At 43.4% G+C, this 144,179-nt stretch overlaps 1 protein-coding gene across 3 annotated transcripts; it reads right to left on the reverse strand.

Annotated features, from left to right (window-relative positions):
* Positions 1–27,339: 27,339 nt before the first annotated feature.
* LOC134336476 (serine/threonine-protein kinase SBK1-like) lies at positions 27,340–109,514 on the reverse strand. 3 transcript variants are annotated; one of them, XM_063030737.1, is made up of 4 exons: positions 109,249–109,514; positions 51,754–51,984; positions 33,053–33,255; positions 27,340–31,128 (listed from the first exon to the last, which is right to left on the reverse strand). In XM_063030737.1, the coding sequence occupies exons 2-4, from the start codon at positions 51,920–51,922 to the stop codon at positions 30,343–30,345; spliced, it is 1,158 nt and encodes a 385-aa protein (XP_062886807.1). In that variant the 5' UTR covers positions 51,923–51,984; positions 109,249–109,514; the 3' UTR covers positions 27,340–30,342. The 3 variants fall into 3 exon arrangements, with proteins under 3 accessions (XP_062886807.1, XP_062886805.1, XP_062886806.1); XM_063030735.1 differs by lacking the exon at positions 109,249–109,514 and adding an exon at positions 59,331–59,569; XM_063030736.1 differs by lacking the exon at positions 109,249–109,514 and adding an exon at positions 59,244–59,264.
* Between the last annotated feature and the right edge of the window lie 34,665 nt (positions 109,515–144,179).

Below are 144,179 nucleotides of genomic sequence, written 5' to 3' on the forward strand. Positions count from 1 at the left end.
GATGTGGGTTGAATAGCAACTAGGATTAATATAGGATTAGTGGAAAGGGGTGGTTGATGGTCAGTATGCATTCAGTTACCTGAAGGGTTTGCTTCATTGATAAATCTCTCTGTGGCTCTATTGGAAAACTATGTTCATCAATGTAGGTTCAGCAACAAAAGAGCAGATAGCACATAGTTGCAGTCTCAAGGTAGGCACACCAGTGTCTTTGCTTTCTCAGGAAAGTTAAGGAAGTTTAGCTTGTCACTGAACACTAACAAATTGCTCTAGGTGTAATGTAGGAAGTCACCTGACTTGTTGCATCATGGCCTGGTACAGTAATTTGAATTCACAGGAATGTAGGAAGCTGCAGAGAGCAGTAGATTCAACCCAATACATAACAGGCACATCCCTCCCTACCTTTGATAGTATCTGTAGCAGACATGAGAAGGATGGAAAAAATTAACATTGAACTTTGACTTGGGAGATAGATTGGGGTGGGGCGATAGAGTGAGGTAATGAAATAGAGTGGTGTGGTGAGAAAGATCGGGGTGGTGCTGGCAATGGGGAGGCTGTTGTATACCCTTTTATTGTCTTCCACCATCCAGGCCATGCTCTTTTCAATGTAACAATCTTCAGATAAGTGGATCCAGGCACAGAATAAACTCTGGACTCTATAGTAGAAATTAACAAAGATTTATACAGGGAATAATCAAACTAAGAGCTCACTTATTTGGACTGAGCACACAGAACATAGTTCACACAGAATTCAAATCCAGCACTCAGCAATAAGCGCAGGTCCAGAAAATCCTTAAACAGAACATAAAACACAGGAAATACATCAGGGTCGAAATCAGAAACTAGGGTTCATGACACTTTCTGCTGCCATTGGGAAAGAGGTACAAGAGCCTTAGATCCCACACCACCAGATTCAGGATCAGCTATTACCCTTCAACCATCAGGCTCCTCAACCAGCATGGATAACTTCACTTACCTCAACATTGATCAAATTCCACAACCTATGTACCCACTTCCAAGGACTTTTCCCACTCATGTTCACAGTATTAATGAACTTATTAATTAATTGTTATTTGTCTTCTTTTGCACATTTGTTGCTTATCAGTCTTTGTGTGTGGTTTTTCATTAATTCTGTTGCATTTCTTGACTCTACTATGAATGCTTACAAGAAAATGAATCTCGGGGTGGTTTATGGTGACATACTGTTTGATGTACTTTGATAGTAAATTGACTTTGAACTTTCACATATCCTGGGTTAAGGAAGTATCTCTAGGCAACAGTGAGGGAAAAGAAAGGGAAGCCATTACAATTGACCACTCTCTGATGGGCAGCAACTCCATTTTATCAGATCACTCTTCTAGCATCAAGCAAATAGAGCTTGGTTTCCTTGCTGTGAAGACAGCCCTTCTGCTTTTATTTCTTTTATATAAAGCTATGCACAAAATGTGGGTTTCCTTGTCAATGCCAGAATCTGTTACCTATCCCAACCTGGTCTTGAAATTGTTGTGACAGTGAAAGTTAACCACTTAACTAACAGTCTCCAGTTTCAGCAGTGCCAGCCTGGATATGGACAGTGGTCTCCTTCCCTGAAGGATGTTAGTGGGCCAGCTGCTCCCAGACACTCTCTCAGATGACACAGTGAATGGATGAGTTTTAAGGAGTGCTGTTGAACAGACACACTTAGCTGTGTGTGCACTTAAGTTCCTGAAAGTGGCAACACCGGCGGACAGGGTGGTGACAAAGACATATGGTATGTTTGCCTTCACTGGCTGTGCTGTTAAGTACAAAAGATAGAACATAGAACATAGAGCATAGAACATAAAACAGTACAGCGCAGGAACATGCTATTCGGTCCACAATGTTACGCCAAATCAAAGGCACCCAAGCACTAGTCCCTTCTATCTACACAATGCCCATATGCTTCCATCCTCCATGTGCTTATTCAAGCATTTCTTAAAAGTCTCCAATGTATTTGCCTCTACCACTACACCAGGCAGTGCACTCCAGGCATCTACCACTCTCTGAGTAAAAAAACTTACCTCTCAGAACCCCCTTTAACCTATTCCTTCTCACCCCCTGGTATTAGAAATTTCAACCCCAGGAAACAAATACTCTTAGTCCACTCTATCTATGCTTTAATAATCTTGTAAAACTCTGTCACATCTGCAGAGAAAACAACCCAAATTTGTCCAGCCTCTCATGAGAGCACATGCCATCTAAACCAGGCAGAATCCTGGTAAAGCTCTTCTGCACCCTCTCCAAAAGCCTCAACATGCCTCCTGTAGTAAGGAGACCAGAACTGCATGCAGTACTCCAGATGTGGCCTAACCAGAGTTCTATAAAGTTGCAACGTAACCTCCTGACTTTTGAACTCAATGCCTCAATGTTGGGAAGTGATGTTACAGGTACACAAAATGTTGGTATTTGTTGTATTAGACTATAAGATATAGGAGCAAAAGTAGGCCATTTGGCCCATCAAGTCTGCACTACCATTCAACCATGGGCTGACGCGATTCTTCCAGTCATCCCTACTCCCCTGCTTTCTCCCCATACCCTTTGATGTCCTGGCTAATCAAGAACCTATCTATCTCTACCTTAAATGCACGCAATAACTTGGCCTCCACAGCTGCTCATGGCAACAAATTCCACAGATTTACCACCATCTGACTAAAGTAATTTCTTCACATCTCTGTTCTAAATGGACATCCTTTAATCTTGAAGTCGTGCCTAGACTCCTCTACCATGGGAAATAACTTTGCCGTATCTAATCTGTTCAGGTGGTTTAACATTCTGAATGTTTCTATGAGATCCCCCGTCATTAAAACCATAGAACATTACAGCACAGAAACAGGCTTTTAGGCCCTTCTTGGCTGTGCCAAACCATTTTTCTACCTAGTCCCACTGACCTGCACCTGGACCATATCCTTCCATACACCTCTCATCCATGTACCTGTCCAAGTTTTTCTTAAATGTTAAAGGTGAGCCTGCATTTACCACTTAATTTGGCAGCTCATTCCACATTTCCACCACTCTTTGTGTGAAGAAGCGGCCCCCCCCCAATGTTCCCTTTAAACTTTTCCCCCTTCACCCTTAACCCATGTCCTCTGGTTTTTTCTCCCCTAGCCTCAGTGGAAAAAGCCTGCTTGCATTCACTCTATCTATACCCATCATAATTTTATATACCTCTATCAAATCTCCCCTCATTCTTCTACGCTCCAGGGAGTATTCAACCTTTCTCTGTAACTCACTTTCTCAAGTCCTGGCAACATCCTTGTAAACCTTCTCTGCACTCTTTCAACCTTATTAATATCCTTCCTGTAATTTGGTGACCAAAACTGCACACTCATTCTCCTGAACTCCAGGGAACATAGCTCAAGAGCTGCCAGACATTCCTCATACTGTGACCCTTTCATTCCTGAAATCATTTTTGAGAATCTTCTCTGAACCCTCTCCAATGTCAATATATCCTTTCTAAAATAAGACAATAGACAATAGGTGCAGAAGTAGACCATTCGGTCCTTCGAGCCTGCACCGCCATTCTGAGATCATGGCTGATCATCTACTATCAATACCCAGTTCCTGCCTTGTCCCCATAACCCTTGATTCCCCTATCCATAAGATACCTATCTAGCTCCTTCTTGAAAGCATCCAGAGAATTGGCCTCCACTGCCTTCTGAGGCAGTGCGTTCCACACCTCCACAACTCTCTGGGAGAAGAAGGAGCCCAAAACTGCACAATATACGAGTGCCTTATGGAGTCTCAACATCACATCCCTGCTCTTATATTCTAAAGCTTTAGAAATGAATGCCAACATTGCATTTGCCTTCTTCACCACCAACTCAACCTGGAGGTTAAGCTTTAGGGAATCCTGCACAAGGGCTCCAAGTCTCTTTGCATCTCTGCGTTTTGAATTATCTCCCCATCTAAATAATAGTCTACCCATTTATTTCTTCCACCGAAGTGCATGAGCGTACACTTTCTGACATTGTATTTCATTTGCTATTTCTTTGCCCATTCCCCTAAACTATCTAAATCTCTCTGCAGGCTTTCTGTTTCCTCAACACTACCCACTCCTCCATTTATCTTTGTATCATTGGTAAATTTAGCCACAAATCTATTAATCCCATAATCCAAATCGTTGACGTACATCGTAAAAAGCAACGGTCCTAACAACAAACTCTGTGGAACTCCACTGGTAATCGGCAGCCAGCCAGAATAGGATCTCTTTATTCCCACTCTGTTTTCTACTGATCAACCAATGCTCCACCCATGCTAGTAACTTCCCTGTAATCCTATGGGTTCTTATCTTGCTAAGCAACCTCACATGCAGCACTTTGTTAAAGGCCTTCTGAAAATCCATGTACACAACATCCACTGCATCTCCTTTGTCTACCCTGCTTGTAATTTCCTCAAAAAATTGCAGTAGGTTAGTCAGGCAGGATTTTCCTTTCAGGAAACCCTGCCGGCTTTGGCCTATCTTGACATGTGCCTCCAGGTACTCCGTAATCTCATCCCTAACAATCGATTCCAACAACTTCCCGACCACTGATGTCAGGCTAACAGGTCTACAGTTTCCATTCTGCTGCCTCCCACCTTTCTTAAAAAGCAGAATAACATTTGCAATTTTCCAGTTGCCCAGTACAATGCCAAGCTCTATCGATTCTTGAAAGTTCATCGTTAATCCCTCCGCAATCTCTCCAGCTACTTCCTTCAGAACCCAAGGGTGCATTCCATCAGATCCTGGAGATTTATCCACCCTCAGACCATTAAGCTTCCTGGGCACTTTCTCAGTAGTAATTTTCACTGCAGCTACTTCACTTCCCTAATACTCTTGAATGTCTGGTATACTGCAGATGTCTTTCACAGTGAACACTGTACAAAATACACATTCAGTTCCTCTGCCATCTCTGCGTCTCTCATTACAATATCTCCAGCATCATTTTCTATTGGTCCTATATCTACCCTCAACTCTCTTTTACCCTTTATATACGTAAAAAAGCTTTCAGTGTCTTCTTTGATATTAGTTCCCATCTTCCTTTCATAATTCATTTCTTTCTTCCTAATCACCTTCTTAGTTTCTTTCTGCAAGTTTTTAAAAGCTTCTTAATCCTCTATCTTCCCACTAACTTTAGCTTCCTTGTATTCCCTCTCCTTTGCTTTTACTATGGCTCTGACTTCACTTCTCAGCCACAGTAGTGTCCTTCTTCCATTCAAGAATTTCTTCTTAATTGGAATATATCTGTCTTGCACTTCCCTCATTTTTTCGCAGAAACTCCAGCCATTGCTGCTCTGCTAGTGTCCCTTTGGAATTAGGTTGTCTTTCTCAAATTTTAAAGTGAACTCAATCATATTGTGATCACTGTTCCCTAAGGCTTCCTTAACCTTAAGCTCTCTTATAACCTCTGGCCCAGTCCAGCACAACTGATCTCCTAGTGGGTTCAACAACAAGCTGTTCTAAAAAGCCATCCCTTAGACATTCTACAAAGTCTCTCTCGAGGATCAGTCCTGGCCTGGTTTTCCCAATCCACTTTCATATTAAAATTCCCAATGGTTATCATGACATTGCCCTTCTGACATGCCTTTTCTATTGCCTGCTGTATTTTGTAATCCACATTCCGGCTGCTGTTTGGAGGCCTGTATACAATTGCCTTACCATTTCTTAACTCAACCCATAGAGACTCTACACCTTCCGATCTTATGTCATCCCTTTCTAATGATTTAATATTATTTATTATACACAAGGCCACACCAGCCCCAGTGCCTACTAACCTATCTTTCTGATGCATTGTATATCCTTGGACGTTCAGATCCCAAAGGCAGCCATCCTTTAGCCAAGTTTCAGAGATGGTCTCAACGTCATACTTGCCAATCTGTAGCAGAATTTCAAGATCGTCCATTTTATTTCTTATGTTATATGCATTCAAGTATAACACTTTCAGTCCAGTATTTGTTGCTTTCTGTTGTAAATTATCCCACTGGCTGTGATTATCCCTCATCTCCTGCCAGTCCTTCCTATCATCTCTGTTGCACGCTATCTTTGATTTATTTCCATTTTTATTTCAGCCCTATCACTCTGGTTCCCATCCCCCTGCCAAATTAGTTTAAACCTTCCCTAACAGCTTCCATTAAACCTGCCAGCTAGGATATTGAACCCCTTTGGGTTCAGGTGTAATTCATCCTTTTTGTACAGGTATACCTCCCCCAGAAGACACCCCAATGATCCAGGAACCCAAAACCCTGCCCCCTACAACAGTCCCTCAGCCATACATTAATATGCCTGATCATGCTATTCTTGCGCTTGTTAGCATGTGGCACAGGGCAACAATCCTGAGATTACTACCCTAGAGGTCCTGCTTTTAAGCTTCCTATCTAACTATCCTGAATTTTCTCTTCAGAATCTCCTCCCCTTTTCTACCTATGTCATTGGTACCAACATGTACCAAAACTTCTGGCTGTTCACTCTCTCCTTTCAGAATACTCTGCACCCAATCTGAGACATCCTGTACCCTGGTACCTGGGAGGCAACACACCATCTCTATCAGGCTGACAGAATCTCCTATCTGTTCCCCTCACTATGGAATCCCCTATGATTACTGCATTCCTCCTCACCTTCTCTCCCTTCTGCACCACAGAACTAGGCTCAGTGCCAGAGAACCGATCACCATGGTCGTCCTCTGTCAGGACACCCCCCCCCCTTCAAAAGCATCCAAAAAGAGATAACGATTACTGAGGGGGATGGCCACAGGGGTGCTCTTTACTATCTGAGCTCCTCTCTTCCCTTCCCTGACAGTCACCCACTTGTGTAACTTCTGCAGTCTCGGGGTGACTAACTCCCTGTAGCTCCCATCTATCTCCAGCTCACTTTCCCTAATAAGCTGTAGGTCATCAAGCCGCAGCTCCAGATCCCTAACACGGTCTCTCAGGAGCTGCATCTTGGTGCACCTGACACAGATGTGGCCGCCTGGGAGATTCCCAGGATTCCCACATCTGATACCCAGAGCAATTGTGTGCAGTTCTAATCTCCACACTACAGGAAGGATGTCATTAAGCTAAAGAGCATGCAAGTGCATTAATGGGATATTTGACATTCTGAGTTGAGATCCTTCTCCTGGAAGCAATGTCCACTGTCAATTACTCCCTATAGGTGCTACCTGACTTACTAAGTTTATCCAGCGTTTGGTGTGTAGGCGAAGATAGATGTTATGGGGGAAGGAGACAAAAAGTTTGAACAGGACACAATGGACATGACTGTTCCCTTGCTGTGAGACCTTGGTGATCATTATGGTTCTGTAACAGCTCCTGAAATAACTTGCCCACAGTTATTTCTTGTCAGGATTGATAATTAGCATGAGTTGGTAAAATCAATGATAATCAACATATTAAAAAATTGACTGCGCTGAACCTGAACTGGTCTGAATTGTCCGCCGGACCCACATGCGCTCTGCAAAGTATTTCATTCAGAACTATGCAGGCATATTGCTCATAACAGATAATACCTGTCATAGAACATGGAGAAAACAGAACTCCTTACAATTGCTGAAGAATACATTCTGCATACAATCCAAATACCTTCAGAACGTGAAGACATTATCCTGAGGGATCATCCCTGACTCCAGTGATTTATTTGCAAACAACAGGAATTCTGCAGATGCTGGAAATTCAAGCAACATACATCAAAGTTGCTGGTGAACGCAGCAGGCTAAGCAGCATCTATAGGAAGAAGCGCAGTCGACGTTTCAGGCCGAGACCCTTCGTCAGGACTAACTGAAGGAAGAGTGAGTAAGGGATTTGAAAGCTGGAGGGGGAGGGGGAGATGCAAAATGATAGGAGAAGACAGGAGGGGGAGGGATGGAGCCGAGAGCTGGACAGGTGATAGGCAGAAGGGGATACGAGAGGATCATGGGACAGGAGGTCCGGGAAGAAAGACGGGGGGGGGGGGTGACCCAGAGGATGGGCAAGAGGTATATTCAGAGGGACAGAAGGAGAAAAAGGAGAGTGAGAGAAAGAATGTGTGCATTAAAAAGAGTAACAGATGGGGTACGAGGGGGAGGTGGGGCCTAGCGGAAGTTAGAGAAGTCAATGTTCATGCCATCAGGTTGGAGGCTACCCAGACGGAATATAAGGTGTTGTTCCTCCAACCTGAGTGTGGCTTCATCTTTACAGTAGAGGAGGCCGTGGATAGACATGTCAGAATGGGAATGGGATGTGGAATTAAAATGTGTGGCCACTGGGAGATCCTGCTTTCTCTGGCGGACAGAGCGTAGATGTTCAGCAAAGCGGTCTCCCAGTCTGCGTCGGGTCTCACCAATATATAAAAGGCCACATCGGGAGCACCGGACGCAGTATATCACCCCAGTCGACTCACAGGTGAAGTGATGCCTCACCTGGAAGGACTGTTTGGGGCCCTGAATGGTGGTAAGGGAGGAAGTGTAAGGGCATGTGTAGCACTTGTTCCGCTTACACGGATAAGTGCCAGGAGGGAGATCAGTGGGGAGGGATGGGGGGGACGAATGGACAAGGGAGTTGTGTAGGGAGCGATCCCTGCGGAATGCAGAGAGAGGGGGGGAGGGAAAGATATGCTTAGTGGACACTAAGACACTCCCCCCCCTCTCTCTGCATTCCGCAGGGATCGCTCCCTACACAACTCCCTTGTCCATTCGTCCCCCCCATCCCTCCCCACTGATCTCCCTCCTGGCACTTATCCGTGTAAGCGGAACAAGTGCTACACATGCCCTTACACTTCCTCCCTTACCACCATTCAGGGCCCCAAACAGTCCTTCCAGGTGAGGCATCACTTCACCTGTGAGTCGACTGGGGTGATATACTGCGTCCGGTGCTCCCGATGTGGCCTTTTATATATTGGTGAGACCCGACGCAGACTGGGAGACCGCTTTGCTGAACATCTACGCTCTGTCCGCCAGAGAAAGCAGGATCTCCCAGTGGCCACACATTTTAATTCCACATCCCATTCCCATTCTGACATGTCTATCCACGGCCTCCTCTACTGTAAAGATGAAGCCACACTCAGGTTGGAGGAACAACACCTTATATTCCGTCTGGGTAGCCTCCAACCTGATGGCATGAACATTGACTTCTCTAACTTCCGCTAGGCCCCACCTCCCCCTCGTACCCCATCTGTTACTCTTTTTAATGCACACATTCTTTCTCTCACTCTCCTTTTTCTCCTTCTGTCCCTCTGAATATACCTCTTGCCCATCCTCTGGGTCACCCCCCCCCCCCGTCTTTCTTCCCGGACCTCCTGTCCCATGATCCTCTCGTATCCCCTTCTGCCTATCACCTGTCCAGCTCTCGGCTCCATCCCTCCCCCTCCTGTCTTCTCCTATCATTTTGCATCTCCCCCTCCCCCTCCAGCTTTCAAATCCCTTACTCACTCTTCCTTCAGTTAGTCCTGACGAAGGGTCTCGGCCTGAAACGTCGACTGCGCTTCTTCCTATAGATGCTGCTTAGCCTGCTGCGTTCACCAGCAACTTTGATGTATGTTCCAGTGATTTATTTGGTCTCTTTTAGAATAAAAGTGAAGTATAAATCATACTGAGTCTTAATTTCATTTGATTAATAGCCATTAAAATTGGCTTTGAACACCTCTCACTGAGCTGTCATAGCCCTGCTGTCTGTGTCCTGAAGATTAACCCTCACGCCCATTCACATTGCTCCGAGACAGATGTTAGAATGAGCTGGTAACCTCACATCTGGGCTCAGCGGCAGGGTGGGAAGACAATAGAGCAGGGGGTGGAGATAATTGAAGCAGGGAGCCCAGAAGAGGGGATGGGAGGTGGTGGGGTGAAGCTAGGGAGGGGGAAATGAGGTTCTGAGGGAATGAATGGGGGAGGAGAGGGTTTGGTACTGACAGGGGAGGAGTTGGGGTGAACATGGGGAGGGGGAGGGGTTGGAAGTGTTTGGGGAAGTTGGAAGAGATGGAGGAGGTGGGTTTTGTGGTGACGAGGGCAGAGGCTGGAAATGATGGGGGGTATATTGGAGGTGATGGGGGTGAAGTGGCAAGGAGAGGAGAAGAGTACAGGTGACAGAGGAGGGGTTGGAGGTGGCTGAGTGAGGGGAATGGAGGAGATGGGGGTTTGTAGTTGGGGATGTTGGTGGTGACTGTGGGTGAGGAAGGGGTGGAGGATGTTGGCAGTGACTAAGGGAGGGGAAGGGATGTCATTGGTGAGGGGTGGGATAGTGGATGGGGTGTGTGAGTGGTGATTGAGAATGGGGAAGGGTGTAGTGGCAGTGTCTTGAGGAGAGGGAAGGGTGAAGATATCCACGGTGGCTGGGGAAGGAGGAGGAATGTTAGTGATGAGGGGAGTGGGAGGGGGTGGAAGGTGACTGGGGGAGGAGGCGGAGGAGGAGGGGTGGGTGGTGACTGGGCTCAAGGTGTTGTGGTGGCAGTGGGATTGGTGATGATCGACACAGACTGTACCCCTCACTCTGAGTAGTGGGTCTGATGATGTCAGGGTGTGATGGAGATGGGAACTGTTGCTCTACCATGGTCAGAGCTAGCAGCAGTGAAAGAGTGGACTGTGGTGTGCAAGGCATAACAGGGGGCCACCTCACCGGAAGGGTCCTGCCACTCCGAGCACTCCACTTCATCAGTATGTGTGGGGGCCCTGCAGGTCCAACTCAGAGGGAAGTGACAGTCAGGAGTTGGAGGACATCTCCAACCCCACCCTATCCCCTCCCTCCATTCACGGGAGCTGTTGTATGGTGAGAATCATCCCACCTTGCCTCCGAATGTACAGAATCCCTTCTTGGATTCTTTGACCATGGGGACATTGAAGAAGGAATGATATTCCCTGTGGTAGATGATAAGGAGACCCCATTCATAGCTACTATGGTTAGACATCTCTTTTGGTAAGAGCAGACCTCTCCTGGGAGCTGTTGCATGGTGGGAATCATCCCACTATTTCTCAGAATGAACAGAATCCCCAAAATTCCTGGGTGTTAACCTGTGAGATGACCTATCCTGGATCCAGCACATGGACGCAATATAAATGAGGTTTTCCAGGAGTGGGACTTCAGGTTTCTGTCCCTCCAGCTTGATGGTTACAGGAAGAAACTGCATAGCCCAATTGGTGGGGGTCATTGATGATAGATGTTACTTTCCTGATGCAGCACCTCCCGTAGGTACTGCCAATTGGGGGAGAGATGTGCCCATTATGTACCGGGCTGAGTCCCATACTCTCCTTAGCTTCTTACGTTTGTGCACATCTGTATTGCCGTACAAACCTTAATGGAACCAGCCAGGATACTTTTAACAGTCCATTTGTAGACTTTATTAGAGTATTTAGAAACATAGAAACATAGAAAATAGGTGCAGGAGTAGGCCATTCGGCCCTTCGAGCCTGCACCGCCATTTATTATGATCATGGCTGATCATCCAACTCAGAACCCAGCCTTCCCTCCATACCCCGTGACCCCTGTAGCCACAAGGGCCATATCTAACTTCCTTTTAAACATAGCTAATGAACTGGCCTCAACAGTTTGCTGTGGCAGAGAATTCCACAGATTCACCACTCTCTGTGTGAAGAAGTTTTTCCTAATCTCGGTCCTAAAAGGCTTCCCCTCTATCCTCAAACTGTGACCCCTCGTTCTAGACCTCCCCAACATCGGGAACAATCTTCCCGCATCTAGCCTGTCCAATCCCTTTAGGATCTTATACGTTTCAATCAGATCCCCCCTCAATCTTCTAAATTCCAACGAGTACAAGCCCAGTTCATCCAGTCTTTCTTCATATGAAAGACCTGCCATCCCAGGAATCAATCTGGTGAACCTTCTTTGTACTCCCTCTATGGCAAGGATGTCTTTCCTCAGATTAGGGGACCAAAACTGCACACAATACTCCAGGTGTGGTCTCACCAAGGCCTTGTACAACTGCAGTAGTACCTCCCTGCTCCTGTACTCGAATCCTCTCGCTATAAATGCCAGCATACCGTTCGCCTTTTTCACCGCCTGCTGTACCTGCATGCCCACTTTCAATGACTGGTGTATAATGACACCCAGGTCTCGTTGCACCTCCCCTTTTCCTAATCGGCCACCATTCAGATAATAATTTGGTGCTGAGCTGAACCTCCTTAACCTTCTATAGAAGTAAAAATGCTGGAAAGTCTCCCTGTGATTGTATCTATGTGCTGGGCCCAGGACAGGTCATCCAATATGCTGATGCTCTGGAATTTAAAGCTGCTGACCCTCTCCATCACCATTCCCCAATTTAGACCGGCACATACTTGTACTCCTTCCCCTTCCTGAAGTTAACAATCGGGTCTTTAGCTTTGCTGTCGTTGAGCAAGAGATTATTGTTGCAGCAACACTCTACGCTTCAATAAGGTGAATCATCAATAACCGTGACTTGTGAATCATGAATTTGTACATACAATGAAGCTGTGATTAGCCACATGTGCGTGTAGAGAGTAGAGCATGCAGCTTTGAGGTGCTCCTGTATTGATAGTCAGCGAGGAGATGTTTCTCAAATTCTAACTGATTGAGGATTGGTAACGATATCCTGTGTTGGACTGCTCTATATTCTAAATCACATGTTCTCTGTTCTATGTTCTGTATCTTCTCAGCGTTTCGGCAAACATATTTTTAAATGCCCATTGTAGAAGTTTGTTTGAAACTGTTGAATCTGCAGAAGTGACCCATTCTGAAGGCTTTAGCCCACTGCAACATGCAAGACAGGGCGTTTGGTAACTAGGGACTAGGTATAAACTGTAAACCCCTGACGTTGAAGGTATTTGTATCTCTGTCGGTGTTGGCATTCAGGCTTCTCTTTGACCTACACACAAAATGCTGAAGGAACTCAGCAGTTCCTGCTCAAGTTTGCCTGCATCTGCAGAACTTCTTGTGTTTTCTTTGACCTGTTAGCTCCTATGCTTTTGTATTCTCTCAGCCCTGACTACAAGAAACCTATGCATTGCTGACAAGTTGATAAATTACTGCTTGGACAGACAGCCACCCCACAATCAGATGTTGCCATAGCAACAGTACCAAGTGACATCAGTTTTGATGTGCTGCCTAAATTTAATGGCCAGAGGAAAATAAGGTGAGGCACTTGTTTATTTTTAGGGACGTGCTCTTTGGGATTATATCAGAGAGGAAATTCAAACCTTGGTAAAGGTGTCCTCATGGGTAAATTGATTGAAATTGAATTTTGCCCACAGCTTGCTTGACACTCTTGTACAAATTCATCAACTGTCACAGCTCAGAAGCAGTCTATTCTATGCCATACCCTCATTCTTGCTCCCAGCCTACAAATCTTTCTCCCTTGTTGGTGATATGCTTGGTACAGCAAGGGGACAGCACTGATCCTGTGGTCAATCTTAACTGGAGACTGGTAGAGTGGGGTCTCAGATAACTTATGGAGAACTCACAGCTGTGAAGGGAAGAGGAGGTGTCCGATCCAACAAAAAGGTGTCAAGGATTGGCTTGGAAATTCTTATTATGATTACAAGTCTCTGTTGGACATCGGTAATGTTGAATACTGTCAGTCTGATTCACTGGTTTACTAGTGAGACCAAAGATTGCCTGTTGTGGCTGCTGAGGAAGGAAACATCAGAGCTGGTTGTGTGCTGCTAGATTCCGTACTGGGTTGGAGGCTGGCCCTTTCCATTTGTGCTGCCCTCCAGTGTTCGCTCAGTGGAAGATAAGCTGGATAGCGTTCACCTGTGAGTGCACCTGCATGAGATGAGGAACTGCTGTGGGCTTGTACCTGGAGAAACATGGCACCAGTATAATATCTATGCACCATCAATCTACATGCCAGGACACTTGAGGACTTGTGCTATATCATTCATTTTATATATTTATTGTGACTGTATGTTTTTCTACTATTGTGATTATTTGTGCTACTGTATATGTGCTGTGTGTTGTGTGTGCCTGTTAGTTCTGTGTTTTGCACCTTGGCCCCAGAGGAATGGTGTTTTGTTTGGCTGTATTCATATGCATGGATGAATGACAATCAAACTTGAACTTGACTAAGCCAACTCACAAACACCACTGCTTGAACTTCAGCACCTGTTCATTCAGCCTCATCCAACTTCAAGGAAGCTCGCCTCTCCTGGATTGTGTCAGTTATCTCTCTAATCCCATTCAATTACTTCAATGGCTCATGACAACATTTTTGCATTTCCCAATATACAGCACCTTCCTTAAACAATTTAGACACACCTTCTTATCAGGATCTCTGCTCTGCAATGTCAACAGCAGAATACCTTACCCTGATATATCTCTTGAGGATGAGAAATCTCCTTACACATGATTCCACAGTGTGGAGGTTGTCAGCAAGCCACATATAGCCAGAATCATCTGATGATGAACGTGACACATAGGGCCTTCTTCCTGTCATGTTTTTCATTGGCCTGTAATTGAGTAAATATGGGAACAGTTCCCACTTCATGTAGCTTGTATCTCCTCTGTGGTAGATGCTGCTTATCTACCCTTAGAAGTGTATCAGTTTAGATGTTTCTTCATAAGGAAGAGTATTTTACTTTGTTCATTGTCATTCCAATAATGGGCGTTTAGTATCTCGGCACCACTTCTTTCTCCCTTGAGCCTGTCCAGCTTGTGGAATAATATTGCATAAGGCCTTCACAAATGTTCTCTGCCACTGTAACTGCGTAGAGTTTATTGCAGTATTCTTTCTGTACTCAGTTGCAATCCCTTAGAAAATCTGAACTACAATGGATCCCTCTTCATTTTTGGTAGGCCATTAATGCAGCTAAAGCCACCCTGAGGTACTTCAGAAGAGAATTGTTACGCAGCAATGGGATTGCATCAGTATCTGGTATGTTGAAAGATTTTAGTATTGAGCATAACAACACATCACTCAAAAAAATCTTCAAAATTGGCCAAAATCCAGTGAGAAAGAGTGTTGGGGGTGGATATACCCAGGAACGTGGTAAACTGGAGCATACACTCAGTGGCTACTTTATTAGGTACACCTGTACACCTGCTTATTAATACAAATATCTAATCAAACAATCGTGGCAGAAACTCAATGCATAAATACATGCAGACATTTTCAGACATGAGTTGTTGAGAATAAACATTAAGTTGCAGAAGAAAGGTGATCTAAGTGACTTCAATAGTAGAATGATTGTTGGTGCCAGATCTTTGAATATCTCAGAAACTGCTGATTTCATGGGATTTCTACATAGAACAGTCTCTAGAGCTTACAGAGATTGATTCAAAGAACAAAAAAAAATCCTTTGAGCGGCACTTCTGTGGCCAAGAAAGCCTTGTTAATGAGAGAGGTCAGAGGGGAATGGCCAGACAGGTTCAAATTAACAGGACAGTGACAGTAATTGAAATAACAATGTGCTACGGCAGTGGCGTGCATAGAAACATAGAAACATAGAAAACTTATAGCACGATACAGGCCCTTCGGCCCACAAAGTTGTGCCGAACATGTCCCTACCTTAGAAATTACTAGGCTTACCTTTTGCCCTCCATTTTTCTAAGCTCCATGTACCTACCCAAAAGTCTCTTGAAAGACCCTATCGTATCCGCCTCCACCACCGTTGCCGGCAACCCATTCCATGCACTCACCACTCCCTGAGTAATAAACTTACCCTGACATCTCCCCTGTACATACTCCCCGGCACCTTAAACCTGTGTCCTCTTGTGGTAACCATTTCAGCCCTGGGAAAAAGCCTCTGACTATCTACACGATCAACGCCTGTCATCATCTTATACAACTCTATCAGTTTACCTCTTATCCTCCATCACTCCAAGGAAAAAAGGTCGAGTTCACTCAACCTGTTCTCATAAGGCATGCTCCCCAATCCAGGCAATATCCCTGTAAATCTCCTCTGCGCCCTTTCTATGGCTTCCACATCCTTCCTGTAGTGAGGCGACCAGAACAGAGCACAGTACTCCAAATGGGGTCTGACCAGGATCCTCTATAGCTGCTCTCGGCTCCTAAATTCAATTCCGTGATTGATGAAGGCCAATACACCACACGCCTTCTTAACCACAGAGTCAACCTGCTCAGCTGCTTTGAGCATCCTTTGGACTCGGACCATTAAGATCCCTCTGATCCTCCAAACTGCCAAGAGTCTTACCATTAATACTATATTCTGCCATCATATTTGATCTACCAAAATGAACCACTTCACACTTATCTGGGTTGAACTCCATCTGCCACTTGTCAGCCCAGTTTTGCACCCAATCAGTGTCCCGCTGTAACCTCTGACAGTCCTCCACACTATCAACAACACCTCCAACCTTTGTGTCATCAGCAAACTTACAAACCCATCCCTCCACTTCCTCATCCAGTTCATTTATAAAAATAACAAAGAGTAAGGGTCCCAGAACAGATCCCTGAAGCACACCACTGGTGACCAACCTCCATGCAGAATATGACCCGTCTACAACCACTGTGGACAAGCCAGTTCTGGATCCACAAAGCAATGTCCCCTTGGATCCCATGCCTCCTAACTTTCTCAATAAGCCTTGCATGGGGTACCTAATCAAATGCCTTGCTGAAATCCATATACACTACATCTACTGCTCTTCCTTCATCAACATATTTAGTCACATCCTCAAAAAATTCAATCAGGCTCGTAAGGCACAACCTGCCCTTGATAAAGCCATGCTGATTATTCCTAATCATAATATACCTCTCCAAATGTTCATAAATCCTGCCTCTCAGCATCTTCTCCATCAACTTACCAACCACTGAAGTAAGACTCACTGGTGTATAATTTCCTGGGCTATCTCTACTCCCTTTCTTGAATAGGGGAACAACATCCACAACCCTCCAATCATCCGGAACCTCTCCTGTTAGACTTCATTCTGCATTCCCTTATTGTTTTACCTTGTGCTACTTTAATGAATTATGGAATGAATTTACTTGAATGAATTCGGTCAGGTCACAGATCTCTCAACGGGTGAGCATCTGGGGGACAGTGACCACCACTCCCTGGCCTTCAGCATTATCATGGAAAAGGATAGAATCAGAGAGGACAGGAAAACTTTTAATTGGCGAAGGGCAAATTTTGAGGCTATAAGGCTAGAAATTGTGGGTGTGAATTGGGATGATGTTTTTGCAGGGATATTTACTATGGACATGTGGTCAATGTTTAGGGATCTCTTGAAGGATGTTAGGGATAAATTTGTCCCAGTGAGGAAGATAAAGAATGGTAGGGTGAAGGAACCATGGGTGACAAGTGAAGGTGGAAAATCTAATCAGGTGGAAGAAGGCAGCATACATGAGGTTTAGGAAGCAAGGATCAGATGGGTCTATTGAGGAATATAGGGTAGCAAGAAAGGAGCTTAAGAAGGGGCTGAGAAGAGCAAGAAGGGGGCATCAGAAGGCCTTGGCAAGTAGGGTAAAGGAAAACCCCAAGGCATTCTTCAATTACGTGAAGAACAAAAGGATGACAGGAGTGAAGGTAGGACCGATTAGAGATAAAGGTGGGAAGATGTGCCTGGAGGCCATGGAAGTGAGCGAGGACCTCAATGAATATTCACCAATGAGAGGGAACTTGATGTTGGTGAGGACAATATGAGTGAGATTGATGTTCTGGAGCATGTTGATATTAAGGAAGAGGAGGTATTGGAGTTATTAAAATAAATTAGGACGGATAAGTCCCCGGGGCCTGACGGAATATTCCCCAGGCTGCTCCACGAGATGAAGGAAGAGATTGCTGAGCCTCTGGCTAGAATCTTTATGTCCTCGTTGTCTACGGGAATGGTACCAGAGGATTGGAGGGAAGCAAATGTTGTCCCCTTGTGCAAAAAAGGTAGTAGGGATAGTCCAGGTAACTATAGACCAGTGAGCCTTACATCTGTGGTGGGAAAGCTGTTGGAAAAGAATTTTAGAGATAGGATCGATGGGCATTTAGAGAATCATGGTCTGATCAGGGACAGTCAGCATGGCTTTGTGAAGGGCAGATCGTGCCTAACAAGCCTGATAGGGTTCTTTGAGAAGGTGACCAGGCATATAGATGAGGATAGTGTAGTGGATGTGATCTATATGGATTTTAGTAAGGCATTTGGCAAGGTTCCACATGGTAGGTTTATTCAGAAAGTCAAAAGGCATGGGATCCAGGGAAGTTTGGCCAGGTGGATTCAGAATTGGCTTGCCTGCAGAAGGCAGAGGGTCATGGTGGAGAGAGTACATTTGGATTGGAGGGTTGTGACTAGTGGTGTCCTGCAAGGATCATATCTGGGACCTCTACTTTTCATGATTTTTATTAATGACCTGGATGTGGGGGTAGAAGGGTGGGTTGGCAAGTTTGCAGATGACACAAAGGTTGGTAGTGTTGTAAATAGTGTAGAGGATTGTTGAAAATTGCAGAGAGACATTGATAGGTTGCAGAAGTGGGCTGAGAAGTGGCAGATGGAGTTCAACCCGGAGAAGTTTGAGGTGGTACACTTTGGAAGGACAAACTCCAAGGCAGAGTACAAAGTAAATGGCAGGATACTTGGTAGTGTGGAGGAGCAGAGGGATCTGGGGGTACATGTCCACAGACCCCTGAAAGTTGCCTCACAGGTAGATAGGGTAGTTAAGAAAGCTCATGGGGTGTTAGTTTTCATAAGTCAAGGAATAGAGTTTGAGTCGCGAGGTAATGATGCAGCTTTATAAAACTCTGGTTTGGCCACACTTGGAGTACTGTGTCCAGTTCTGGTCACCTCTATAGGAAGGATGTGGAAGCATTGGATAGGGTAAAGAAGAGATTTACCAGGATGCTGCCTGGTTTAGAGAGTATGGATTATGATCAGATATTAAGGGAGTTTGGGCTTTACTCTTTGGAGAGAAGGAGGATGAGAGGAGACATGATAGAGGTATACAAGATACTAAGAGGAAATAGATAGAGTGGATAGCCAGCACCTCTTCCCCAGGGCACCACTGCTCAATACAAGGGGACATGGCTTTAAGGTAAGGGGTGGGAAGTTCAAGGGGGACATTAGAGGAAGGTTTTTTACTCAGAGAGTGGTTGGTGCATGGAATACACTGCCTGAGTCAGTGGGGGAGGCAGATACACTAGTGAAATTTAAGAGACTACTAGACAAGTATATAGAGGAATTTAAGGTGGGGGGTTATGTGGGAGGCAGGGTTTGAGGGTTGGCACAACAATGTGGGCTGAAGGGCCTGTACTGTGCTGTACTATTCTATGTTCTATAACAGTATGTAAAAAAAGTTTTTTACTGTACATGTGCCTGTAATTCCAAATCTAGCTGCGTGTCCAGGTTTATGACTGGTGCAGTCTCACTGGGAAATGAACACTCAATCATCTACTCGTAATTCAATCAAATTTGCTGCAATTAAATTATTAGAAAATTTATTGCACATTTACATTTCTAGAATAAATGTTTAACATCTGACCAAAGATGACATATTAGGAGATGAAGGAAAAGTTTTAAGCAATTTTAAGGACAGAGGTGGTTTTCTGGAAGGGAATTCCAGAGCTTAGGGTGAAGACCACTGAGCATGGTAGCACAACATTTTACAGTCACAGCGATACGGGTTCATTTCTCGTCACTGCCTGTGAGTAGTTCATACGTTCTCCCCAGGTGCTCCAGTGTCTTCTCATGGTCTAAAGATGCACCAGTTGGTAGGTTAATTGATGAGTGTAAATTGTCCTGTGTTTAGGCTAGGATTAAATTGGGGGTTGGTTGGCAGCATGGCTTGAAAGGCCAGGAGGGCCTATTCCATGTTGTATCTCAATCAATCAATAAAACAGGGATGCATGAGATACTGGAATTGGGGTGAGGAAAGGTGACACAGGGAGCAGAAGGAATAAAGCCACAGAAGGATTTGACCTGGCTTATTGGCCCATTTACCATAGAAACATAGAAAACCTACAGAACGTGTCCCTACCTTAGAAACTACTAGGCTTACCTATAGCCCTCTATTTTTCTAAGCCTCATGTACCTATCCAAAAGTCTCTTAAAAAACCCTATCGTATCCACCTCTCCCACCATTGCCGGCAGCCCATTCCACACACTCACCACTCTCTGAGTAAAAATTTACCCCTGACATCTCCTCTGTACCAATTCCCCAGCACCTTAAACCGGTGTCCTCTTGTGGCAACCATTTCAGCTCTGGGAAAAAGCCTCTGACTATCCACACGATCAATGCCTGTCATCATCCTATACACCTCTATCAGGTCACCTCTCATCCTCTGCCACTCCACGGAGAAAAGGCCGAGTTCACTAGACCTATTCTCATAAGGCATGCTCCCCAATCCAGGCAACATCCTTGTAAGTCTCCTCTGCACCCTTTCTATGGCCTCCTCATCCTTCCTGTAGTGAGACGATCAGAACTGAGCACAGTACTCCAAGTGGGGTCTGACCAGGGTCCTATATAGCTGCAACATTACCTCTCAGCTCCTAAATTCAATTCCATGATTGATGAAGGCCAATACACCATATACCTTCTTAACCACAGTGTCAACCCCCACAGCTGCTTTGAGCGTCCTATGGACACGAACCCCAAGATCCCTCTGATCCTCCGCACTGCCAAGAATCTTACTATACTATATTCTGCCATCATATTTAACCTACCAAAATGAACCACTTCACACCTATCTGGGTTGAACTCCATCTGCCACTTCTCAGCCCAATTTTGCACCCTATCAATGTCCCGCTGTAACCTCTGACAGCCCTCCACACTATCCACAACACCTCCAACCTTTACTCCAAGCCTACTGACCTTCTGCCTCACCTGAACTACCTGCACAAAGACCATATCCAACCAAACCCTTCCTATTCATATACCTATCCAAAACTCTCTTAACGATTGAATACTTAATGCCGACGGGTGAATACTCTTCACCCGTCGGCATTAAGTACAGCACCAACTTGGAAGAAGTTCTGCACCATTCAGGACAAAGCACCTGATTGATCAGCATGCCTCCCACCACCTATACACCACCTATTCGTTTCCTTCACCATTGGTGTGTGTTGTCTGTGGTATGTATCATCTGTAAAATGCACTGCAGTCATGCAGGATACTCTGACAGTATCTTCACCTTTGTTGCGAAGAAGATCGATGATAAGATTTTTATACTGAACTTTATAAATCTCAATGTCCAGTAGATTCTTCTGAAATGAATGCTTTCTTACGAAAGATTGCTTTTCCTAAAATTTCTGTTGAGGATCAAAAAACCCTTGATGCCCAAATTATTGAAGCCAAAATTCATAAAGCTGTTTTTTCCAATGCAATCTGGACTTAATGGCTATCCTGTAGAATTTTATAAAAAATTTTGAAAATTGCTTTCTCTGTATATGTTGAAAATGTTTAAGGATTCTTTTGTGAAAGGTGATTTACCCTCTACTTTCTATGAGGCTTCTATTTCTTTAATTCTTAAAAAGGATAAAGATCCTACTGACTGTGCCTCATATAGACCTATTTCATTATTGAATGTCAATGCTAAGAATCTGTCAAAGATAATGGCCAATTGGTTGGAGAATATATTGGGTAAAATTATTTTTAAAGATCAAACAGGCTTTATAAAGGGTCGATATTCTTTTTCAAATGTTCGGAGACTATTTAACATTATATATTTGTCCTCTTTTAAAACTCCACAATGCATTGTCTCTTTGGATGCTGAAAAAGCGTTCGATCGAGTCGAATGGAAATATTTATTTAATGTTTTAGAGAAATTTGGCTTTGGTGTTAATTTTAATAATTGGATTAGAATGATATATAAAGCTTCTATTGCTACTGTTGTCAGTAACAACTGCAGGTCTCCTTCTTTTCGGCTTTCACGGGGGACAAGACAAGGTTGTCCTTTGTTATTTAATTTAATATTAGAACCCCTTGCTATTGCTCTTCGTAAAGCTAAACATATTCATGGGATTTTTGTGAATGAGACCATTCATAAGGTTTCTCTTTACACTGACGATTTATTGGTTTATATATCTAATCCCGAGGAATCTATTCCGGCCTTGCTAAAATTATTTAATGAATTTTGAGATTTTTCAAGATATAAAATAATTTTAGTAAAAATGAATTTTTTCCTTTAAATGAATCTGTCTTTATATATGATAATACTCCTTTCAAAGTCACAGATTCTTTTAGATGTTTAGGTGTTATAATCACTAAAAAAATATAAGGATCTTTATAAGCAACACACATAAAAGTTGCTGGTGAACGCAGCAGGCAAGGCAGCATCTCTAGGAAGAGGTACAGTCGACGTTTCAGGCCGAGATCCTTTGTCAGGACTAACTGAAAGAAGAGCTAGTAAGAGATTTGAAAGTGGGAAGGGCAGGGGGAGATCCGAAATGATAGGAGAAGATAGGAAAAGACAGGAAGGGAAGGGATGGAGCTAAGAGCTGGACAGTTGATTGGCAAAAGGAATATGAGAGGATCATGGGAGAGGAGGCCTAGGGAGAAAGAAAAGGGGGAGGGGGGAAGCCCAGAGGATGGGCAAGGGGTATAGTGAGAGGGACAGAGAGAGAAAAATAAAGTGTGTATATAAATAAATAACGGATGGGGTACAAGGGGATGGTGGGGCATTAGCGGAAGTTTGAGAAGTCACTGTTCATGCCATCAGGTTGGAGGCTACCAGACGGAATATAAGGTGTTGTTCCTCCAACCTGAGTGTGGCTTCATCTTTACAGTAGAGGAGGTCTGGGCCTCCTGTCCCATGATCCTCTCATATCCCTTTGCCAATCAACTGTCCAGTTCTTGCTTCCATCCCTCCCCCTCCTGTCTTCTCCTATCATTTTGGATCTTCCCCCGCCTCACTTTCAAATCTCTTACTATCTCATCTTTCAGTTAATCCTGACGAAGGGTCTTGGCCCGAAACATCGACTGTACCTCTTCCTAGAGATGCTGCCTGGCCTGCTGCGTTCACCAGCAACTTTTACGTGTGTTGCTTGAAATTTCAGCATCTGCAGATTTCCTCGTGTTTGTGTAGGATCTTTATAAAGCCAATTTCGTTCCCTTGGTAGACTCTATGAAGTATTTATTTCGTAGATGGAATCCACTTACATTTTCACTTGTCGGTCGTATGCATATAGTCAAAATGATGATTTTACCAAAATTTTTATATTTATTTCAGAATATCCGTTTTTTTGACTATGAAGATTTTTGATCAGATTAATTCTATATTTTATCTTTTATTTGGAATAATAAAAGACCAAGAACTAGTAAATGTCACTTACAAAAGTTGAAGAAGAATGGAGGTCTCGCTTTGCCTAATTTAAGAATGTATTACCAGGCTGTTAATGTGCGATACATGTCCTTTTGGTTATATTGGGTTGATAAGAACGATCGGCCAATTTGGGTAGACCTGGAATTGAAAGCTGTGAAACAGTTTTTTTTAACCTCATTATTGGGAGCTGCTTTACCTACACAATTGGCTAAAGTTGCTAATTTAAACCTATACCCTGTGATTAAGCATTCTTTACAAATTTGGCTCCAGTTCTGCAATTTTTTTAATCTTAAAAAAATTTAACTTTGTAGTTTAATTTATTGAAATTACTTTTTTAAGCCTTCTTTGAGTGATCCAATTTTTTGCTTTAGAAAAATAAAGGTATTAATTCTTTTTGGGATTTATTTAAAGAAGATAGATCGATGTCTTTTGAACAATTAATTGATAAATATTCTTTCATGCTCACACTTCTTACAATACCTTCAAGTTAGACATTTTTTACAAAAATATTTAAGTAATGTTCCTTACTTATTGGATGCTGACCTATTAGATACTATTATGAGTATGAACCCTTCGATGAAGGGTTCTATTGGAAGAATTTATAATTTATTATTGCAATGGAATAAGCATCCTTTATTTAAGATTAAACAAGAACTCAATTTGACTTTTATGACGGAGGATTGGATGCGGATTCTGAAGCTGGTTAACTCTTCTTCGATCTGTGCTAGTCATTCATTGATTCAATTTAAAATTGTACATCGTTAGCATTTGACGAAGGCGAGACTGTCTAAAATATTTCCTACTGTTGATAGTTATTGTGATACATGTAACACTGAGACAGCTACACTGACACATATGTTTTGGTCTTGTTCTATATTGGAACAGCTCTGGAAGTCAGTTTTTTTGACAATTTCTAAAGCACTTAAAATTAATTTACAACCTAACAAATTCACTGTGCTTTTTGGAATAATTCCTCAAAATATCCGTGGTATCTCTGTGTCTGACCACCATGTTATTGCATTTGTTACATTGATAGTTAGGAGGGCCATTTTGTTGAAGTGGAAGGATACATCAGCTCCCACTTTGTCACAATGGTTCTCTCAAGTGATGCTATGTCTTAGTTTGGAGAAAATTAGAAGTCGAACCTTTGAACCTATGTTTGATTTTGAGAAAAAGAGTTCATTTGCTCGTTATTATCATTTGAGTTAATTGATAGATTTCCTCCATGATCTAATTGTAAATTTTTGGTATTTTTTTTGCTGGCGGTTTGATGTTTACCTTTAGAAGCTTTTTGTATGACGCATGGTTCCAGGGTTGAACACCTAATGGTTTTCTTTTCCCACTTTCTCACTTAGTAGGGGTTTTTTTTAATCACAAAAATTTTTCAATCTTTAAAATAATGTTCTTTTTCTTGAGACATTGTAAGTGTTGCTTACTTCGATGTACTCCTGTTAATTTTGGATGATAATAATAAAGATTTGAAAAGAAAGAAGATCGATGATAACAGACAGATGGGAACACCACCCTCAGATTTTCACAACATTACCAGAATGTCACAGAGGAACCATTACGCTCAAGGAAAGTGATTGTCCATCCTTATCTGCTCTGCCACTGTAGTGATTGTAGAATTATAGCAGTCTGGTAGTTCTTGTCTTCTGAAATTTAGCAAGTCATTATCATCAACCTCACATGGAGAGGAAGATCCTTCACTAAGAGCTCTCCTCCAACTTCAAATGAGAAATTAGGGAGGTGTAATAATTCAGCCAATGAATGGAAGGGAAAGTAAGGAGAAGGGCCTCACAATGCAATAGCTGGGTTGAGAGAGATGAACAGATAGATGGAAAGAGAGAGGTGGTGGTTTTTGATGAAGTTTTTATGAGGAATGCCCTCATGCTGGAAGGCTAGAGATAAAAAGCTTGGAATTTGAAGATAGAAAGATGAAATCATAAGGGAGATCTTTTTCCCAGGTGGACATTGAATGATGTGGGCTTGCAGAGGGAAAGTGGCAGAGAGTTGACAATGGTTGGATGCCAAGTAGGGAAGTGATCCAAGATGTCCCTTTTATTATCCCAAATGGAAGCACTGAGGCCACATGCCTGGAAAGTGAAGTTGTTTTTGTTTGCTTCATCCGTTGATATCTGGGAAATGCTTTGAATATTTTTTTCAGAGCTATCTGCTCACTGACCAGAATGATGTTGAATTTTAGGCAGCTGAAATATAAGCACTGTTATAAGAATCTTGAAAGAGATTGAAAGGTGAACCAATAAATGTAAAAAAAAAGTAGAAAGACATAACTATTTTCTCCATTATGACAATCAAGAACGAGGGAATGTCAAATTAGACAAAAGCTATTCAGAAGCCTAAGAGCAGTTTTTCCTACAAATGGAGGTAGTAATCGACAATCAATTTCAGGAATCAACTAGTAGGCAGATTATCTTCAGATACGGGTACTAAGGAATATGCAGAATATTGTCCATGACCAAACTGAATAGCAGAGCAGGTGAGATGGTCTGAATCACCTTTTTCTCATAACATTCTGAAATTCCTTCTCAACATCAAGCCCCCTAACATTCAACTTCTTTTTCAAGATTAATCTTTGTGGAAAATCAGACCCCTCCTTTCAAAGGCATATGCATTGTTTTGTGATGTGCAATAGTACATCCCAAATAGAGTTGCTTATCGTAACTTCCACACAACTTTATTTTGGACTGGACGTATGAATTGATATGAAAGGAATAATTCTCCCTCTGCATGATACCTCAACCAGAGATGAATTCTCATTCTTTCAGTGTGTCCCATCAATCAATAGCTTTCTGACTTCAAACAGCTGTCAATGCTGTTAATTCTGTATATGTCTCTGATGTACTGTGCACACTCTCCTGTAATGCAATGTGCTAATTTCTGCTGACATTAAACCCGCTTTATAAGCTATTGACATTGTAGACGATTTGTATTTCTGTCACATATTGTAATATCTTCCTATCACTATTGTAGAGCTGTGTAATATACTTTGCTTCCTTTATTCCATCAGGGTCTTCACAATGGAAGTCTGTCACCCATATCTGATCTGGCCTAACGTGACTCCAGACCTGCCAGTGCAGGGGTCATTAGGGAAGACCTGTAAATGATGTTATTTCCCATATTGTCCATAACCCATGAATGGATGATAAAAAGCAAAACTCGTCCCATCAAAACTCTGATCCATGGTTCTTGTGCACTGAGCATACCAAGTAAAAGCCCATCCTTAGTTTAGAAAATTTCATTCTGCCTGAACTTTGAATTAAATACAACTGCTCTAATACTGCACCATCAGTGAATGTTTCCTCTTTTCTGTAAATGCATCATTTTTTGTACTCTCTGTACTCTGCCCTGCAGTGTACAACCTTCACATTCTCTCAGTTGTTGCAACCTCTTCACCTTCTTTCATATGCTGTGCACTCTTTGGCCTTTTGTTGCATCAAAGGGACGTGATGAGACAGTTGTTTTTAGGTCGTTTTAATCAAATTATAAAGTAAGTCTTACAGGAAGACAAATTGCATTGCAACCATTGAATCGATCGTATGGCTCTGAGAAGAGCTCAGGAAACATTTTAGCTAAGAGCTAAAACTGTGGATACTAAAAGAATGCATTGCTGTCACAAACTACAGACAGTTAAACGACACACCATTCACTGAGGAACGAAACTGAAGAATTTTGAATAGAAACATACCCATTGCACTAAAATTCAAACACAAGGTTTGGCAGCTCAGTAGCCCACACTACATCTTGGAGACCAGGTGTATGGGGGAGGTCCTTTATACTATATATGGAGTGTTGCACTGTCTACAAGAAGCAATTGAGTGCGTTTCTAAAGTGGAGTGATGAACATTGACAATCTAGGTTGATTTGCACTTCTGCCAGTCATTAGAAGAAAGCAGGGCATCAGCTGACTAAGATTCCCAGTTCAAATATAACCTTTGCAAAGAGGTCCTCATTGATTTTGCTGTCTTGCTTTCACAGGAAGTTTTCTTTCAAAAATTATTCCTTTAAAGTTTGTCACTAAATATTGTGATGCATTCATTGATCCTTGTTCCAAACAAGGCATTGCCCTTTCAACAATGGCTGGGCTCACTTGGGTGATGACAATAATGAAGGAGAGAAGAGTGGATTGCAGTCCTGCCACACCGCTCCACCTCTCCAACACTTCCCTCCCTTCCCCCCCCAGGTCACATACACGAAACTGAGCTGGGCTGCTCCCATCTCCAGCTCCTTCCTGCAGAGTTCCAGCCAAGTAACACTCTTGAATCTTTGCAGAATGAATACAGGTACAGTATACATCACAAAGTTTTCTCTATGATGCCATTTTCATAGCCCTATGTTTTCGGTTTTCAAATTGATAAAAAAAAATCTATGACAATTCATTGTAAAACTTTGTTAAATAAGTGATAGTATATAGAGCGTATTGCCCATACATTAACATTAGAAACATTTGTTTTGTAAGCACAGTGAAGATACACAAGGATTGTAATCTGTTAAGATGCCTTATCCTAAATTTCCTGTTATTTTTTGCATGTCTTGATGTTTAAAGAATGAGGAGTGCCGGTTGGGAAGAATGTCGAGAGGCAATCTGAAGTAAAAAGTGTAGCCAGAGCCTTATAAGAGTAAACACATACATCCTCCTAAAAATGTTCACCAGCCAGTTAACCAATTGTGCCCTCAAACGGTTGCCACAGATAACATCTTTTCTGCCTGGTAACTTTACACACCTGAACTCTGATAGACTAAAGGACTTTCTCATCTTTTAAAAAGTGTTTTAAAACTAGATTCCTTGGCAACAATTTGATTTCCAGTAATCCAATTGGTTGTGTGGCTTTTGTTACATTTAGTGGGTCAAAGGACACAGTACCACTGCTTAGCTTCATGGATGGACCTTATGACTGGAAGATGATAAATACCAACTAGTGTCAGGTGCTTTACCAGCTGCCTGCAGATGGGAATTCGAGCTTCATCACAAGAACAGGACTGCAAGATCACAGTAATACTACAGAGATGAGGTCTGGATAAGCAATAAATTAGGTCAGTCTTCCACTGGATATTCCTACTTTCATTTACTTTGCTGTCTCTATATACCACTTAGCGAGTTGAGTTAAAATTACCTTCAGTCATTAGCCTTGTTGAGAGTTACCATAAGCCTGACTTCTTCATCAGATGCATAACCCAACCCCTCTGCCACAAGAACATTACCCAGACAACTGGCTGCTAGGCATGCCTCACTTTTGAAGTCATACTGTACCTTCAAAACCTTCAGCAAAAAGTCAAGAGAGAATTTCCCTGCTGTGGGTGCCATGGTTGAGACCACAGTAGTCTGAGGTCAGTGCCTCTCTTGCACTTTCCATGTGCCCAGTGCTACTGAGGATCCGATAGGGAAGTCTCACACTCTACACTGTATCTGGAGTTGGTTGAACTACGTTGTAGTCTACATATTGATTGTAATTTGCACAATTCACTGAACTGATGTTTCCTTTTTCTCTATATACAAGGAAGATGTGGAAAGGAAGGGAATCAGCTGCGTGTTGACAACAGGATCTTTGACAAAGGATCGATAAACACAGCAGGAGCCTAACAACTATAAAAATAATTGGCCCACCTAGACCACACTGACCATCAAATACCCATTTACTGCAATCCTACATCAATCTCAGTTATTTGGCCCACATTCCCATCAACACCCCCCTGCCCCCTCCCCCCAGATTCTATCACTCACCTGCACACTCACGTTTTTAAGTGGCATTAACCTACCAACCTGTACTGGAAACCAAATCTCTTGGAGGAAATCCACAAGCTTATTGGGATAGAACCACACAGATGGCACTGGAAGTCAGGGCAGAACCCAGGACATTGGTGTCTTGAGGCAGTGCACCTATCGGCTGAACAGCTGTGGTGTTTTAAAGGTTGTAATCTCTAAAACAGTTCAACCCCTCAAGCAGTTGCTACAGACTACTTCTCTGGGAAACATTGAGAACTAATCGGAATTGGATTGCAAACTGGCCTCCTTTAACACCTCTCCCCCCAACTTCTCCTTAGGCAAGCTCCCAGCAATGCTCCGGAGAAGCTGGCACAGGCTCTGAACTCACACCCAATGTCACCACTACCTAAATTTACCACCTGAGTTCTGCTGATACCAGTGTTAGTTCCATTCAGACCTCACTGTAACAGGCACAGTATGACACAGGAGTGAAACAGACAACAAAATCCACCCCCTTGAGCACACACTGATTCAAGGGATAGACACAGAACATATAACACATCAGAGCAACAGGCTGCATGGTCCAGCTGGTCCATGCCAGGATGAAAAGGGTTAAGAGGTCAGAATGAAAAGTATTTGAGAAGTGATGTTGGTGCCCTCGCTCTTGATCATCAGGGTTTATTCCTTTGCACTGAAACTACCTCATCACTTAACTTACCTAATTCTAGCAATGATCTAAATGTTACCTATTTTTGTTCGATGAAATATTAACTTCATTAGTGTTGTAAGATCAGCTTACTACTGGTTATTAAGTATGATGTTTAGACAGTTATCAGCTCACATGCTACCAGTGCCTGGGAAAGAGAGAGGACAAAAGCTGCTAGGCGCAAAATAAGGTTAACTTTAACTTTTAAAAATCTGAACCAATAAATTAGTGTTTGGAAATGGGAAGTCACAGTCACATTAGTGAAAGGTGATTGTTGGTAAAGATGACTTGTGCAGAGTGTTCACTCCTTTCAGTGAACACTACCAAGCCCTTAGGAAGAAAAGCCATTTGAACAGAAGCAACTGCCACAATCTTGTCACTGAACAGTGCCCTTGACATTTGCTCGCAATATATAATTGAAAAAGTGGATCGTTCTGCAGAAATCGATCTTAATCGGTTGAGATCTTTGCAAAAGTCGTGCCTCGTTTCTTTGGATCCATGAGCCATTTCATCTCCTGATGTTAGTCACTGTGTCTCATGTATCATCTTCCCTGACCCAAAGACACAAAGCAACTTAGTCACAAATGGTGAGAATCAGCTTAAGGTGAAGGCTTTGAAGATCAATAGTTCAGAGCGAGCCCCATTGGAGTTTGAGCCCCAGCTGACAGCTCACGATGACTCCCAAAGCAACAAACACTTGTTTCCTTCAGTAAGAATAAGTTCGTTACTCTGTAAGACATGTTGTTTGTCACACTTAAAAGGCAACCACGACTCGGACATTTCAATGTCAGCTAGACACAGATCTCAATAGGTGTGGTGACCAGAATCCTGGTGTTGTTGCTCTCCCTTGATGCCCTCTCATAGCTGCTGTTAGATGAGAGGGAGCTGGACGTTGTCACAGACGTGAAACGCGAGGATGGAGTTTCCATGGAGATGCCATTCTTTGCAATGCTGCACACGGGAGACAGACTCTGTTGCTTCATCCTGGCCACCAGGTCTTCCTCCGAGGAAGAGCTCCCATCAGCAATGCTGTTACTGCAATCTGTGTCTAGCATCCACCGATAACTCAGGTACCTGAATATCTCCTTGACTGAGCACCTTCGCTCCGGTTCGATAGGCAGAAGTTTCCGGAACATGCGGAGAGCATCATCGGTGAACCTCCTCCACTGTGATGGCACATTGGACCCTCTGCGTTTTTGCCATCTCACAAATTCATCGTAGAATGAGTCTGAGAGGAGGGCTTTCTCCCAGGGGAAGTTCCCCGTGAGCATGCAGAAGAGTAGCACCCCGAAAGCCCAGATGTCAATGCTGTACTCCACGGAGAAGCCCTCATGCTTGGAGGCATCGCAGAGCTCCGGAGCAGTGTAAGGGATGGTACCACTCACCCGCTTGACAGGAGTACCAGCCCGACGGGTCATTCCAAAATCTGACAGTTTGACCTTGCGGCACTCCTTGTCAAAGATGAGGATGTTCTCGGGCTTGATGTCACGGTGTACCAGCTTCCTACTGTGCAGATAGTCCAGAGCTAAAGCAACTTGGTGCACACAGCGTTTGGCAATTTGTTCAGGGAGACCAACCTTTGAGAGAATAATGAACACATGTTGAAACCAGGCTTTATGTCGTGAAGTAACTTTTGACACAAGAACATTGGTTTGCCAGAACACAACATTAGGACTGAGGTGCTTAGAGGGGGACCAGTATGGTGCAGAAGCAGGGCCTTCAGCCCACTGAGTCTAGACTACTGAACACTCATTCACACTAATCCAAATTACTCCCAGTATTTATCTCCCACATTCTCAACATCTTCCACTTCTAAACCCACCCCATTCCCCCCACCCCCATAATTCTACACTCAAATTCCAGTGGCCAATTACTGCACAGCTTTGGAATGTCGGCAGAGGCAAACTGGAATACCCAGAGGAAACCCATGCATTCACAGAAAGTGCATACAAACCCCACACGGACAACACCCGAGCTCAAGAATGAACATGGGTCTCTGCTTCTGTGAGCTGGCAACTCATCGAGCTTCACCACTCTACCTCCCAAGAAACAAAAGTAACAGATACATCGCTAAGTTAGGGGATCATGGAGAATCCCTTAAGGGCTTGAAGGAGAATCATAAAGGGTGAAGGATTCTCATAACAGAGAAGGTGTCAATTGAAGGGGGAATATACTCAAGCAAGGACTTTCACTTGGATCAAAACGAAAATGTATTTAGTTAGAGGTCTTCAGACCCAGGGAGGATAAGAAATTGGGCTCTGGAAAGGGTCCAAAGGAGGTTCACAAGAATTGAAACCTCCCAGATACTGAAAGGCCTGAATAGTGCAGATGTGGAGAGGACGTTTCCATTAGTAGGAAAACCTAGGATCTGAGGGTACAGCCTCAGGATAAAATGACGTACCTTTAAAACTGAGATGAGGAGGAATTTTTTTTCTGCCAGAAGACGGTGAATGTGTGGAATTTATTGTCACAGAGAGCTGTAGCGGTTAAGTCATTGGGTGTATTTAAGGTAGATATTTATAGGTTATTGAATGGTTTAAGGGTTATGGGGAGAAGAAAGTAAAATGGGTTTAAAATAAAATCAGTCATCATTGAATGGTGGAGCAGACTTGATAGGTCAAATGGCCTAATTCTGTTTCTATATCTTATGGTCTGTGTTGGCACGTGGCCAAGTGGTTAAGGCATTCGTCTAGTGATTTGAAGGTTGCTAGTTCGAGCCTTGGCTGAGGCAGCGTGTGTGTCCTTGAGCAAGGCACTTAACCACACATTGCTCTGCGACGACACCGGTGCCAAGCTGTGTGGGTCCTAATGCCCTTCCCTTGGACAACATCAGTGGCGTTAGAGAGACTTGCAGCATGGGCAACTGCTTGTCTTCCATACAACCTTGCCCAGGCCTGTGCCCTAGAAACCTTCCAAGGTGCAAATCCATGGTCTCATGAGACTAATGGATACCTATAAAAAAAATCTTATGGTCTAAGTTTGAAATTAAGAAAGAGATGACTTTATAGCCAGGGAGATAGGACTGTTGATTTGACTGAAAGGAATTGGCAACAATTGAGCAAATTACAAAACTTTAAACATAACAAAAAAAAAACTTTGATATATATCCACTTCCTCTCAATTTAATGAGCATCAATTTTAATTTTAACTAATTTTTGGCCTTTGTTTCAAAGTAACTTTATTGAAGGTAATATCAAACACCTAAGTTTAAATTATCTTCTGCACTCTGGCCCCCATGTGCTAATCAATCACAGAAGTGCAGAGTTGCCTCGGCATGAAGTAAACCTTACAACAAAATAGCAATTAGGATAGATTAACCTCGACCTCCCACCCAATTCCCTCTACAAAAGTCTGCTGCCTGTACCTGTAACTGGCCAGGAGGAGGTTAGAAATTATTGTGTCTTATGCAAGGGAGGATAGTGGGATAGTAGCAAATCTCTCAAATAACTGAAGGACACTACAGATTAGAAGGTCAAACACAACACAAAATGGGTTGTGTACCTGAGGCGGAATGATGTCAAACAGATCTCCTGCTGTAGCATATTCCTGGGCAAATACATAATACTCATCGGTTTCAAAGGCGATGCCAAACATGTCAATGATGAAAGGTGAGGCTGACAGATAAAGGGAGATGCTGTACTCTCTGAGGAAACTCTTCAGTTTGGTTGTCTTCTTCCTCAGGAACTTCAAAGCCATTTTTGTACCTGGAGCAAGGAAAAAAAGTACTTTTATCCATCATTCACATAAGACCTGGGGTTCTCAGCCTAATTATAATTTTTTCTCAATACTTTTTAAGATTTTTATGCTCTATTGGTGATTGAGGGGGTTAAATATGGGTCCAACTGTGGAGTAACTAATGGTGTTATAGAAGTCTGTCACAGAAAAGTCAAAAAGACATTTGCAGCTTAGATCAGGTGAAGAGCAGGTTGTGGGCTATGTCAGCACTAAACAACCACCAGAAATCATCCTATCCTTAATGGACTGTCACATCTGAAGTACTGCTGCAAGATTTTCAATACAATAGGGGTATTTTGCACTGTGGTATACTGCAAACACAAAAGAATGCTAAAAGAGAGAAGAAAGAGCATTGATTTCCAGTAATTTCTGACTCCCCTTTCCTTCTCTCTTTTCCCATTCCTCATTACCCTCTCATCCCTCTTCTCCTTATCTGCCAATTACCTCCCTCTGGTTCCTTTCCTTTCTTCCATGGTCCACTATTAGGTTTCTCTGTCTTCAAACTATTTACCTCATCCACTTATCCCCTCTCAGCTTCTTACTTCATTCCCTTCCTCTTCACCTGGTCTGCCTGCTTGTACTCCTTCTCCTCCCCCCACCTTCTGCCCCTTTCCTTTCAGTTCCAACGAAGGGTTTGATGAATGCAGGTATATTGCATTAACCATATAACAATTACAGCATGGAAACAGGCCTTCTAGTCCGTATCGAACTCTTACTCTCACCTAGTCCCACCAACCTGCACTCAGCCCATAACCCTCCATTCCTTTCCTGTCCATATAGCTGTCCAATTTAACTTTAAACGCCAACATCGAACCTGCCTCAACCACTTCTGCTGGAAGCTTGTTCCACACAGCATTGTTCTAATACAACACCCAAATAGCTTCCAACCAATGGCTTTAAAGGAGGTGGTGCAGAAGTAGTGGACACATTGGTTGAAATTTTCAGAAATGACTAAATTCAATGGAGGCACTGAAAGATTGGATCTTCCTTGTTCAAAAAAGACACAAGGCAGAGAACTGTAAGCCAGTTAGTTTTAACACCTATTGAAGGCAAAATGCTAGAGCCAAATAATAAAAGGAAAAATGGCAATTTCAGAAGGCTGAAAGCAGGTTGAAACTCTCTGGTCCAATATTCTGTGGTCTAGCAACTCACATCCCCTGGCATGCGTTGAATATGTAGTACAGTTCAGTAACAACTAATTTTAACTGAGATCAAAATTTAATTAACATCTGTACAAATCAGTATCCAATGTATCTACCAGTGCAACTTTTGCAACTGACATGTATCAGAACTCTCCAGTTCTGATTTCCCACAGTGGTCCCATCATACTTACAAAGAAACATAGAAACATAGAAAATAGGTGCAGGAGTAGGCCATTCGGCCCTTCGAGCCTGCACCGCCATTCAGTGTGATCATGGCTGATCATCCAACTCAGAACCCTGTACCAGCCTTCCCTCCATACCCCCTGATCCCTTTAGCCACAAGGGCCATATCTAACTCCCTCTTAAATATAGCCAATGAACTGGCCTCAACTGTTTCCTGTGGCAGGGAATTCCACAGATTCACCACTCAGACAGATCTCCTGCTGAGGAAGGTGATTGGGGCTATTTCTGAGTTCCAGCACTGGTCAGGTCCCAAGGGTGCCAGACTACAGAGTTTCAACTTGTATAATCAAACCTGAGCAAGACTGTTTTGTGAAAGATTTGTCAGAGAGAGTTGATAAAGAGTAACCTGTAGATGTAGAGTATTTAGATTTCAAAAAGGAATTTGACAAAATGTCACACAGAAACTAAGAGCCTAGGATGTTAGACGATGTGTATTGACATACAAACATTGTAGATTGAAAACTAGCTGTCACATAGGAAACAGAGTTTGAATAAATAGGCCTTTTCAGGCTGGGGGATGAGTTAAGGATCCCAAGAAGTGATTCTTGGCTCTCAGTTGCTTACTGTTTACATTAATGACCTGGAAAAGGGAACAAGATGCAAGGCTTCCAAGTTTGCCAGTGATGTAATAGGTGAACCGACATATTGCAACTCTCCATATAGTGATTCTGCAATAACATATAGAGAGACTGAGTTAGAGTTTAACATGGGGAAGTGTGAAGTCATGCATTTTGACAAGTGGAATCAAAAGTCAGATTATTACCTAAATGGAAAGATGCTACAAATAATTACAGAGGGGTCCTGTGTCTAGTATATGTATCAGTAAAGTTAGCAGGCAAGTTTAACAAGTCATAAGGCAGCCAAATGGCATATTGGACTTCATTGTGAAGGTGCTAAAGTTTTAAAAATTGGGAGTAATAATTGGTGAGTGATACCAGAAATAAGGGAAGAATTTAGGCCCCCTTACCTACGAAAGAATATCGTGGTATCATGAAAGCCTAAAGGAGATTCAGCAGGTTAATGGGGTATCCTACTGGTAAACAAATTGGCCCAGTATTCCTTGGAGTTTGAAGAATGAGGGGTGACCTTAATCAAACTGATAAGATCCTAAGAAGCCTTGATAGAGGCAAATGTTGAAATGTTTCCACTTTAGTTATAGAGTAAAAGGCTTTTCAGTAAAAATGAGGCACATAGAAAATTCTTCTTTGGAATTAACTAGAGGAGAAATACCTGAGGTGATGACAGATAACTATTTGAAAGATTGAGGAATCGAGGGTTATGGGAAGCTGGGATAGAGGGAAGCTGAAGGCAGCATTGATCAGCCATGATCACATTGAATGGTAATACAAAAGGGGTAAATTGATTTGCCTCAATACAATTGATAAATTGTATTGGTCTAGTTAATAAAAATGAAAATATTTCTATGTTCTGACATAAAAGGCACTGCATACTTAGAACAGATGACATGCCCATTCCAACTGAATGATGTCTGCAGTGTTACACACAAAATCGAGTCAGGAACTTCTCTTAGAAGTTTCTCGTAATCCTGCAGTACTCTGAAGGCTTGAGAAATGTAGAGTGAAAACTTTGGCTGATCAGATGAGGGTTTTCCCAACATCCCCAGACTGCCTAATGTGTACAAAAATGAATAATGGTCTTGCACATCCCTCAGAAATGTCTCTGAGCCTTACACGTGATGAATTTGTTTGACATACAGCGACAGAGAGTTGTCACATGGTCTTGGCAGGATTTGATAATATATTGCCTCTCTGATTATTTAATGGGATTGGTGCAAATGATTCCAAAGATGTCTGCAATTCTGTGTATCCACTGCTTGCTGAAGCAGCTCCCTGGGTCACAGGTCTTCCACTCAAATCTACTTAAAATTTTGATCCTATCAACTGTGTCTTGCTGCAGAAGATCTCTGCTGGAAATAACTGAGGTTGTTAGTATTCAATTAAAATGTCAGTAATGTCCTAAATGCAAACATGGACTATTGCTTCTCTCCCTAGCTCAAATCCTCTATCTTAAGGTCTCTCTCAGAATCAATGGAGATTGATGGATCAGTTCCCTTCCACCACAAGTCTTCAGCCTTAACATTAACGTCCTTACAAACAACAACACATGTTTGTACAGAGCTTTTAATATGAGCAGATATTTCAATGTGCTTCAAATGAGTCAATTCAAACCAAAACTAGCATTGAGCAAAAGAAGGGGGCATTGGCATGGCTGACAAAAGAGCAGCTTTAAGGAAGAAGAGCAGCTGGAAGAAATTCCACAGTTCACTATCTACACAACTGGAAGCCTTGCCATTAATAGTGGAGCAATGGAAATGGGGTGTAGGAGAGGCCAAAGTCACAGGATCTGGGAAAGCTATTGAAGGATAAGGCAGACTGAGAATCTGGAGGGGGAAGTGGAGAGATGTGAACAACAGAACAAGAAGAATACCAAAAAAATAATGGAGCAGATCCAACACGGTCCCCAGAAAGAACAGCATCAAAACTGCATTCTGTGCTCTTCTTGGTGGTATGCATTTCAGTATTCAAAGGAAATACTGAGAACGGACTCTAGGGCAAGCAGAGATCTGAATGCTGCAGTACTGCTTCCTACCCTTTGAGGGAGCTCAGAGACTACATCATTCCTTAGGAGGAAACAAACCTCTGATGAACCCCGAGGTCAGCTTGTGGTATAGATGTGCTCCCACTCAGTGGGGGGAGGGGTAGGGCAGGAGTAAATAACAATGGAGTGGAAGCATGGTTTCAGGCTGCTTTTCAAATTAGGGTCACCACCCTGAATCTCCAGCAATCAAAAATTAACCCTTAGGACTTTCTAATAAATGTTCTCAGGAGTAACATCACAGTAAGTATCAAATTATTCTTCCTCATTCTTATTGATAATTAACAAAATTAAAGTTTCAAAATATTTCAGATGGAATGACAACCTCTTTAACTGGCTAGGCAGTTTGGAAATGGAAGGTTCCGGTCCAAAAACTCGGTCACACTCCCCAATCAGCAAATAGTCTACACCTTTATTCCTTCTACTAAAGTGCATGACCATAAACTTCCCTATAGTGCATTCCATCTGGTACTTCTTTACCCATTCTCGTAATGTATCTAAGCCGTTCTGCAGACTCCCTCTTTCTCAACACTATTTGCCCCCTTCAGATATCTTTGTATTGTCTGCAAACTTGGCCAAAAAGCCCTCAATTCTGTCATCCAAATCATTGACATACAATGTGAAAAGTAGCCATCACAAAGGCGTTTGCGGCATTGATTGTGTGGATAGTCAGGGGCTTTTTCCCAGAGCTGAAATGGCTAGCACGAAAGGGCAGAGTTTTTTAAATTAATTTATTTATGAGTTTCTACAATATAACAGGAGAAAACCCACCAGCAAAAAAGAGATGTATACAGTGCAAAACAAACATGACTAATATACAATTCATAATAATAAAGAAAAAGCACTCAAAATAAAATCATATAAAGTTAGTATCCTCTGAGAGGGCATAGTTTTAAGGTGCTTGAAAGTAGGTACAGAGGAGATGTCAGGGGTAAGTTTTTTTACGCAGAGTGTGGTGAGTGTGTGGAATGGGCTGCCGGCGGCGGTGGTGGAGGCGGAAACGATAGGGTCTTTTAAGAGACTCCTGGACAGGCATATGGAGCTTAGAAAAGTAGAGGGCTATGGGTAAGTCCAGGTAGTTCTAAGGTAAGGGCACGTTCTGCACAGTTTTGTGGGCTGAAAGGCATATATTGTGCTGTAGGTTTTCTATGTTTCTAATGCTGAGTATTCCCACTGTTCTGTGTTTTGTTTTCAGTACAATTCCTTATTGGGTTCCCATCACAGAAACCTTTTTTGGTTTTTATACTTCTGGCTGATCCCTACAATCCTCTGCTGCGCAACCTTACCACTTTGTGATATTGGTGTCACTCCCCACAAAGCCCAGGGCTCAAACTCTCCAATATTTTAACTCCCTTAACCTTCCAGACTACCAAGGACCACGTCATCAAGAAATCTTGGTGGTAGCAATGAGGGGCAGAAGACCAGTTCCTAAAGCAATGAAATGCAAGTGATGTCTTGGGTACATAACAGAGAATGAGAGTGGAGATGCTCAGAATGAGATCAAGAAGACAACAGCCCCATGAGAAGGAAAAGGACTCATACATTGTTGACAAATTCAAGATCAATTTGAAGTTATGGAGCCATATATTTATACAACATGTAAACAGGCCCTCTGGTCCAACAGTCCATGCCAACCAAGATGCCCATCCAAGCTATTTCCACTTGCCAGCACATGGCCCATAACCTTCTAAACTATGTTCAGGTCCAATATAGGGGTTTTGCTATTGCTTGCTTGGTGGGCGCGAGCATTAATGCTTCCTGCTGGAAAAGGCAGGAGGAGGGGGAGGATTGATGCTTTGCTGCTGCTTGTATGTGGGAAGGGCTTTAGGTTTTACCATTTTTTTCTATCATTTATTCTTTGGGGGCTTTCTTCTGTTTTGTGGATGCCTGCGAGGAGTAAGTATTTCAGGTTGTATACTGTATATATTCTCTGATATTAAATTGAACTATTAAAAGTTGATATTGTACCTTACAGGGGAGTTACAAAATTACTTCAACAGAGCGTCATCAGAGACTGGCAAGTTAGATGTATGTAACCAGGGCTCAGAAAAGAAGACTAGTGTCAGTATAATTACTCCAAAAAATATGTGGCGGCCTTGCAAATTAAACACAGACGACTTTCTGTGTCTAACGGATCAGTGGATTCAGTCCAGCTTAGTTAATGATTCAAGATTTGACATTTTGAACAATTAGGCAAGATTACCAAATTGAAGGAAATGGCCTCTTAAAAAATACAAAGGAATTTCCGCCAGTTCAGAAAGTTAATCTAAACTCTGAATACCAGCTGGCAGTGGGGGCTCCATTGTATAAGCAGGAGGGATGGGGAGGGTTGGTCTGTGTGTGAAGCCCTCTAACCATTGCAGTAAGAATCACAAGGATTTTGGCTCAAAGCAGCAAGGTGTGCCAGATGTAGAATGCAAGGGCACATGGGCAGAAGGCCCCTGGATATAGGGCTAACCTGTGCAGAACATGCAGTGGAGCTCTGTCTCAGTGGGAGAAAGGAACAACTGCAGTCATAGAGCAGTACCACACAGAAGCAGATCCCTCTTCTGTCTAGTCCCATCTACGTGTACTCTACCTGCACCCAGTACTCCATAGTTCTCCATACCCTTTTCATCCATGTATATATCAAAACTTCTTTTAAATGTTATAATGAACTTGCATCTACCACCTCTGCTGGCAGTTTGTTTCACATATTCATCACCCTCTGAAAGACAAGGTTCCTCCTCAACTTCCCTTTAAACATCATAAAAAATGTGGAAATAAGGTTTGTATAACATTGAAGAGGATGAGCAATATGAAGAGACTATTTTAAAGTGAGAAGAAGGAATAATAATTTAACTATCTATCAGAATGATCACACAGCCCCTGATTGCTTTACTATCAGGAGGATTATACATGACAAAGTTCAGGAAGATGCCATGAACAAGAAGCAGAGTGAAGTTAAGAAGGTATGTCACCCTTGTAAGCATTAGGCAAATAACAAGTGTGCCTTCTGATCAACAAAAGGCAAGACTCATCCATGATGGTGCTGGACTATGGCAACAGTTCAACAGGTCTAGAAAGCAAACTGTTTGAGAATATTGAAAGTGGATTGTAGAGTTGTACTCATCCTAAACACATCCTGTTAAAGCTCCTGCAATAACATAGAGATGTTGAGGGATACCTACACAAGCATCAAGCGCATAAAACTGAATGTGCCAGTCTAATCTGCTGTGTGCATAGCCCAGTACATGTTTCAACACTCAAGTAGAAGAATTAAGCATTGTGAGGGCCATGGGGCATCAGTGACAGTAATGGAGTTTCAAGGTAGTGGTAGATAAGACGGCTCAACTCTGCAGAAATTATAAAGTGACCCCTAACACAGTAGATGATCACATTGCCCACATTTCGAGCATAATATGCCCATGTTAGCAGTCTCTGCTAATGAAGGGTTTCAGCCCGAAACGCCGACTGTACTTCTTCCTATAGATGCTGCCTGGACTGCTGTGTTCCACCAGCATTTTGTGTGTGTTACGCCCACCTTAATGTCATTGAAGAGAATCAATGTTACTTGACAAGTGACACATATCAATGTCCCATTTGGGATGAAGGTATTGCAAAATGTTCTCAGTAACAAAGGATAAGTTGTTGCAAAGGGTCCAGTGTTGTTGAGAATAACATGAAGAAGAAAGTCTTCAAGAGCATGATGCCATCTTTTAAACACTCCCTTGCTATAATACCAAGCATTTGAAAAAATAATTTCTCATAAAAGAAACTAATTTCTTTTGGTTTGTGATCAGATGAGAGGCTCACTTTCGGGAACTCTATGGTTCATGTTCTGAGTAGTTTTTATTGGTTTACTTTTTTATTGTTTGCCCCAGTTGCTCTTTTATCACACATTGTATGTTTGTCAGTCTTTGCTGTGTGGGGTTTCTTGTGGATCATATTGAGTTTCTTTTTTTGTGGATGCCTGTAAGAAGCCTGTAAGGTGTATATGGTATACATATTTTAATAAAACATTTACTTTGAATTTTTGAACCTTGTGGAAGGTCAATAGAATATGTACTAGCTTACAACACTTTTGTGAAAACTACAGTACATGTGTAGAAACCAGGGACTCAGTTAAAAGAGGGAAGGTCATGTATTTTTCTGTTTAGCAATACAGTGTGGAGTAGGCCCTTCAAGATGTGCTGCCCCAGGAACCCCACAACCTCAATTAACCCAGGCACTACTAATCTGTGAATCAGAGTTGGCAACCCCACTCTGAGACAGTTGTATGGATGAGAAGTTCAATAAAGAGGAACAGGCAGCATTAGAAATTCTGATGTAAGGTTAATGAAATTAAACTGGATTTGCATTGGGTGAAATATTGGTTTTGACTTCTGCTTTCTTCATATTCTCTATAATGCAAACATCCCTTAACCCTACAAAAGCTAAATTAACTCTGATGTAATAGAAACATAGAAAATAGGTGCAGGAGTAGGCCATTCGGCCCTTCGAGCCTGCACCGCCATTTATTATGATCATGGCTGATCATCCAACTCAGAACCCCGCCCCAGCCTTCCCTCCATACCCCCTGACCCCCGTAGCCACAAGGGCCATATCTAACTTCCTCTTAAATATAGCCAATGAACTGGCCTCAACAGTTTCCTGTGGCAGAGAATTCCACAGATTCACCACTCTCTGTGTGAAGAAGTTTTTCCTAATCTCGGTCCTAAAAGGCTTCCCCTCGATCCTCAAACTGTGACCCCTCGTTCTGGACTTCCCCAACATCGGGAACAATCTTCCTGCATCTAGCCTGTCCAATCCCTTTAGGATCTTATACGTTTCAATCAGATCCCCCCTCAATCTTCTAAATTCCAATGAGTACAAGCCCAATTCATCCAGTCTTTCTTCATATGAAAGTCCCGCCATCCCAAGAATCAATCTGGTGAACCTTCTTTGTACTCCCTCTATGGCAAAGATGTCTTTCCTCAGATTAGGGGACCAAAACTGCACACAATACTCCAGGTGTGGTCTCACCAAGGCCTTATACAACTGCAGTAGTACCTCCCTGCTCCTGTACTCGAATCCTCTCGCTATAAATGCCAGCATACCGTTCGCCTTTTTCACCGCCTGCTGTACCTGCATGCCCACTTTCAATGACTGGTGAATAATGACACCCAGGTCTCGTTGCACCTCCCCTTTTCCTAATCGGCCACCATTCAGATAATAATCTGTTTTCCTATTTTTGCCACCAAAGTGGATAACTTCACATTTATCCACATTAAATTGCATCTGCCATGAATTTGCCCACTCACCCAACCTATCCAAGTCACCCTGCATCCTCTTAGCATCCTCCTCACAGCTAACACTGCCACCCAGCTTCGTGTCATCCGCAAACTTGGAGATGCTGCATTTAATTCTCTCATCCAAGTCATTAATATATATTGTAAACAACTGGGGTCCCAGCACTGAGCCTTGCGGTACCCCACTAGTCACCGCCTGCCATTCTGAAAATTGTTTGAGTAGAAGTTAAGGTCTAATTTCTCCATAGTGACTAAAGCTTTGCTCTATCAAAATGGAATCAATTTTTGTCCTTAAATTAAACCAGAAAACGCTGGACTTAAGTGCATTCAGCGTCTGTGTAAGAGGAAACAGAGTTAAGGTTTTAAGGTAAAGACCCTTCATTGGTGCTCAAAGCTGAAACATTAACATTTTTTGTTTTCACACATACTGACTGACTGGTTTGAGTATTTCCACTAACTGTTCTTTTTATTTCAGATTTCCAGTATCTTCAAGGTTTTTGATGGAAATTATTCCTTACGGAAATTTGGAATTTATTTCACCAACCTTCCAAGCAGTGCATTCCACATTCGTGCAACTTGCTGAATTGCTTTCAAATTATTTTCTTGTTTGTCTCCTGAATTCTATCTACTCAATATACCTTTGGGTGGCTCCCTCAGTTTTGGAAATCCTACCAATAGAAACTAAATATCCTGGGTGTGCCTGCCACTAGCTACTTCTCAGTTATAGAAACAGAACCTAATGCTGGCTGAGTCATTTGTTGGTGGCACAGGGCCAGATTGGTTAAGTGTAGCCTACACCCATTCCCCAAAGAATTTTAGGAAATCAATTGGTTTATTATATTAATATTACAGTTTCATAACAGCACACATATCTGAAATACCAGAGTTAAACTCACATTTTTGGATCAGTTTGGGTCTTGTAGGATGAACACAACTGATAGAGGTCAATTGGGTATCATCTGGCAGCAAGGGGTGGTCTCAGGGGCACCATATTTCAGGTGCCACCTCCTCACTTTCAATGTACCAACACAGCCTTCGTTGACAATTAAGGCCATAAACTTTCATGGTATCAGTGATTCCTGCCCTCTGATGTTTCTAACACTGACTAACTACAGGGAGCACCTTAATGCTCTGGATTGATATCTCTAGAGATTCCTCCAAATCTTTTAGCAAGAAAAGCAAACCAATATCACTCTCCTCCCTTCCAGGACCAACATGCCCTGGACTGAATCCCTAATTACACTCAGTCAGCTCTGCTGTTGAGTGTGGGGGATTGCTGGGGTCTCAAGAGCAGGTTGGAGGCGGAACTTTTGGGATGGAGCTGACAACCTCAAGTCAGTGAAACTCTCAAAGTCCAACATGAATGGCATAAGGAGTGGAGAACCTCTTGATCTACCACTGTCAGGTAGCTCCTGCCACACTGTTGGAGGACTGTGGCTCCCACCTTGGCCTCACTGGCAGATCTTGGAACTGAAAATAGAGAGTGCAAGTGACACAGCTCCAATCTCCAAGGATTAGTACAACTGGTTAGTAATAACCACAAACAAGAGAAAATCTGCAGATGCTGGAAATCCGAGCAACACACACAAAATGCTGAAGGAACTCTGCAGGTCAGGCAGCATCTATGGAAAAGAGTACAGTTGACTGTACTCTTTGGGCCAAAACATTGACTGTACTCTTTTCCGTAGATCTGTGTGTTGGTTAGAAATAATATTCACTGAAATGTCTCTGATCTTTAGTGTAGCTACACTAAACCACCAAATCCATATTATACACTACGTCTGTGCAGAGACTGCGGTCCTTTAGCACTGCCACTTTGGAGCAAAGGTTTTCTAGAATTAGGCAAATTGAATGGGGTGGTACAACAAGAGGGTGTCAGGATACTGGGACTGTTAGTTCTCTCTCCTCTGAACAATGTGTGGGCTCAAGAAATGAGCACAAAATCCATGCCACTGAGGGAGCATCAGAGGAGGTGTTCTAATAGTCTGTCATCTCAGGAGGAGGTAACCGATGGCCCAGTTCCTTCCCGCTCTGCTGGTTCACACCCACCTCTCAACTCATCAGCATTCATTCTCATTCTGTTTGAGAGAATGAATTTTGCTGCTGCATTTATTGATAAAACACTTCTTTAGTTGCACAGAGTTGCGAGGTTGTGCTGAGGTGCGAAAGTTATTTCCCATATCAGGCTGAAAAGCACTCCCTGTAGACATTCTACAGTGTTGAAACACAATGGACAGGCTGAGCCACAGAAACAAATGCTCACATCCAATCTCACAACACGCACACATACTCCTGTAGTCTGCTCCTCTGTATTAATAGTCCCATTGTCAAGCTCTGATGTAACTCTCAAATAAATTCCTAAGAAACGCTCAGGATTGAGGGACACATCTCCACCCAAGGTGTGGCCTCTCAACGGTTCTAAATCTGGAACACTTGGGCTGTGTCAAAACATGCCAGCAGCCGATCTTAAACAGGTCGGTGTTGTTACAGCAAGGGATGAAACTGGTGCTGTCTCACCCAGGACAAAGTCAATGCACAACCCTCAAAATAAAGGGGAATAGACAGAATGAGCAGAGCACTCCTGTGGCCATTCCCACCCAATAATAAGTACATCCTTTTGGATACGGTTGATGGGGACGACCTACCAGGAACAAGTTGCAGTGGTTGCATCTCTGGCACCGAGACTGGACCCTCAGCTCAGAAGGGAAGGAGGGAAAAGAGGAGAGCAGTAGTGATAGGGGATTCGATAGTTAGGGGGACAGATAGGAGGTTCTGTGGAAGAGATTGGGATTTCCGGATGGTCTGTTGCCTCCCTGGTGCCCAGGTCCGCGATATCTCGGATCGAATACTCAGTATTTACAAGAGGGAGGGTGAGCAGCCGGATGTCGTGGTCCATGTAGGGACCAATGACGTGGGTAGGAAGAGTGAGGAGGTCCTGAAAGGTGAATTTAGGGAGTTAGGTGCCAAGTTAAAGGACAGGATCTCCAGGATAGCAATCTCAGGATTGTTACCAGTGCCACGTGCAGGCAGGTTTAGAAATAGTAAGATAGTGCAGATCAACACGTGGCTGAAGACATGGTGCAGGAGGGAGGGTTTCAGATTTATAGATAATTGGACAGTTTTCCAGGGAAGGTAGGGCCTGTTCCGGCAGGACAGTCTACATCTGAACTGAAGGGGGACAAATATTCTTGCAGGTAGGTTTGCTAGAGCGGCTCGGGTGGATTTAAACTAGATACAAGCGGGGGAGGGGAACCAGAATGTAGGAACAGATGTAGGGAAGAAGGAAGAAAAAGAAAATAGTAAAGTTGTTTGCACCGTTAGAGATAAACAGAGAGAAAGAGGTGGAAAATTTCTTAAATGCATTTATTTTAATGCTAGGAGCATTATAAGAAAGATGGATGAGCTTAAAAGCATGGATTGATACCTGGAAGTATGATGTGGTAGCTATTAGTGAAACATGGTTACAGGAGGGGTGTGATTGGCAACTGAATATTCCTGGATTTAATTGCTTCAGGTGTGATAGAACTGGAGGGATAAGAGGGGAAGGTGTTGCATTGCTTGTCAGAGAAAATATTACAGCGTGCTCAGGCAGGATAGATTAGAGGGCTCATCTAGGGAGGCTATTTGGGTGGAATTGAGGAATGGGAAAGGGGTAGTAGCACTAATAAGGGTGTATTATAGACCACCAAATAGGGAGCAAGAATTGGAGGAGCAAATTTGTAAGGAGATAGCAGATATTTGTAGTAAGCACAAGGTTGTGATTGTGGGAGATTTTAATTTTCCACACATAGACTGGGAAGCCCATACTGTAAAATGGCTGGATGGTTTGGAGTTTGTAAAATGTGTGCAGGATAGTTTTTTGCAGCAATACATAGAGGTACCGACTAGAGAAGGGGCAGTGTTGGATCTCCTGTTAGGGAATGAGATAGGAATGAGGTATGTGTTGGGGAGCACTTCGGGTCCAGTGATCACAATGCCATTAGTTTCAATATAATTATGGAGAAGGATAGGTCTGGACCCAGGGTTGAGATTTTTAATTGGAGAAAGGCTAACTTTGAGGAGATGCGAAAGGATTTAGAAGGAGTGGATTGGGACAAATTGTTTTATGGGAAGAATGTAATACGGAAATGATGGTCATTTAAAGGTGAAATTTTGAGAGTACAGAATCTTTATGTTCCTCTTAGGTTGAAAGGAAAGGTTTAAAGTTTGAGAGAGCCATGGTTTTCAAGGGATATTGGAAACTTGGTTCAGAAAAAGAGAGATATCTACAATAAATATAGGCAGCATGGAGTAAGTGAGGTGCTCGAGGAATGTAAAGAGTGTAAAAAGAACCTTAAGAAAGAAATTAGAAAAGCTAAAAGAAGATACGAGGTTGCTTTGGCAAATTACGTGAAAATAAACCCCAAGGGTTTCTACCATTATACCAAAAGGAAAAGAATAGTGAGGGATAAAATTGGTCCCTTAGAGAATCAGAGTGGACAGCTATGTGTGGAGCCAAAAGAGATCGGGCAGATTCTGAATAATTTCTTTTCTTTGGTATTCACTAAGGAGAAGGATATTGAATTGTGTAGGATAAGGGAAACAGGTAGGGAAGTTATGGAAACTATGATGATTAAAGAAGAGGAAGTACTGGAGATTTTAAGGAATATAAAAGTGGACAAGTCTCCGGGTCCTGACAGGATATTCCCCAGGACCTTGAGGGAAGTTACTGTGGAAATAGCAGGGGCTCTGACAGAAATATTTCAAAAGTCATTAGAAACGGGGATGGTGCCGGAGGATTGGTGTATTGCTCATGTTGTTCCATTGTTTAAAAAGGATTCTAAGAGTAAACCAAGCAATTATCGACCTGTGAGTTTGATGTCAGTGGTGGGTAAATTGATGGAAAGTGTTCTTAGAGATGGTATATATAATTATCTGGATAGACAGGGTCTGATTAGGAACAGTCAACATGGATTTGTGCGTGGAAGGTCATGTTTGACAAATCTTACTGAATTTTTTGAAGAGGTTACTGGGAAAGTTGACGAGGGTAAAGCAGTGATGTTGTCAATATGGACTACAGTAAGGCCTTTGACAAGGTCCCACATGGAAGGTTGGTTAGGAAGGTTCAATCATTAGGTATTAATATTGAAGTAGTAAAATGGATTCAGCAATGGCTGGATGGGAGACGCCAGAGAGTGGTGGTGGATAAATGTTTGTCAGATTGGAGGCCAGTGACTAGTGGTGTGCCTCAGGGATCTGTACTGGGTCCAATGTTATCTGTCATATACATTAATGATCTGGATGATGGGGTGGTAAATTGGATTAGTAAGTATGCAGATGATACTAAGATAGGTGGAGTTGTGGATAATGAAGTAGGTTTTCAAAGCTTGCACAGCGATTTAGGCCCGTTAGAAGAGTGGGCTGAAAGATGGCAGATGAAGTTTAATGCTGATAAACGTGAGATGCTACATTTTGGTAGGACTAATCAAAATAGGACATACATGGTAAATGGTAGGGCATTGAAGAATGCTGTAGAACAGAGGGATCTAGGAATAATGGTGTATATGGATATCTCATGTGGATAGGGTGGTGAAGAAAGCTTTTGGTATGCTGACCTTTATAAATCAGAGCATTGAGTATAGGAGTTGAGATGTAATGTTGAAATTGTACAAGGCATTGGTGAGGCCAAATTTGGAGTATTGTGTACAGTTTTGGTTACCGAATTATAGGAAAGATGTCAACAAAATAGAGAGAGTACAGAGAAGATTTACGAGAATGTTACCTGGGTTTCATCACCTAAGTTACAGAGAAAGGTTGAACACGTTGGGTCTTTATTCTTTGGAACGTAGAAGGTTGAGGGGGTACTTGATAGAGGTGTTTAAAATTATGAGGGGGATAGACAGAGTTGACGTGGATAGGCTTTTTCCATTGAGAGTGGGGGAGATTCAAACAAGAGGACATGAGTTGAGAGTTAAAGGGCAAAAGTTTAGGGGTAACATGAGGGGGAACTTCTTTACTCAGAGAGTGGTAGCTGTGTGGAACGAGCAGAAGTGGTTGAGGCAGGTTTGATGTTGTCGTTTAAAGTTAATATGGACAGCTATATGGACAGGAAAGGAATGGAGGGTTATGGGCTGAGTACAGGTCAGTGGGACTAAGTGAGAGTAAGAGTTCGGCACGGACTAGAAGGGCCGAGATGGCCTGTTTCCCTGCTGTAATTGATATATGGTTATATGGTTATAAACAGCTCAACCACTAAAGGCAGAAGATGCTCAAAGATCACCAAAGGTTTCATCACCAAACTGGGATATGTTTTACCTTTGTATTAAGGACAGGGTGAAGGGCTTGCTTTTTATACACCAATGCAGCAAAAAATACAGTATCCCCAGTGGTTTACAGCTGATCACAAGTTTTTTAAAGCACCGTAATACTCGACTCAAGAATAGCTTCAGTCCCACAGTTATCAGACTATTGGACAGACACATCTGAAATGGTAAAAGATGAACTCTTGATTTCTCCAATCAACCTCATCATGTACCTTGCATCTTACTGTTTGTAAGTACTGCAGTTTCTCTGTAACTGTAACACTAGATTCTGCATTCTGTTTAGTTTTTCACTGCCTCAGTATACTAAGAGTGGCATGGTTTACTGTGTGTAGATAGTACATAAACAAACTTTTGACATAAACCAATAAGGTAATAATTTGTACACAGCAAGGTCCACAAAGTCTTCTAATAATCCATTTTCAGGGAGTATTTTTGAAGGATAAATATTGGTCCTATCAGTATAGTGATATGAAATATAGGTTTTCCCTGCTATCTGAAAGTACAGCGTTCCTATGTAACCTTTCGTCAGCCGAAATGGCGTATAGCAAAGAAGTAATTACCATTAATTCATATGGGAAAAATTTTTGAGCATTCCCAGACCCAAAAAATAACCTACCAAATCATACCAAATAACACATAAAACCTAAAATAACACTAACATATAGTAAAAGCAGAAATGATATGATAAATACACAACCTACATAAAGTAGAGATAATGTATGTATAGTGTAGTTTCACTTAACCAGAATTGGGAAGGCAGCGAGCACACTGGAAGGTTCACGCATTTTTCTATCGTACAGTTCTTTGTAAGCACTCAAATCATCCTGCAAACCTGCTCTAAACCTACATGCCCTTTCAAAATTAAAGTCATACTTCTCTGCAACCATTACAGCACTGTCAATCGTAGTGAAAATTTCACACAGTTCAAAGCTATGGTGGCCTGGGGCACGCTGCCTCTATAACGGCACACTGAACACTATTTTTGCTTTTCGCCACTCTCGCTGCTGGGGGTCACTCTCTTATGGCTTGCTGCAAAACGAACACTTTTTTCGTAAAAGCGAAAATCCTCTTCGGATTTCTTTTGGTTAGCGAAAACAGGTACTAATGTAGGTCTTTCATAAAAGCAAAGTGGCGTAAAGTGATCTTTCAAAAAGCAGGGGGTACCTGTAGATGTCTTCACATAAGAGGCTTTATTTAACACCTCACACAAAATTTGACAGCTCTGTTACCATGACATGCTCAGTATAGCATAGGTCTCTGTATTAGGGAACTTCAGTTGGGACCTGGCAAACTTTCAACAAACTTCCAGTCAAGATGGCGCCTGCATAAAATGCTCCTTTGGTCAACATCTGGATAGATCATAAAACTATATATTTCACTTCTTTTATGTCTTTTACATTTGTTTTTAATTTTGGATGTGATACTGGAACTTTTGGAGCCTGTGCTTAGCTGTTTGGAGATCATTTGGGTGTTCCAGTGCTCTGCAGTCTCCAAGAGGATTCCAGAAGACAGAGGCAGTATGTGTGAACCTCATGATGAACTGCAGGAAGGGGCATGAGCCGATGTTTGGCTCCGTTGCACCGGTTAAAGCTTCCATCGTGCACAAATTAAAGTGATGAGGGAGATTGAAACATTGAGGTGAATGTAGAAGGTGAGTGCTAGCTGCCTGCTTTTTGATCACTCTGGTACCAGAGAGCGGAGAGTCTGCCGCTTTGCCTGGAGAATGTTACCCAGGTTCTCTGCTTTTTGGATATGGACTTGAATTATAGACTTTTTTTCAGTCTTATAGTTTTTATATTCTGCGTTTTTCACGCAGTCTTTCTCATTTGTTTTCTGAGGGGGGGCGGATTTGGGAGTTGATGTACATGTTCCATTTTGTTTGTTTTTTTCGTATGGGAGGAGGGATGTGCCTGTGCCATTTTTGTTTGAGTTTTGTGTGGGGAGGGAAGATTTGAGGGTTGATGATCGTGCTTTCTTTTTTTTCTTGGTTTCATGGCTACCCAGAGAAGAAGAATTTCAGAGTTGTATACTTTGATAATAAATGAACCTTTGAACCTTTAATGACAAAGACCTTGAAGGCACTGAAATTTGTTCCTGACCTTGTAATGAGAGCCTGTGCCACAACAGGTTCACCTGAACCGTTACCAAACCTAACACTAGAGCTGGAATCAGGAGCAGGTGTCCCACCATCCAGTCAGAGAGGCTGTAGCTACACCTACACTTTATGTCCTGGGTTTGTTGTAATGCAGCACAGAAACAGGCCCTTCAGCTTAACTCGCCTGCACCGACACGGCTTTTCGTATGAAACGCATCTGACGGCTCTGCACCTGTATTCACTGGATTTCAGAAGAATGAGGGATGACATACTTGGAACCTATTGAATGATGAAAGGCCTTGATTGAGTGGAGGATGTATCCTATGGTGGGAGAATCTAAAACCAGAGGACACAGCCTCAGAATAGAAGGACATCATTTTAGAAGATGATGAAGAACTTTCTTAGCTAGAGAGTGATGATTCTGTGGAATTCATTGCCACAGGCAGCTGTGCAGGCCAAGTCTTTATGTATATTTAAGGCAGAGGTTGATAGATACGGGGAAAAGGCAGGAGACTGGGGCTGAGGGGGAAATGGATCAGCCATGATGAAATAGCAGTGCAACCTCGATGGGCCAATGGCCTAATTCTGCTCCTATATCTTACGGTGTCATAAATGAAGGCGAGCAGATTAAGGTTAGAGCATGGAGCATTCAAAATGATTGGTGGTTTGTGGAGAAGATACCAGAGATTTTGGAGGATTGTGATTCAGCTCTGATGCTAGAGCTTGGTGTATAGAAGTAGTTTCAGTATGAGTACAAGCTTCTGTTTACAGTGAAGAAGCAGCTACAATTATTACATACCTCTAACCTTATGGATGACCAGGTCCACCTTGCCATAGGTTCCTTTTCCCAGCTCTCTAATCACCTCGTAGTACTTATTCACCTCCAGCCGTTCCAGGTTCTGAGCTGTGAGCAACTGGAGCTCCTCCAGAACATCGCTCGTTCCTCGGGTCATCAGTGAAGAATTCATGGCCGCAGAAGGGCAAAAATTGTAACAAGATCAGCTCTGGCACTACCCTCAGATCCTTTGCCCTATAGGGAGATGAAACAGTAAGTTCTCATCATTATCTCAAGGTTAAATTCAGAAACTTCATTTAAGCCAGAACAGAAGATCTAATCAACAACCCAAGCAGTGCTGTTCTCACATCATGTTGCTTCTCCCACATCATACCTCTCAGAAGATGTGCTATCACTCATGCTTTATCATTATATTGTTCTGGTACATTTTATACAGAATTGAAATATGTTGGTAAAACACAGCAGCACACAAAGTGAATGCCAAGTAATGTTTGATCAGCCAATCATGGTGATATCTGCCTTCAATGTATGGTCCATCTCATAAAGTACTTCCATGGTCTGGTAGTCAAATAATCCCTGTCCCTTAGTCACATTGATACATGAACAAACAATTCTGGAAGAACCTAGACAGTCAAACAGCATCTGTTGGAAAAGAAACCACTTTGCATTTCAGGTCAGAAACCTGAATCAAAACGTTGACCAGTTTCTTTTGGCTGAGTGTTTTCAACGTTTTCTGTTTTGGTTGCAGATTCCAACATTTACCATTTTATTTGTTTTCCATCACAGCTTACATGTCAGGAATATCCGATCATTAACGACAGGCAAGTCTAATGGCATCTGCCCCATAGCACCCCGATAATCAATCACAGTAAAATCTGGCCAATATGTCAAAATATTGTCAAACACAATGGCATCTGTCCAGTGCATATGGCCCATCTGCCCTGAGTATTTGTTCCACTGATCCACAATTCTCTGCTAATCAAAGCTATAGTTTAAAAGAAGAAGCCTTCCACGACAGCTTAGGCAGGATTGAAATGCTATTGGCTCTTCAGTGTGCTTGAAGTAGTTTCTTGCAAATGAAGTGTTGTAATCAAGGCCACCCTGCCACAAACACACACAGCAAATTCTTACTAAGAGGGATGAGATACGAAACAGATAAGGTGTGTTAGTAATGTTGGCTGTAGGAGAAATAGGTTTAGAATACTTAGAAATAACTTTATAGCTCCTCTACAAGATAGGACTTGGGATTTTGTTTTACATTCACCTGACAGACATATATTTAAAATCATCAGAATCGGATTTATTATCACCGAAAATTTACATGGAATTTGTTTTTTGTGGCAGCAGTACAGTGCAAGACAGTAAAAATTACTAAGATACATTAAAAATAAAATACATAAGTTAAGGAATAGTGAGGTAGTCTTCATGGGTTCGTGGACCATTCAGAAAGTTGATGGCGGAGGAGAAGAAGCAATTCCTAAAATGTTGAGTGTGTGTTATCTGGCTCCTGTAACTTCTGATAGTATCAATAAGAAGACATGTCCTGGATTGTGAGGATATTTAATGATGGATGCTGCCTTCTTGAGGCTTTTGAAGACGTCCTCAATGGTGGTGAACATTGTGCTTAGATTGAAGCTGGCTGAGTCTACAACTTTCTGCAGCCACTTGTGATTTAATTCCAGACGGGCACGCAACCAGTCAGAATGCTTTCCATGGTACATCTGTACTAATTTGTAACTTACCAAAGACTCCACCAAATTTAAGACAGGGCCTTCCAAGTTTAGTGTTCTGTAAAAATGCATTGCAATGACATGCAAGGTTTTGGTGCTCAAGTCCATGGGAAGTGACATGAACCTGTAAACTTTCTAAATGGAGGAATGTTGAGAGTGCTACCAACTGTCGGACATGATCTTCATAATGTAACTGGACCATAAACGACGGAATTTTCATTTGTATAGTGCCTTATACCATCCAAGGGAAGCTCAAATTAGCTTATGGAGACTGAAGCCTAATGATATGTCATCTGTAAATTCCATTCATCACACACAGAGGCACAATGAATAGATAACACTATTTCTTTCAGGGAGCACATCATCATTGATAATTAGATAGACATATATGGACAGCATAGTCATCACTGCACATGACTTTACAAATCAGTTTACATATCAACACAGATCAAATTAATTGAAGCAAAAATTTTAAATGCTGAGCAGATCAGGCAGCATCTGTGGAGAGAGGTAATTAATATTCTGGGGCCACTTTGATCAAACTTCACCATTCAGTTATCACACAGAACAAAAGACAATATAGAATATGCCAAGCAGTAGAATGGTACAGCATCAATTCTATCATCTTCACACCTTTTAATTAGCCCAGAGATACATGGGTTTCAGAGGCAGGGTTTTACCTGCTTGATTTGTACTTCTAGGCACTGTACTTTACTGAGTAAAGCTCCATTTTACTTCATTCCCCCTTGTAACTGACCCAAATATCTCACTGAGTAACTGGATCTGATGTGAAAGGATGACTTTGCATTCAGCCCACCCATTTGAGTTCAAAAGAGTTTTGCCACTAATGAGCTACATTAAGAATGAATTTATGATGCTGTGTAGACAAATCAAGCAATTAACACAGCACACATTTCCTCAAATGGTCAATAAAGGTGTTTAATGATAACATTGGCCGTGAGAATGTTCTCAGCTCTTTAGTGGGATCAATTCATTGGTTTAACATTTCATTGAAATATTCCTACAGAGCAACCTCAGCACTACAATGGAGCCTGAGCCACGTGCTCATACTCCAGAGTAGTGGAATTATCACATGTACGAAGGTATAGTGAAAAACACGTCTTCCATACTGTTTATACAAATTAAATCATTACGCTCAGACAGTACAAGGTAAACAATAACAATGCAGAATAAAGCCACAGACACAGAGAAAATGCAATGCAGATAAACAAAAAAGTGAAAGACAATAATGAGGTAGCTTTTGAGATCAAGAGCCCATCTTATTGCAACAGGGAACCATTTAATAGTCTTCTAACAGCAAGGAAGAAGCTTTCCTTGAGCCCAATGGTATGTGCTTTCAGACTTCTGTATCTTCTGCCTGATGGGAGAAAGGAAAAAGAGAGAATGTCCTGGGTGGGTAGGGTATTTGGTTATGCTGGCTGCTTTACTGAAGCAGTGGGAAGTGTAGAGAGAGTCCATAAAGGGAAGGCTGGTTTCTGTAACGTGATGAACTGTGTCCACAATTCTCTGCAGTTTTTTGTGGTCACAGACAGAGCAGTTGCCATACCAAACTGTAATCATTCTAAGTTGGCAAGGGTTTACAAGTTCATGCCAAATTTCTTTAGCCTCCTGAAGGAGAGGAATTGATGACATTCTTGGCTATGGCATCAACATGCACCAACTGGAGCAGGTGGTGTTCACTCTTAGGAACTTGAAGCTCTCAACCTCAATAGACAGGAGCATGTGTACCACTCTTCTTCCTGAAATCAAGAACTATCTCTTTTATTTTGTTGATAGAGGGAAATGTTAAACCTAAGAAATTCTGAAGATGCTGGAAATACAAAGCAACCAACACAAAATACTGAAGGAATTCAGCAGGTCAGCCAGCATCTATGGAAATTAATAAATAGTTGATGTTTCTGGCTGAGACACTTCCCCAGGACTGGAAAAGAAGGAGGAAGTTTGGGGTGGGGGAAGGAGGATAGTTAGGTGATAGGTGAAGCCAGGTGGAAGGAAATGTAAAGGGCTGTAGAGGAAGAAAGCTGATAGGAGAGGAAAGTGGGCCATTGAAGAATAGGAAGGAAGAAGGGATCCTTTGTGGGAGGGGGGGAGGATGGGAGGATGGTAGGCAGGTGACAAGACTTAAGAGGCCGCAGTGGGGGATAGAAGAAGGGGGGAAGGAGGGAATTTCTTTACTGGAAGGAGAATTCAATACTAATGTCATCAGGTTGGAGGCTACCCAGACATAATATGAGGTGTTGCTCCTGCACTCTGAGGGTGGCCACATTGTGGCACAAATGGAGGCCATGGACCAACATGTCAGAACGGGAATGGGAATCAGAATTAAAGTGTTTGGCCACTGGGAAGTTCTGCTTCTGGTGTATGGAGTGGTGGTACTCGCCAAAGTGGTCCCCCAATTTATGATGGGTCTCACCACTGTAGAGGTGGCTGCATCGGACACAATAGACAACTCCAGCAGATTCATAGGGGAAAAAAGACAAGATAACCTGGTGTCATGACAAGGGAAATATTGTCATGACAACATGTTACTAAGCTCCCCATTTCCTTCCTGTACTCGCAGTATCAGTAATTGAGATATGCCTTCTATGGTGGTCAAACTTGTGGATGGAATTAGTGCAGAATGTGGCCATGCATTCATGTACAGGAAGTAGAATAACAGGCTGAGGATACAACTTTGTGATGCACCAGTGTTCAGAATAACCTTGGTGGAGGTGTTGCTGCCTACCCTTACTGGCTGTGGTCTGTCGGTCAGAAAGTCAAGGGCTCAGTTGCAAAGGCAGGCTCCCATGGTCCAGAGCTGGGCAATGAGTTTCTTTGGAATTATAGTATTGAAGACTGAGCTGTAGCCAATAGACAGGTAGTCTGATGTAGTTGTCTTTACTGTCCAGTGATGAGTGTAGGGCCAGGGAGACTGCAGTTAACACCTGCTCTGAACAGATTCTGGAAGCTATTAATGATAGTAGATGTCAGAGCTATTGGGCAGTTGTTGTTAAGGCAAGTTATCTTGGTTTTTCTTGGATACAATGATGGTCTTCTTAAAGTAGATGGGAACCATAGACTGAATCGGGGAGAGGTTAACAATGTCTGCAAATATCCCTGCAAGCTGATCTGCACAAGATCTAAGGACACTTAATGGCTTAAAACCATAACATTGAGTCCCAGTTCAACCCGGTGCTACAGAGAAGCAATATATTACCAAAAGGTTCCCCAAGTAGCTTGTTAGAAACTGGTCCACTCCTGTTCCATCAGCCAATGTACTAGGGACCCAGAGAGGTCAATGCAACATTGAAATTGAACTCTACATCTCGGAAAAGTCGAGACAGTAACGAGCTTGTTGCAGTTTCCTACCAGCTGTTGAGAGTGGCTGTCATGATGTCCTGGCTAATGTGTGCGCTGACTGCTCCCGTTCACTGAGGTGGTTTCAGGGAGCCCACGTTGCCCTTTCATCTGTTGGCGACACCTCCCTTGCCAGCTAACCCTCTCTCACTTAACTAGATGACGCTTCCATGCAAAGGCAGAGAGCACATTCCTCGGACAGTCTCCATCATGCTTGTTTACAAGCTCTGGTACTTGCAAGGATGAAGGTTCGTAGGCATTCTTACACCCCCTGGAGGTGAAACTCTCCTGTGCACACCTCTCCGCTCTCCACAAGCAAAATAAACGGCGGCAGGCTGGATTTCATTCAGGAAGGGACCTTGATTTGGCGCTGAGGGCATCAGGTGTATACTTGGATCATTTTAGTTTGAAGAGCTCACAATCGCTCAAACATGACGGAATGTAAAATGCGAGCCAGATTCGGCCCATCTACAAACGAGGGAAGGCTGGAATCATCGTCTCTGCTCCCTTCCCCAGCGTCTCGCTCCCTCCCCCCTTCGTTCCCTCACCTGCATCAATCCACATCCCTCTTATTTTGACTGCTTTCTTCTATCCCTTTCTCTTTCTTCCCGTTTTCCACTTTCGCTTCTCTCTTCACTCCTTGCTTTGAGCGAATCCTTTTCCCCCTATTCGGCTTTCTCTCCGTCTCCATTCATCGCCAATACTGCGTGATCAGCCTGCATGATGCGATTCACGTTGTAATATCATACAGAGTTTCTTTAACATCGCTTCTTGTAAATAAAGCGTCGCCCGACAGAGACACAGAATATTAATTCTATTGACTATCCTGACTCCGCAGTTCTTATGACAACGATTTCAATACACGGGTCATAAAGGATTTTGCTCTCCATGGGTCATTTAACCATGCACTAGGAAATTTTTAAATAGGGGTTGCTGACTTTGAAGGACAAAGCTACTTTGTAAACCGGTGCAATCTAAACTGCGTCATTTAATCAAAATATTATTTAAGCCAACGGTGAAACATTAAGGTGGATTTCCAGCATCTGCTGATTTTCTCTTGTTTATGTGTACAATACATTCGTTTTAAGACATTTTATTTCTGAAACGTGCTTCATATGCATAGGCGACACAACGACACAACAGGTTATTGCCTATACAAATTCGTAATAAAATTGCAAAAACATTTACCCCTTTACTTCTTTTGAAAGTTACTAAATCTTCTTCCGCAGTCTTTGTGGCGGTGCGTTTCGGATACAACAACTCTGCTTTAAGAAAATACATCTCCGCCAAATATTCCAACAAGAATTCTTCAAGATACAAGTATATCGGCGATTACTTATTAAAATGAAGGTTGGTCAATATTCACTAATCTGGCAATGAATATTTAAGCAGCAAAGAACTGCCTGGGACACAAACAATGACTGATCAACCAGGAAAATACAGCAATGGAGATGCTAGCCAAGGCTGGGCGCGGAGCGCGGTCACATAGATGATGGTATCAGGCAAGTGTAATAGAAGGGCGGTGGGGTTCAGTGCAACCAACATCGGAGACCTTTCCAGACAGATCAGGGCAACTGTTAGGGGCGCTTAGCTATTATTGCACTGTAGCTAAAGCACTGAAGGAGAGACTCCCGTATTTGTCAGCCGTAACCCTCGTTACCGAGTAAACACACACCAAGTGCACCATCTGTCTAAACAGCTCTGAGCAGCAGCCTTTTATCTAAAGCAAAACCCACCTCACATCCGATTCTGACAGATCTTTAATAAGGTAGATTTGTTTAAAGGTAGATTATTATTGTTGACAGCAAAATAAACCCCTTAAAATTCCAGCGAAAATGTGTCTTTCGAACCCATTGAGATCGCTTATTTCTCTTTATTTACGGAATAAACTCATCGCCACTCCCATCAAACGCTAAATAAAAATATTTTAACAAAAATCTCCATAAATATTTCTGTCGTTTATTCAAAGACTGCTTGAAGCAAGCTGTTTTCACGGCGCAGCAGACAAGGGATGTTATTTATCATCAGGATCCAGACACAACCTTCAGCTCGGATACAGTAAAAGAGCTTCGCTGCTGCAGATGTGCCAGCAGTTACCCTGCGTCCTTTCATTCCGCATTCCAGCCAATGCATTGACAGAGTTTACTGTCGACCGTGCATCCTGATCTTGCATATAGGAAAAGTAATATTTGGATGCGTGCGTGCGTGTATTCTTGCGATTATAATCATAAATAGCAACTCTTCACTGATGCTTAATGCAGTTAAATTTTACACATAGGAGGAACAAAACCTGTAATTAATATACAGTTTTACAGTTTAAAATCACGTACGTTTCCCATTGCAAGGTTAATCCTTGCATCGTTACTGTTATGGTTTGTAGCAAATTAGCTTAACAAATAAACACACTTTCTCGTGGCTGCCAGGGTCTTCTCCCGTTGGTTAATACTCTTACACGATTTAATTCTAAAACGGTGTAGTTGTGAAGCTCCTCACCTTCCTGCAGAGATCCCTGGTCACAGTGCAGCCCAGATGCAGGGCAAGGATGCAATAGGCTGCGCCTGCCACAGCCTCTGATGGTAGCATTGACTTTCTTCTTTGTTTGGGAGTGCCCTCTGTTTCCTGCCTTTGGCTGCCCTTTGTAATGGTGTAATTCTTTTCTTTATCTCTCTCTTGTCCTGATGCAATTGCTGATCATCTGAAATATTCAGGGTCCCATCCCTCCGCTTGTTATAACTCGCTACTCGCACTTGTGCTCTCCTGTGTACCAGCTGAAGGGTATTTAAAGGGACCCAGAGCAGTGGCTGACAGGCAATCCCGCCCAATACCAGCAGTGACCAATCAGAAGCGAGACACCGTGCCCGTCACCAATCACAATCGTGACATTATAACTATTGCCAATGGAAATCAAATTGTCAAAATACTTCCACCAATCACAGTCTAACTGGGATGAATCAATTGGCAGCAGAACTGACAGAGCGATAAGAATGCAGCACAATAAGCAGGGAGTATGCCGACGCTAAATGGGGTTCTTCACCTTCCGCCTCACGAGCTGGCCTGAAAAATTAGTGCAAAACCAAAATACTGCGGAAGTTGGAAAACCGAAACAATAGGAGAAAACGCTGGAAATACCCAGCGGGTCAGGCAGCACTCGCGAGGAAACAAAGTATACATTTCACATTCGACGACCATTTCACCAGGGTCACCGACCAGCATCCTGGCTGCTTAAAGCTGGAAACATGTTCGTGCTTCACGTCACGGCACGTAGACAAGGGCAAGTACACAGTGTGAAAAATCTATCAACCGCCAGATTGCATTATGGAATTGTGATTGAAACGTGCTCCCGAGTAAACTCGAACACTGTTTATTTGCTGTTTGCTCCAAAGCAGAACAGTGGATTCCCCGAGGCTAGCATATAATAGATGCAAATGCCACAGGCTGCAAAAAGAGTCGTATTATTTGAATGAACCGTCTGATTACTTTATAGCCTCGTAATCACTCCCTGGTATCTGTTATTTTATTTATTATGCAAACAACATAACGCCATTTTAGTCGTTACTACACCTAGTAGAGTCAGTATCACTATTATGTATTGTATTATATCTGGTCAGCATCTTTTTTTTATAACTCATTCAGGCAGCCATGTTTGGACCCATTGCTTGCATCGTATCAAAACAGCAAAGGGAAATTCTGACAACCACACAATTGCACTGCATGTGTGTGCAAAAATGCGGACCACTAATTTGCCAAGACTGAAGTTCCTTGCTCCTAAATACTCTGCAGAAAGATTCACTGCCACTAACTAGAATCAAAAGGAACAATAAAAGATAACATTCCTGTAACAATAGTTGCAGGATTATCCTACAATTAAAGAAAAGATTCCTTTGTTTGCTCCAACAGATTGATAGCCTGAAGAGTGTATGAACTTGATTGTAGCCTGCTGAACAATTGTAGAGTGCTGAATGGAGTATTTCCATTTTATGCAATTCGATGACATTTAGGATTGCTCAGACTGAGTTGGATAGTTTGTTTTAAGCTTGTGATGTTATTCGTAAAGCATGATAGGAGAACTGCTACGGGAACTGTTAATTCCCGATTAATAGTTTGAAATCTTACATCTACACCTACTTCCTATCACATTTTTTCCTTGGAAAAAAATGATCATAATAATGAGGAACCTGAGTAGGTTACTGAGCCCTTCAAGCCTGTTCTACCATGGATGATCACAGCTAAGATGCCATTTTCCTGCATTATTCCTTAATATTCAGAAATCCAACTATCTTTGAATGATGTCATTATCTGAGTTACCATGATCTTCTGCAGTAGAGAATTTCAAAAATTCCCCACTATCAGCATGGATGATTTCTCCTCATTTCAGTGCTATCCCTATTTTGAGTCTGTGACCCCAGTTTTTTTGTTGGATCTTCTCTGCATCTAACCTGTTCAGCCCTGTAAGAATTTTGTAGGCTTCAGTGAGGGCTCTTCTCATTCTCTCTCCGAGGACTCAAGCTCAGTCTCTTTATATACGGTAAATCGGCCAACCCAACACTCAGTAGAGGGAGTCTTCCTGTATGATAATTATATATATATTTTTATAGGTAAGGGCACAAATTACACACATTCTCCATGTTTGGACTCACCAGGGCTCCATATACTTGCAGTTAAACCTGTACACCTGCAGTTACACCTGTATTCAAATTCTCTTGCAGTAAGATCCTCTGCATATGTGGACAATCTGGCACATTCTCTCCATGACCTACTGAATAAGCAGTGGAACACCTTTTCAAACAAGCTCATTCTTTCCTACCAAATGCAATAAGCATATGCAACAGTTCATCTCTGTGCAACAGGAGAACATACATCATAGTACAGTAGAATTTGCTTTATTATTTTGTACATTATTATTGTGCATTATTGCACATTAAATCTAGTCAGCTCCATCTTTGGCACTAGCCTACAAAATACACAGGACATCTTTAGGGAGCGGTGTCTCAGAAAGGCAGCATCCATCATTAAGGACCTCCAGCACCCAGGGCATGCCCTTTTCTCACTGTCACCTTCAGGTAGGAGATACAGAAGCCTGAAGGCACACACTCAGCGATTCAGGAACAGCTTCTTCCCTTCTGCCATCGGATTCATAAATGGACATTGAAGCTTCGGACTTCTTTCTCACTTTTTTAATATACAGTATTTCTGATTTTGCACATTTAAAAAAATCTATTCAATATATGTAACTGTTACTTGTTTATTTATTATTATGCTTTATTTATTATTATTTTTTCTCTCTCTCTGCTAGATTATGTATTGCATTGAACTGCTGCTGTTAAGTTAACAAATTTCATGTCACATGCCGGTGATAATAAACCTGATTCTGATTCTTATTATTGTGTATATTATTATTCTAAATTTTATTATTAGCTAAGTCTGCACACTGCTAAGTGTGTTTTCGAATGTTGCTGTTATAACAAAAGAATTTCCTACTCGGGATCAATTAAGTATTTATTATTCTTATTAATTATAATAGAGAGGTTCTCAGATAGGCAGATAAATGTGCAGAGAATGGAGAAATACGGACATTGTGTAGGCTGAAGGGTTTAGTTTACTTAGGTATTTAATTGCAATATTTTGGGCTGAAAGGCCTGTTCCTGTGCTGTACTGTTCAAAGTTCTAGTTTTCCAGTTAATAACGTCAGGCTTACAGGAAAATGATTTTTGTTTCCTTTCCTGAATAATGGGGTCACTCTTGTTTCTCATCAGTCCACAAGAATCATTCTAGAACCTATAGATCAACTCCATCATGTACTAGCCTCTGTAGTCATAGTCATAGTCATACTTTATTGATCCCAGGGGGAAATTGGTTTTCGTTACAGTTGCACCATAAATAATAAATAGTAATATAACCATAAATAGTTAAATAGTAATATGTAAATTATGCCAGTAAATTATGAAATAAGTCCAGGACCAGCCTATCGGCACAGGGTATCTGACCCTCCAAGGGAGGAGTTGTAAAGTTTGATGGCCACAGGCAGGAATGACTTCCTATGATGCTCTGTGCTGCATCTTGGAGGAATGAGTCTCTGGCTGAATGTACTCCTGTGCCCACCCAGTACATTATGTAGTGGATGGGAGACATTGACCAAGATGGCATGCAACTTAGACAGCATCCTCTTTTCAGACACCACCGTCAGAGAGTCCAGTTCCATCCCCGCAACATCACTGGCCTTACGAATGAGTTTGTTGATTCTGTTGGTGTCTGCTCTCCAAGACATCTTCAAGGAGCACTATCTTAGGATATTGATTATTGAGATTTATTTGTTTTCAGTCTCATCATCTTCTGTGGACTGATGCTTTTACTAATATTAATTCCTTCATTCACCTTGAACCCAAGATGCTTTGAATACAGTGCATAAACAGGAACAGGTGGATGTTTTATATTTGGATTTGCAGGTGTTCAATAAGATGCCAAATAAAAGAGATCCATAAGTTAAGGATGCATGGAGTTGGGGAGTAATGTAATAGATTAGATTTAGATTTATTTCTCACATGTACTTTGAAATATATAGTGAAGTGCATCGTTTGCATTAACAGCGAACACACCCAAGGATATGATGGGAGCAAGTGTCACCACACATCCCTGTGTCAATATAGTATGCCCACAATGTTCAGCAGAACAGTGTAAGTAACGACAACAATGATGGAACAAAACAACAGCAAAACAAATCCCTTTCCCACCCACCTCCCCATGCAGCCACTCCCTCACACACACACACAGATAGGACAGAATGTCTCCAGGCATTCAGTCCTTGGCTCCTGACTCAGAGTTGCAGACATTGGGCCTTGAACCTCAGGTCCCTGGTCACAACTAGCAGGCTCGACCTTTAGGCTTCTACTTCCGGATTCGCCAACTTCGGTCTTCAACCTTCAGGCTTTCTACCTGCAGACTTGCTGAACTCTGAACTTTGACCTTTGCCCTCTGGACTTTGCTGATCTTCGGGTATCAACTCCAGAACTCACTGATCAAGGGTCTGACCTTTGATCCCAGTGACTTAGGGGTCACTGTCCCTCATTACTCCCGCCCATATGGATCTTTGCCTTGGACTCATCGACCTGGAGATTGCTGGTCTCCTCAATGCCTGCTGACCCGACACTTGGGATTGTTGATCTTCGACCACAAAGTGCTTCATGTCTTGACTTCTGGACTCCTAAGGACCTCCGAGACCAGTGACATGAGTGAGCATGGATAAAGGATTGGCTGACTATTAAGACCATAAGATAATAGGAGCAGAAGTAGGCTATTCAGCCCATCAAGTCTGCTCCATCATTCAGTCATGGGCTGATCCAATGCTTCCATTCATCTCCACTCCCCCGCCTTCTCCCCATACCCTTTGATGCCCTGGCTAATCAAGAACCTATCTACCTTTGCCTTAAATAGACCGAATGACTTGGCCTCCACAGCCTCTCGTGGCAACGAATTCCACAGATTTACCACCCTCTGACTAAAGTAATTTCTCGACATCTCTGTTCTAAATGGATGTCCTTCAATCCTGAAGTTGTGCCCGCTTGTCCTAGACTCCTCTACAATGGGAAATAACTTTGCCATATCTAATCTGTTCAGGCCTTTCAACATTCGAAATGTTTCTAAGAGATCCTCCCTCATTCTCCTGAACTCCAGGGAATACAGCCCAACAGCTGCCAGACGCTCCTCATACAGTAACTTATTCATTCCTGAAATCATTCTTGTGAATCTTCTCTGAACCCTCTCCAATGTCTTTGTTCCCACTCTCTGTTTTCTGCTGATCAGCCAATGCTCCACCCATGCTAGTAGCTTCCCTGTAATTCCATGGGCTCTTATGTTGCTAAGCAGCCTCATGTGCAGCAGCTTGTCAAAAGTCTTCTGAAAGTTCAAGTACGCCACATCTTTTAAGAGACTCCTGGATAGGTACATGGATCTTAGAAAAATAGAGGGCTATGGGTAACCCTAAGTAATTTTTAAGGTAAGGATATGTTTGGCACAGCTTTGTGGGGCCATGGATTTGTATTGTGCTGTAGGTTTTCTATGTTCCTACTACATCTCCTTTGTCTACCCTGCTTGTAATTTCCTCAGAACATTGCGGTAGGTGTGTCAGGCAGAATTATCCTTTCAGGAAACCATGCTGACTTTGGCCTATCATGTCATGTCACTCCAGGTACTCCGTAATTTCATCCCTAACAATTGATTCCAACAACTTCCCAAATGTCAGGCTAACAGGTCTATAGTTTCCTTTCTGCTGACTCCCACCCTTCTTAAATAGCTGAGTAATATTTGCAATTTTCCATTCATCTGGTACAATGCCAGAATCTATTGATTCTTTAAAGGTTATTTTCAATGCCTCCGCAATCTTACCAGCTACTTCCTTCGGAACCCCAAGGTGCATTCCACCAGGTCCAGGAGATTTATCCACCCTCAGACCATGAAGCTTCCTCAGCACCTTCTCAGTCACAATTTTCACTGCACATACTTCACTTCCCTGATACTCTTGAATGTCCAGTATACTGCAGATAACTTCCACTGCACCTGTGTACAATGTTCCTTCCGTCGAATCTTCTGGATAGATCATGAAACCATATAACATATTTATGCTGCTATAAAGAAGGTAAGAGAGCAGCTATATTTCATTAGGAGTTAGAGTAGATTTGGTTTGTTAACTTAAACACTTGAAAACTTCTACAGATGTACCATGGAGAGCATTCTGATTGGCTACATCACCGTCTAGTTGGGGGGGGGGGAACTACTGCACAAGATTGATGTAAGTTACAGAAATATGTAAGATAAGTGAGCTCCATCATGTAGTATCCAAGACATCTTCAAGGAGCAGTGTCTTGGGAAGGCATCTGTCATTAAGGACGCCCATCACCCAGGACATGCCCTCTCCTCATTGTTACCATCAGAAAGGAGGTACAGAAGCCTGAAGGCACACACTTGATGATTCAGCAACAGCTTTGTCCCCTCTGCCATCCAATTTCTAAATGGACATTGAATCCATGAACACTACCTCACTACTTTTTATTTGTTTTTTGCGCTACTTATTTTAACTTAATTATTTAATAGACTTATATACTTACTGTAATTTGATTTTTTTCTCTATATTTATCATGTATTGCCAAATTTCACAACATATGCTGTTGATAATAAACCTGATTCTGATTCTGATGCTGATTCTCCAGTTGGCACTTAATGCTGAACAGAGTGCCAAGGTGTCGATGCTGGGCCCTCAACTGTTCACATTAACGATTTGGAAGAGTGGCAAGTGTTCGGTAGATGGAGTACAATATTTGTAAATGTGAGGTCATCCAATTTGAAAGGGAAAATAGAAGATTAGATTATTATTTAACTGGTGAAGGGTTACAGCATGGTGTTGTGCAGAGGGATTTGAGGGTGCTTGAGCATTAATCACAGGTTTATAGGTGCAACAGATTGTCAAAATGACAAATGGAATGTTGGCCTTCGTTGCTGGAGAGATTGAATTTAAGAGCAGGGAAGCTATGCTGCATCTGTACCGGGTACTGCTGAGGCTGTGCAGGAAGCACCATATGCAGCTCTGGTCTCCTCACTTGAAAAAAGATGCATTGGCTTTAGAGGCAATGCAGAGGAGATTCACAAGGAAGATTCTGGAAAGAATGGTGTTAACCCATGAGGAGAGATTGAATTGCCTGGAACTCTACTTGCTGGAATTGAGAAGAATGAGAGGGTATTTTACACAAACATAAAATTATAAAAGGCATAGATAAGATAGAGGCAGGAAAATTGTTTCCAGTGGCAAGTGAGATTAGATCTAGGGAGCAGAGCCTTGTGATTTATAAGAATACATTTAGGATGGAGATGAGGAGAAACTGCTTTTCCCAGAGAGTAGTGAATCACTAGAATTCTCTGTCCAGCAAAGCAATGGGGCTATCTCATTAAACATATTTAAGACAGATTTAGTAAGATTCATAGCTAGGGGGAATTAAGGATTACAGAGAAAAGGCAGATAGGGGGAACTGAGTCCACAGAAAGATCAGCCGTGGCGGAACAGGCTTGACAGGCCAGACGGTCGACTCGTGCTCCGAATTCTTTTATTCTTATTTCTAACAGGGTTTTCATGTCTTTTTCTGTGAGTACAAAGTATTTTTTTAAAACTTCACTGCCACTTCCTCAGTCACCATTATAAATTCTCCCATCAAAGCTGGAAAGGTTCTATATTTGCCTCCACTATTCCTTCTCTTTTTACATCAACGTAGGTGGCTCTTCCAATTCAGGTTTATGTTTCTTATCAGTTTTCCTTCATATTCTATCTTCTCTTTTGGTATCAAAAGTCCTCCCTTGCTGAGATCTAAAATACTTCCAATTCTCAGTCCTACTACTATTTTCGGCAACTCTTTCTTGAATTTAATACTTTCTTTAATTTCTCCCATTAGCCTCAGATGCGCTGTTTCTCTGGCCGGGACTCTTTGTCTTAAATTAATCCTTTCTTATTATATCCTGTATTATTTCTTCAAATGTCCACTGGCTAACCAGTGCAATAATTTTGCATGAAGTTTCCCAATCAGTCACAACCAACCTCCCCACACACCTCCATAGTTTATATAGAACTATAGAATCATTGAACACTACAACACAGAAAACAGGCCATTCGGCCCTTCTAGTCTGTGCCGAAACTTTATTCCGCTAGTCCCATTGACCTGCATCCAGTCCATAACCCTCCAGACCTCTCCCATCTATGTATCTGTCCAATTTATTCTTAAAACTTAAGAGTGAGCCCGCACCTATCACGTCAGATGGCAGCTTGTTCCACACTCCCACCACTCTCTGAGTGAAGTTCCCCCTAAACCTTTCCCCTTTCACCCTAAATGTAAATATATTTACATTTGGAAGCCCATTTATGGATTAAATTATATATTTTCAAGCTTATTGTAAAATCACATCACAATATAGTCAGTCTTTTCAAAAGTCACCATTCCAACACTGGAGTGAGATAGGAACAGCCAAGTTAGAAAAGGGTTTAAGGGGAATTATGAGGCTACCAGGCAAGGAACTGGAAGCTTAAATTGGAAACAGATGTTCTCAGGAAAAATGTATGGAAGACATGTGGCAAATGTTCAGGGGGATATTTGTGTGGAGTTCTGCATAGGTATGTCCAAAGGAGACAGGGAAGTTATGGTGGGGTACAGGAACCGTGGTGTGCAAAGGCTGTAATAAATCTAGTCAAGAAGAAAAGAAAAGCTTACAAAAGGTTCAGAGATCTAGAAGATTATAAGGCTAACAGGAAGGAGTTTAAGAAGGAAATTAGGAGAGCCAGAAGGGGCCATGAGAAGCCCTTGGCAGACAGGATTAAGGAAAACCTCAAGGCATTCTACAAGTATGTGAAGAGCAAGAGGGTAAGACCTGAAAGAATAGGACCTATCAAGTGATGGTGGGAAAGTATGTATGGAAATGGAGGAAATACCAGAGGCAGTTAATGAATATTTTACTTCAGTATTCAGTGTGGAAAAGAATTTTGGTGATTGTAGTGATGATTTGCAGCAGACAGAAAAGCTTGAGCATGTAGATATTAAGAAAGAAGATGTGCTGGAGCTTTTGGAAAGCATCAATTTGGATAAGTCGCCAGGACCAGATGAGATGTACCCCAGGCCACTGTGGGAGGCGAGGGAGGAGATTGCTGAGCCTTTGGCGATGATCTTTGCATCATCAACGGGGACAGGAGAGGTTCTGGAGGATTGGAGGGTTGCGGGTGTTGTTCCTTTATTCAAGAAAGGGAGTAGAGATAGCCCAGGAAATTATAGACCAGTGAGTCTTACCTCAGTGGTTGGTAAGTTGATGGAGAAGATCCTGAGAGGCAGGATTCATGAACATTTGGAGAGGTATAATATGATTAGGAATAGTCAGCATGGCTTTGCCAAGGGCAGATCCTGCCTTACAAGCCTGATTGAATTTTTTGAGGATGTGACTAAACACATTGATGAAGGAAGAGCAGTAGATGTAGTGTATGTGGATTTCAGCAAGGCATTTGATTAGGTACCCCATGCAAGGCTTACTGAGAAAGTAAGGAGGCATGGGATCCAAGGGGACATTGCTTTGTGGATCCAGAACTGGCTTGCCCACAGAAGAAACGGGTCATATTCTGCACAGAAGTCGGCGACCAGTGGTGTGCCTCAGGGATCTGTTCTGGGACCCCTACTCTTTGTGATTTTTATAAATGACCTGGATGAGGACGTGGAGGGATGAGTTAGTACGTTTGCTGATGACACAAAGGTTGGAGGTGTTGTGGATAGTGTGGAGGGCTGTCAGAGGGTACAGCGGGACATTGATAGGAACTGGGCTGAGAAGTGGCAGATGGAGTTCAACCCAGATAAATGTGAAGTGGCTCATTTTGATGGCAGAATATAGTATTAATGGTAAGACTCTTGGCAGTGTTGAGGATCAGAGGGATCTTGGGGTCCGAGTCCATAGGACGCTCAAAGCAACTGCACAGGTTGACTCTGTGGTTAAGAAGGCGTATGGTATATTGGCCTTCATCAATTGTGGAATTGAATTTAGGAGCCGAGAGGTAATATTGCAGCTATATATGACCCTGGTCAGAACCCACTTAGAGTACTGTGCTCAGTTCTGGTCACCTCACTACAGGAAGGATGATAGAAAGGGTAAAGAGGAGATTTACAAGGATGTTGCCTGGATTGGGGAGCATGCCTTATGAGAATACGTTGAGTGAACTCGGCCTTTTCTCCTTGGAGCGCCGGAGGATGAAAGGTGACCTGATAGAGGTGTATAAGATGATGGGAGGCATTGATCGTGTGGATAGTCAGAGGCTTTTTCCCAGAGCTGAAATGGTTGCCACAAGAAGATACAGGTTTAAGGTGCTGAGGAATTGGTACAGAGGAGATGTCAGAGGTATGTTTTTTACTCAGAGAGTGGTGAGTGCGTGGAATGGGCTGCCGGCAATGGTGGTGGAGGCGGATACAATAGGGTCTTTTAAGAGACTTTTGGATAGGTACATGGAGCTTAGAAAAATAGAGGGCTATAGGTAAGCCTAGTAATTTCTAAGGTAGGGACATGTTCGGCACAACTTAGTGGGCCGAAGGGCCTGTATTGTGCTGTAGGTTTTCCATGTTTCTATGTTTTTCTTACTACACAATAAAAGATATAAACTAGCCTTTTTTCCTAGTTGGTACCTGAACATATTGATTTAAAAGCTATCTCATATACATTCCATGAATATGTCTTCATCACCAATATAAGTTTTTGAGTTGTCCAATCTATATGCAAGTTAAAGTCTTCAGTAATTATTGATATTCCCATTGTTACAAGCCTCTAATTTCCTGATTAACAGTGTGCCCAATATCACAATCACTATTTGGTAGCCCAGAAATAATTCCCTGCAATGCTTTTCATCAGTTCAATGCAAACTGATTCTAATTCTACATCAAGATCCACTGAACCAAGATCATTTCTCAACACAATTGTAATCTAATCCCTTACTAATAGTGCCACAACCCTCTAACTTTTTGCCTTTGTTTACTAACTACTGAATATCCTTCAACATTTAACCAGTCCTGGTCACCCTGCAGAAAAGCTCCCATAATGGCAATGAGATCACACCTGTTTAGTTCAGTTAGTGGCATCTGCCTGCTCTGAATACTGATCAGAGATGTAGTACTTCTAATTTTGCCATTTCAATATTTTTCCATATATGGCTTATATGTTTCTGCTATTTGTTTTGCCTCCTCCTGGTACTATCACATCTGAAATCCTGTCTGCCCACTACCCTGGACCCCCATCAATTTGTCTGTGCACCAACACGTCAACAGAAGATGCCATCTCCACGGCACTTCACTCTGCCCTGCCCACCTGGACAGCCCCAACTCTTACGTCAGAATGCTGTTCATCGACTTTAGTTCGGCATTCAATACTGTGATCCCCTCCAAGCTGATTGCCAAACTTCGTCAGCTTGGTATCAGCTCATCCCTCTGCAATTGGACTTTGGACTTTCTGACAAACAGACTCCAATCAGTTAAGTTAGACAACGTCTCCTCCTCCACTCTCATCCTGAACACCGGTGTTCCTCAAGGCTGTGTGCTGAGCTCTCTTTGGTACTCCCTTTTCACCTATGACTGCGTTCCTGTACGTGGTTCTAACTCCATAATCAAGTTCGCAGACGACACCATGGTGGTTGGCCCGATCAGAGGGGATGACGAGACAGCCTACAGGGAGGAGATCCAGCACTTGGCCATGTGGTATGCCGACAACAACCTGGCCCTTAACACCCAGAAGACCAAGGAGATCATTGTGGACTTCAGGCATGCTAGGAGCCACACTCATGTCCCCATCTACATCAACGGAGTTGTAGTGGAGCGTGTATCAAATTCCTTGGTGTCCACATTTCCAAGGATCTCACCTGGTCCCTGAACTCCTCCATCCTGATCAAAAAGGCGCAACAGCACCTTTATTTCCTGCGGAGCATCAAGAAAGCTCACCTCTGTCCCAGGATACTGACAGACCTTTACCGCTGTGAGAGCATACTCACCAACTGCATCTCAGTGTGGTATGGCAATTGTCCCTTATCGGACCACAAAGCACACCAGCGTGTGGTGAAAACTGCCCAGCGGATTAGCAGCACCCAATTGCCCACCATTGAGAACATCTACCATAAACACTGCCTGGGGAGGGCGAAAGCGTTATCAAGGATGCATCTCCTCCCATCCGGTAGGTGCTACAGGAGCCTCCACTCCTGCACCAGCAGGCACAGGAAGAGCTTCTTCCCTGAGGCTGTGACGCTGCTGAATCTCACGTCACAGCGCTAAGCAGTATTGCACCCATATTGTACTGTCTCAGTACTTTTATATTTGTGTGCTGTAGCATTTACTTTGTATTCACAGTTATTTTGTAAATAACACTATTCTTTGCATTTCTGGTTAGATGCTAGGTACATTTCATTGGCTTTATATCTGTACTCGGCACAATGATAATAAAGTTGAATCTAATCTAATCTAATTCTTCCATTAATTTGCTTCTCTCCTTGCTCAATCCCAAATGAGATTTCCACTCCCCAAACCCTTGCCAAACTGGTTTAACCCTCTAACAAACCACTTCACCTCACCTCACATCAGGTTATTGGTCCTTGCCCAGTGGGGTGCAATCCACCTGATTTGTACAACTCCCACTTGCCCCTGAAGTGACACCAAATCTCTTGTTCTTACACTATCTCATCTTTTTCTCTCTCCTGTCCCAGCACTTGTTATTACATGTCACTGGGAGTACTGGCTGTCCGAATCTAATTATAATCTTCTACTGGTGGTCAGATCTCAGGTTAACATCTCCAGATTCCTTAGACTGTACTGGAGCAACTACCCAGCCCCTCCTCTCCCTATTTTCTGAACAGCTGCAGGCATTGCCAAAGGATGAATTTCAAATGCAAAGCATATTAACAATGCATGGGGGTTACCAACCCCCTAGGAATAGCCTAGAGTCTACAAAAATTAGTTAGCAAACCCAGGAGCAGGATCTGTTTTGAATATTTCATTCAGTAGCCGAAAAATACTGAAGATTAGAACATAGCTCTTTGACAATTGAGAGTCAGCCAATTGAATTACAAGGAGTATGTTCAGCATGAAGCTGCTGTCATAAGGCAGAGTACCATGGTGATGGATGTGTTGGGCTATCTGCAGTTGGAGTGAATCTTTTGGAGCTGAGAGATAATGTGCTGGGACCTCCAGCGTTATCTCCACCAATTGTAGGTGAAGCTTGTCTGCACAATCTGAAGCAATTATCCTTGCCAACTAAACACTGTCTATGAATGACAAAGGAAGGATTTGAATGAACTTTTGTATATGCATGGAAGTTGTGATCTGTAAGTCATCCATGCTGGCTTGATTCTGTGCATCTAAAATTCATCGATGCTCCTCATTACAATAATAGCCACATTCAGTCACGTTATTTATTGCATCAATGCATATTCATGATATGACATTTCAACTGAAGCTATTTGGTGCTTAAAGGAGGGCACTTCATAAAATATGCATATCCCCTGAAGACTGTCCCTAGATCAAACCTGTGGCAGTGTTTATTCTAAGTGTTCTCCTCTGTACCTGCTTCCCTGTTCAGAGCTCTAGATTCTCCTGTAGCCGAGTACCTATCTTTCATACCTTGAGGATACTTAATGACTGAACTTCCACAGTTCTCTGGAATGGAGGATTCTAAAGACTCACTGGCATCTTCTACTCAAAGAATCTTTCCAAGACAACCCCTCACCCCGGGAATCAGCCTAGCGAACCTCAGCTATATCACCACTAAGTCAGATTGATACTTCTTTAAATAAGGAGATCAAAATTAAGCACAGTCATCATAGGCCTGTAGATTTGCACTGGGCCTTCTTTCCTCTAACATGTCAACTCTTTGCAAGAAAGGCTAACCTTTCATTTGATGAGATGATGAGAAGCATTGATCGTGTGGATAGTCAGAGGCTTTTTCCCAGGGCTTAAATGGGTAACACAAGAGCACACAGTTTTAAGGTGAATGGAAGCAGGTACAGAGGAGATGTCAGGGGTAAGTTTTTTTTGCAGAGAGTGGTGAGTGCATGGAATGGGTTGCCGGCGATGATGGTAGAGGCGGATACGATAGGGTCTTTTTAAGAGACTCTCGGATAGGTACATGGAACTTAGAAAAAGAGGTCTATGGGTAACCCTAGGTAATTTCTAAAGTAAGTACATGTTCGGCAGAGCATTGTGGGCCGAAAGGCCTGTGTTGTGCTGTAGGTTTTCTATGTTTTTATTTACTTGCTTAATTGCCTGCCTAATCTCCACATGGACTTGCTGTGATTTTTATTTTTGGTACAGATTTTGGTTCAGATTTCTCAGAACATCATTTAATAATGGTACATCAAAGGGTATGGGGAGAAAGCATACCATTTTGAAGAAATATCTGCTTTTCAAGTCTTCCCTCTTAAGTGGACAACCCCACTTTTCTCCATTTTATACTCCATTACGTCACAATTTGTCTATTCAGTTAACTTATATAAACCCTTTTGCAGACACCATGCATCTTGTGTGGAAGTTTATTTTCTCCCTGGTTTAGTATCATAAACCAACCTGGACACATTACATTCAGTTCCTACAACAGACTCAGTAATCAAGATTGCAAACAACTAATGCCCAAGCATTGATCTTTATGATACTAGACCAGCCACAGCTTGCCAACCTGAAAATTATTAATTTAATCACTATCTTTTGTTATAAGATCATAAGATATAGGAGCAGAAGTAGGCCATTCGGCTCTTCAAATCTGCTCTGCCCTTCAACCGTGGGCTGATTCAATTCTTCCAGTCATCCCCACTCTCCTGCTTTCTCCCCATACCCTTTGATGTTTTCTGTGTGTGAACCAACCTTCATATACAGTATTCCTCTTTATCCTCATAAAGTCATAAGAATAGGAAGACTCTTTGCACCTGCTCAGGCAAGTTCAAGTTCAAATTTTTTAAGAGGCAATACATACAGAGACAAAAAGCAAAGTTCAAAGTACAAAGTACACTTATCATCGAAGTATATATACTATATACAACCTTGAGATTTGCCTCCTTACAGGCAGCTACTAAAAAAAGAAACCCAATGGAACCAATTAAAAAACAGAAGACCACCAAACACCCAATCCACAGAAAAAAAAAACAAATCATGCAAACAATAAGAGCAAATAACATTCAGAACTGAAGCTCATGAAGTGAGTCCACAGTCACACAGCCAGTCTCAGCAGATCCAGGAGCCCGTTAGTTGCATGCCACAGCCTTAGTTCAGCATGGAGATGAGTAAACCTTGTGGAGCAGCAAACTGAAGTGGCTTGTCCTTCGCCTCCAGCCCCAACGTGATCTTTTCAATCTAGCCCAGCATTTAAATCGTTCAAACCTCACTTTCAGACCCGGGCCCTACTGCTTTGATATGCTCTCAGACCCATGCCCCACCACCTCAATTTTGCCATACCTGAATTTTTCAATTTGGCCCGATTCTTAAATTGATTAAACCTCAGGTCTTTTCTTGCTCTCAGGCCCAGGTCCGGGCCCTGTACCCTCGACTCTGCATTGTCTCTACTTGCCTCACCTCGGTTCTGTCACTTCGAATCGCTGCCAAGTCTGCTCCAGCAATGGATAAATATCGGCCCTTTCCTCATTCTCATGACTGAGCCCTGTTACCTCAATTCAGCCTGTAATGCCTACTGCAAAAGTCCTGCACCTTCGAGACTTCAGTTCACACAAAAAAAATGCCAGGTCATAACAGATCAAACTCAAAAGGGAAGTTACAGGCTATTGATCGCAGTGATTGAGTCTGAGAAAAAGTGTGATTAATAGAGTGATTTGTAGTTTTGTTTGCTACCAGCTGTGCATCACCAGCAGAGTCCATCCATGGCAAAACCATTGCTATGGAAATTAACTTCTTTTTCCAGCAGCATCACATACATTACAAATATGACACACATAAATTACATTAATTTACATGAACATAAATTAAATGTAACTTCCATTGGCAACAATGGTGACAAGGAGGCATACAGGAGTGAGTTAGATTGGCTGGCTGCATGGTATCAAAGCTTCATTTATTATCAAAATATACAACTCTGAAATTCTTCTCCGGGTAGCAATGAAACAAAGAAAAGAAAAGCAGCACAACCATCAACCCCCAAATCCCCCCTCCCTGTACCAAAAAAACAAAAACAGAACAGGCTTAAATCCCGTTTCCTGCACAGAGAAACAACAGCGATCAGGCAAATACACAGAATATAAAAACTGCAGGACTGAAAAAAAGTCTGTAGTCCAAGTCCACAACCAAAAAACACAGAAAACCTGGATAGCATTCTCCGGGCACAGCGCCAGGCTCTCTCCTCTCTGGTAGTATAGCAGAGCGATCCCACTAATGATCAAAAGGCAGGCACCAGCATTCACCCTCTGCACTCGCCTCGATGTTTCAATCTCCCTTGTCGCTTTAATCGGCGCCAATGGAAGCTTTAATTGGCGAAATGGAGTCAAATATCGGCTTGCACCCTGTCCCACAGCCTGCCTACCATGAGGTTTGCGTATACTGCCTCTGTCTCCCAGAATCCTCTTGGAGACTGCAGAGTACTGAAGCACCCAAATCAGAATCAGGTTTATTATCACCGCCATGTCACGTGAAATTTGTTAACTTAGCAGCAGCAGTTCAATGCAATACATTGCAATGCGGAGAGAGAAAAAAAATTTTTTAAAAATAATAATAAAAAAACAAGTAAATCAGTTACGTATATTGAATAGATTTTAAAGAATGTGCAAAAGCAGAAATATTAAAAAATGTTTAAAAAGTGAGGTAGTGTCCAAAGCATCAATGTCCATTTAGGAATCAGATGACAGAAGGAAAGAAGCTGTTCCTGAATCGCCAAGTGTGTGCCTTCAGGCTTCTGTATCTCCTACCTGGTGGTAACAATGAGAAATGGAGGCAAGGCTGAAAGGAGTTAGTTGATTCATATGCTTGTTTAAGGCTCGTGAAAACATCATCAAATCTCAGCTCCAATATATACTTTGCTGGACTCATCAGACCATTAGATATAGGAACAGAATTTGGGCATTTGTCCCATCGAGTCTGCTCTGCCATTTCATCTTCCTACATGCCCTGACAAATTAACTATCTATCAACCTCTGTCTTAAAGATATCCAATGATTTGGCCTCCACAGCCACCTCTGGCAACGAATTCCACAGATCAGAACTCTCTGGCTAAAGCAATTCCTCCTCATCTTTTTTCTAAATGAACATTCCTCTATTCTGGGGGTAGGCTATCTAGTCCTTGACTCACCCACCATATCAGACATCCTTTCCATATCCACTCTATTAATGCCTTTCAACATTGATGGAATTCAATAAGATCCCCCTAATTTTTCCTTATATGGTAACCTTTTCATCCCTGGAATCATTCTCATGAACCTTCTCTGAATTCTTTCCAATGTCAGTGCATCCATTCTTAGATAAGGGGCAAAAAACTGCTCACAATACACCAAGTGAGGCCTTAATAGTGCCTTATAAAGCCTTAGCATTACATCCCTTCTTATCTATTCTAGTCCTCTCCAAACGAATGCTAACATTGCATTTGCTTTCCTCACCACTGACCCAACCTGCCTTCATGAAGACTCCCAAGTCCTTTTGCATTTTCGTATTTTTCTCTCCATTTAGAAAATAGTCTGCTTTTTATTTCTTCTACCAAAATGCATGACCACACACTTCCTGACTCTGTATTCCACCTGCCATTTCTTTTCCCATTTTCCTAATCTGTCTAAGTCCTTCTGCAGCCTCCCTGCTTCTTAAACATTACCTGCCCCTCTACCTATCTTCATAATGTCCGCAATGTCAGCAAACTTGGGCACAAACCCAACAATTCCGTCATCAAAAATTATTGACATATAACGTAAAAAGAAGTAGTCCCAACACAGACCCCTGAGGAACACCATTAGTCACTGGCAGTCAAGAAGTAAAGGCTCCCTTTATTCCCACTCTTTGCCTCCTACTAATCAGCCAATGCTCTATCTACACTAGTATCTTTCCTGTAATAGCATGGGCTCCTAACTTTATAAGCAGCCTCATGTGTGGCACCTTGTCAAAGGTTTTCTGAAAATCCAAGTACACAATGTCCACCAATTCTCCTTTGTCAATCTTGCTTGTAATTTCTTCAAAGAATTCCAACAAAATTGCTAGGCAAGATTTTCCCTTAAGGAAACCATGCTGACTTCAATCTATTTTATCATGTGCCTCCAAGCACCCTGCAACCACAACTGACTCCAACATCTTCCCAACCACTAAGGTCTGACCTATAATTTTCTTTCTTCTACCTCTCTCCCTTGTTGAACAGTGGACTGACATTTTGCAATTTTCCAGTTCTCCAGAATGATGCCAGAATTTATTGATTTTTGAAAGATCATTACTAATGCCTCCACAATTTCTTTCGGAACCTTGGGATGTATACCTGTAAATCTAGACATGTTGATTTATCTACCTTTAGACTTTTCAGTTTCCCAAGCACTTTCTCCCGAGTAAAGGCCGCTTCACTTATCTCTGCCCATTGACACCTTAGTTCTGGCATACTGCTAGTGTCTTCCACAGTGAAGACTGTTGCAAAATACTTGTTCAGTTTGTCCACCATTTCATTGTCCCCGATTACTACCTCTCCAGCATCATTTTCCAGTGGTCTGATATCTACTCTCGCCTCTCTTTTACACTTTATGTATCTAAAGAAACTTTTGGTATCCTCTTTTATATTATTGACTAGCCTACCGCTTTTCCCTCCTTATGACTTTTTTCATTGCCTTCTGTTGTTTTTTAAAAGCTTTGCAACCCTCTAACTTCCTACTAATATTTGCTCTATTATATACGTTCTCTTTGGCTTTTATGTTGGCTTTGTCTTCCCTTGTCAGTCTTAGCAGGTTGTGTCATCCTGTCTTTAGACTACATCTTCTTCTTTGGGATGTATGTATCCTGCGCCTTCTGAATTGCTCTCAGAAACTCCAGCCATTGCTGCTCTGTCGTCATCCATTCTAATGTCACCTTCCAATCAACTTTGGTCAGCTACTCTCTCATGTCTGCATAATTCCCTTTACTCCACAAAAAAATCAGATGTAATACTGATACATCTGATTTTAACTTCTCTCTCTCAAATTGCAGGATGAACTCTATCATATTATAATCACTGCTACTCCCCCCCCCCCAACCCCCTGCAAGGGTTCCTTTACCTTAAAGCTCTCTAATCAATTCCAGACGATTGCACAACACCCAATCCAGATTAGCTGATCCCCTAGTAGGCTCAACCACGAGCTGTTCAAGAAAGCCATCTTGTAGAAATTCTAGAAATTATCCCTTCTGAGATCCAACACCAAGCCTTTCCTATCTCCAATCACAATTAGTAGCTCACATCCTGGTTACTATTCAGAGGCCTGTATATAACTTCCATCAGTGTCTTTTGACTTTGTGGTTTCTTAACTCTACTCAGAAAGATTCTACATCTGATCCTATGTCATCTCTTCCTAAGGATTTGATTTCATTTCTAACCAACAGAACCACCCCACCCCTTCAGCCTACCTGCCTGTCCTTTTGAAACAACGTGTATCCTTGGATGTTAAGCTCCCAACTATAATCATCTTTCAGCCATGACTCAGCGATGCCTATAGCATAACTGTACTACACATTCATCTAATTTATTCTGTATACTGCGTGCATTCCAATATAACACCTTCAGTCCTCTATTCATCACCCTTTTCGATTTTGTCCCTCGTTTACACTGCAACTCATTCCATTGACTGCAATTTTTCCCTGTTATCAGCCTCTCCTTGCCTCTGTTTGTAAACCAACTACCTTTCAGTCCTGTCACCCTGGTTCCCATTTCCCTGCCAAATTATTTTAAACCCTTCCAAACAGCTCTAGCACACCTGCCCACAAGGATACTGGTCCCTTTTGTACAGGTCGTACCTTCAAGAGATCTTAATGATCCAGAATTATGAATCCTTGCCCCCTGCACCAATGCCTCAGCCACACGTTTATCTGCCAAATGCTCCAATTTTTACCCTCACTGTCACGTGGCACCAGGAGTAACCAGAGATTACTACCCTGATGGTCCTATTTTTTAGTTTTCTACCTAACTCTCTAAAATTTGTCTTCCAGACCTCCTCGCCTTTCCTACCTATGTCATTGGAGCCAATGTGTTCCAAGACTGCTCCCCCTCCCTCTTTAGAATGCCATGGACCTGATCTGAGACATGGCACCTGGGAGGCAACATACCATCTCGGTGTCTCTATCACGTCCACAGAATCTCACCTCTGTTCCTCTAACTATGGAATCTCCAATCATCACTGCAGTCCGCTTTTACCGTCCCCACCCCCCCGCCACCATTCTGAGCCATAGTGCCAAAGACCCAATCACTGCATCTCCCCCTTGGTGGGTCGTCCTCTCCAACAGTATCCAAAATAGTACACTTATTATTGAAGGGAATGGCTGCAGGGGTACTTTGTACTAGCTGCAAATTTCCCTTCCTTTTCCTGACAGTCTCTCAATTACCTTCTCCTTCAACCTAGGGGTGACCTCTTCCCCGTAGCTGCTGTCTATCACTTCCTCGGTCTCCTGGATGAGCTGAAGTCATTGAGCTGCAGCTCCAGTTCCTTAAAACATTCTCTAAGGAGCTGTAACTCGGTTAACCTGGTGCAGATGTGGTTATCTGGGAGGTCTTCCAGATTTCCCACTTCTTACATGAAGATCATAACACTGCCCCTGGAGTCATTCTCACTATACTCTAACAGATGAGGAATGAAGAATAAAGAAGAAGAACAAAAAACTTACCAGATACTTGCCTCACCCTAGCCTGATAAGCCTAAGCCAAAGACTCCTCACTCTAACACTGGCCCACTCACACAATGTCCACCCCATTTGCCCCAACTGTAGTTTTATTCATGCTTGCTAACAAATCCCATTCACTGATTGGCTGCAGTTCTCTGAAAATTGCCACAATGCGTGCTTTTTTCATCTTCAATTGTGGACCTCTGTGAAGTCGCCTCTTCTTCTCATGCTCCTGTACACTGATTAGGTGCATTCAGACTTATTTGCCACTCCATATGGTACACTCCAATACTCATCTAACAGTAATCTCTATCAGCAACAACTGTTCATCTCTCCTCGAACTCGTCACACACTCCACAGATCCATACCCACGCCTCTCAGCTCAATGTATGTGGGGGTGGTGGGAAAAATAACTGTTCTTCCTTCCAAATATCCCTGCCCAGCATCTGACACTATACCCTGGACAAGCGGAGAACATTTATTCATGTTCCTGTCTTGTGTTTTGGAGACAATGGAAAGGCCTTAGGGTGTCAGGAGCTGAGCTGCTCTCAGCAGGATGCTTGTCCTTTGACCTGCTCTTTTCATAGAGAAGTACAGCACAGAAACAGACCCTTCATCCCATTTAGTCTATACTGAAACTATTTAAACTGCTTGCTCCCACCAACCTACACCAAGACCATAGCCCTCCATATCCCTACTATCCACGTACCTATCCAAACTTCTCTTAAATGTTGAAATCGAGCTCACATGGACCACTTGTGCTGGCAGCTGTCAGTACCTCCAGTTAAACTCTGTCTTTTTGTGTGTTTTCCCCCTAGCCGTCAGTCTGTGGTTTTGTATTGCCATGTGCTCTTGTTTGTTTTCATGCCCCATGTGCTCCTGTCCCTGCTCCTGCTCTACTCTGGCCCGTGTTACTTAGTACTCCACCTCTCACCTGTTTCTCATTATTACCCATTTTGCTGCCACTTCTGTCTCATTGTTCTCCACCTATCATCTGCCTCTCTGTTTATTGCCCGGTGTATTTTAGTCCCGTGTTTTCACCTGTTTGTTGCCAGATTGTGCTGGTGAATTTTCTTGAGCCTTTACAGCATTCGTATCTGTACTCTGTCCATCTGAATATCGACTCTGCCTGTTTCCTGATTCTGGTTTTTGGATTTCTCTGGATGTTTTGATCTCTGCCTGAACTTTGGTGCCGACTTTGTTTGCACCTCGGGATCTGTTACTCAATTAATATTGTGTGCGCAGTACTGGCTCTGTGATTGGATCCCTGCTCTAGCATCCTGACAGCAACTCATTCCACACTCTCACAATCCCCCTCTAAGTGAAGAAGTTTCCCCTCACATTTCCAACTTCTCACCTTTCCCCCTTCAGCCATGACCTCAGGCTGTAGTCCCACCCAAGCTCTGTGGAAAAAGCCTGCTTGCATTTAGATTATGAAGACACGTAGTCCTCTTTTATTGTCATTTAGTAATGCATGCATTAAGAAATGATACAATATTTTATCTATACCCTTCATATTTTTGTATACCTCTATCAAATCTCTTAATCTTCCATGTTATAAAGAATACAGTACTTACTTATTCAATCCGTCCTTATAAATCAGGTCCTCCAGACCCAACAACATTCTTGTGAATTTTCTCTGCACTCTTTCAACCTTGCCTACATCTTTCCCGTAGGTAGGTGACCAAAACTGCACACAATACTCCAAATCAGGCTTCGCCAAGAAGCCAAGTTATTTAAGTGGTGGGTACAAAAGATTCTGCAGATGTTGGGTATCTCTAATAACACATACAAAATGCTGGAAGAACTCAATAAGGCAGCATTTCTGAAAGGAAATAAACAGTTGTTTTTGGCCTGATATATCGAGTGTTTAGTTCCCTCCTACTGACCTACTGATTTCCTCCAGCATTTTTCATTTATGAGGTTAGTCTATTTGAGTTTCTGGTCAATGGTGATATCCCCAGAGTATTGATGATGGAAAAGCTGGCAATGGCTATGCTATTGAGTGTCAAAAGTTAGGTGGTCAAATTCTCTTTTGCTGGGGATGCAGTCCATTGAATGTTCTTGAGACCTAGTCAAATTCAAGAATAGACTGCTTCATTGGCTGAACATTGTTCAAAGTATGAATTCAAAGTAAATTTATTATCTGTTCATATACGTCACTATATAAAATGCTGAGGTTTATTTTCTTGTGGGCATTCATGTTAATCCAACACAACAGAATCAATGAAAGACTATACGCAAGAGGGCAGACAAACAATACACAAAAGACAATAAACTGTGTAAACACAAAGGAAAAATAAATAATTAAATAAATAAGCAATAAATATAAAGAACACGAGATGAAGAGTTGTTTGAAGTGAGTCCATAGGTTGTGGAAATCATCACACACACTGGAAATCACCACCTACACTGGACTATCACACACATTGGTCCATCACACACACTGGAAATCACCACTGACACTGGTCCATCACACACACTGAAATCACCACATATACTGGACCATCACGCACACTGGGAATCACCACTGACACTGGACCACCACGCACACTGGAAAACTCACCACACACACTGGAAATCACTGCACATCTAGTCACCACCATAAAACACAACTCCATTGATCACACCGCACACTCTTGACGTTATGTAAGACACTGAACTTCATGATTCACTGGACATCACTGGATATCACCGAAAGGCAAGAGACATCACCACAAACATTCAACATCACAGTTAGCAGAACCACAACACACTGTGAACCACTGTGGCACTTTGTTCATCACAGCCATATGCAGAACAATGCCACCATGTAAGGATATCACTGCCATGCACGATAACATACTCGCGGACTCCACATCATTGCACATTCTAAGCATCACTGCCAGACATTGCACAGAGCCACCATCCAATGGACATCATTGTTACCTACTGGTTTTTACACTGATACACTGGGCATCACTACACTGTACATCAAGGCCATGCACTGGAGAGCACATTACTGACCAGCAATGGTGGTAATGGCTATTCTCTGGATATGACCAATAAGGACTTAAGAGCACACTGGGAACACTGAACATTACTGCAATGTACTAGGCATCACTGGCACACACTCAGTACCCTTCCATGTTCTGGACTGCATGGCCATGTTCTGGACACCTGTGGCATGGGACATTATAGGCCGATACAGTATGTTACAGAATTGTCAGACATTGGATTTCTTTTAGGGGGTTATAGAAAAGGGCAATAGGTATTATTCAAATAAGACCAGCTAGGCTTTAAAAATAAAAGTAAAGAAAAAGCAGTAATTGATTTTGAAATTAAAAGGTGTGTACAGAGTCCAGGCTGCTTTTTCAAAGCAGGGTACTGGCAGCACAAAGATGTGGTTTATAAGATGATGTGAAAATGCCTTGTTCTTGTCTGCATCAGCTAAGCATAAGATGATGGGGCACATATAGTTAAGTTACTTTGCACCCTTCTTCCAGAGGTTGGGGAGGGGGGGCTGCTGCCAGACCAGACTAAATATTCTCACTTATCAGATCAAACTTGGTCATAGGAAAACTTGTCCTATTAATAATTCAGATATTTGTGCACTCAGAGAGTCAGCCAACACAATCTTAACCTTGGATGTCTGGGATCTCTGAACTCAAAAATGCTTAGATCATCCGTGTGAACTACTTTGTCCCAACAAAGATATTTGAACCTTCAGAGGTGTATTGTCAAATGCAGCTTCCGTTGTAAATAAGTTCTTCAATGGGACTATTTGTCAGGCACAAAATATTGAAGCATTTCAGTTTGAAATTGCATTGAATCAAAGTTCAAAGTAAATGTATTATCAAGGTACATATAAATCACCATATACAACCCTGCGATTCATTTTCTTACAGGCATTCATAGTAGAAGTAGGAAATGGCAAGCCAGTTCTGTAGAAAAATCTGCCAAAAACTATCATATCATACAACACAGTACATAATGATTCACAATAGAACAAGGAAATACAATAGGATCAATGAAAAACTACACACAAAGACTGACAAGCAACCAATGTGCAAAAGAAGACTAACTGTGCAAATAATAAAAAAACGAACAACTAAATAAGTAGTACTGAGAACATGAGTTGTAGAGCTCTTCAAATTGAGTCCATAGGTTGTGGAATCAGTTCAGAGTCAAGGTGATTCCACACGTTCAGGAGCCCGGTGGTTGAAGGTTAATAACTATTCCTAAACATCTTTTATAAGCCTACTAATTACCATGGTTAACTTCACTATACTTCTTCCCAGCCTGTCTCCTGTAAAAACGCTATTCCCTTTTCCCAGTTCCTTTGTCTCCATCGTATCTATTCCCAGGATGTGGCTTTTCTTTCCAGGACATTGGAGGTGTCCTCCTTTTTCAAAGAACGATGTTTTCCTTACTCCATCATTAAAACTGCCCTCATCTGCATCTCCTCCATTTCCTGAACATCCGCACTCACCCCATCTTCTCACACTGAACATCATCACCACACACTGGAATATCATCACCTTAAACCAAACACCATCACCACACACTGGAATATCATCACTCTACACCAAACACCATCACCACACACTGGAATATCATCACCTTACACCAAACACCATCATCATACACTGGAATATCATGACTTTACAGCAAACACCATCATCATACACTGGAATATCATCACCTTACACCGAGTACCATCACCACACGCTGGAATATCATGATCTTACACTGAACACCATCACCACACACTGGAATATCATCACCTTAAACCAAACACCATCACCACACATTGGAATATCATCACCCTACACCAAACACCATCATCATACACTGGAACATCATGACTTTACAGCAAACACCATCATCACACACTGGAATATTATCACCTTACACCGAATACCATCACCACACGCTGGAATATCATCATCTTACACTGAACACCATCACCACACACTGGAATAACATCACCTTACACCAGACACCATCACCACACACTGGAATATCATCACCTTACACCGAACACTTCCACTCCCAACACTGTCATACATTGGACATCACATTGTGCAATTTAATGTTACAAACAGTGTGACCGATGTATTAAGATAGATTCAAATTACATCCAAATGGACTCCTGCAGTGCTTAAAGCCTGTGTAGCACAGAATAAATTCCTATACTGTAGATATTCTCTATATGTACTAACAGGCTAGACATGTTGCAGTTTTGAAGCACAATGAAGCAACCAAATGCCTTCTGTGCATTTCTGACCTTTGTGTTTAATATGCAGATATACCAATTGAAATTGGCAATTAAGCTAATGCAAGTTGCAATCGCAAGATGACTATTTGCAATTGAAATCTTGACCACGTTGGCATCTGCAGCGCAGAGAGGTGATGAATATAACCCAGCATCTAGGATACACTGTTTTTGACTCTCCACATACAAAACCACAGTGATAATCTATCAAAGCATCTTGTGTCAGCACCATATCTTGTACATTTTACCAACAGAAGTTTTACATTCTTGTTAATAATGAGGGAAGTGCCAATACAAGCTTGTAAAAGTAAAATTACACTAAGTACATCTACTTGTCTGTAACAATGCTGATGCACCCTTCTGTCACATTGTTCTTGATATTTAAGAAAATTGATTAAAAGCTTCCTCCTTATTTCCATTTTTCTTTGATGTGGGAATTGGCAGATCTCTGTATCTGGGTTCCTAGTAGCCTTTAAAATGAATATGGAAGTTTGGCACTATCAGACAGTTCAACCTGTTAATCTCAGAGCTCTAGCACCTCTACATCACACCACCATGCCACTGTAAACTCCTATTCCCTTCTCAATTTTCTTCTCAGTCACTTCTATGCTAGTTGTTACAATTGCTCCACATGACCATGAATTCCAGTTCCTGACCTGAAAGTAGAAATTTCTTGTCACACAGATCTGTGGAAGGAGAAACAGTGTCATTGCTTCATGTCAGCGACCTTACATCAGAGCTAACCAGCTGAGTATTTCCAGAATTTTCTGCTGTTATATCAGATTTCCAGCCTCTGCAGTGATTTTTATTTTCATTTCCAATTTCTTACCACATTCTGAATTCCCGACTGTATTTGTTATTGCCTCTCTTACTATCATGAATTTGAGCTTTGGTTCATATATCATCTCTTCTTTTCATAGAAACATAGAAAATAGGTGCAGGAGTAGGCCATTCGGCCCTTCGAGCCTGCACCGCCATTCAGTATGATCATGGTTGATCATCCGACTTAGAACCCTGCACCAGCCTTCCCTCCATACCCCCGATCCCTTTAGCCACAAGGGCCATATCTAACTCCCTCTTAAATACAGCCAATGAACTGGCCTCAACTGTTTCCTGTGGCAGAGAATTCCACAGATAAACACTCTCAGTCTAGCCTGGAGCATCTACAATTCTTTCCCTTCACATTGCCTGCTCAGCCCACTGAGTTCTCCAGTACATTGGCTGTGGCCTCCATGCATGTTCTCTATGGTTTCTACATCTAGCTCCTTCCTAATGTTATCAACATCTATCAGATTATCGTCTGGATCTATCCTACCAAGCTCCCTGTAAAAGTACACAGCTTGGACCACATTGCAGAGCTGAGATAATCCAGGACCTTCAACTGAATAAGAAAAAACATGATGTACTTTCAATCCCTAATCACTGAGGTTATTTATTGGAAGTTGTGTAGCAATTTCTTTTCTGACATATTCCATTCATCATTTAAGTCCTTTACAGTCAGTGGAGAAGTGAGTCAGTTTACGAAAATCAAGAAAGGCGTGAGACAAGGGTGTGTTTTCTCCCCTGATTTATTTAATGTGTACAGTGAAACAATATTACAAAAAATAAGACATCTTGGGAATCAAAGTTGGCGGTGAAAACATCAATAATTTCAGATATGCAGATGACACGGTGTTAATTGCAAGTACGAAGGAAGAACTACAAAACTTAATTGATATAAATATTGAAGAAAGTGCAAAAATGGGTCTAGCTATCAATTGCAAAAAGACAGAATGTATGGTGATATCCAAAAAGAATCAGACTCCTATCTGCAGGCTGGGAATAAATGGAGAAGACATAAAACAAGTACAGAACTTCTGCTACTTAGGAAGCTGGGTGATACCAGATGGCAGGTGCGACATGAACATCAAAAGAAGAATAGGGATGGCAAAAGACACCTTTACGAGAATGAAGAGTATACTGACCAATACTAAACTAAGCATGACAACCCGCCTCAGAGTACTGAAATGTTACATTTATTGTTATATTATATGCCTCAGAATGTAGGACAATTTCTAATAACACGAGGAAACGAATTGTAGCAGCACAGATGTGGTTTCTGAGGAGGATGCAAAGAATATCATGGATGAAACAAATATCTAATGAGGATGTCATGAACAGAGCAAACACAAAAAGAGGAATAATGTATGAGATCATGAAAAGGCAACATAACTTCATTGGACATGAGATTAGGAAAGAGGACTTAGAATGCATAGTAATTATGGGAAAGATTGAAGGGAAGAAAGCAAGAGGAAGACAAAGACAAATGATGATGGAGACAGCAGGCAGAGAACTGGAAATGAATACCAATGAATTGATCCACTTGATCCAAAACAGAGTGCCATGGCAGTCAAAGCTCAAATTGGACACGGCACCTGATGATGATGATGATGACAGTCAGTGGATCTCTTCGGATAGCAACTACACCACTTCACTATTGTCTTATTACCTTTAGATAGAAGAAGCAAGGATGTGATGCTGAGGGTTTATAAGGGAGTGGTGAGGCCTCACCTTGAGTATTGTGAATAGTCTTGGGCCCCTCATCTTAGAAAAGATGTGCTGGCATTGGAGAGGATCCAGAGGAGGTTAACAAGGATGATTCCAGGAACGAAAGGGTTATCATACGAGGAACATTTGATGGCTCTGGGTCTGTACTCACTGTAATTCTGAAGGATAAGGGGGGATCTCATTGAAACCTTTCAAATGTTGAAAGGCCTAGATGAAGTAGATGTGGAAAGGATGCTTCCCATGGTGGGAGAGTCCAGGACAATAGGGCATAGCATCAGGATAGAAGGGCACCCTTTCAAAACAGAGGTGCAGAGAAACTTCTTTTGCCAAAGGGTGGTGAATTTGTGAAATTTGTTGCCAAATGCAACTGTGGAGGCCAGGTCGTTGGGTGTATTTAAGGCAGAGATTGACAGGTTGTTGATTGGACATTGCATCAAAGGTTACAGGGAGAAGGCCGGGAACTGGGGTTGAGCAGGAGATAGAAAAAATGTAAACACAAAATAATCTGCAGATGCTGTGATCAAAGCAACACACTTGGTACACTGGATGAACTCAGCAGGTCGGGCAGCATCAGTTAGAAACAATGAGTCAACATTTCGGGCCGGAACCCTTTGTCAGGACTGAAGAATGAAAGATGGGGAAGGATTTGAAGAATGCTTGTAGCTTCAGTTGAAAGACAAAGGGACTTTATTGAGACCCAGCTATGCCTGCCTCTTCGTTGGTTATGTGGAACAGCCTGTGCTCCAAACCTATTCTGGTACTGCTCCTCAACTTTTCCTTCGGTACGTTGACGACAACATTGGTGCTGCCTCCTGCACCCATGCTGAGCTCGTCAATTTCATCGACCTTACTTCAAACTTCCACCCAGCCCTCAAATTCAATTCCTCTATCTCGGACACTTCTCTCCCCTTTCTCGATGTCTCAGTCTCCATCTCTGGAGACAGACTGTCCACTGACATCTTCTACAAGCCCACTGACTCTCATAACTACCTCGACTATACCTCTTCCCACCCCGCCACATGCAAAAATGCCATTCCCTATCCCCAGTTCCTCCGTCTCCGCCACATCTGCTCAGAGGATGAAGCTTTCCGTTCCAGGACATCTCAAATGTCCTCTTTCTTTAAGGATCGTGGTTTCCCTTCTACCGTCATCAATGATGCCCTCACCCACATCTCCTCCGTTTCCCGCACTTCGGCCCTCAACCCATCCTCCCGCAACCACAACAGTGACAGAGTTCCCCTTGTCCTTACCTACCACCCCACCAGCCTCCGGATCCAGCACATTATCCTCTGCAACTTCTGCCACCTTCAACAGGACCCCACCACTAAGCACATCTTTCCCTCTCCACCCCTCTCCACTTTCCACAGGGATCGGTCCCTCCACGACTCCATTATGCGCACGTCTATCCCCACTGATCTCCCACCCGGCACTTATCCCTGTAAGCGTAAGTCCTACACCTGTCCCTACACCTCATCTCTTGCAACCATTCAGAGCCCCAAACAGTCCTTCCAGGTGCGACAACACTTCACTTGTGAGTCTGTTGGGGTCATCTATTGCATCCGGTGCTCCCGGTGCGGCCTCCTCTACATCGGTGAAACCCGACGCAGATTGGGGGACTGCCTCGTCAAGCACCTCCACTCTGTCCGCCACAATAGACAGGATCTCCCGGTAGCCACCCACTTCAACTCTGCTTTCCATTCAGATATGTCCATACATCACCTCCTCTACTGTCATGAGGAGGCTAAACTCAGGTTGGAGGAGCAACACCTCATATACCGTCTAGGTAGTCTCCAGCCCCTTGGTATGAACATAGAATTCTCCAACTTCCAGTAATTCCCTCCCCCTCCCTTCCTCTATCCCTATGTCACTCTACCCCCTCCCCCAGCTCCCTCATGGTTCCGCCTCCTCCTTCTACTACCCATTGTTTTCAGGGCTATGACCTCAATGCTTCCCCTCCCCCACCCCTTTGTCTTTCAAATTACTGGTCTTTCAACTGAAGCTACAAGCATTCTTCAAATCCTTCCCCATCTTTCATTCTTCAGTCCTGACGAAGGGTTCCGGCCCGAAACATCGACTCATCGTTTCTAACTGATGCTGCCCGACCTGCTGAGTTCATCCAGCGTACTGATAGAAAAAATGATCAGCCATGATTGAATGGCAAAGCAGACTCGACGGGCCAGATGGCCTAATTCTGCTCCTCCGTCTTATGGTCTTATTAAAGATGATGATCGAATCACAATGTTGGAGTGAAAATCAACAATCCTGGAAATTTGACAGTCACCATATTTTATATAACCCACTGGGTACAGAGTAGAAATGAACAGCAGAGATTCAATGGGACTTTGTTTCAACAATATAAAATACTTCTGTAGTTTAAATGAGCTAACAAATAGAAAAGTAAATGTAGGGATCCAAATTCAAACAATTATTTACGAAATGACATGTTATATAAATATACTTGATCACCTTTGCAATATACATCTCTTTAGAATAATGGCACTGTTTCTGATACTCTGTGCATTTGTTTCTGGTTGTGTGTTTCTTTGTGGTTTGTATATACGTATGTATTTGTGCATTTGTATCTGCATGTGTTTGTTTTATTAATGGGCATGTTTGCGTGTGTACGTGATTTTCTGCATTTGTATGTGTATTTATGTTGCCACGTATGGTTTGCATGGACATGTTTCTTTGTGTTTACTTGCATGCTTAGGAACTACCTATCTACCTATTTATTTATTTAGAGATACAGCACAGACCAAGCCCTTCCAGCCCATTGAGCCATAATGCCCAGCAACCCACCTATGTAACCCTAGATGATTTACAATGAACAACCAACCTACTAACTGGTACATCTTTGGAATATGGGAGGAAACTAGAGCACCCAGAGAAAGCCCATACGTTTACAGGGAGAACTTCCAAACTCCCTACAGGCAGCATCAGAATTGAACTCTGAACTCTGACACCCCGAGGTGTGATAGAGTTGTGCTACCATGGCACCCTATACTCCAACCGTATGGAAATTCAGTTTCCTCGGCTGTGTTGAGTCAGCTCATCATGGCCAATACTCTATCTGTGCTTCAATGCTTGATGAAAATAATGTTTAGCTTTGATGAGGTTCACTGTCAAACAATATCCTAACATTTGCCATTGAAGTGAACACATGGTTTTGAGACAATAGAGAGTGAAAAATCTCAGCAGGAGAGATGGAGAAGAAGCAAATGAGAACCTTACTTATTATTGGATTACAACCAAAGTTCAAAACATTGTGGTCATTCTCTGGTACCATATCCACTAGGTTTGATTGGACACACTCTCCATACCTTTGCCTGTTTAGTTATAAAGGTAAAGTTATAAGTGATGAATTAATGATTCACCCATTCTGGTCAGTCCTTCAGTGGCTACACACTATACAGGGGTGGGCATTTGTCATCCTATTTCTTTCATTACTGAATCAGAATCCAGAAATTTCTTACCTGGTAGGATGGAGGGAATAAGCTTGTCACACAGTTCAAGATGATAGCTCACCAGCACCTTCTAACAGGTAACTACGGATGAGCAATCAATGTTGGCGTTTTTACTAACATTTAGATCCCCAAAAGCTAGTTACTCAGAATTACATAATTTCAACTCAAACAGTTTGGATACCACGATATAGTAAATGGGTGCTGGATACTGTTGTGAAATGGGGTTTCACTGGAGCATTAATACAACCAGCATTGCGTGGAAATGCAGAAGGCACAAGGGATCCTTATGGACTTCATTGTGATTTCAGCATGGTGTCTTCAAGATTCAGGATTCATTTATTATAAAGAATGTATAAAGCATATGAATTTGAAGTTTGCTTGCTCACAGGTAGCCACAAAGCAAGAAACCCAAAAGAACCCAATTAAAGAAAAGATAAAAATGAAAGACCAACACTTGATGCACAAGAGAAAGAGAAAAAAATACAAATCAAGCAAACAATTTAAGTGAACAACAGAGAGATCTTACCTGTTTGGTGACAGGACAACTATTTGTTTTGAAAGACTGGAGAGTTTTGACTGGTAGAAGGGAGGGAGCCAAAGGTTGTGGGACATGTCAGCACCAAATGACCTCCCTGTGCTAGTCCTGACGAAGGGTCTCGGCCTGAAACGTCGACTGTACCTCTTCCTAGAGATGCTGCCTGGCCTGCTGCGTTCACCAGCAACTTTGATGTGTGTTGCCTGAATTTCCAGCATCTGCAGAATTCCTGTTGTTTTCCCTGTGTCAGGAACTATTTTGCTTACATAGAGAGGTTAGAGAGGTAGGATCTCTAAGGTAGTAATCTTTGGTTTAGTTCTACTGAGGCACTCTGATAGAAGTTGAAAGGAAGGCTTCATATGCTCTAGGCTCTGGAGCAGGAGACATCCGTTCAAGATAGACCTTAGTAGGACAGGGAATGATGTCCTTAACGGGAAGTTTGAACCCTTTCCTAGTTGGAAAGGGTTCAACCTATGTTGGTATGGAAATGGAAACCAGTATTTAGTAGTTGAAAAGAAGGTTCACAAAGGAACTGGAGTGTTAGATCAAATGAATAAAGTAGGTATGTTGCAGATGGGAAGAAAATAAGAGACGGAATGAGGAATATAAAAGCAGCTCTAGAATGCTTGCCTGTAAGTTCATTAAGTTTGGAGAATAACACTGGTGAGCTTCAGGCACAATTAACCAAATGGGTTATGATGTAGTTGCAGTAACTAAAACATGGCTCTGTATGACACCTCCCTGAATACAAAGTAATCTCAATAGACTGGGAAGGAGAAATAGGAGGGAGGGTGTCAATACAAATGAAGGAAGATGTGTCAGAGAGGTGGGGCGAATAATCTGTTTGGTTAGCATTGATGTGCAGGAAGGAAGTCATCACACTACTGGGGACATTGTATTGGTCAGCAAATAGAAATAGAGGAGAAAATCTGCAGGGAAGTTACAGAACTGGGCAGTAAATTAGCCTTATGTCAATTAATCAATTACAGAGATCCATTTGAGCACATTCCTGGAAGTGCTACTCTACTTTGCCACTAGCCCTACCACTGAATTGGCAATAAGATCAATATTGTTAAAGCTGCACTCATTTGGACAAGTGGAGAATATTCTATTCTCTCCTGACCTCAGCCTTTTAGATGGTGGAGAGACTTTGTGGAGTATGGAAATGAGTTAGAGAAAATCCCAAGGCATTCTACAAGTATGCACAGAGCTAGAGGATAAGTCGTGAAAGAATAGGACCTATTAAGTGTGACAATGGGAAAGTGTGTATGGAACCCAAGGAAATAGCAGAGGTACTTAATGAATACTTTACTTCAGTATTCACTATGGAAAAGGATCTTGGTGATTGTAGTGATGACTTGCAGTGGACTGAAAAGCTTGAGTATGTAGATATTAAGAAAGAGGATGTGCTGGAGCTTTTGGAAAGCATCAAGTTGGATAAGTCGCTGGGATGTCGACGAGATGTACCCCAGGCTACTGTGGGAGGTGAGGGAGGAGATTGCCGAGTCTCTGGCGATGATCTTTGCATCATCCATGGGGACGGGAAAGGTTCCGGAGGATTGGAGGGTTGCGGATGTTGTTCCTTTATTCAAGAAAGGATTCATGAACATTTGGAGAGGTATAACATGATTAGGAAAAGACAGCATGGCTTTGCCAAGGGCAGATCCTGCCTTACGAGCCTGATTGAATTTTTTGAGGATGTGACTAAACACATTGATGAAGGAAAAGCAGTAGATGTAGTGTTTATTGATTTCAGCGAGGCGTTTGATTAGGTACCCCATGCAAGGCTGATTGAGAAAGTAAGGAGGCATGGGATCCAAGGGGACATTGCTTTGTGGATCCAGAACTGGCTTGCCCACAGAAGGCAAAGAGTGGTTGTAAACGGGTCATATTCTGCACGGAAGTTGGTGACCAGTGGTGTGCCTCAGGGATCTGCTCTGGGACCCTTACTCTTCATGATTTTTATAAATGACCTGGGTGAGGAAGTGGAGGGATAGGTTAGTAAGTTTGCTGATGACACAAAGGTTGGAGGTGTTGCGGATAGTGTGCAGGGCTGTTAGAGGTTACAGCGGGACATTGATCGGATGCAAAACTGGGCTGAGAAGTGGCAGATGGAGTTCAACCCACATAAGTGTGAAGTGGTTCATTTTGGTAGGTCAAATACGATGGCAGAATATAGAATTAATGGTAAGACTCTTGGCAGTGTGGAGGATCAGAGGAATCTTGGGGTCCGAGTCCATAGGATGCTCAAAGCAGCTGCACAGGTTGACTGTGGTTAAGAAGGCATACGGTGTATTGGCCTTCATTAATCGAGGATTGAATTTAGGAGCCGAGAGGTAACGTTGCAGCTTTATAGGACCCATTTGGAGTACTGTGCTCAGTTCTGGTCACCTCACTACAGTAAAGATGTGGAAACCATAGAAAGGGTGCAGAGGAGATTTACAAGGATGTTGCCTGGACTGGGGAGCATGCCTTATGAAAACAGGTTAAGTGAACTCGGCCTTTTCTCCTTGGAGCGGCGGAGGATGAGAGGTGACCTGATAGCGGTGTAGAAGATGATGAGAGGCATTGATCGTGTGGGTAGTCAGAGTTTTTTTCCCAGGGCTGAAATGGTTGCCACAACAGGACACAGGTTTAAGGTGCTGGGGAGTAGGTACAGAGGAGATATCAAGGGTAAGATTTTTACGCAGGGAGTGGTGAGTGCGTGCCAGCAATGGTGGTGGAGGCAGATATGATAGGATCTTTTAAGGGACTTTTGGATAGGTACATGGAGCTTAGAAAAATAGAGGGCTACGTGTAAGCCTAGTGATTACTGAGGTAGGGACATGTTTGGCACAACTTTGTGGGTTGAAGGGCCTATATTGTGCTTTAGGTTTACTATGTTTCTATGAAATACCAAGGGAAGGTGTCTCCAGTGTGAATCAGGCTGAAGAAAAGAAGGTGAGAGGGAAGATGAAAAAGAAAACAAGATGAACAAAGAGAAAGGATGAAAAGAAAATGGTGGTTTACATAAAAGGGAATCTCAAAGTCTTCTATCCTCTGCTCAGTAGGTGATTCTACCAGAAGGGATGGAGCCACTAAGGTTGAGGAAGGTGGCTGATACATACGATGGAAGATTTGGACACACTATCTAATGAGTATTTTACCAAGGAAGAGAGTGAAATTAAAATCTCAGTTACAGGGTTAGTGGAAGGAGAGATGTCATGGAGATAATGGATAAAGTGAGAGTTGACAAAGAGAAGGCTGACACCAAGAAAGTCTGACTTAGCTTAATTTAAGCAACCCACCTGGTCCACTGGGCATGTAGCCCAAGTTGAGGAGAGGGGTGGGGTGCAGACTGCACTTCCCTAATCCTTTAAGCCCTCTTGGTTCAATAATCCTTGAAACAGCTTTGTTCAAAACAGGAATGTGTAAGGACAAGCTAGGCAGTGAAAGGCAATCCATTGAACCTCACCTGTGGGGATTCTTTTAGGAACAATAACTAGGAATGGATCAGTAATGGCATGGAGAGGACTGAGTTAGTGTTGGAAAGCCAGCACAGTTGTTAAGGGAAAAATGTGCTTGCTTATCCTAAACCAATGTTTGGATAAGCTAACAGAGAAAGCTGATGAAGGAAACATTGCATTATAGATGAACATAGAAAGAAAAAAAACATTTACATTCATGTAGCAATATAACCTGAAAGCACTTTACCATCATACTGGAAGTGACAAGATCATGGTGTAGGAAATGTGGCATTTGGAAAATTCCCACCAGGAGGACTAGATGGCAAAAATGACGTCCAGGGCATTGAAGTCAGCTGCAGTTGGGAGGGGAATTGGCTGAAAGTCAAAAAGCACAGAGTGGTGGTAAACTGTTGTTTCTCAGGTGGGAGGACAGTGGACAGTGGTGCTTTCCAAAGGTCATTTCATGGCACTACCAACGTGATACATGTTATGACATAGGCAAGGTAATGTTTCCAAACTGGGGATGGAACAAAACTTGAAAGAATGGAGAGCTGTAAGGAGGATCGTAGGAGAATGCTAAAAGACATTGACACACTAGATGAATGACAAAGCCAAGTGGCACATGGAATTTACTAGAGATAAGTGTGAAATAATACACTTTGGCAGAATGAATGAAAGGACAATGTGGAGTGAATGAACTATTTAAAAGGGTGTGAAGGAGTAGGGGCACTGGGATGTGCAAAGTCTTTGAACGTGGTAGCATATGTTGAAGTATATTGAATCTTGTGGTTCATAACTACAGGAACAAGGTATAAAAGTAGGGAAATTACATTCAACCTTCAGAACCCTAGTATCATTGTGGTATTGCAAAGCTTAAAAATGACATGAACTTTCTCAATAGAGTGCAGGAGAATATACTGATGTGATTTCCTGGATGCAGAATTTCAACTCCAGAGTTAGGCTGAAGAAGGCAGGGAGGAGGTTAGTTTCCAGTAAACAAGATCATGACAGGATTAGTCAGGACAGTTAAATGGAAGCTGTGCCATTACTGAATGGTTCAAGGAACAGGGGACACAGATGTAAAGTTTTGAGAGGAAGTTGTGAGCAAATGTGAGGAAATATTTCTTACTCAGAGAAGTTAGGATCTGAAACTCACAGCCTGTCAAGCAACCTGGAAAGAGATAATCGAGTCATTCATTTCACACATTATGTTCATAAGCCACTCAGTCATGCTGTTTGTGAACAGTGCTTTCAAAGGGACCAACTTGATTTCAGGTGTTTCAATGAAGTAAATCCCAGATCTGTGATACATTGTACATCGAGGGTCTACTGAGTGATGGATGGTATACTATCTATCTCTAGATTCTATCATCAGATTCCACATGGTGTTCAACATCTTCTTTTCATGAAATTATTATTGTTATGGCACCATTGGTGCCTTCAAAAGGCATTTGAATCACGGCAATGGACATTAACTTGCAGGGCAGTGGGGAAAGAGCAGGGGAATGCAGCATTCAAGCAGAAGAGATAATAGACAGACGTGAAAGTACGGAGGAACATCTGGAGAAACTTCTGAAATGCCTGGTTCGCTGTCGCTGTTACTGTGTGGTCCGGAATCTCCGGAGAAGGCCCCGAATCCTCGGGTTTGCTTGTTTTGGCGGCTGGGTGAGGTCGAAGCGTTCGGCAGAGGATGGCACTTGGGAGGCTGTATCGGAGGGGCTGGTCGGAGGCTCGAAGTTTTTGGACAGACGTGTCGGCTGTGGTCAGGTGCTTCCAATGCATCGGCAGTTGTCGGTGCCTGGAGGTTTATGGCAGGGAGTTTCTCCCTTTGCCGCCTGCTATCGGGGACTCCGGAGTCGATTGACTTGGGACTTTGAGACTTTTCTTACCATGCCCATAGTCTGTTCTTTATCAAATTATGGTATTGTTTTGCACTGCTGTAACTCTACGTTATAGTTATGTGGTTCTGTCAGTGTTAGTCTTTGATTTGTCCTGTTTTTTTGTGATATCACTCTGGAGGAACATTTCTTGATGCATGCATGCATTTCTAAATGACAATAAACAAGGACTGAGTGTTCTCATAATCTAAATCTAATAACAAGAGGAGACCGTTCTGCCTGATAGTCTGCCTCACCACTCAACAAGTTCATGGCTAATCCTCTATCACTTCCTTGCCCTCTCCACATATTCTTTGGTTCCTCCAATCCCCAAGAATCTATGCGTCTTGATTTGGAGTCTTTACAACCTCACAGTAGAGACATCCAAAGTTTCTCCTCATGTGACCTATCCCTTATTCTGAGAACATGGCTCCAAGTTCTGGACTCTTTAGCCAGAAGTCATCCTCCCTATATGTACTTTGTTGAACCCTCTAAGATATAGGTTTCAATTACCTCACTCATAAGTGGAAAGGGATTGACCTACAAGGAGCTGGCACAAACTGGATGGGCTGCGCAGTGTTCTCCTTCTTCCATAACAATTCTAGGATTCCATGTGGAAAATGGTGGACCACATGGAATCCAATGATGAGAGAAGCAACAAATGTGACACCATTTGTCACTCTAGTAAATGCTAGACTCATGATCAATTGCAGATCTAGGACTCGCGTTCATGTAAGCCTCTGAGATCCGATGAGTCCCTTTGCAAGAAGTAGCCAGCTGCAGTTTGACTCAGTGGTTTATAAACAGAAGGTATGCCAAGCTTTATTTGTTTTTCTGCCTTCCATCATCTGTTTTGACAGGAACTATTTTATCCACACTAGAACAGAAATAAAGATTGGTTTATTTATTTATCGCTGAACGGCCTATATTCTGATAAGTAATTCTTGCACAGGCAATCAAATGAAGATGTTTATCTGAGGATTTGCCGTTATCTTATCACAGGCTGAGTTTTTTTTTGAATTAACAAAATTCACATTGACAAGGTGGGACTGAGCTCTGTGTTTCCTCTCCCTTTAACTACTGTCATCAAGAGACTCTTCTGAGTAAATAGTTCTGGGGTTGCCTGAGCTTGTATTGTTCAGAGAGAAGTTACAGAATATCTTAACGAGTTTCTAAATTAATCAAAAATCCTATTACTCGAGGCATTCCCTGCAGTTCAATTAGCATAGTCTCCAGCAGTTCAAGAAGGTGGCACACCAATACATTCTCCAGTGACAGCTAATAAAAGGCAGACTAACTTCAAAGACAATATTCAAAGTATGAATGTAAGCTGTGACCTTCTTGCAGGTAATACTGTCTAATATCAAACTTAACTCTGCAGCAGCAAACAATGGACATTGATAAATTGGTTTATTATTGTCACATGCACTGAGATAGAGTAAGAAACTGTTTTGCATGCCATCCATACAGGTCATTTCTTTCCAACAGTACTTCAAGATTGTACCAGGGAAAAGCAATAGTTCAATGCAGACATAGTGTTAACTTATGAGAAAGCCGTGGATGCTGGAAATCTGAAATAAAAGCTGAAAGTATTTTAAACACTCAGCAGGTCAGGCAGCATCCATGGAAATAGAAACAGGATTAATTTAGTCAGAAATGGGGGAAAAAAGGAAGTAAGCTTTAAGCTAAGAAAAGGGTGAGAGAGAGGAACAGGACAAAGGAAATAGTTGTGAGTGGGTAAGGGCAGGGTTGCTATGGGGGAAAAGTAGTTGATAGATTAAAGCATGTTGCAACATTTTACATGTTTTATCTCTATTATCAGTCTCTTATTGTCACCATCAAACCCTCAAGCATGACTTGTTCCCATGGAAACCTTGGTGAACCTTCACCTCACCCTATAGACGTTCCCCTTGTCCTACCCATTCCTCCCCACTATCTCTCTGCAACCTAAAACAAAATTATTTTACTGTTCTTCACTGGTCCAATGACAAGTTTTTGACCAGATAAACAGACTCTATTTCCATTTCAATGGCTGCTGCACGACCTGTTTATCTACTGCACCCTTCTCTCAGAAATCAACCTCCCTATAGATTCATGGATGAACGTCGGGTTTGAGCCATTTATTTACATATCTTTCCTTGCATCCACTCAGAGATGTCTCTTTAAAGCATGCAGTCACCTCAAAATAATTAGGTACCTCCTATACCTAATAAGGTGCCAGTAAGTATATGTTTGTGGTCTCCTGCTGCTTTAGCCCATCCACTTCAAAGTTTAACATGTTGTGCATTCAGATATGCTCTTCTGCACACCACTGTTGTAATGCATGGTTATTTGAGTTATTGTCTGCTTCCTGTCAGCTTGAACCAGTCTGGCTATTTTCTTCTGAACTCTCATTAGCAATGCATTTTTGCCCACAGAACTGCTGCTCACTGGAAATATTCTGTTTTTCGCACCTTTCTCTGTAAACTCTAGAGACTGTTGTGTCTCAGGAGATCAGCAGTTTCTGAGATACTCAAATCTTCCTGTCTGGCACCAACAATCATTCTACAATCGAAGTCACTTAGATCACAGTTCTTCCCTATTCTGATGTTTAGTCTGAACAACTGAACCACTTGACCATGCTTTCATGCACTGAGTTTCCCCCACATGATTGGCCGATTAGATATTTGTATAACATGCAGGTGTACAGGTGTACCTAAGAAAGTGGCTACTAATTGTATGTATAAAACATACCATGTCATATGGCTCTCACTGTTTCCACTTACCAGGCATTTAACATGCATCTGCTTATTTGATTTTCCATCAGAAGTGTGTCATCAGTAGGTGATATATAAAATACAATGGAAACAAATCTATAACGAGTCAGTGAGCTTGAAAAATTACAAATTGAATTGTGCTGATGTTCAGTCTTTATGTGGTTCAATTGAGGGCTACAGGCCTATTGTAGAGTTAGTTTAGGATGCTTTGTTGGGTGAGCATCAATACTGAATTAGATATACGTTGGAACTAATGAAAACAGTTAGTAACAAGGTGACATTGATTTGCTTAGCCCAACATAAGACACACTGAACTTCAAATCCATTGCATTTTAGCCTGCCTTCAGAGTAACACCTCAGGAAAGTGGCGTCTATTGAAGTGATAATTGAATTCCATAGTATCTGACAAATGGGATGCAAATTGACCATAACGCATCTTTCGTGAAATTACTAAGTGCTTTGGAGCATATACTTCCTTGAAATGTAGTTTCTGTTGTAATCGAGAGAATGCAAAAGGTCAACTTGCTTGCAGCAATTACTCTATGTAGAACAGAGATGATGAAACCTTGGTTTAATACTTTAAATTAGAAAAATAACACCTTCAGGATTGTGGCATATGCTGAGCACTATACTAAAGGGCAAATTTGCCACTAAGTCACAGAAAGAAACCCTTCGGCTCACGTCGCCAATGTCAAGGAGGTGTTGCAGACAGTAACGAAGGTTATCAAAGATTACAGGGGGAATTGGATCAATGAGGGAAGTGGGCCAAGGAGAGGCAAATGCACTTCAACACATATGTGTCATGTGCTCTGTGTTTGCCCTACAGCTTTGAACTTCTAGGTTTCTGGAGCACCTGTATTTACCATTTACTGATCAATATCTTAACTAGAGTTGCTAAGCACCTGTGCTTTCAGTTTAATCTTGTCAAGTTAGTTGTGACTGGCACATGTTTCCTACATTCTAAGATTATTTAAAGAGGTTAGTGCCTTAGCAGAGTCATTGTATTGGAGAGAATGATTTGTCTCAGTCAGTCCTCTGAGGTTCTGTTGGTATCCCTATGTCTGACCTCTTGTTTCTGCCCTATCAGCAGCAGGAGCAGAGCACTGCAAATTAAATAAAAGTACAGGAGGGACAAGCGGAGTGACCACCGTTGGGAGTAGGCCAGAGGCGAGAGTAGAAGTGTCAGGCTTTAGCTCAAAGGAGGCTTTGGCTCGGAGGAGACGTTGGCTCTGGGTAGGCTTCTGTTAAGTTTTTCTTTTTGTTTTTCTTTTGCTGTACCTGATATAGTAAGTGGCAGTTGTGTGTTTTTCATGTGGATGTTGGAGTTCTGGGCGACCCGGAGACTCCCAGGGAACTATATCTGTGTGAAGTGCAACCGGCTTGAAGATCGTGTTAGGGATCTGGAGCAGCAGGTGGATGACCTTCAACTTGTTTAGGAGAGCTAGGATATAATTGATCAAAGTACAGGGAAGTAATCACCCTGAAGTTGCAGGAGGCAAGTAGCTGGGTGACTGTCCAGAGGAATGGAAATGTAAATAGGCAGTTAGAGCAGAGCACACCTGTGGCCCTTCCCCTCAAAAATAAATATACTGCTTTGGATACTTTAATGGGGGATGACCTCCCGGGGGAATGCCATAGTGAATGGGTTACAGGCACTGAGCATGAGTCTATGGTGCAGAGGGGAAAGAGAGAGAAGAAAGGAGTGGTAGTGATAGGGGACTCAATAGTGAGGGGAACAGAGAGGAGTTTCTGTGGACCTGAATAGGACACCCGGATGGTATGTTGCCTCCCAGGTGCCAGTGTCAGGGCTGTCTCAGATCGCGTCCACACTTTGGAAAGGGAGGGAGAGCAGCCAGATGTCTTGGTACATATTGGTAATAACGACATAGGAAGGAAAAGCAAAGAGATCCTGAGAAGAGAATTTAGAGAGCTAGGTAGAAAGTCGAGAAGCAGGACCTCCAAGGTAGTAATTTTTGGATTGCTGCCTTTGCCACGCGCCAGTAAAGGTAGAAGCAGGATGATTTGGCAGATAAATGCGTGGCTGAGAATCTGGTGCAGGGGGAAGGGCTTCAGGTTCTTGGATCATTGGGATCTCTTCTGGGGAAGGTATGACCTGTTCAAAAGTGACAGGTTGCACCTGAACCACAGGGGAACCAATATTCTCACGGGCAGGTTTGTTGGAGCTGTGGGGGAGGGTTTAAACTAATCTGGCAGGGTGTGGGAACCAGAGTGATGGAACTCAGGATAGGACGGATGATTTAAAAAGTTTCATAATACAAAGGATGCCTTTAAAATGAATTTTGCTTCATATTCTTCACCAGCTTGGTAGGAGTCATCTCAGAAATGAGTCTTGAAGTTGCCTTGTAAAAGGGTCTGTGATGAGCTGAGTGGCCCTTTCAATAGCATCTATATGTGGAACTAAACAGGGTGTGTTGTGTGATTATGTGTCCATCAAATGGCAGCTGTATCAGGACCCAAAGTCTTTAATTTTAGTCAGGGAGGGGGAAGCTTCAATCATGCTTTGCATGATGATTGACATTACTAGGTCTGCAATTGGGAAATATCAGATATATTTGAATTAATCCTACTCTAAAGTGCCCTGACCTGATTCACAAGTGATTAATGCGATTTACTCTGGGTTGGAATTGGAAATAGAATTGGTTTATTGTTGTCACATGTTCAAAGATACAGTGAAAAGCTTGTCTTGCATACTGCTCATGCAGATCTAATCATTCCATTGAGCAAGTGCACAGTAAAACTATAACAAAATGCACCTCTTTTACATTCTTCATTGAACCATGTTTGGTTATTTGATTGTAATGTTAGGTTCAGTAAAAGAGCAGGACTGTCTAGACTGCCACGCAGTACAGTCCACGGGGCCTCAGTCTTGAACTGGTGTTTCAGGGCAAAGTCCAACCAAGTGGCTGCTGCTGATTTCTTGACCACATTTGAGCAAGAGTGAGTGTGTGAAGACACCTTCCCCCACATCTCACCACCAACAACTGAAATCAGTCAGTGAAAAAAAAGAGGATAAGACGTGAGAGAATAGGACCAATGAAGTGTGACAGTGAAAGTGTGTATGGAACTGGTGGAGATAGCAGAGGTACTTAATGAGTACATTGCTTCAGTATCCACTATGGAAAAGGATCTTGGTGATTGTAGTGATGACTTGCAGCAGACTGAAAAGCTTGAGCATGTAGATAATAAGAAAGGGGATGTGCTGGAGCTGTTGGAAAGCATCAAGTTGGATAAGTCACCGAGACTGGACAAGATGTAACTCAGGCTACGGTAGGAGGCGAGGGAGGAGATTGCTGAGCATCTGGCAATGATCTTTGCATCATCAATGGAGGTGGAAGAACTTCTGGAGGATTGGAGGGTTGCGGATGTTGTTCCCTTATTCAAGAAAGGGAGTAGGGATAGCCCAGAAAATTATAGACCAGTGAGCCTTACTTTAGTGGTTGGTAAGTTGATGGAGAAGATCCTGAGAGGCAGGATTTATGAACATTTGGAGAGGCATAATATGATTAGGAATAGTCAGCATGGCTTTGTCAAAGGCAGGTCATGCCTTACAAGCCCGATTGAATATTTTGAGGATGTGTCTAAACACATTGATGAAGGTGGAGCCGTAGATGAAGTGTATATGGATTTCAGCAAGGCACTTGATGAGGTACCCCATGCAAGGCTTATTGAGAAAGTAAGAAGGCATGAGATCCAAAGGGACATTGCTTTGTGGATCCAGAACTGGCTTGCCCACAGAAGGCAAAGAGTGGTTGTAAACGGGTCACATTCTGCATGAAGGTCGGTCACCAGTGGTGTGCCTCAGGGATCTGTTCAGGGACTCCTGCTCTTCGTGATTTTTATAAATGACCTGGATGAAGACGTGGAGGGATGAGTTAGTAAATTTGCTGATGACACAAAGTTTGGGGGTGCTGTGGATAATGTGGAGGGTTGTCAGAGGTCACAACGAGACATTGATAGGATGCAAAACTAGGCTGAGAAGTGGCAGATGGAGTTCAAGCCAGCTAAGCATGAGGTGGTTCATTTTGGTAGGTCAAAATATGATGGCAGAATATAGTATTAATGGTTAGACTCCTGGCAGTGTGGAGGATCAGAGGGATCTTGGGGTTCGAGTCCATAGGACGCTCAAAGTTGCTGCGCAGGTTGACTCTGTGGTTAAGAAAGCATATGGTGCATTGGACTTCATCAATCATGGGATTGAGTTTAGGAGCCAAGAGGTAATGTTGCAGCTATATAGGACCCTGGTCAGACCCCACTTGGAGTACTGTGCTCAGTTCTTGTCACCTCACTCTAGGAAGGATGTAGAAGCCATAGAAAGGGTGTGAGGAGATTTACAAGGATGTTGCCTGAATTGGGGAGCATGCCTTATGAGAATAGGTTGAGTGAACTTGGCCTTTTCTCGTTGGAGTGGTGGAGGATGAGAGGTGTATAAGATGATGAGAGGCATTGATAGTGTGGACAGTCAGTGGCTTTCTCCCAGGGCTGAATTGCCTAACATAAGAGGGCACAGTTTTAAGGTGCTGGGGAGTAGGTACAGAGGAGATGTCAGGGATAAGTTTTTTATGCAGAGAGTGGCGTGCATGGAATGGGCTGCTGACGACGGTGGTGGAGGCAGATACGATGGGGTCTTTTAAGAGGCTCCTGGATAAGTACATGGAGCTTAGAAAAATAGAGGGCTATGGGTAACCCTATGGAATTTCTAAAGTAAGTACATGCTCAGCACAGCATTGTGGACCGAAGGGCCTGTATTGTGCTGTGGGTTTTCTCTGTTTCTATGTTTTTAATGAGTCCTTGAACACGACCCAGTCCACTGACTTGAAACAATTCTGTAGCTGCTCCCCTGTCTCTCGCAACCACCACTTTGTTGTCCTAATCTCTGGATCATTGCTCTTTAGTCTCTGCCTGTATGGAGGTAGGTGAAAGACCACCAAGTGATCAGATTTACCAAAATGCATCCTGGGCATAGAACAGCTAGCATTCCATAGAAACTACAGCACAGAAACCGGTCTTTTGGCCCTTCTTGGCTGTGCCGAACCATTTTCTGCCTAGTTCCACTGACCTGCACACGGACCAAATCCCTACATACACCTCCCATCCATGTATCTCTCCAATTTATTCTTAAATGTTAAAAAAGAACCCGGATTTACCACCTCATCTGGCAGCTCATTCCATACTCCCACCACTCTCTGTGTGAAGAAGCCCCCTCTAATGTTTCCTTTAAACTTTTCCCCCCTCACCTTTAACCCATGTCGTCTGGTTTTTTTCTCCCCTTGCCTCAGTGGAAAAAGCCTGCTTGCATTCACTCTATCTATACCCATCATAATTTTATATACCTCTATCAAATCTCCCCTCATTCTTCTATGCTCCAGGGAATAAAGTCCTAACCTATTCAACCTTTCTCTGTAACTGAATTTCTCAAGTCCTGGCAACATCCTTGTAAACCTTCTCTGCACTCTTTCAACCTTATTTATATCCTTCCTGTAATTTGGTGACCAAAGCTGAACACAATATTCCAGATCCGGCCTCACCAATGCCTTATACAACCTCATCATAACATTCCAGCTCTGATACTCCATACTTTGATTAATAAAGGCCAATGTACCAAAAGCTCTCTTTACGATCCTATCTACCTATGACGCCACTTTTAGGGAATTTTGTATCTGTATTCCCAGATCCCTCAGTTCTACTACACTCCTCAGTGCCTTACCATTAACCCTGTATGTTCTACCTTGGTTTGTCCATCCAACGTGCAATACCTCACACTTGTCTGTACTAAACTCCATCTGCCATTTTTCAGCCCATTTTTCCAGCTGGTCCAAGTCCCTCTGCAGGCTCTGAAAACCTTCCTCACTGTCTACTACACCTCCAATCTTTGTATCATCAGCAAATTTGCTGATCCAATTTACCACATTATCATCCAGATCATTGATATAGATGGCAAATAACAATGGACCCAGCACTGATCCCTGTGGCACACCACTAGTCACAGGCCTCCACTCAGAGAAGCAATTCTCTACTACCACTCTTTGGCTTTTTCCATTGAGCTAATGTCTAATCCAATTTACCACATGTCCATGTATACCTAGCGACTGAATTTTCCTAACTAACCGCCCATGCGGGACCTTGTCAAAGGCCTTACTGAAATCCATGTAGCCAATATCCACTGCCTTCCCTTCATCCACTTTCCTGGTAACCTCCTCGAAAAACTCCAATAGATTGGTCAAACATGACCTACCACGCACAAAGCCACGTTGATTCTCCCTAATAAGTCCCTGTCTATCCAAATGCTTGTAGATTCTGTCTGTTAGTACTCCCTCCAATAACTTACCTACTACCAACGTTAAATTTACCGGCCTATAATTTCCTGGATTACTTTTCGATCCTTTTTTAAACAACGGAACAACATGAGCCACTCTCCAATCCTCCGGCACCTCACCCGTAGCCAGCGACATTTTAAATATTTCTGCCAGGGCCCCCGCAATTTCAACACTAGTCTCCTTCAAGGTCCGAGGGAACACCCTGTCAGGTTCTGGGGATTTATCCATTTTAATTTTCCTCAAGACAGCAAGCACCTCCTCCTTTTCAATCTGTACAGTTTCCATGATCTCACTACTTGATTCCCTTAATTCCATAGACTTCATGCCAGTTTCCTTAGTAAATATAGACGCAAAAAACCTATTTATCTCCCCCATTTCCTGTGGTTCCGCACATAACTGACCACTCTGATCTTCAAGAGAACCAATTTTATCCCTTACAATCCTTTTGTTCTTAACATACCTGTAAAAGCTCTTTGGATTATCCTTCACTTTGACTGCCAAGGCAACCTCATGTCTTCTTTTAGCCCTCCTGATTTCTTTCTTAAGTATTTTCTTGCACTTCTTATACTCCTCAAGCACCTGATTTACTCCGTTTCCTATACATTTCATACAACTCCCTCTTCTTCTTTATCAGAGTTGCAATATCCCTTGAGAACCAAGGTTCCTTATTCCTATTCAATCCTTTAATCCTGACAGGAACGTACAAACTCTGCACTCTCAAAATTTCCCCTTTGAAGGCTTCCCACCTACCAATCACATCTTTGCCAGAGAACAACCTGTCCCAATCCACGCTTTTTAGATCCTTTCTCATTTCTTCAAATTTTGGCCTTCTTCCAGTTCAGAACCTCAACCCTAGGACCAGATCTATCCTTGTCCATGATCAAGTTGAAACTAATGGTGTTATGATCACTGGAACCAAAGTGCTCCCCTACACAGACTTCCGTCACTTGTCCTAACTCGTTTCCTAACAGGAGATCCAATATTGCATCCCCTCTAGTTGGTCCCTCTATATATTGATTTAGAAAACTTTCCTTCTCTTAGTATTGCAGTAGTCTAGCGTGTTGGGACTTCAGGTGCTACAGGTTATATACTGATAGTAATTGGGCAGGGTTTTCTTTAAACAAGCCTGGATGAATTCACCAACTATGATTTGAAATGCATTGTGACGGACTGTTTCTTGTTTGAAGACGGCATCATGCAGTATTGGGAGTGCTTGATTATAGTTGGCTGCTGGATGTTAACTGCAGTTGAGATAGAACCATAGAACCACAGAACACTGCAGCACAGAAAACAGGCCATTCGGCCCTTTTAGTCTGTGCCAAAATATTATTCCACTAGTCCCATTGATCTGCATCCAGTCCATAACACTCCAGATCTCTCCCATCCATATACCTATCCAATTTATTCTTAAAACTTAAGAGTGAGCATGCATTTACGTCAGATGGCAGCTCGTTCCACACTCCCACCACTCTCTGAGTGAAGAAGTTCCTCCCAAACCTTTCCCCTTTCACCCTAAAGCCATGTCCTCTCATATTTATCTCTCCTAATCTAAGTGGAAAGAGCCTATTTACATTTACTCTGTCTATACCCCTCATAATTTTGTAATCCTCTATCAAATCTCCCCTTATTCCCCTACACTCCAAGGAATAAAGTCCTAACCTGAGTACAGAGAGGAAATTAAGAACCTGGTGGCATGGTGCAAAGACAATAACCTCTCCCTCAATGTCAGCAAGATGAAGGAACTGGTTGTTGACTTCAGAAGGAGTAGCAGACCACACGACCCCATTTACATAGGTTGTGCGCAAGTGGAACAGGTCAAAAGCTTTAAGTTCCTCAGGGTCAATATCACAAATGACCTGACTTGGTCCAACCAAGCAGAGTCCACTGCCAAGAAGGCCCACCAGCGCCTTTACTTCCTGAGGAAACTAAGGAAATTTGGCCTGTCCCCTAAAACCCTCACTAATTTTTATAGATGCACCATAGAAAGCATTCTTCTGGGGTGCATCACAACCTGGTATGGAAGTTGTCCTGTCCAAGACCGGAAGAAGCTGCAGAAGATCGTGAATACAGCCCAGCACATCACACAAACCAATCTTCCATCCTTGGACTCAGTGCTGCCAGGATAATCAAGGAGACGACCTACCCAGCCAACACACTTTTCGTCCCTCTACCCTCCGGGAGAAGGCTCAGGAGCTTGAAGACTCATACGGCCAGATTTGGGAACAGCTTCTTTCCAACTGTGATAAGACTGCTGAATGGATCCTGACCCGGATCTGGGCAGTACCCTCCAAATAGCTGGACCTGCCTCTCGGTTTTTTTGCACTACCTTATTTTCCCTTTTCTATTTATGATTTATAATTTAAATTTTTAATATTTACTATCGATTTGTACTCCAGGGAGCACGAAGACAAGAATCAAATATTGCTGTGATGATTGTATGCTCTAGTATCAATTGTTTGGCGACAATAAAGTATAAAGTATCTTTCCCTGTAACTCAACTCCTGAAGACCTGGCAACATCCTAGTAATTCTTCTCTGCACTCTTCACAGGCATTCCCTTCGTTCCCTTCAGCTCTACACTGCCAGAACACAAGAGAAGGAGTACACCCTATCCTCGTTATATGCGGGGGTTAGGTTCCTCGAAGTTGACGCATAATGTGAACAATTATTTAAATGGAGAAAACAGGGATGCGTTCCTGAGGGCTTCCTAAATATGTTTTATCTGTAACTTATTCACATTTTTATACAAATACGACACAAAAGCAGTACTACAAGAGAACATTTGTATTATATTTAATCAATTTAAGGTAATATTCAATGTAATAAATCATAGAAAGTTAACATCCTCTGGTGTACAGTACTCACCAACAGTGGCAGGTGTGTTCGCTCCGGGAGATGAGTGGTTGTTGTGGTGTTGGGCAGCTTTACACGGATAAGGTGGATGGTTGTGGTCGTCAGGATCATATCAATAACAGCAAGGGGTGAAGGAAGACTACAGAACTCTTAGAACTACCGGCAGCAGAAAGATTACAGCGATTTGCATAAAGTGGTGAGTGGTGAGGGTCGCCATTTGTGCCAAATGTTCCGACTTCCACCATTCCCTCACCGTTGGTAAACTCCCGGGGTTTTCAAAATCGTCTGTTGCTTGCAGCATCTGAGAGACAGTTCGCCGTAAAAAAAATACGTACGCCTTGAATGTGGATTACACCTTGGTCGAGTGGTTGAATCAGCGATGTTGTATTAAGCGGCAGGAAACGCACTGTTAGGATGAATGCTGTCCAAACGTTTAGGATGGCCTGGCGCATTAAGCAACAAAAGAACTTTAAAGGCAAGATTCTGTTCCCGACAGTAACATCCCAGAGCTGTGTTACCTTCAGCTGATGCCGCGCTGTTCATAACTTCCAACTTTTTTTCCAGTGTTAAAGCGGTTCTCTGCCGCTCGGCTGACGGCCCAGGACATGACAACAGACGCTTAGGAGGTATAGTTAAATATTTCAAGCACAAAATCACTGCACCGTAGGTAAAACCAGCAGAAGTTTAAGATCGCGCATCCACACCTTGCCAAAACCAAAGCGAGAGTGAGACGGTGAAGCGCGCACACGTGACTCGTATTGGCGGGAACGCGGTGCTTCTCGTCCCGACAGTGAGACTGAGGCGCGCGCACGTGACTCGTATTGGCGGGAACGCGGTGCTTCTCCCATAACTGTGAATCCGCATAGTCTGAAGATGCATGTAACGAGGATAGGGTGTACACCTCTCCAGAAATGCTGTCTGACCTGCAGAGTATCCCCAGCACTCCAGCTTTGGTAACATTGTGGAGACCTTAGAGACAGTAGGTGCTGGAATTTACAGCATAAAATTGGCTATCTGTAGTGGAAAAGGAGTTGTCCATATTTTAGGTCAAGGCCCTGCACACCAACCCCCCCCACAGGTGGTGTTTGATCCTCTGAGCACCTCCAGCAGATTGTCTATTGTGATGTTGTGCCTGTGCTTTTGAGATGGATTGGTTATCCAGCTGCAAGAAATATAATTGTATGTGCTGTAAACAATAATCATCACATTAAGGTTGTCACCTCTTTATGAACTGAATTATATCTGTAATTATCTGCTCCCTGAACTGCAATAAAAAGCAAAGAACATTCCGGAAGCAGGTTGTGAAGAGTTCTTGAATAAACTACTCAGCTGTTGTCCAAGCCCCTCTTGTTTAATGGGTACCAGTGAACATTCTATTGTGCGCATGGTTTGTTGCCTCCCGGGTGCCAGGGTCCGGGATGTCTCTGACCGGATGCACGGCATCCTGGTACGAGAGGGAAAGCAACCAGAAGTGGTGATACATGTTGGGATCAACGACGTAGGCAGGAAGAGGGATGAGGTCCTGAAGTGTGAGTTTCAGGAATTAGGCAGAAGGCTAAAGAACAGGACCTCAAGGGTGACGTTCTCAGGATTGCTGCCAGTGCTACGTGACAGAGATGGTAAGAATTGGAGGAGATGGCAGTTGAATGTGTGGCTGAGGAGTTGGTGCAGGGAGCAGGGTTTTAGATTTTTAGATCATTGGGATCTCTTCTGGGGAGGGTGGGACCTGTACAGATGGGATGGGTTGCACCTGAACTCGAGGGGGAGCAATATCCTTGCAGGTAGGTTTGCTAGCATGGTTCGGGAGGGTTTAAACTAATTTGCGAGGGGGATGGGACACAGAGCGATAGAGCAGTGAAAGAAGTGCATGGAGTAAAGCCAGATCTAACATACAGAGAGGCTTTGAGGAAAGAGAAGCAGAATAAACGGTGCAAAGACAGTAAGGTAGAAGGGCTGAAATGTATGTACCTCAACACAAGAAGCACCAGGAACAAAGTTGATGAACTGAGGGCTTGGACAGATACATGGAATTATGATGTAGTGGCTATTACAGAGACTTGGCTGGCACAAGGGCAGGAACGGATTCTCAATATTCCTGGATTTCAGTGCTTTAAAAGGGATAGAGAGAAAAGGAAAAAGGAGAGGAGGGGTGGCATTACTGGTCAGGGATACTATTACAGCTACAGAAAGGGTGGGTAATGTAGCAGGATCCTCTTTTGAGTCAATATGGGTGGAAGTCAGGAACAGGAAGGGAGCAGTTATTCTATTGGGGGTATTCTATAGGCCCCCTGGTAACAGCAGAGATACAGAGGAGCAGATTGGGAGGCAGATTTTGGAAAGGTGCAAAAATAACAGGGTTGTTATCATGGGTGACTTTAACTTCCCTAATATTGATTGGCACCTGATTAGTTCCAAGGGTTTAGATGGGGCAGAATTTGTTAAGTGTGTCCAGGATGGATTCCTGTCACAGTATGTGGACAGGCCGACCAGGGGGAATGCCATACTAGATCTAGTACTAGGTAATGAACCGGGTCAGGTCACAGATCTCTCAGTGGGTGAGCATCTGGGGGCAGTGACCACCGCTCCCTGGCCTTCATAATTATCATGGAAAAGGATAGAATCAAAGAGGACAGGAAATTTTTTAATTGGGGAAAGGCAAATTATGAGGCTATAAGGCTAGAACTTGTGGGTGTGAATTGGGATGATGTTTTTGCAGGGAAATGTACTATGGACACGCGGTCGATGTTTAAGGATCTCTTGTTGGATGTAAGGGATAAATTTGTCCCGGTGAGGAAGATAAAGAATGGTAGGGTGAAGGAACCATGGGTGACAAGTGAGGTGGAAAATCTAGTCAGGAGGAAGAAGGCAGCATACATGAGGTTTAGGAAGCAAGGATCAGATGGGTCTATTGAGGAATATAGGGAAGCAAGAAAGGAGCTTAAGAAGGGGCTGAGAAGAGCGAGAAGGGGGCATGAGAAGGCCTTGGCAAGTAGGGTAAAGGAAAACCCCAAGGCATTCTTCAATTATGTGAAGAAAAAAAGGATGACAGGAGTGAAGGTAGGACCGATTAGAGATAAAGGTGGGAAGATGTGCCTGGAGGCTGTGGAAGTGAGCGAGGTCCTCAATGATACTTCCCTTCGGTATTCACCAATGAGAGCGAACTTGATGGTCGTGAGGACAATATGAGTGAGGTTGATGTTCTGGAGCATGTTGATATTAAGGGAGAGGAGGTGTTGGAGTTGTTAAAATACATTAGGACAGATAAGTCCCCGGGGCCTGACGGAATATCCCCCAGGCTGCTCCACGAGGCGAGAGAAGAGATTGCTGAGCCTCTGGCTAGGATCTTTATGTCCTCATTGTCCACGGGAATGGTACCGGAGGATTGGAGGGAGGCAAATGTTGTTCCCTTGTTCAAAAAAGGTAGTAGGGATAGTCCGGGTAATTATAGACCAGTGAGCCTTACGTCTGTGGTGGGAAAGCTGTTGGAAAGATTCTTAGAGAAAGGATCTATGGGCATTTAGAGAATCATGGTCTGATCAGGGACAGTCAGCATGGCTTTGTGAAGGGCAGATCGTGTCTAACAAGCCTGATAGAGTTCTTTGAGGAGGTGACCAGGCATATAGATGAGGGTAGTGCAGTGGATATGATCTATATGGATTTTAGTAAGGTATTTGACAAGGTTCCACACGGTAGGCTTAGTCAGAAAGTTAGAAGGCATGGGATCCAGGGAAGTTTGGCCAGGTGGATTCAGAATTGGCTTGCCTGCAGAAGGCAGAGGGTGGTGGTGGAGGGAGTACATTCAGATTGGAGGATTGTGACTAGTGGTGTCCCACAAGGATCTGTTCTGCGACCTCTACTTTTCGTGATTTTTATTAACGACCTGGATGTGGGGGTAGAAGGGTGGGTTGGCAAGTTTGCAGACGACACAAAGGTTGGTGGTGTTGTAGATAGTGTAGAGGATTGTCAAAGATTGCAGAGAGACATTGATAGGATGCAGAAGTGGGCTGAGAAGTGGCAGATGGCATTCAACCTGGAGAAGTGTGAGGTGGTACACTTTGGAAGGACAAACTCCAAGGCAGAGTACAAAGTAAATGGCAGGATACTTGGTAGTGTGGAGGAGCAGAGGGATCTCGGGGTACATGTCCACAGATCCCTGAAAGTTGCCTACAGGTGGATAGGGTAGTTAAGAAAGCTTATGGGGTGTTAGCTTTCATAAGTCGAGGGATAGAGTTTAAGAGTTGCGATGTAATGATGCAGCTCTATAAAACTCTGATTAGGCCACACTTGGAGTATTGTAAACAACAGGAATTCTGCAGATGCTGGAAATTCAAGCAACACACATCAAAGTTGCTGGTGAACGCAGCAGGCCAGGCAGCATCTCTAGGAAGAGGTACAGTTGACGTTTCAGGCCGAGACCCTTCGTCAGGATCTCGAAGGGTCTCGGCCTGAAACGCCGACTGTACCTCTTCCTAGAGATGCTGCCTGGCCTGCTGCGTTCACCAGCAACTTTGATGTGTGTTGCTTGGAGTATTGTGTCCAGTTCTGCTCACCTCATTATAGGAAGGATGTGGAAGCATTGGAAAGGGTACAGAGGAGATTTACCAGGATGCTGCCTGGTTTAGAAAGTATGCATTATGATCAGAGATTAAGGGAGCTAGGGCTTTACTCTTTGGAGAGAAGGAGGATGAGAGGAGACATGATAGAGGTGTACAAGATAATAAGAGGAATAGATAGAGTGGATAGCCAGCGCCTCTTCCCCAGGGCACCACTGCTCAAAACAAGAGGACATGGCTTTAAGGTAAGGGGTGGGAAGTTCAAGGGGGATATTAGAGGAAGTTTTATTACTCAGAGAGTGGTTGGTGCGTGGAATGCACTGCCTGAGTCAGTGGTGGAGGCAGATACACTAGTGAAGTTTAAGAGACTACTAGACAGGTATGTGGAGGAATCTAAGGTTATATGGGAGGCAGGGTTTGAGGGTCGGCACAACATTGTGGGCCGAAGGGCCTGTACTGTGCTGTACTATTCTATGTGGGCTCATCAGAGGTTATGAACACACATGGCTGATACTCTTATTTATTTATTGACATACAGTCCAGAATAGGCCCTTCCAGCCCTTCAAGACATGCTGCCCAGCAACTCACCAATGTAACCCTGGCCTAATCAGTCAATTTATAATGACCAGTTAACCTACTAATCAGTACATCTTTGGACTGTGGGAGGAAAATGGAGCAACCGAAGGAAATGTACAAGCTCCTTACAGACAGCACTGGGTATTGAACCTGGATCGCTAGTACTGTAGAGTGTTGTACTATCCACTGTGCCGTGTTACGCTCTACACAGACAAGCAGTGTTACCATTTGAAACATCCATAAACTAACTTTCAGATGTGCAGCTTAATGTGAAAAAGACTAAGGAGCTGGTGGTAGAGCTGAGGAGAGCTAAGGTACCGGTGACCCCCGTTTCCATCCAGGGGGTCAGTGTGGACATGGTGGAGGATTACAAATACCTGGGGATAGGAATTGACAATAAACTGGACTGGTCAAAGAACACTGAGGCTATCTACAAGAAGGGCCAGAGCCGTCTCTATTTCCTGAGGAGAATAAGGTCCTTTAACATCTGCCGGACGATGCTGAGGATGTTCTGTGAGTCTGTGGTGGCCAGTGCTATTGTTTGCTGTTGTGTGATGGGGCAGCAGGCTGAGGGTGGCAGACACCAACAGAATCAACAAACTCATTCATAAGGCCAGTGATGTTGTGGGGATGGAACTGGACTCTCTCACGGTGGTGTCTGAAAAGAGGATGCTGTCTAACCATAGAACCATAGAAACTACAGCACAGAAACAGGCCTTTTGGCCCTTCTTGGCTGTGCCAAACCATTTTCTGCCTAGTTCCACTGACCTGCACATGGACCATATCCCTCCATACACCTCCCATCCATGTATCTGTCCAATTTATTCTTAAATGTTAAAAAATAACCCGCATTTACCACCTCATCTGGCAGCTCATTCCATACTCCCAATCACTCTCTGTGTGAAGAAGCCCCCCCCAATGTTCCCTTTAAACTTTTCCCCCCTCACCCTTAACCCATGTCCTCTGGTTTTTTTCTCCCCTTGCCTCAGTGGAAAAAGCCTGCTTGCATTCACTCTATCTATACCCATCATAATTTTATATACCTCAGTCAAATCTCCCCTCATTCTTCTACGCTCCAGGGAATAAAGTCCTAACCTATTCAACCTTTCTCTGTGACTGAGTTTCTCAAGTCCCGGCAACATCCTTGTAAACCTTCTCTGCACTCTTTCAACCTTATTTATATGCTTCCTGTAATTTGGTGACCAAAACTGAACACAAGAGCAGGCCATTCTAGACTGGGTATTGAGCAATGAGGAAGGGTTAGTTAGCAATCTTGTTGTGCGAGGTCCCTTGGGTAAGAGTGACCATAATATGTATGAATTCTTCATTAAGATGGAGAGTGATATAGTTAATTCAGAAACAAAGGTTCTGAACTTAAAGAAGGGTAACTTTGAAGGTATGAGACGTGAATTAGGTAAGATAGATTGGCAAATGATACTTAAAGGGTTGACGGTGGATATGCAATGGTAAGCATTTAAAGATCGCATGGATGAACTACAACAATTGTTCATCCCGGTCTGACAAAGGAATAAACCAGGGAAGGTAGTGCACCCGTGGCTGACGAGGGAAATTAGGGATAGTATCAATTCCAAAGAAGAAACATGCAAATTAGCCAGTAAAAGCGGTACACCTGAGGACTGGGAGAAATTCAGAGTCCAGCAGAGGAGGACAAAGGGCTTAATTAGGAAAGGGAAAAAAGATTATGAGAGAAGGCTGGCAGGGAACATAAAAACTGACTGTAAAAGCTTTTATAGATATGTGAAAAGAAAAAGATTGGTTAAGACAAATGTAGGTCCCTTACAGTCAGGAACAGGTGAATTGATCATGGGGTACAAGGACATGGCAGACCAAATGAATAACTACTTTGGTTCTGTCTTCACTAAGGAGGACATAAATAATCTTCCGGAAATAGTAGGGGACCGAGGGTCTAGTGAGATGGAGGAACTGAAGAAAATACATGTTAGTAGGGAAGTGGTGTTAGGTAAATTGAAGGAATTAAAGGCAGATAAATCCCTAGGGCCAGATGGTCTGCATCCCAGAGTGCTTAAGGAAGTAGCCCAAGAAATAGTGGATGCGTTAGTGATAATTTTTCAAAACTCTTTAGATTCTGGATTAGTTCCTGAGGATTGGAGGGTGGCTAATGTAACCCCACTTTTTAAAAAAGGAGGGAGAGAGAAACCGGGGAATTATAGACCGGTTAGCCTGACATCGGTTGTGGGGAAAATGCTCGAGTCAGTTATCAAAGACGCGATAACAGCACAGTTGGAAAGCAGTGAAATCATCGGACAAAGTCAACATGGATTTGTGAAAGGAAAATCATGTCTGATGAATCTCATAGAATTTTTTGAGGATGTAACTAGTAGAGTGGATAGGGGAGAACCAGTGGATGTGGTATATTTGGATTTTCAAAAGGCTTTTGACAAGGTCCCACACAGGAGATTAGTGTGCAAACTTAAAGCACATGATATTGGGGGTAAGGTATTGATGTGGATAGAGAATTGGTTGGCAAACAGGAAGCAAAGAGTGGGAATAAACGGGACTTTTTCAGAATGGCAGGCAGTGACGAGTGGGGTACCGCAAGGCTCAGTGCTGGGACCCCAGTTGTTTACAATATATATTAATGACTTAGACGAGGGAATTAAATGCAGCATCTCCAAGTTTGCGGATGACACGAAGCTGGGCGGAAGTGTTAGCTGTGAGGAGGTTGCTAAGAGGATGCAGGGTGGCTTGTATAGGTTAAGTGAGTGGACAAATTCATGGCAGCTACAATTTAATGTGGATAAATGTGAGGTTATCCACTTTGGTGGCAAGAACAGGAAAACAGATTGTTATCTGAATGGTGGTCAATTAGGAAAAGAGGAAGGGTAACGAGACCTGGGTGTCATTATACACCAGTCATTGAAAGTGGGCATGCAGGTACAGCAGGTGGTGAAAAAGGCGAATGGTATGCTGGCATTCATAGCAAGAAGATTCAAGTGCAGGAGCAGGGAGGTACTACTGCAGTTGTACAAGGCCTTGGTGAGACCACACCTGGAGTATTGTGTGCAGTTTTGGTCCCCTAATCTGAGGAAAGACATTCTTGCCATAGAAGGAGTACAAAGAAGGTTCACCAGATTGATTCCTGGGATGGCAGGACTTTCATATGATGAAAGACTGGATCGACTAGGCTTGTACTCTCCGGAATTTAGAAGATTGAGGGGGGATCTGATTGAAACATATGAAATTCTAAAGGGATTGGACAGGCTAGATGCAGGAAGATTGTTCCCGATGTTGGGGAAGTCCAGAACGAGGGGTCACAGTTTGAGGATAAAGGGGATGCCTTTTAGGACCGAGATGAGGAAAAACTTCTTCACAGAGAGAGTGGTGAATCTGTGGAATTCTCTGCCACAGGAAACAGTTGAGGCCAGTTCATTGGCTATATTTAAGAGGGAGTTAGATATGGGCCTCGTGGCTAAAGGGATCGGGGGTATGGAGAGAAGGCAGGTACAAGGTTCTGAGTTGGTTGATCAGCCATGATCGTGCTGAATGGTAGTGCAGGTTCGAAGGGCCAAATGGCCTACTCCTGCACCTATTTTCTATGTTTCTATGACCCATCTTTTTACCAAAATGCCATTCAAAGATTAGCAAGGGATTTCTCCCCACTGCCTTGACCAATACCATTCCTTACCATAGAAACCATAGAAACTACAGCACAGAAACAGGCCTTTTGGCCTTGCTTGGCTGTGCCGAACCATTTTCTGCCTAGTCCCACTGACCTGCACACGGACCATATCCCTCCATACACCTCCCATCCATGTATCTGTCCAATTTATTCTTAAATGTTAAAAAATAACCCGCATTTACCACCTCGTCTGGCAGCTCATTCCATACTCCCACCACTCTCTGTGTGAAGAAGCCCCCCCTAATGTTCCCTTTAAACTTTTCCGCCTCACCCTTAACCCATGTCCTCTGGTTTTTTTCTCCCCTTGCCTCAGTGGATAAAGCCTGCTTGCATTCACTCTATCTATTCCCATCATAATTTTATGTACCTCCATCAAATCTTCCCTCATTCTTCTACGATCCAGGGAATAAAGTCCTAGCCTATTCAACCTTTCTCTGTAACTGAGTTTCTCAAGTCCCGGCAACATCCTTGTAAACCTTCTCTGCACTCTTTCAACCATATTTATATCCTTCCTGTAATTTGGTGACCAAAACTGAACACAATACTCCAGATTCGGCCTCACCAATGCCTTATACAACCTCATCATAACATTCCAGCTCTTATACTCAATACTTTGTTTAATAAAGGCCAATGTACCAAAAGCTCTCTTTACGACCCTATCTACCTGTGACGACACTTTTAGGGAATTTTGTATCTGTATTCCCAGATCCCTCTGTTCCACTGCACTCCTCAGTGCCTTACCATTAACTGGTTTGTCCTTCCAACGTGCAATACCTCACACTTGTCAGTATTAAACTCCATCTGCCATTTTTCAGCCCATTTTTCCAGCTGGTCCAAGTCCCTCTGCAGGCTCTGAAAACCTTCCTCACTGTCTACTGCACCTCCAATCTTTGTATCATCAGCAAACTTGCTGATCCAATTTACCACATTATGATCCAGATCATTGATATAGATGACAAATAACAATGGACCCAGCACTGATCCCTGTGGCACACCACCAGTCGCAGGCCTCCACTCAAAGAAGCAATTCTCTACCACCACTCTCTGGCTTCTTCCATCGAGCCAATGTCTAATCCAATTTACCACCTCTCTATGTATACTGCCACTAATAAAGTCCAATCGTTATCACATTTCTGTTCACGGGAGCTTACTGTGTAAATCTAGAACCATAGAACATAAAACAGGCCATTCAGTCCATCAAGTCCATGCTGAACGTCTTCACAGATCCCATTCTATTTTCCCAGCTTCCCCACCCCTCAACCCTCCCAGATTCTGCCACTTATTCACACACTAGGGCCGACTTACAATGGCCAATTAAACTACCTACCTGCACACCTCAGAAATGGGGGAAGAAACCAGTGCATCCATGGGAAACCCACATGGCTACAGCAGGAAACCCCACGCAGACAGCATCAGAGGTCGGGATTGTACCCGAGTCACAGGAACTGTATGTCAGCAGCTCCACCAGCTACTCTGCTCTCCAGCCTTATTTTCTGGAGCACGTCTGAGCTTATTAAAGTAATAACAATTTGAAGCTACTTCATTGGGCATGAAGTGCCTTGGAGGGCACTGATATTGTTAAAAATGCTTCAAAAGGCAAGCTGTTTTTTTAAAGACATATTCATTTATCTATCTGTTATTTCAGTCCAAATATAAATATACAATATACAATATTCAATATAAAAGGGAAAGTAAAAGGCGCCAAACTTATTAAAGTTCAACCACTTCATGCACGACAGTTGGAGCTCAATTAACGGAGTCTTCTTTCCAACATTCGATCCCCTCCGACCCCCTCGACTCGCCACCTGGGACCAACCATGGTGGTCGACCAGACGCTCCACACGAGTCTGTCCTTGTCTCCTCTCCTCGCCAAAGACCCTGGGCCTCGGACTCCCGCTCGGGGTCCGTTCTGTCGCCCAGCTTACAGCATTGTGTCTCCTCTCTCTGTCCCCATCGCGCCTTCTGCCCCAAAGCCCATGAAAACAATAGCTTACAGACACACAAGAAAGAATAACATCTATCCCAATTGGTTAGCAAATGAATATAATTCTCTCTATCAGTAATTATAACCCAAACAAGCTGCTATAGAGAAGCACTTTCTCAGCAGTTAACATAACAAAGAAGCCATTTTATTCTAACATAACAAAGAAACAAAGAAGCCATTTTTATTAGCCTTAGCAGTAACATAAAAGAAGAAACCCCTTACATAAAGAAAGTGATATTAGAATTTATGTAGTGCCTATCAATAGCTTAGCTGATCAATTTCTTTTTGAGGTGGAGATACAAGTGACTGCAGACGCTGATGTAGGGTAACATACATACTTTACAACCACTGATATTGAGTTAGAATTTCGCTTGAACATCCACCTGAACACGATAAATAGCAATCACTGAAAAGTCTCCTTTTACAGAGTTTTGGACTATCAGAGTTGCTCTCCTTGCCTGGCCTCAACGACACTAGGCCTTCAGAGCTGCTGGACCAAATGCTCTCTCTCCTGGGAAATCAACATCCTTGTTTTATTTTTAAAGAATTCTTCATGCAGCAAGTGCCTGATCAATGTTGCATAGCCCTCAATAATGCATCCATGAAGAACTATAGGGAGATTGCTAAAACGGCTGATAGTCCACTTTCAGCTAGACAGTGATGCATCATTCCTCCTCCTCTTTCTATCTCCATAAGCCCAGTCAGCAAGGTCCCCAACATAAGGACGCCCACGGCTGCCAAACAGACAATGCTGGGTCTGTATTTTTACCATGCTCACTTTGGTATGAGCACTAGGAAATGCCAAATGCCTTGCAGTTTCGACAGTGCCAGTGCATCAGGACATCAGAGATCTGTGAACACCAAATGGTTCCAGCTCCCAGGGTCACCTACCGTTCATTACAGACACCCTATCAAGGCGACACTTCCTGTGTGGCACGGTGCTGCCAGCATTGCCTATTGTTGGGAAGGCAGACTGACAAAAGCCTGCAGTGGCACGATGGGTGACGCTCTACTTCAGTGGGTGACATTATATATGGGACTTTTTCCCGGCTCAAGTAGCTAGACCTTTGCTCGGTGCAGATTTCCTGTGTCCCCAAGGACTGTTGGTTGATCTTAAGAACTGTCGGCCTGTGGATGTCAAGGACTTTGGGTTGTTAGCGTACTCCCATGTAAGTTCCCCACAATGGCTCTGTCAAGTGCATGACCCACCACATGTGAGTTTACCTGATTGCTGGGTGATTTCCCAGACCTCACCAAGCCCACATTCTCCACTACAGTCACAAAATATGGGATAGAGCACCACATTTTCACAACTGGCCCACCAATCCATGCTCATATGCAAAGACTGGACCCAGAAAAGCTGGCAACCACAAAGGCTGAGTTTGCCAACGTGGAAAGACTTGGCATTGTACGCCAGTCGAATAGCCCTTGGGTTTCACCCCTCCATAAGCCCCTAGGTCCAATAGTGGTGCCACCCATCTGGTGATTACCATCTCCTTAACGAGGCCACCACGTCCCGGTCGTTACCCGTTTCCACACAGTCAAGACTTTTGGCACCTTTAGCTGGAAAGTTAATTTTTTTCCAAAGTTAATCTAGTTAGGGGCTACCATAAGGTGCCTGTGTGCTTGGAGGATATTCCCAAAGCAGTTGTGATAACCCCATTTGGCTCCTTTCAATTTCTGTGCATACTATTTGGGCTGAAAAATGCAGCACAGATTTTCCAATGGGTGATGGACTCTGTATTAAAAGATTTTTTTGTTTACCTGGATAACGTAGTTGTTGCCAGTGCGTCCAAATCTGAACATGTATGTCATCTCCACACACTTTTTAAGCGCTTAAGCCGACATGGTTTGATTATTAACCCTGCTAAATGCCAGCCTGGGTTGTCAACCACTGACTTTCTTGGCCCAGAAGGTGTAAAACCCCTCCCTTCAAAAGTAGACACTATATGGATTTCCCACCACTCCACACTACCAAAAAAACTACAGGAGTTCTTATCACCACTTCATTCCATGAGCTGCTGAACTTATATTCCCCCTGTATAGTGCGCTTAAAGGCAATATCCCTAATCATGTGCTTAACTGGTCAATAGACATGACCAGGGCATTTGATGATACCAAACGAGCTCTTTCTAACATGACCTTACTGGTGCTCCTGCTTTGCAACACACCCATAGCCATTATTACTGATGCTTCAGACTATGCTGTGGGTGCTGTGATGAACAGTTGGTCGGAGGTGTGTGGCAGCTGCTAGCCTTCTTCAGCAGCAGCTCCGTCCCCTGAAAGGAAGTATAGCATGCTTGTCCGTGAGATTCTCGGTCTCTCTCTGGCTGTCCGCCATTTTTAGTTTTCTTCTAGGGGGTCACCATTTCACAGTGTTTGTTGACCACTATATCCTCATGCATACAATGCCCAAAATATCAAACTCTTTGTCTGGATGGCAGCAATGCCACCTGGCCTACATATCCAAGTTCGTAACTGATATACAACATATCAAGGGGAAAATAAGGCCATGGCTGATTGCCTCTCACGGCCAGCCACTGAGGTTGTACACTCGGGGTTGACAATTCCGGCATGTCAGCTGACCAAGTTACTGACTCAGAGGTCCATGCCTACCGAACAGCAGCCACAGGCCTGCGATTGGTTGACATTGTTCAGGGGAGCTGGTGTTTCTCTCCTGTGTGATGTCTTAACCGGTTGGCCTCACCGCATCGTGCCTGCAAACTGGAGACGGACTGCTTTCGACTCCATACATGGCCTCTTGCACCTAGGACGGAAGGCCTCACAGAAATTGGTTGCACTAAAGTTTGTTTGGCGAGGCCTCAGAAAGGGCATGCATGATTGGATTGCAGCTTGTGTGAAGTGCCAGTGGGAAAAAACTAACCTTCATGTTCAGGTGCCATTGGCACCATTTGAGGTCTCGGAGCGAGGGCTTGACCATGTCAGTGGTCCTCTTCCCTCCTCCCACGGCTTCACCCAACTTCTTACCATGGTGGACGATGACGATGACGATGGCAATAGATGTGGCTTGGGTGTTCATCAGCACTTGGTTGCTCAGTTTGGCACCCCATCTGATACTTCTCCTGACTGCGGTCTGCACCTCATTTCAGACCTCGGGGCTGCAATGGCACAGAACCTTGGTGTTCAATAGGTTCAATAGATACATTTAATGTCACAGAAATGTATACAATAGACATGCTGAAATTCTTTTTCTTGGCAACATCCACAAAAACAGAGGAGTGCCCCAAAGAAAGAATGACAGTTAAATGTTAGAACCCCAAAGCACCCCTCAACTCCCCCTCCCCTACACAAGCAGCAGCAAGGCAACGACCCCCCACACCAGCAAAAAAGTATCGGCGCCCCCCACTAAGCAATCAAGCATGCAGCAAAGTATCAATAAAGACACAGACTTGCACTACCCCAAAGGCTACTTGTTCCCCAGGTAATTCAACATATCACAAGCTCTCTCTCTCTCCCTAAAAAGGGGAAAAGCTGTCTCTGTTTCACAGTGAGAGGGGAGACAAAACAAAGCAACTCACTGATTTGAAGGTCTATTGCATCGCTTTTTCCAAGCACTGTGCCCACAGTACTCAGGTCTCTGGGCACATAGCCAGCAGCAAGCTTGCTGGTTCTGATCTTCCAGCTCCCACAACGCATCAGGTGGCAGCACCAGCCTTGGATCAGCCTGTTTCCAGAGCTGTGAAAATCAGGCACCTGGAAGGCGCACGAGTCTTCCAGCCTGCGTTGGACTACATCACACCACAGCGTATCACCTGCACTCAAATGGCCTATGTAAGCAGTTTCACCACCTGTTAAAGGCTGCTCTGAGGGCTTCCCTGATGGATGAGTGTTGGCATGATTACCTCCCATGTGTCATGCTGGGGCACATAACTGCTCCAAAAGGGGACCTGCAATCGTCCACAGCAAAGTTGGTATATGAGCAGGTGTTACAAGTGCCAGGTGAGTGAACTACTTATGGGAATGAACAGGTCAGTGAGTGAACTACTTATGGGAATGAACAGGTAATCAGCGAGTGAACTTCAATAGATGGGAATGAACAGGTAATCAAAGAATGAGCTATACAGACAGGAATGAACAGGTAATCAGTGAGTGAGCTACTGAGGGAAATGAAAAGGCAATCAGTGAGTGAGCTTTTAAAGATGGGAATGAACAAGTAAGTGAGCTTCTATAGAGTGAGCTTCTATAGACGGGATGAATAGGCAATCAGAGATGAACTTCTATAGACGGGAATAAAGAGGTATACAGTGAGTGAGCATCTAGAGATGGGAATGAACAGGTAAAAAGAGAATGAGCTTCTATGGACAGGAATGAACTGGTAATCAGCGAGTGAACTTCTATAGACAGGAATAAACAGGTAATCACTCAGTGAGTTTCTAAGGACGGGAATGAACACGTAATCAGTGGGTGATCTTCTATAGACGGAAATGAAGAGGTAATCAGTGAGTGAGCTTCTATAGATGGGAATGAACAGGTAATCAATGAGTGACCTTCTATAGTCAGGAATCAACAAGTAATCAGTGAGTGAGCAACTTACGGGAATGAACAGGTAATGAGTGAGTGAGCTCTACAGAAAGGAATCAACAAGTAATCTGTGAGTGAGCTACTACAGACAGCAATGAACAGGTAATCAGCAAGTGAGCTTCTACATACAGCATGAACAAGGAAATCAGCGGGTGAGCTTCTATAGATGGGAATGAACAGGTAATAATTGAGTGAGCTTCTACAGACAGGAATGACCAGATAATCAGAGAGTGAGGTACTCAACGGGAATGAACAGGTAATCAGTGAGTGAGTTTCCATAGATGGGAATGAAAAGGTAATCAGTGAGTGAGCTTCTACATACGAAAATGAACAGGTATTCAGCGAGTCAGCTTCTATAGATGGGAATGAACAGGTAACAAGTGAGTGAGCTCTACAGACAGGAATGGACAGATTGTAGCGGTGTGCTACACACAGCGCTAGAATAACCACACAGAGTCGGTGAGTTGGAGTTGCGATAAAGAGATTTATTCAAACTTCGCGGCCTGCTTTAAAGCCTTCCCGTTCCCGCCCTCCCTGGGGCGGGACTGCTGTGAGGAATGCATATTCCCAGATCCTTTCCGCGCGCGGGATTTTCCCCCTGCTGGTGAAGATGGCCTGGCGCCCTTTTTGGGGCCGGCCCTCTGCCTGCGCGTGCTGTTTCGTGAGCTGGTTCGTGGGTGCTAGAAAATGGGTCACCACATAACCCCCACCCCCCCCAGAACTGGCGATACCTCCCCCAATGTCCACAGTCTGGATCAGCCTCTGTTTGGGAGGTCTGCCCCTGCGCCGCGGTGCCTGAGCCTGGACCATTTGCGCCAAGTCCACATGGGCCGGTTTGAGTCGGTCCACCATGAAAACCTCCTCTCTCCCCCCAATGTCCAGCACGAACGTGAACCCATTGTTCCTGATCACCTTAAACGGCCCCTCGTAGGGCCGCTGTAGCGGTGCCCGGTGTCCGCCCCGTCGTACAAAAAGAAACTTACAGTTCTGCAGGTCTTTGGGTACGCAGGTCGGGCTCTGTCCGTGCTGTGAAGTGGGTATGGGGGCCAGGTTACCGAGCCTCTCCCGTAGTCTGTCCAGGACTGCTGTGGGTTCTTCCTTTTGCCCCCTTGGGGCTGGTATGAACTCTCCTGGGACGACCAGGGGTGCGCCGTACACCAACTCGGCTGACGAGGTGTGCAGATCTTCCTTGGGCGCCGTGCGGATTCCGAGCAGGACCCAGGGAAGCTCATCCACCCAGTTAGGCTCTTCCAGGCGGGCCATGAGAGCCGACTTCAGGTGACGGTGGAAACACTCCACTAGTTCCTTCGACTATGGGTGGTAGGCAGTTGTGTGGTGTAGCTGCGATCTTAAAAGGCTGGCCATAGCCGACCACAGGCTGGAGGTGAACTGGGCACCCCTGTCAGAGGTAATGTGGGCCGGTACCCCGAAGCGGGCTACCCAGGTTGCGAACAGTGCTCGGGCGCAGGATTCGGAGGTGGTGTCGGTGAGCGGGACTGCCTCTGGCCATCTGCTGAACTGGTCTATCATAGATAGGAGGTACCGCGCTCCTCGTGACACTGGCATGGGCCCCACGATATCCACATGGATGTGGTCGAACCTCCGGCGGGTGGGTTCGAACTGCTGCGGCAGAGCCTTGGTGTGCCGCTGCACCTTGGCCGTTTGGCACTGCATGCACGTTTTGGCCCATTCACTGACCTGTTTATGCAGCCCATGCCACACGACCTGTTGGCGACCAGCCGGATGGTTGTCCTGATGGAGGGGTGCGCTAAGTTGTGAATGGATTTGAAAACCCGCCGGCGCCAGGCTGCTGGGACGATGGGGCGGGGTTGGCCGGTAGCCACGTCACACAGGAGGGTCCTCTCATCTGGGCCTATGGGGAGGTCTTGGAGCTGCAAACCGGAGACTGCAGTCCTGTAACTGGGGATCTCAGCGTCTGCCTGTCATGCCTCTGCCAGCGCTGCATAGTCCACCCCCTGGGACAGGGCCTGTATGGTAGGTCTGGATAGTGTGTCCGCCACGATGTTGTCCTTTCCCAAGACATGCTGGATGTCCGTCGTGTACTTGGAGCTGTAGGACAGATGTCGCTGCTGGCGGGACGACCAGGGGTCGGACACCTTCATGAACGCAAAGGTAAGCGGTTTGTGGTCAGTGAACGCGGTGAAGGGCCTACCTTCTAAGAAGTACCTGAAATATCGGATTGCCAGGTATAGTGCCAATAGCTCCCGGTCGAAAGCACTGTATTTGAGTTCGGGTGCTCGTAGGTGTTTGCTGAAGAACGCCAGGGATTGCCAGTGACCCTCGAAGAGTTGTTCCAGCACTCCACCGACTGCTGTGTTGGATGCGTCCACCGTGAGGGCAGTAGGAACGTCCGTTCTGGGGTGCACCAGCATCGCGGCGTTTGCCAAGGCTTCTTTGGTTTTAACGAAAGCGGCTGCGGCCTCTTCGTCCCAGGTAATGTCCTTGCCCTTACCCGACATCAGAGTGAACAGGGGGCGCATGGTTCGGGCTGCTGAGGGGAGGAAACGGTGGTAGAAATTAACCATACCCACGAATTCCTGCAGACCTTTGATTGTGTTGGGTCGGGGGAAGTGGCGGACCGCGTCTACCTTGGCGGGCAGAGGGGTTGCCCCGTCTTTAGTAATCCTGTGGCCCAGGAAGTCGGTGTCGAGTCCGAACTGGCATTTGGCCGGGTTGATTGTAAGGCCGAATTCACTCAGGCGGGAGTAGAGCTGGCGGAGGTGGGACAGATGCTCCTGACGACTACTGCTGGTTATGAAGATGTCGTCCAAATAGATGAATGCAAAGTCCAGGTCGCGTCCCACCGCGTCCATTAGCCGCTGGAACGTCTGTGCGGCATTCTTTAGACCAAACGGCATTCAGAGGAATTCGAAAAGTCCAAACGGGGTGGTGAGTGCTGTTTTGGGGCTGTTGTCCGGATGTACCGGGACACACAGCATCTCCATCACAGAATTTCCGGCATCTGCAGAATTCCTCGCGTTTACGATGTTATATTTATGGTCTGTTGTTGGGACTGAAAATGGCTCCTTTAGATAAAATTAAAAAAGATTGGGAAAAGGATTTACAGACTTCATTATCTGATGAGACCTGGAGGGCTATTTTCAAGATGGTCAATTCTTCTTCATTATGTGCACGTCATTCCCTCCTACCATTTAAAATGGTACATAGGGCTCATATGTCTAAAGACAAGCTCTCTCCTTTTTTTGAAGACATATCTCCTTATTGTGACAGATGTAATAATGGAGAGGCTTCATTAATTAATATGTTTTGGTCATGTTCGAGTCTTGAAAAATATTGGAAGATGTCTTCCAAACTTTTTCTGTACTTTTTAAAGTTAATTTTAAGCCCAATCCTTTGACTGCCTTATTTGGTATTGTTGAGGAACGAGCTATAATTTTGGAGCCTTTTCATTTGCGGGTACTGGCTTTTATTTCTCTTATGGTTAGGAGGGTAATCTTGCTCAGATGGAAGGAGACTGCCCCCCCAGACATGCTCAATGTTTATGCGATGCTATGTCATGTTCAAATTTAGAGAAGATTCGTTGTTCGATTTCTGATTCTAATCAAGATTTTCAAAAGTTATGGGACCCTTTCTGAACTACTTTGAAAATCATTTAATTGTTATTGTTATTAAAATGTAGAACTGGGCTATTATTATAAAACACTATAAGGTAAAGTACTCTTTTTTTGTTTTTTTTTACCAACCAGCTTTGTCTTGGTAGTGGGTGTAAATGTTTTTATATAATATAATTAACCATATTATTGTATTTCATAATTCAATTTATTTTATTTGATCATGAATATGGGATACAGTGATTGTATCAGTGTGATTTATATATAGTGCATTATGTGCTACCTTATTTTGATATATAATAAGTATCCTTATGAATTCTGTGTTTATGTATATAAAATTTAATAAATTTAATAAAAATATTGTAAAAGAAGCAACGTAAGTCAGCTTCTATAGACGGGAAAGAAGAGATAATTAGTGAGAGAGCTTCTACATAAGGAAATAAACAGGCAATCAGTGAGAGAGCTTCTATAGATGGGAATGAACAGGTAGTCCATGAGTGAGCTTCTACAGACAGGAATCAACAAGTAATCAGTGAGTGAGTTTCCATAGATGGGAATGAACAGGTAATCATTGGGTGAGATTCTACAGATGAGGAAGAGGAGGTTGGCTCACAAATAGAGAAAGCTTGTGGACAGTGCGAGAGGGAGGATAGGCAGGTGATAGAGAGGGCACACGCTCAGATCGAAGGTTTGAGATGTGTGTATTTTAATGCAAGGAGTGTTGTAAACAAAGTGGATGAGCTTAGAGCGTGGATCAGTACTTGGAGAGATGATGTGGTTGCCATTACAGAGACTTGGATGGCTCAGGGACAGGAATAGTTACTGTAAGTGCTGGGTTTTAGATGTTTCAGAAAGGACAGGGAGGGAGACAAAAGAGGTGGGGGCGTGGCACTGTTGATCAGAGATAGTGTCACGGCTGTAGAAAAGGTGGATGCCATGGAGGGATTGTCTACGGAATCTCAGTGGGTGGAGGTTAGGAACAGGAGGGGGTCAATAACTTTACTGGGTGTTTTTTATAGGCCACCCAATAGTAACAGGGATATCGAGGAGCAGATAGGGAAACAGATCCTGGCAAGGTGTAATAATAAGAGTTGTCATGATGGGAGATTTTAATTTCCAAAATATTGATTGGCATCTCCCTAGAGCAAGGAGTTTAGATGGGGTGGAGTTTGTTAGGTGTGTTCAGGAAGGTTTTTTGACACAATATGTAGATAAGCCTACAAGAGGAGAGGCTGAACTTGATTGGGTATTGGGAAATGAACCTGGTCAGGTGTCAGATCTCTCAGTGGGAGAGCATTTTGGAGATAATGATTATTATTCTATCTCCTTTACAATAGCATTGGAAAGAGATTGGAACAGATAAGTTAGAAAAGCATTTAATTGGAGTAAGGGGAATTATGAGGCTATCAGGCAGGAAACTAGAAGCTTAAATTGGAAACAGATGTTCTCAGGGAAAAGTACGGAAGAAGTGCGGCAAATGTTCAGGGAATATTTGTGTGGAGTTCTGCATAGGTACATTCCAATGAGACAGGGAAGTTATGGTAGGGTACAGGAACCGTGGTATACAAAGGCTGTAATAAATCCAGTCAAGCAGAAAAGAAAAGCTTAGAGAAGGTTCAGAGAGCTAGGTAATGTTAGCGATCTAGAAGATTATAAGGCTAATAGGAAGGAGCTTAAGAAGGAAATCAGGAGAGCCAGAAGGGGCCATGAGAAGGCCTTGGCAGGCAGGATTAAAGAAAACCCCAAGGCATTCTACAAGTACATGAAGAGCAAGAGGATAAGACATGAAAGTATAGGACCTATCAAGTGTGACAGTGGGAAAGTGTGTATGGAACCAGAGGAAATAGCAGAGGTACTTAACGAATACTTTACTTCAGTATTCACTATGGAAAAGGATCTCAATGATTGCAGGGATCACTTACAGTGGACTGAAAAGCTTGAGTATGTATATTAAGAAAGAGGATGTGCTGCAGCTTTTGGAAAGCATCAAGTTGGATAAGTCACTGGGACAGGACGAGATGTACCCCAGCCTACTGTGGGAGGTGAGGGAGGAGATTGCTGAGCCTCTGGCGATGATCTTTGCATCATCAATGGGGATGGGAGAGGTTCTGGAGGATTGGAGGCTTGCGAATGTTGTTCCTTTATTCAAGAAAGGGAGCAGAGATAGCCCAGGAAATTATAGACTAGTGAGTCTTCTCAGTGGTTAGTGTAAGGGGTTTCTTCTTTTATGTTACTGCGAAGGGTAACAAAATGGCTTCTTTATTATAATTAAAATGGCTTTACTGTAATAATAACTGTGATGTAAGGAGTTCTTTTGATCTCTCTACTTGTTTGGGTTATATTATTGATAAGAGAGGGAACAAACCAATTGGGATAGATGTTATTCTTTCTTGTGTGTCTGTAAGCTATTGTTTTTCGCGGGCTTTGGGGCAGAAGGCGCAATAGGGACAGGGAGAAGAGACGCAATGCTGTAAGCTGGGCAGCGGAACGGACCCGAGTGGGAGTCCGAGGCCCACAGTCTTCGGCGAGGAGAGGACACGAAGACAGACTCGAGTGGAGCGTCTGCTTCACCACTGTGGTTACTCCCAGGTGGCGGGTTGAGGAGGTCGGAGGGGATCGAATGGTGGAAAGAAGACTCCATTAATTGAGCTCCAACTGTTGTGCACGAAGTGGTTGAACTTCAAAATGTTTGGCGCCTTTTACTTTCCTTTTATATTTTATCTCTATTAATTACATAGTTCCATTAAGATCTATAAAGTGTAATCATTTAATTGCATATGGTGTATTGTCTGTTATTTGGCAGGGTGGGGTACATCACACAGCATCCACACAAACTTGATTACCCAGTTTGGCGGGGCCGAAGGCTGCTCCCCCTAGACAAAAGTGAGCTGAGCGAGCCTGAGGCTGGCCGGGGGCTACATTGGTAAACTGACGGAGAAGATCCTGAGAGGCAGAATTTATGAACATTTGGCGAGTAATAATATGATTATGAATAGTCAGCATGGCTTTGTCAAGGGCAGGTCTTGCCTTACGAGCCTGATTGAGTATTTTGAGGATGTGACTAAACATATTGATGAAGGAAGAGCAGTAGATGCAGTGTATATGGATTTCAGCAAGGCATTTGACAAGGTACCCCATGCAAGGCTTATTGAGAAAGTAAGGAGGCATGAGATCCAAGGGGACATTGCTTTGTGGATCCAGAGCTGGCTTGCCCACAGAAGGCAAACAGTGGTTGCAGACGGGTCATATTCTGCATGGAGGTCAGTCACCAGTGGAGTGCTTCAGGGATTTGATCTGGGACCCTTACCCTTCGTGGTGTTTATAAATGACCTGGATGAGGAAATGGAGGGATGGGTTAACAATTACAGCATGGAAATAGGCCATCTTGGCCCTTCTAGTCCGTGCCGATCTCTTAGTAAGTTTGCTGATGACATAAAGGTTGGAGGTGTTGTGGATAGTGTGGAGGGCTGTCAGAGGTTACAGGCGGACATCGATAGGATGCAAAACTGGGCTGAGGAGTGGCAGATGGAGTTCAACCCGGATAAGTGTGAAGTGGTTCATTTTGGTGGGTCAAATATGATGGCAGAATATAGTATTAATGGTAAGACTCTTGGCAGTGTGGAAGATCAGAGGGATCTTGGGGTTCAAGTCCATAGGATGCTCAAAGCAGCTGCGCAGGTTGACTCTGGGGTTCAAAAGGGTATGGTGTACTGGCCTTCATCAATTGTGGAATTGAATTTAGGAGCCGAGAGGTAATGTTGCAGCTATATAGGACCCCGGTCAGACCCCACTTCGAGTACTGTGCTCAGTTCTGGTCACCTCACTTCAGGAAGGATGTGGAAGCCATAGAAAGGGTGCAGAGGAGATTTACAAGGATATTGCCTGGATTGGGAAGCATGCCTTATGAGAATAGATTAAGTGAACTTGGCCTTTTCTCCTTGGAGTGATGGAGGATGAGAGGTGACCCGATAGAGGTTTATAAGATGATGACAGGCATTATCATGTGGATAGTCAGAGGCTTTTTCCCAGGGTTGAAATGGTTGCCACAAGAGGCCACAGGTTTAAGGTGCTGGGGAATAGGTATAGAGGAGATGTCAGGGGTAAGTTTTTTACTCAAGAGAGTGGTCAGTGCGTGGAATGGGCTGCCAGCAACGGTGGAGGAGGCAGATACGATAGGATCTTTTAAGGGACTTTTGGATAGGTACATGGAGCTTAGAAAAATAAAGGGCTCTAGGTAAGCCTAGTAATTTCTAAGGTAGGGACATGTTCGGCACAACTTTGTATTGTGCTGTAGGCTTTCTATGTTCTCTATGTTTTTTCTAGATGGGAATGAACAGGTAATCAGCGAGTGAGCTCCAAACACAGGAATGAAGAGGTAATCAGTGAGCAAGCTCTACAAACTGGAACCAACAAGTAATCAGCAAGTGAGCTTCTATAGACGGGAATTAACAGGTTATCAGTGAGTGTGCTTCTATCGACAGTAATGAACAGGTAATGAGCGAGTGTACTTCTATTGACAGGAATGAACAGGTAATCAGTGAGTGAGAGTCCTTCGAAGGGAATGAACAGGTAATGAGTGAGTGAGCATCTACATACAGGAATCAACAAGTAATCAGTGAGTGAGCTTCTATAGAGAGGAATGAACAGGTAATCAGTGAGTGAGCTTCTATAGACAGGAATGAACATGAAATCAGTGACTATACTATTGACAGGAATAAAAAGGTAATCAGTGAGTGAGCTTCTATAGATGGAAAATGAACAGGTAAACATTGAGTCAGCTGCTACAGAAGGAATGAACAGGTAATAGTCATAGTCATACTTCATTGATCCCGAGGGAAATTGGTTTTCGTTACAGTTGCACCATAAATAATTAAATAGTAATATGTAAATTATGCCAGGAAATAAGTCCAGGACCAGCCTACTGGCTCAGGGTGTCTGACCCTCCAAGGGAGGAGTTGTAAAGTTTGATGGCCACAGGCGGGAATGACTTCCTATAACACTCAGTGTTGCATCTCAGTGGAATGAGTCTCTGGCTGAATGTACTCCTGTGCCCAACCAGTCCATTATGTAGTGGTTGGGAGACATTGTCCAAGATGGCATGCAACTTGGACAGCATCCTTTTTTCAAACACCACCGTCAGGGAGTCCAGTTCCATCCCCACAATATCACTGGCCTTACGAAAGAGTTTGTTGATTCTGTTGGTGTCTGCTACCCTCAGCCTGCTGCCCCAGCACACAACAGCAAACATGATCGCACTGGCCACCGCAGACTCATAGAACATCCTCAGCATCATCCGACAGATGTTAAAGGACCTCAGTCTCCTCAGGAAATAGAGACAGCTCTGACCCTCCTTGTAGACAGCCTCAGTGTTCTTTGACCAGTCCACTTTATTGTCAATTTGTATCCCCAGGTATTTGTAATCCTCCACCATGTCTACACTGACCCCCTGGATGGAATTAGGGGTCACTGGTGCCTTAGCTCTCCTCAGGTCTACCACCAGCTCCTTAGCCTTTTTCACATTAAGCTGCAGATAATTCTGCTCACCATGTGACAAAGTTTCCTACCATAGCCCTGTACTCAGCCTCATCTCCCTTGCTGATGCATCCAACTATGGCAGAGTCATCAGAAAACTTCTGAAGGTGACAAGACTCTGTGCAGTAGTTGAAGTCCAAGGTGTAAACGGTGAAGAGAAAGGGAGACAAGACAGTCCCTTGTGGAGCCCCAGTGCTGCTGATCACTCTGTCGGACACACAGTGTTGCAAGCACACATACTGTGGTCTGCCAGTCAGGTAATCAAGAATCCATGACACCAGGAAAGCATCTACTTTCATCGCTGTCAGCTTCTCCCCCAGCAGAGTAGGGTGGATGGTGTTGAGCGCACTGGAGAAGTCAAAAAACATGACCCTCACAGTGCTCGCTGTCTTGTCCAGGTGGGCATAGACACGGTTCAGCAGGTAGACGATGGCATCCTCAACTTCTAGTCGGGGCTGGTAGGCGAACTGGAGGGGATCCAGGCGTGGCTTAACCAAAGGCCGGAGCAGCTCCAGAACAGGTCTCTCCAGGGTCTTCATGATGTGGGAGGTTAATGCCACCGGTCTGCAGTCATTGAGGCCGCTGGGGCGTGGCGTCTTCGGCACAAGGACGAGGCAGGACGTCTTCCACAGCACAGGAACCTCTGGAGACTCAGGATCAGGTTGAAGACATGGTGAAGTACTCCACATAGCTGAGGGGCACAGGCTTTGAGCACCCTGGTACTGACATCATCCGGGCCTGCAGCCTTGCTTGGGTTGAGCCGTTTCAGCTGTCTTCTCACCTGTTCAGCTGTGAAGCCCACCACGGTGGTTTCGTGTGGGGAAGGGGTATAGTCAGGAGAGCAGGGTGGGGAGGGGTAGGAGTGGAGAGTGGAATATGTGTTGGTTGGGAGCCGACAACAGATGACTCATGTGGGAGACGGGCAGGGGCCACAATGTCAAATCTGTTAAAGAACAGGTGAAGTTTGTTGGCCCTGTCCACACTGCCTTCAGCTCCTCCGTTGCTAGTTTGCTGGAACCCAGTGATGATCCTCATCCCACTCCAGACCTCACTCATGTTGTTCTGCTAGAGTTTCCACTCAAGCTTCCTCCTATACCTGTCTTTAGCCTGTCTGATCCTGGCTTTCAGGTCCCTCTGTATTGCCCTCAGCTCCTCCCTATTTTCATCTCTAAACGCCCTCTTTTTAGCGTTCAGGATGTCCCTAATGTTCTTTGTCACCCATGGCTTGTTATTTGAATAACAAAGGTCAGTTCTTGTCAGAACATTGCAGTCCACACAGAAGTTGATGTAACCAGTGATGCACTCCGTGAGCTCATCAATATCCTCTCCACGTGGCTCACAGAGTGCCTGCCTGTCTGTCACCTCAAAACAACCTTGGAGCGCCTCATAAGCCTCCTCCGACCATTTCCTCACTGTCCTCGAGGTTGCAGGTTTACTCTTCACCAGAGGCACGTAGCAGGGTTTTAGATGCACCAGGTTGTGATCTGACCTTCCCAATGGGGGGAGGTCAATCAGTGAGTGAGCTTCTATAGATAGGAATGAACAGGTAATCAGTGAGTGAACTTCTATAGATGGGAAAAACTACACACTACACTTTGGTAGGACTAATCAAAATAGGACATACATGGTAAATGGTAGGGCATTTGCAGTACAACAGAGGGATCTAGGAATAATGGTGCATAGTTCCTTGAAGGTGGAATCTCATGTGGATAGGGTGGTGAAGAAAGCTTTTGATATACTGGCCTTTATAAATCAGAGCATTGAGTATAGGAGTTGGGATGTAATGTTGAAATTGTACAAGGCATTGGTGAGGCCAAATTTGGAGTATTGTGTACAGTTTTGGTCACCAAATTATAGGAAAGATGTCAACAAAATAGAGAGTACAGAGAAGGTTTACTTGAATGTTACCTGGGTTTCATCACCTAAGTTACAGAGAAAGGTTGAACAAGTTGGGTGTTTATTAGACCATAAGACCATAAGACCAAGGAGCAGAAGTCGGCCATTCGGCCCATCAAGTCTGCTCTGCCATTTTATCATGAGCTGATCCATTCTCCCATTTAGTCCCACTCCCCTGCCTTCTCACCATAACCTTTGATGCCCTGGCTACTCAGATAGCTATCAATCTCTGCCTTAAACACACTCAATGACTTGGCCTCCACTGCTGTCCGCGGCAACAAATTCCATAGATTCACCACCCTCTGACTCAAAAAATTTCTTCGCATTTCTGTTCCGAATGGGCGCCCTTCAATCCTTAAGTCATGCCCTCTCATACTAGACTCCCCCATCATGGGAAACAACTTTGCCACATCCACTCTGTCCATGCCTTTCAACATTCGAAATGTTTCTATGAGGTCTCCCCTCATTCTTCTAAATTCCAAGGAATACAGTCCAAGAGCGGACAAACGTTCCTCATATGTTAACCCTCTCATTCCCGGAATCATTCTAGTGAATCTTCTCTGTACCCTCTCCAACGTCAGCACATCCTTTCTTAAATAAGGAGACCAAAACTGCCCACAGTACTCCAAGAGAGGTCTCACCAGCACCTTATAGAGCCTCATCATCACATCCCTGCTCTTATACTCTATTCCTCTAGAAATGAATGCCAACATTGCATTCGCCTTCTTCACTACTGACTCAACCTGGAGGTTAACTTAAAGGGTATCCTGTACAAGGACTCCCAAGTCCCATTGCATCTCCGAACTTTGAATTCTTTTCCCATTTAAATAATAGTCTGCTCGTTTATTTTTTCTGCCAAAGTGCATAACCATACACTTTCCAACATTGTACTTCATTTGGCACTTCTCTGCCCACTCTTCCAGTCTATCCAAGTCTCCCTGCAGACTCTCCGTTTCCTTAGCACTACCGGCCCCTCCACCTATCTTCATATCATCAGAAAACTTAGCCACAAAGCCATCTATTCCATAATCCAAATCGTTGATGTCCAATGTAAAAAGAAGCAGCCCCAACATGGACCCCTGTGGAACACCACTGGTAACCGGCAGCCAACCAGAATAGGATCCCTTTATTCCCACTCTCCGTTTTCTGCCAATCAGCCAACGCTCTATCCACGTATGTTACTTTCCCATAATTCCATGGGCTCTTATCTTGTTAAGCAGCCTCATGTGTGGCACCTTGTCAAAGGCCTTCTGAAAATCCAAATATACAACATCCACAGCATCTCCCTTGTCTAGCCTACTTGCAATTTCCTCAAAAAATTGTAATAGGTTTGTCAGGCAGGATTTTCCTTTAAGGAATCCATGCTGAGTTCTGCCTGTCTTGTCATATGCCTCCAGGTACTCTGTAACCTCATCCTTGACAATCAACTCCAACAACTTCCCAACCACCGATGTCAAGCTAACAGGTCTATAATTTCCTTTTTGCTTCCTTGACCCCTTCTTAAATAGCGGAGTGACATTTGCAATCTTCCAGTCCTCCGGAACCATGCCAGAATCTATCGACTTTTGAAAGATCATCACCAACGCCTCAGCAATCTCCACAGCTACTTCCTTCAGAACACGTGAGTGCATTCCATTTGGTCCGGGAGATTTATCTACCTTTAGACTATTCAGCTTCCTGAGTACTTTCTCTATCGTAATTGTGACTGCGCACATTTCTCTTCCCTGCCACCCTTGAGTGTCTGGTATACTGCTGATGTCTTCCTCAGTGAAGACTGATGCAAAATACTCATTCAATTCCTCTGCCATCTCCTTATCTCCCATTACAATTTCTCCAGCATCATTTTCTATCAGTCCTATATCTATACACACCTGTCTTTTACTCTTTATATACTTGAAAAAGCTTTTAGTATCCTCTTTGTTATTATTTGCTAACTTCCTTTCATAGTTAATCTTTTCCCTCTTAATGACTTTCTTGGTTTCCTTTTGTAAGGTTTTAAAAACTTCCCAATCCTCTGTCTTCCCACTAATTTTTGCTTCCTTGGATGCCCTCTCCTTTGCTTTAACTTTGGCTTTGACTTCTCTTGTCAACCACGGTTGCATCCTTTTTCCACTCGAAAATTTCTTCTTTTTTGGAATATACCTGTCTTGCACCTTCCTCACTTCTCGCATAAACTCCAGCCACTGCTGCTCTGCTGTCTTTCCCGCCAGTGTCCCTTTCCAGTCAACTTTGGCCAGTTCCTCTCTCATGCCACTGTAATTTCCTTTACTCCACTGAAATACCGACACATCAGATTCCGGCTTCTCTTTTTCAAATTTCACAGTGAATTCAATCATGTTATGATCACTGCCTCCTAAGGGTTCCTTCACCTCGGTCTCTCTAATCACCTCCGGTTCATTACACAATACGCAATCCAATACAGCCGATCCTCTACTGGGGTCAACAACAAGCTGTTCTAAAAAGCCATCTCCCAGACATTCTACTAATTCTCTCTCTTGAGATCCATTGCCGACCTGATTTTCCCAATCCACTCGCATGTTAAAATCCCCCACAATTATCATAACACTGCCCTTCTGACAAGCCTTTTATATTTCCAGTTGTAATTTGTAGTCCACATCCCTGCAGCTGTTTGGAGGCCTATAAATAACTGCCATCAGGGTCCTTTTACCCCTGCTATTTCTTAGCTCAACCCATAAAGATTCTGCACCTTCTGATCCTATATCACCTCTTTCTAATGATTTAGCATAATTTCTTATCAATAAAGCCACGCCTCCCCCTCTGCCTACCTTCCTATCCTTCCAATACACCGTGTATCCTTGGACGTTCAGCTCCCAAAGACATGTATCCTTTAGGCAGGTCTCAGTGATGGCAACAATATCATACTTGCCAATCTGTAGCTGTACGACAAGATCATCCACCTTATTCCTTATGCTGCGTGCATTTAAGTATAACACCTTAAGACCAGTATTTGATACTTTTCGCCTTGATTTCACTGCAACTTTATTGCACTGCAACTCATTCCAATGGCTACAAACTTGCCCCATCACCTGCCTGTCTTTCCTGACATCTTTACTGTTCACTATCTTAGATTTATTTCTGTTTTCCCCTTCCTCCGCTCTGTCATTCCGGTTCCCATTCCCCCTGCCAAATTAGTTTAAACCCTCTCTAACAGCTCTATTAAACTTTCCTGCCAGGATATTGGTCCCCTTCAGGTTCAGGTGTAACCTGAACAACAGGAATTCTGCAGATGCTGGAAATTCAAGCAACACACATAAAAGTTGCTGGTGAACGCAGCAGGTGTAACCCGTCCTATTTGAACAAGTCATACTTCCCCCAGAAGAAATCCCAATTATCCAAGAATCTGAAGCCCTGCCACCTACACCAGTCTCTCAGCCACGCATTCATCTGCCTGATCCTACTATTCTTGCCCTCGCTAGCACGTGGCACAGGTAGCAATCCCGAGATTACTACCCTGGAGGTCCTGCTTCTCAGCTTCCTTCCTAACTCCTGGAAATCTCTCTTCAGGACCTCCTCCTTTGTCCTATCTATGTCATTGGTACCAACATGTACCAAGACAACTGGTTGCTCACCCTCCCCCTTCAGAATATTCAGGACCCGATCCGAGACATCCCGTACCCTGGCACCTGGGAGGCCACACACCATGCGGCTATCTCTATCAGGCTCACAGAATCTCCTGTCCGTTCCCTGACTATGGAATCCCCTATGACTACCGCATTTCTCTTCTCCCTCCTTCTCTCCTGCACAACAGCGCCAGGCTCAGTGCCAGCGACCTGGTCACCGTGGGCATCCCCTCTCAGGTCATCCCCCTCAAAAGCATCCAGAACAAGATATTTGTTGCTGAGGGGGACAGCCACAGGTGTGCTCTCCACTATCTGGGCATTTCCCTTCCCTCTCTTGACAGTGACCCAGTTTTCTGACCCCTGTAGCCTAGGGATGACTACCTCCCTGCAGCTCCTGTCTATCACCTCTTCACTTTCCCTGATAAGCAGTAAGTCATCAAGCTGCAGCTCCAGATCCCTAACACAGTCTCTGAGGAGCTGCATCTCGGTGCACCTGGCGCAGATGTGGCCATCAGAGAGTCTGGAGGTCTCCCAGGATTCCCACATCTGACACCCTGAACAAAGCACTAACCCTGCAGGCATGCTATCTAATTCTACAGGAATGAAACAGGAAAAATAAGTCTACTCACCCACTTACCTCGCCAAACAGACGAACTTTTCAAACCGTTAGCTCGTACCGTTAGCTGTGAGAGACCTGCTGTTCCTGTCTGTCCAGGCTGATTCGCGAAGGGGGGGGGAGGAGAAAAAAAAGAGTTGGTGCTTCGCTCTTGCCTCTTCCCGTTTACCGTCGAAGCCCATTGAGTCCAAAGCCCTACACTCTGCTCCCAGTCACTCCGCTGCCCACTCCGACAGCTGTCCGCTGTATAGGGAACATAGAAGGTTGAGGGGGGACTTGATAGAGGTATTCAAGATTATGAAAGGGATAGATAGAGTTAACGTGGATAGGCTTTTTCCATTGAGAGTAGGGGAGATTCAAACAAGAGGACATGAGTTGAGAGTTAATGGGCAAAAGTTTAGGGGTAACATGAGGGGGAACTTTACTCAGAGAGTGGTGGCTGTGTGGAACGAGCTTCCAGCAGAAGTGGTTGAGGCAGGTTCGATGTTGTCGTTTAAAGTTAAATTTGACAGCTATATGGACAGGAAAGGAATGGAGGGTTATGGGCTGAGTGCAGGTTGGTGGGACTAGATGAGAGTAAGAGTTCAGCACGGACTAGAAGGGCCGAGATGGCCTGTTTCTGTGCTGTAATTGTTATATGGTTATATGTTCCTCTTAATATCTTGTATACCTCTATCATGTCTCCTCTCATCCTCCTTCTCTCCAAAGAGTAAAGCCCTAGCTCCCTTAATCTCTGATCATAATGCATACTCTCTAAACCAGGCAGTATACTGGTAAATCTCCTCTGTACCCTTTCCAATGCTTCCACATCCTTTCTATAGTGAGGCGACCAGAAGTGGACACAGTACTCCAGGTATGGCCTAACCAGAGTTTTATTATCCCGTGATTCTTAAACCCTATCCCTCGACTTATGAAAGCTAACGCTCAATAAGCTTCCTTAACTACCCTATCTACCTGTGAGGCAACTTTCAGGGATCTGTGGACATGTACTCCCTGATCCCCCTGCTCCTCCACACTATCAAGTATCCTGCCATTTACTTTGTACTCTGCCTTAGAGTTTGTCCTTCCAAAGTGGACCACCTCACGCTTCTCTGGGTTGTACTCTATCTGCCACTTCTCAGCCCACTTCTGCTTCCTATCAATGTCTCTCTGCAATCTTCAACAATCCTCTACACTATCCACACCAACACCAACCTTTGTGTTGTCTGCAAACTTGCCAAGCCACCTTTCTACCCCCACATCCAGGTCGTTAATAAAAATCACAAAGAGTCGAGGTCCCAGAATCGATCCTTGTGGGACACCACTACAACCCTCCAATCCGAATGTTCTCCCTCCACCATGACCCCCCACAGATTCACCATCCTCTAGCTAAAGAAGTTCCTCCTCATCTCTGTTCTAAAGGGATCTCCCTCTATTCTGAGGCAGTGCTCTCTGGTCCTAGACAGCTCATGATAGGAAACATCCTTTCCACATCCACTCTATCTAAACTTTTGAACATTCAATAGATCTTACCTCATTCTTCAAAGTTCCAGTGAGTACAGGCCCACACGCATCAAACACCCCTCACACATTAACCCTTTCATTTCCAGGATCATTCTTGTGAAACCCCTCTGGGCCCTCTTCAATTCCAGCACATCCTTTAGTAGACATGGGTCCAAAAACTGCTCACAATACTCCGAGCAGTCTGCCCAATGCCTTATGAACCCTCAGCATGACATCCTTCCTTATATATCCTAGTCTTTTCAAAATGAATACTGACATTGCATTTGCCTTACCACTGATTCAATTTGCAAGCTAACACTTAGGGAATCCTGCACGAGGACTTCCATGGGGAGAGCTAAAGATGGCGCCAGAGATCGACTTCTCCCAGTCCATCTGTGAAACAGCTTAAATTCTTCTCTCTAATGCCTCTTCTTTCCTTTTCAAGGAGGCTGGGATCCGGTCAGAGTCCGTGATTTACAGCTGCACGCAAACTGCGGTTCTTCACAGCGGAGGGCTCCTGCTCTCGGAGCTCACCTAGTGGTCATTTTCAATATCTTCAGGAGCACCCTGGAAGACATGTACCTTTGGGGTGTGGCCTTGTGTGGTCCTGTGGATGATCCAGTTCCTCGCTGGTGTCACCAACTGAAGCATTGTGGGAGATCGGAACATCAAGACAGCAGGTGCAGCTGTTGGAGGCCTCTGCATTCGAGCAATCACTCTCTCTCAATGATGATGAGAGAATTTACTGCTGATTCTCAAGTTGGGGAACTCGCAATAAAAGCGATGCTGCAGATTGTAACATCAATACAGTGAGCTGTTTGTCTGCCCTCTCGCTGTGGCAGGAATGATAACCCTGTCTCCCTTGTTAGTGAGTGCCTGAGGCATGTCGGACTATTGGGTAAACAGTGGTTTTTGATGGACTCTGGATTAAGGTCTCTTTGGGGCTTGTGTGTTATTGCTTGCATGCTGGGTGGCAGGGGGCTGATGCTTTTGCTGAGGCAGTTGGGGGGAGATTTGATGTTTCGCTGCTGCTTATGTATGGGAGGGTGGAGGGGGGCTTTGGGGTTGCAACATTTTCCGGTTATTCATTCTTTAGGGATTTCTTTGATCTCGTGGATGACTGCAGAGAGTAACACTTTCAGGTTTTATACTGTATGCATTCTCTGATATTAAATGGAACCATTGAACCATTAAAGTCCCTTTGCCCCTCTGATTTCTGCATTTACTCACAATTTAGAAAGTAGTCTATGCCTTTAATCCTTCTACTAAAGTGCATGACTAAGTACACTTCCAAGCATTGTATTCCACCTGCGAAGCCATGCCCATTTTCCTAACCTGTCTAGGTACTTCTACAGACCTAGCCGATCATGTGAAAGCAACTCAATGCATAAAAGCCTGCAGACATGGTCAAGAGGTTGTTGTTGTTCAACCAACTGAAGTACCTGTATTAACCACTGAAACTCCGTCATTAACCACAGAAACAACAGCATAACCACTAATCCACATGCATTAACCACTGAAACACCCGCATTAACCACTGAAACACCTGCATTAACCAGAGAAACAACAGCATAACCACTGACCCACAGGCATTAACCACTGAAACACCAGCATTAACCACTGAAAAACCATCATTAACCACTGCAACACCTTCATTAACCACTGAAACACCTGCATTAACTACTGATCTACACCTGCATTAATCAATGAAATACCTTCATTAACTACTGAAACACCTGCCACCTGAATTAACCACTGAATCACCTGCCCACCTGCATTAACCCCTGAAACACCAGCATTAACCATTGAAAGACCAGCAACAACTAATCTATTCCTGCCTTAACCACTGAACCACTTAACAACTTTTCAACATAATGTTATAAGGGCTAAGAGTGTTGTAAAAGCAAGCCTGAAGGCTTTGTGTATCAATGCAAGGAGCATTCGTAACAAGGTGGATGAATTGAACGTGCAGAGTTATTAATGAATATGATGTAGTTGGGATCACAGAGACATGGCTCCAGGGTGAGCAAGGATGGGAGATCAACATTCAGGGATATTCAATATTCAGGAGGAAAAGGAGGTGGGGTGGCATTGCTGGTTAGAGAGGAAATTAACGCAATAGAAAGCAAGGACATTAGCCGGGAGGATGTGGAATCGATATGGGTAGAGCTGCATAACACTAAGGGGCAGAAAAGACTGGTGGGAGTTGTGTACTGGCCGCCTAACAGTAGTAGTGAGTTTGGGGATGGCATTAAAGAGGAAATTAGAAATGCCTGCAATAAAGGAACAGCAATTATAATGGGTGACTTCAATCTACATATAGATTGGGTGAACCAAATTGATAAGGGTGCCGAGGAAGAGGATTTCCTAGAATGTATGCAGGATAGTTTTCTGAACCAACATGTCGAGGAACCAACTAGAGAGCAGGCCATTCTGGACTGGGTATTGAGCAATGAGGAAGGGTTAGTTAGTAATCTTGTCGTGAGAGGCCCCTTGGGTAAGAGTGACCATAATATGGTGGCATTCTTCATTAAGATGGAAAGTGATACAGTTAATTCAGAAACAAAGGTTCTAAACTTAAAGAAGGGTAACTTTGAAGGTATGAGACGTGAATTGGCCAAGATAGACTGGCAAATGATACTTAAAGGGTTGACGGTGGATATGCAATGGCAAGCATTTAAAGATCGCATGGATAAACTACAACAATTGTTCATCCCAGTGTGGCAAAAGAATAAACCAGGGAAGGTAGTGCACCCGTGGCTGATGAGGGAAATTAGGGATAGTATCAATTCCAAAGAAGAAACATACAAATTAGCTAGAAAAAGCAGCACACCTGAGGACTGGGAGAAATTCAGAGTCCAGCAGAAGAGGACAATGGGCTTAATTAGGAAGGGGAAAGAAGATTATGAGAGAAAGCTGGCAGGGAA

Source organism: Mobula hypostoma, chromosome 22, assembly GCF_963921235.1.
Source record: "Mobula hypostoma chromosome 22, sMobHyp1.1, whole genome shotgun sequence".
In the NCBI taxonomy this organism is placed as follows: domain Eukaryota; kingdom Metazoa; phylum Chordata; class Chondrichthyes; order Myliobatiformes; family Myliobatidae; genus Mobula; species Mobula hypostoma.

Excerpts from the sequence above, each read along its gene's own strand:
- LOC134336476 (XM_063030737.1), bottom strand. The coding sequence starts at position 51,922 with ATGAATTCTTCACTGATGACCCGAGGAACGAGCGATGTTCTGGAGGAG. Across the intron at positions 33,256-51,753 it reads GGTCATCCATAAGGTTAGAG|GTACAAAAATGGCTTTGAAG; the intron begins GTATGTAATAAT and ends TCCTTGCTCCAG. Across the intron at positions 31,129-33,052 it reads TTGACATCATTCCGCCTCAG|GTTGGTCTCCCTGAACAAAT; the intron begins GTACACAACCCA and ends ATTCTCTCAAAG.